Below are 139,738 nucleotides of genomic sequence, written 5' to 3'. Positions count from 1 at the left end.
AAATATCTCCCCTTCACACAGAGCTACATTCACCTACTTGCCAGAAAAGTAATCTGAAACTTAGAGATATCAAGTGAGTTACCCAATGTCAAACAACTTAATGTCATAAAGAGGACTTGAAATCAAATCCTGCAACTACAAGTACAACCAGCGGGCAATGCTTTTTCTACTATACTACAGTAAGTCTCTCAACTTAGTAAAGGTGGTCCTGAGATAACATGCCCATTATGGAAGACTTTCCATTAGGATAGTATCTAACAGACTCTGAACTCTGGCATAGCCTTTGAAAATCTAGGGTTACCTCCACCATACATTGAGATCATTAGAGTAGAAGAACTTATTCTTACAGTGCATTAACAAAAGGAGAATCAACAGCAAGGTAAGAAGTCATTTAACTTCTGCTTCAGTTTCTTCATCTGTAAAATAGGGATAATAATAGCATCTACATCCCAGGGTTGTTGTGAGGATTAAATAAAGTAATTCTTGTAAAGTGCCTGGCACATAGTACTCACTTACATAAATGTTGGATGTTATTACAAGACCATTGCTCTTTGCTCTAATCAGGCCATGTCTAGAGTATTGTGTCCATTTCTCAATGATGAATCTCAGAAGGGACTATGATGGGATGGAATGCAACTAGAAGAAAGTATCTGGTATGTTAAGAGGGGTAGAAATCATGTCATGTGAGTATCATTTGGAGAAACTGGGATGTTTAGCCTAGAGAAGAGAAGACAATGTAAAGAAAATTAGATTTGGTTTACTTGTTCCCAGATGACAGAAATGAACCAATGGGTAGAACTCATAGGGAGGCATACTTCAGCTTAACCTAAGGCAAAACTCTCAGAATAATTAGAACTGTCCAAAATGGAATGGGCTACTTGGAATTCTCCATCACTGGAGGTCTTCAAGTGGGGGCTGGATGACCACTCTTCAGGGGTGTCATAGAGAGGATTCATGATTTGGGTAGAGGTTGTACCATATGGTCTCTGAAAAGCTTCTTTGAAACCCTATGAAGGTTGTGAACAAGTCCAACCATTCTGGAGAGAAATTTGGGACTATACCCAAAGGACTATAAAACTGTGCCTACTCTTTAATGCAGAAATACTACTATGAGGTCTGTATCCCAAAGAGATCCAAGAAAAAGTAAAAGAATGTATCTATACAAAAAAGTATTTATAGCAGCTCTTTTTGTAGTGGCAAAAAATTGGAAATTGAGGGGATACCCATCAATTGGGGAATGGCTGAAGACATTGTGCAAAATGATTGTGATAGAATACTATTTTGTTATAAGAAATAATGAGCAAGATTGTTTCAGAAAAACCAGGAAGATCTATATTAATTGATGCAGAATGAAGTGAGCAGAACCAGGAGAACATTATACACAGTAAGAGCAATATTGTAATGTTGGTCAACTGTGAAAGACTTAGCTACTCTTATCAGACAATGATCCAAGACAATTCCAAAGGCCTCGTGATGAAAAAAAAGCTCTCCACATCCAGAGATGCACTCTGAGTACAGAGTTTTTTCAATTTCTTTATTTTTCTTGCTTTAATTTTTTTTCCTTTTGTGGGTTTTTTTTAGACAAATTGGCTAATATGGAAATGTTTTGCATGATTTCACATATCATATAGCTTGTCTTCTTAGTGGGTAGAGTAGGGGCAATAGTAAGGAGAGAATTTGGAATTCAAAATTTTTTTTAATGAATGTTGAAAATAATTTTTTAATTAATTTATTTTGATTTATCAACAATCATTTCCATATGCTTTTGAGTTTAAAATTTTCTGCCCCTCCCTCCCCACCACCCTCTCCAAGATGGCGCACAGTCTGATATAGGCTATACATATACATTCCTATTAAACATAGAAAATGAATTTTTAAAAAGAAAAAAAGAAATTCTATGAAGCTTACATCTACCATATAAAGAAAGAGTAGTATCACTTCATTACAGATGGTTTATACTGAATAATGAAGTCTAGATGGCCTGAGTTTTATTTCTGTTCAGTGGATTTTGGGGAAATTTCAAAAGTCCATAAATGCCACTATTTTTCTGAGGGCTCTTAAGGTTTGACCAAACCTTTCAGAGGCCTCCATCTGAGGATGCATTTATCTAGAACCCTCACCTAACAGTTTGGTACACAATTAATCTCCAGAGATAGAGGAGGGGGGTCACAACTGTTAATGACCTCACTATAGCCACTTCAATTCAATAAACAGCATCTGTAAAAATATTTGTAAAAATATGTAAAATATTTTAAGGGAAATATCAGTCAATCAACAAACATTTGTTAAATGCCTACTCTGTGTCAGGTACTATGTTAGGTGCTAAGAATGCAAAAATAAAAATGAAGTAGTTCCTGATGATTTCAAGGTACTTACATTTATTGAGAGGGGACAACATGTATATATACAAGTATGTTTAAAAAAAAACAAATACAAAATAAGTGCAACGTAATTTGGGGGAAGGAAGGCACTGCCAAATTGGGGAAGGGGAGGGAAAGAAAGGGATCAGGAAAGGCTTCTTGTAGAATAGAGATTCTTCTCCTTTTTGTATGTCATGGATCCTCTGGCAGTCTGGTGAAACCTAGGGACCCCTTCTCAGAATAAGGTTTTTAATTCATAAAATAAAATACACAGGATTATAAAGGAAAGTAATTACATTGAAATAAAGTTAACAAAATGTACCACAAAAATTAATGCACCCCCTGAAATCTATGCATGGATCCCAGGTTAAGAACCCCTGATACAGAAGGTGGCATTATAAGATATAACACAAATAACTATCATAGAAAGTTGAATGGGATAAGGCTAAAAGAGACAAACAAGGTGTTCTGGAATTTCCAAGGAGGTAAAGATCTCTTTAGTCTGAGGAAGTCTTCATGGCTAGTGAAGCCTTGGATGATAGGATTTGGACCTTAAAGGAGGGAGTGCAAGGGATGAGGCTAATGGGGAGAGATTTCAACAGGTAGTGGCAAGGAAGAATAAGAAGCAATGTGAGCAAATTCATGGAGAGAGGAAAATGTCATGTATGTTTGGGGAAGCATCCAACTTGGCTAGAGCATATGGAGTTACATACTTTAGGACCAAGCCTTAGGGCTGAAAGAGATCTGAAGGACAACTAGTCAAATCTCCTCATTTTATAGGGAAGGAAAAAGTCACAGAGAGGTTATATGACTTGCCCATGGTCATATAGCACATAAATGTTGAACTCAAGTCTTTCAGAATCCAAGATCAGCACTCTACACATGATACCATACCTCTCTATCACTGTGTTCATGAAGGTGTGTGACATAAGGTGGAAACTTTGCAGACAGGTTATGGAGGACCTTGAAGGTCATGTTAATGACTTAGGAGCTTCTTGTGCCCCAGCCATCTTCTTAATCTTCCTGCTGACCTTAGACCAGAGACCATGCTCTAAAGGACTTAACCCTTTCACCTTCAGAACTACTTGCCCTAGGATCCCCCCTCTAGTGATTGGTGAGTGCTTCAAGTGGCTCACTCAGGTGGCTAGATAGCCCCACCTAAACTTCATCTTAAACTTGTCATCTTCATGCCAACCCGTAAGTACCCTCTTCCATGCCCAACTCTCACCCCAGCTTTCTGGGTCTGGAAACATAATGTATGAAAACTTCCACTGCTACTACTCTGCTCTGCTCCCTATCTTTGTAATTTTCCAAACTAGAATATTCCTCTGTGGCTACCACTACCTTGTATGTGCTTCAACTCCAATAGAATTAATCCCCTTGAAGAAAGAAACTGTCTCCATTTTTTAGTTATACTCCAGTGATTAGCACACACAATACTCAATACATAATGAACATTTAATAAGTACTCTTTTCATTCATTTATTTGTTAGGCAATGGAGACAGAAGAAAAGTGGTCAGGGAGTTAAGGAAGAACAAAGAGAGAATGGCATCAGAAGGCCAAGGGAGGTGAGAGGATTACAGAAGAGGACATGATTAGTAATATCAAATGCTATAGAAAAGTCAAGGATGGTAAAGACTGAGTTATTTGATTTTGTGATTAAGAAGTCATTGCTGACCTTTGAACAGTTTTCATAGAGAAATGAGGACAGCAGTCAAGTAGAAAGGTATTGAGAAGAATAGAGAGGTGGGCTCAGGAAGCAGAGTGAAGGATTTTGAGAAGGAGGAGAAATCTGAGAGAGCAGCAGCATGAAATTCCTTCCAAGATCAAGGGTTGTTTACATCAAGAGCAACCTAAACATATTTGATGTGGAAACAGGAGAAATAGATTGATGATGCAAGAGAGAGAAGGCGTGATCTCTTTAATGAAGGACTCTTCTGAGCACAGCTACAGCTCCATAACAATATGACACATACCAGATTGTGTCAGCAATTTGGTCCGTGGAGCCCAGATTCTAGCACCGATTTTAGGGTTTTTTTTTCCTTTAGTATATCAACAGATCTGTGATCTCGGTGATGTAAATATTCCCTTCAGTGCTACGGTTTGTAATCCATTCCTGTCTTCTCATCCTGTGCATTCTTGTCCATGTCTTTCTATGAATCCTTGGCAGATGGGCTAAACCAGATTGAGGGTGACCAACAGGCCTCAAACCCATTGGTGAGTTAGGGGGACCCCAAGCATGTGAAGACTCCCCCTAGCAGAAGTTGAGAACAATTCCTTCTAATGCATGAAGCAGACACTGTGGAGCACTTTGAGCTTGGTCGGATATTGAAGATGCCAAGGTCATCTACTTCATCCTGGGCCATAGTCAGTCATTTTGACTTTTGTCTTTCCGCTGGACTTCAACAATTCTGGAAGACAGACTGATGACTTTGTGCAACTCTGCCTCACTTAAGTCCAATTCATGCTTGAGTCAAGACATCACCCCAACAGGTCACTGGTCCTCTTCAAAAAGTGAAGGGCAAACAACAATAACAACAGAGGATCTACCCCATCTGCTTGAGACATTTCTCTAGGGCTTTTGACATATTAAAGGTAGCATCGAAGAACTTGGACTTCCTGTCTGTTATCCTCCACTCTTGCTACACGACTGATATATGGAAGGAAATACTCATTCATGTTATTATCTTGTGCCACTTTCCAGTGCATTAAAGTCCACAAATTTTCTCCTCTTTTGAATTTATCTTAAAAACAAGCTACTCTCTTTGAGCATCAAAGGTGCCTGCTTTTAGGAGTGGGTAAATAAGTTTATAGGCTTCATTGGATCATCAATTTAAAACCCAGAGGGACCTTCAACATCATCTCATCCTGAGTTTCTTAACCTTTCTTTGTGTTATGGATTCCTTTGGCAGTCAGTCGAAGCTTATAGAGCTCTTCTGAGAATAATGCTTTTGTTAAGCATAAATTGAAATATCTAGTCTAACAAAGGAAAGCAATTGTGTAGAAATAGCATTATCAGTTTTTAAAAATGAAATAAGTTCATGGACCTCATGTTAAGAACCCTTGACTAGCCTACTCCCCTCATTTGACAGATGAGGAAAGTGAAGCCCACAAAGCTGGAGGGACTTGTTTAAGGCCATACAGGCATCTAGTGCCAGAACAAAGGTTCAAATGTGTGATCTGACTCTAAATTGAGCCTTCTCTCCATTGCACCCTGAAGCCTTTTAATCACATCAGTTTTTATATCACTAGAAGATGAATCCCAATCTTTTCAGGTACAAGCTGCTCAGGAGCAAATCCCCTATCTAGGCTCATCACAGAGAGTTTGTAGCAATCAGTGACTGAAATGCAATAGAGTATAATGCAGCAGCGCATTGTTCTGTAAGTTCATCCTTCTAAGAGCAGAGAAGATCAAACACAGAGCCCCCCAACACAGGACTAACACATACTATGTGCCTGATAAAAGAAATGTTAGAGCTGGAAAAGATCTAATATTTCTCTTATCAAGTACATAGCATGTGTTAGCCTTGTGTTGGGGGTCTTTGTGTTTGGTTTTCTCTACTTTTAAATAGATCTTAGAAATGCTAGAGTTTCAGGTACATCTACACATACAGACGAAGCTACCGAAACCCAGAAAAGTGATATGATTTTCCTGAGGTCACTTAAGTGGCTAGTGGCAGAGCCAAGACTCAAACTCAGGTCTTCTGCTCCTGGATCAATGTTCTATAGAGACTATTCTAGAGAGATTACCAGAAATCTCTTAACTTCTGGATCTTATGGCTTTTTCTCAGACCTCCTAATTACTTGTCCTCTTTGTAAGTTCTGATACTCTTTTCTTCCTAATGTTGTGTGGAGACTTGTGCCTCCCACAATTTATAATTCCTACTTCCAGGCTGCTGCTTTAAAATCCTTGAGTGGCCATATTCTTTGAGGGTTTCTCAGATTACTACAATAGATTTCTTATTGGAACTCACCAGCAAGACCTAACAAATCCAGGCTAATCCCTAAGATGGCATGTTTCTGAGTTCCATGTGAATTCTAAATTTCTCTGAGAGTATCCCAGGATATCTCAGCCATACCTTCTTTCTTCAACTTAGATGCCCTGACCTATGAAGATTTTAGTCCTAAGCCACTCTCTTTCCCTCTGTGGAGTCTCTAGGATCCCTGAAGCTACCTCAGAGGTTAAGGACATGAACAATTAGCAGTTAAAGTAGAACTTCTAAGTGATTTACTGAACAAAATGCACCAAGCTTCACCTGGCCAACTGCCAACAATGGCACAAAAATGACTTTCTAGTGGTATTTCCTGCTGCCAGCCACCTCCATATGGTGAAGATAGAAGTAGGGGTGGGAGAAGGGCGGGGACTGGGAGATACAGACAGAGGAGGCTGAGAAGATGCAGTGAGTAATAGAAACTGCTTATCTGAATAAGTCATGGTCACTGGTGCCATGATGTCTACTAATCTCATTTATTTCATGATTTGCTGTTTTTCCCAAAGAGAATAGTCTGTTTCCATGGTTTCTTTAGGGAAAAATGCATCACAATTACCAATATTGTCATATTGTATGTGGATTAACGTGGTAGCAGCATTAGAGGGGAAAAAATTCACATGATGTCTACAAGGCAATGGTTATTGTAAGGAATGAGAAAATAACAGCTTTATTTCACTCTCAAATTTGGTAAACTCACTCTTCTGCCTGCTCTAGATTTCCTGCTTTAACATCTTCACCCACCATCCCATTGTATTTTCCTGTGTCAGCAAGGTGATGACTTTCACAATTCAGCTCAAGTCAATAAGTATTTATTGAGTGCCTGTTGTGTACAAGGTACTGAACATATATGATAGTTGAAGTTTTCCTTTAAAATAGTAACTGATGTCTCTATAGCACATTAAGGTTTACAAATCACTTTATGTATATTATTTCATTGGATGTTCACTCATTTTTTAGCTGTGTCCTTTGTGACCCTATTTGGGCTTTTCTTGGCAAAGATACTGGAGTGATTTGCCATTTCCTTCTCCAGCTCATTTTACAGATGAGAAAACTGAGGAAAACAGGGTTGAGTGACTTGCCCAGGGTCATCCAGCTAGTAAGTATTTGATGCCATATTTGAACTCAGGAATATGAGTCTTCCTGACTCCAGGCCTGACACTCTAATCACTGCAGTCCTATGACATTATTGCTATAAGTCTGATTATTCCCATTTTACAGAAGAAGAAACTGAGACTCAGATAAATTACTTGCCCAAGTTACACAGTTTGTGTCAATGCCTGAATTTATACCCTAGTATCTCCTAATGCCAGGTCACTCCATCATTTTTCCTCTCCTCCCATAGTACATTAAAGATCTCATTTGGCCCAAATGGAAAGAAAGGGCCAATTAGAACTATTTCTTCCACTTCAGGTATAGTACCAATCCCTTTTTTGATTTGACTGAAAAATAATAACTGATCCCTTTAAAGAGCTTTAGGACTTGGAGAACATTTTATATGTATTATCACATTTGATCCTACAAACAATTTGTTATTGTTTTTCCTGAGTGGCTTCTTCCCTTCCTGTAAGAAAGTATTGTTAATAAGGGGGAGTCCATCAATTGGGGGAATGGATAAATACATTATGGTATGTGAATATAATGTATTATCATTATGCTATGAGAAATGGCAAAAATGAATAGTTTCAGAGAAAAACTGGGAAGACTTAAATGAACTGATTCAGAATGAAGTGAGAAGAACCAGTTGGGCAAGTCTTTTTAAGTTCCTGCTATGTGCCAAACACTACGCTAAGGGCAAAATTTATAATAACATTACAAAGACAAATATCTTTGAAAAACTTGAAAACTCCCATCAATGAAGTGACTAAAAACCAAAAAGGACCAAAAATGAAACATGTTACTTACCTCCTGATGGAGAGGTGAGGGACCCATTATGCAAAATAGGATATACATTTCTTAATATAGACAATATGGGAATTTGCCTTGCTTGACTTTGCATATTTGCTATGAGAATTTTCTTTTTGTTGTTCAATTGGGAGAGGAGAGATGGATAGGAGAGAAAATAAATGCATTCTCATATTAAAATGATGAAATTACGTTTTAAAAAGAAGCCATGGTTAACTTCAACAACTGTTTTGTTGTGTTCGATGGGTTTTTTATCTTAAAAAAAAAAAGATTAACCCGTTACAAAATTTTGGAAGATGCTACAGAACAATAGCAGGGGGCAGGTTGCAAAATAGAGATGAAAGTCCTAATTGAAAAAAAAAAGACTCTTAGAGGGAAGTTATCTTGCAGATGGAAAAACAAAATAACACAGGGGACATAAGAGGCAGGGAATGATAGCTCAAAAGAACATATCAATTATATTTGGTTTTTGTTTTGTTTTGTTTAAGTGTTTTATCTCAGACAGGGAGAAACAGCACAGCAAACATAGAATTAAGAAAACATTATCTGTACTCTGATAAGGAAGTGCAGATGAGAAAGATGGTAGGCAGCTAGATCTGATAATAAATTTTAGTACATCCAATCCTGAGTCCTATCCCTCCAAGTCTCAGTGATATTGTGTGAAATATATGTGTGTGGTTGTTGCTATCTAAATACAAAGAGGACTGGCCTGAGTCCTAGACATTTCATCTAGGATCTAGCCCACTCCTCTCTTTTTTAAAAATAGCATTTTTTTTCAATTACATGGAAAGATAAATTTTAACATTCATTGTTTTAAATTTTGAGTTCCAAATTTTCTCCCTCCCTAAAAGAGTAAGCAATTTGATATAGGTTATATATATGTAATCATATAAAACATATTTCCATGTTATTCATACTGTAAACAAAAGAAAGAAAGAAACAGACCAACAGAAAGAAAAAACAAAAAAAAATTAAAGTGAAAATGGTATGCTTCAATAGGCATTCAGACTCCAACAGTTTTTTTTTTCTGGAAGTGGATAGCATTTTTTATCATAAGTTTTTTGGAATTGTTTTAGATCATTGTATTGCTGAAAATAGCTAAATCATTGTACAATATTGCTGTTAGTTTGCAATGTTCTCCTGGTTCTGCTCACTTCATTTTGCATCAATTTATGTAAGTCTTTCCAGGTTTTTCTGAAATTTGCTTGCACATCATTTCTTACAGCACAATAGTATTCCATTAGATTCATATATGACTCGTTCAACCATTTCTCACTTGACAGGCATCCCCTGAATTTCCAATTATTTGACACCACAAAAAGAGCTGCTATAAATACTCTTGTATAAATAGGTCCTTTTCCTTTTAAAAAAATCTGGGATACAGACCTAGTACTGGTTTTGCTGGATCAAAAGATATGCACAGTTTGATTGCCCTTTGGGGATAATTTCAAACTGCTCTCTAGAATGGTTGGATCAGTTCACAACTCCACCAACACTGCATTAATGTCCCAATTTTCCCACATACCCTCCAACATTTATCATTTTCTTTTTATGTCATATTCATCAATCTGACAGGTGTGAGGTGGTACCTCAGAGTTGTTTTAATTTGCATTTCTCTAATCAATAGTGATTTAGACCATTTTTTCATATGGTTATATGGCTTTGATTTCTTCACCTGAAAACAGCCTTTGACCATTTTTCAATTGAGAAATGGCTTGTATTCTTATAAATTTGACTCAGTTCTCTATATATTTGAGAATTGAGGCCTTTATCAGAGACACTTGCTGTAAAAATAGTTTGCAGCTCTCTGCTTTCCTTCTAATCTTGGTTTCATTAATTTTATTTTTGCAAAACCTTTTGAATTTAATATAATCAAAATTATCCATTTTCATCTTGTAATGCTCTCTATCTCTTGTTTGGTCAAAAATTCTTCCCTTCCCTGGAGCAAGACCTATTATGCTTTAGCTGAAGTAATAAAAGCAGGAATAGTAATCCTGATCTTAGATAAAGTAAAAGCAAAAATAGACCTAATTAAAAGAGATAAGGAAGGAAACTACATCTTGCTAAAAGGTACCATAGACAATGAAGCAATCAAATTAGAAGAGCAAGGAATAGTCTACCTGTCAGATCTATCTGAGGGGAGGGGAAGAATTCATGACAAGACAAGAATAAGTAAGTTTGACCATATTAAATTAAAAAGTGTTTGTACAAACAAAACCAATGCAACCAAGATTAGAAGGAAAGCAGAAAGCTGGGAAGCAATCTTTACAGCAAGTGTCTCTGATAAAGACCTCATTTCTTTTTTTTTCTCATTTCTCAAATACATAGAAAAATGAATCAAATTTGTGAGCGTACAAGCCATTGCCTAATTGATAAATGGTCAAAGGATATGAATGGACAGTTTTCAAATGAAGAAATCAAAGATATCTATAGGCATATGAGAAAGTGCTCTAAATCACTTTTGATTAGAGAAATGCAAATTCAAACAATTCTGAAATACTACCTCACACCAATCAGATTGGCTAATATGACAAGAAAGTAAAATGATAAATGTTGGAGAGGCTGTGGGAAAATTGGGACACTAATACACTATAGGTGAAGGTGTGAACTGATACAACCACTCTAGATAGCAATTTGGAACTGTACCCAAAGGGCAGCCAAACTGTTCCTGTCCTTTGATCCAGCAATACTACTACTATGTCTATATCCAAAATGGATCATAAAAAAGGGGAAAGGAATGCATGTGCAAAAATATTTATAGCAGACCTTTTCCTGGTGGCAAAATATTGGAAATGAGGGGATGTCCATCAATTGGTAGCAAAATATTGGAAATTGAGGAAATACCCATCCATTGGGGGATGGCTAAACAAGCTATGGTATATGAATGTAATGGAATATTATTGTGCAATAAGAAATGATGGAAAACCTGGAAAGACTTGTACAAATTGGTGCAAAGTGAAATGAGCAGAACCAGGAAAACACTGTTCACAGTATCAGCAACACTGTGTGATGATCAAGTATAAATAACTCAGCTTTTCTCAGCAACACAATGATCCAAACAAGTATAAAGGACTCGTGAAGGAAAATGTTACCCATATCCAGATAAAGAACTGATGGACTCAAAATGCTGATCAAAGCATATTTTTCTTATTTATGTTACTCTTTCTCATGGTTTTATTTCTTTTTCATCTGTTTCTTTTTCCAGAACTGTGACAAATATGGAAATCTATTTTACATGATAGAACATGTAGAAACTACATCAAATTGCCTGCCATTTTCAGAAGAGGGGAAGGGAGGGAGGGAGAAAAATTTGGAACTCAAAATCTTGTAAAATGAATGCTAAAATTTTTTTAAAAGAACAAAAAAATAAAAACAAAAATACTTCTTCCCTTCTCCATATATCTGACAGGAAAACTATTCCTTGCTCTCCAATTTGATTATGATATCACCCTTTTTGTCTAAACCATGTACCCATTTTGACTTTATCTTGGTATACAGTATAAGACATTGATCTACAGCTAGTTTCTGGCATGCTGTTTTCCAGTTTTCCCAGTAGTTTTTCTCAATAGTGAATTCTTGTCCCAGAAGCTGGGCTCTTTGGGTTTATCAAACATTAGATTACTATGGTTATTTACTACTGTGTTTTGTGTACCAAACCTATTCCACTGATCCACCACTCTGTTTCTTAGCCAGTACCAGATAGTTTTGATAATTTTCACTTTATAATCTAGTTTGGGATCTGGTACAGCTAGACCACTTTCCTTTGCATTTTTTTTTCATGAATTCCCTTGAAATTCTTGACCTTTTGTTCTTCCAGATGAATTTTGTTATTTTTTTTTCTGGCTCTATAAAATACGGTTTTGGTAGTTTGATTGGCATGGCACTGAATAAGTAAATTAATTTAAGTAGAATTGTCTAGCCCACTCCTTTCTAAGGAGTATTGTGATTTCCAGCAGTAGGAGGGCCATGGCTGTTTGCTTGTTCCTTCCCTCACCAATCTCTAAGAGGGATAGTGGGATAAAATTATATTGATGCAGCACATTTCAAATATTGGTTATGTAGGGATAAAATATATTCAAAATAAAAAGCATTTTTTCTGACCACTTGCAAGGATGATCCTTTTCTGTTACCCTCCTCTTCAGAGGAGAACAATAGTTACCTTAATATCATTTTAGCTCCCTCCCACCAAGCACTAGTTACATAAAAACTGTCATGAATAGCCCATTTATCCAAGCAAAACAGTTAACATCAGGGAAATTATATAGATTAGAAAAGGTTAAAGAATATACAATAATAAAGGAGCTCTTTGGCTGGAAGTGAGTTAAAATTCTCAGCTCAACCAAAGAAAAAAGAGACCATCTCACCAAGGGAAGTCTGCCCTCAGCAGTCTCTAGAGTTGCAACCACTAGGAGTCAAGGGACATGTTGGGGGCCAGCTTCCCTTACATGTCAGTGGTTCCAAGGGTCCTAGTAGCTATTAAAAATTGCCTTTCACTACAACTTCTTTCAAAGCCTTACAAATAGGTGCCTAAAAATATACCGAGAATTGAGAATTATTTCATTATTTGATGGACATGAGATTCCATTTTGAACACAAAAAAAAGTGGGATTCCAGAATTGTTGAATGGAATACATGTTATATAAATTTTAAAAATCTACTTTGTAAGAGCAATGTAGGGGAGAATTGATATGACTGGCAGGTCATGTGAAAAAGTGCTGGGGGTTTTGATTGATCACAAAGTCAGTAAGAGCCAACGATGTGATATGAATAATAAAACAACACAGCAGTCTAAGGCTGCATTGGTAGAAGTGCAGTTGATTCTCTCAAGTCATAGTAATTATGTCCTATAAAGTTGCCACAAATTCTGAATTAGTGGCTACTGCACCATTGCACCTAGAAGAAATACAGGATCAGATTCCTACAAGCCACTGGTCACAATATTGATGTTAGCACTTTCCAGGAAGGCTTTATGCACAGATCGTCAAAACTTCCTCTTCCTTTTTCTAGATGGACCATAGTGCTGATTCATTAATGATGAACTCATGGCCAATAGCACTATAATTCATGCCTGAACAAAGCCTTGGAGTCAAGAGGACTTGAGTTCAAATCTAGCCTTAGACACTCGACACTTCTTAGCTATGTGACCCTGGACAAGTCACTTAACCCCATAGCCTAGCAAAAAAGCAAGAAACAAAAAAAAATGTGGGAAATGTGGTATTAAATAGACCACAAAAAAAGGATACTTCTTTACAGCATGAGGGCTGAAACAAGAAGGCAAAACATCACCTTGTTCAACCTCAACTGGGAACCTGCAAGTCAGCCAACTCAAATTTTTTGCCCATCTGTGCATGTCCATGAATGACCATAAAAAAGGTCCATGAGTATTGGTTTTGGGGTTACAAATAAATTTTAACTAGTAGGTGAATTTGCAAATATCCACAAATAGTGAAAATCAACTGTATAAAGTCCAGAATGGTACAAGCTCAGTTCTGGGTACTACATTTTAGTAGGAATACTGACAAATACTGAAAAAATGTCATATTAAAAAAATTTTTTTTGAAGGAATGAAGAAGGAACAAGGTGTTTACCTTAAAGAAAAAGGGACTAAGTGAGGACAGGATTGCTCTTCTCAACTATTTGAAGCGCTGTTGGGTTAGAAGAGGAAGAAGATTTATTTTCTGTTTCCCTAGAGGTCAAAACTAAGCCCAAAGAATAGAACTTACAAGGACAAAGATTTTTACCTCAATACAAAAGGGAGACCTTGTGGGACTAGAATCAAGAAAACTTGAGTTCAAATATGGCCTCAGACACTTTCTAGCTATATGACCCTAGTTAAGTCACTTGCCCTGTTTGCCTCACTTTCCTCATCTGTAAAATAGGGATAATAATAGTACCACCTCCTAGGGTTGTTGTGAGGATCAAATGAGTAATAACTTCAAAGCACCTATCACAGTGCCTGGTGCCTAGTAAGTACCATATAAATAATATAAATTATTATTATTGTTATTAATGTCAGAGAGAGTTGGGGCAGCCAGGTGGCACAGTGAATAGAGCACCAGGCCTGGCATCTGGAAGACTCAAGTTCCAATCTTGTCTCAGACATTTACTAGCTGTGTGACCCTGAGCAAGTCACTTCATCCTGTTTGCCTCAGTTTCCTGATCTGTGAAATGAGCTAGAGAAGGAAATGATAAACCACTCCAGTGTCTTTACCAAGAAAACCCCAAAAGGGGTCACAAAGAATTGGACATGACTGAAAATGACTAAACAATATCAAGAGAGAGTTAAGTACAGTTATCTAAAAATAGAGGGCTACCTGGGGAAGTAGAAGTACATAAGCAAAGGCTAGGTAACCATTTGCCAAGGGTTCTAGAGAAGGGATTTTTGCACTGAGTGGGAGGTTGGACCAGATGACCTCTAACTTCCCTTCCAACTATTTAGTTAGGGTTCTACAATATAAGTCCATCTTAGCCCAGAAGGCTACATATTTGCTCACCTTCTTTTCTGGGTGGTCAAGTCTTCAGGGGTGGCTACAGATACCTACTAAATGTGTACTAAATAAATAAATGCCTAGAAATATCATTTCAAGGCCCATTATCAGTTCTTTTCAGGGACAAGAGGAAAAACACCTGGCTTCTTTTGCACAGGAAATATCAGCCCCACTGATGTCTACAGAGTATTTTGAAATCCCTCCCAGTAAATATTGACTTATCTCATCTCCTTTCTCAAAAGGCAAACATCTGAACAGGTGCTTAGGCCCATATGTACTCTGCATTTTGTTTAACTTGGGGCCTTGGGGGAGAGGGGAATCCGAGGAAGGGACAAAAGCTCTGTTTGCTTTATTTACTGGAGGATGTCTTAGGTAAGGCCTCCTTATGAACTCTTGGACAGGCTCCTATTAGAAGATTAAGCTTTTTCTTGGAAGAACCTTGTCAACCAGGACTAATCCTTTGAAAATCTATCCTTAAAGAAAATGAGCCTTACCCTGATCTTTGAAAGAATAGAAAGTTGGAACTTCTCCCTCAGGAACTTCCACATTCTACCCTGCCTTCCCACAAGGCCCTCTTCAATTTAAAGAATATTTTTAAATACAAAATTTAAAGGATAAGTAAGCAAACATAAATTTTAACAAGTGTTAATTGAGCACCTGCTATGTGAACAATCCTGTGGTATGTGTAACAGAAGACTGCATATAATGTATTTAAGGACCCACATAGATGCCAAAAAGAAGCATAAACACATTGTTGGTGTTTAAACAAGTAAGAATTAGCCAACTTTTGAACCTACTTATTCTAAACAGAGCGACAGCAAGACGTTCATGAGAACAGCAAAGTTGGAGCAGCTCAGCTCCCTGAAATAGATTAGACATTGTGGGACTGACCTTCTTGGGAACAAGACATAAAGGATCCTCTTTTGAAAAAATCCATAATGAACTTAAACACTCCTCTGGAGTTCCTTAAATTATGTCACCCATATTGACAGCAGTAAGACAGTCTAATGCATAGCTGTGACATCTCTGAAAGAATGTAATTTTCAGGTGTGATGAACAAACCTAATAAAGTACCCTCTTCTCGCCTCATCCTGGTGGTGGTCACAAGTTTCCAATCAGATACTGATTATCTCAAAAGGAATGCCATTGAGTTTTACCTAGTTTAAGAGAAAAAGGCATAAACTCTTGCTCTGCAAGAAGTGACTTAATAATGTGAAATTTTGTATTATTCCAATTTGTTATTGGAAGAGTCCATGAGTAGGATGGAAACAATTGTAAGATTTAACTACATTTTAAATGACTAAAAAATCACAGGATTTAGAGCCAAAAGGGACTTTATGGATCATTTAGCTTGACCGTCTTGATTTACACAGGAGGCAACTGAGGGACAGAGAAATGACATGACTTATCCAAGGACACACAGTGGGTAGTACAGAGACAAGAAGGGCATCAGTTTTTCTCTAATTTTAAATTAGAAAAGATCCTGACTGTAGCTTAGAAAGTAAAATGAAATGAAAGGTAACACTGGGGTGGCATTTAATTAATAAGCTAACTTTTTTGTGCATCTGCAATGTACAAGGCACCATAGACAATACAGAGATGTGAAAACATGACCCTTGTCCTCAAGAAGCTCACAACCTAACTGAGAAAGGGTGGAACAAGACCTATACATATAAAAGATAACTGGCAATACACTTTGATTTGACAACTATTTCTAAAGCTACTGTTATACTCAAAGCACTTTTCTAGGAACTGGGAAAGATAAAAAGAAAAATAGGATACATTTATATAACTTACAATTTAATATGAGAAAAATAATGAGATGTGATACGGAAGAAGGAATATACAATTTGGAGTTAAGAAATGGGTAGTTCTGACACTAATTAATTATATGGTAATGGGAAAACTCATATAACCTGTCTACATATTTATAAAGTAGACATCATAGCATTAGCAGTACCTACCCCCATAGTGTTGTTGCAAGTGTTTTGTAAAACTGTAAACCACTAATATTATGAAAGAGGTACAAAGTGCTATGGGAATTTTACTTTGTTGTTGTTATTCAGTCCTGTCTGACTCTTTGTCATCCCATTTGGGGTTTTCTTGGCAAAGATAATGGAGTGGTTTACCATTTCCAGCTCATTTTACAGATGAGGAAACTGAGGCAAACAAAATACAGTGCCTTGCCCAAGGTCACAAAGCTAGTAAGTGTCTGAGGCTGGATTTGAACTCAAATCTTCCTGACTCCAGGCCTGGTGCTCTAATCACTGCACCACCTAAATGCTCCACGGCATTTTATAATAAGTACCAGATAGTTGGTAAGGAAGAGGGGTTAGCTCTGCTATTAGAAACCCCGACAGAGTAATTAGCTTACTTTAGAATTCAACCATTCTATTCCTAATTTACTCTGCTTGCTTTTTGGTGGCAGTTTTTTTGCCCAACTTTTGCCCATTTAAGATGGTTTATCTTTGAGGTAGTGCCTCCTCAACTGATATAAGAAAATCCACAAGGATCTCACTTTTTCTATATTATGTGTGGTGCCTGACTTGTTTAAATGCTCAATAAATGCTAATGGATACTGACAGAGCACTCATTGCATCTTCAGATGTGCATCCTAGACCTCAAGTTGCAGAGACTCATTCTAGCTCAGAGTTTAAAGCTTGCATCATAGTTGATTAGCAGTGCTTCCAATTATAGGTTTCTGCTGTTTCTTGTACAGCCAACCCTCAATTATCTATGCTGGGGAGAAGATGGCAGAAAAGGATAGAAGGAATAAATGAAATCTGGCAGGCTATATAAGGGAGCTTCATTTGATTCATTTATTCTTTTACCTCTTTCAATCATCACATTTTTTTTGCAGCGTATCTGGTAAATAACAATAATAACTAAATTTCTCATCTTTTCTGGGTCACCTTCAGATGTTGCTGCAAAGAAACGGTGAAATGACCAGAAGATGAACAACTTAACAGAAAAGGAATTTCAAAGGCAAAGGGATATGTTCAATATTCAACTGATAACTGAATAATCCAAAACCAACTCATTTTACAGAACCAATGCACTGCAATTTCCAGACAATGAATAGCCCCACCTCTACCCCTCCCCCACCAAAATCATCTTAAGTTGATGTTATTTTGGAAGTTATGATAAATATTATAGACTAACCTTGCTGGGGATGTATTTTTGTATTTTCTATTCTCTCCCCAAATAAAGAACACATGTTCCTCTATTCCTTACTAGAATTTGAATTGCCTTCCCTAACAGCAGATTTTCCTTTAGTTGCATAAAAGTGTCAAGCAGCATATTTACAATTATTAATGTCTCATATAGAATAGATGCTCAATAAATGCTCTATCCCTTATCAAAATTAAAGACATACAAACATTGCCAGTTCAAAACCATCATGTCTAAGGAGAACTCACACTGACAGACCTTACCAATAGTTTAAGCAGGGCAATACTCACTAGAAAATCCCTAAATCCCAGAGGAGAAATGTATTTCATAGGCTGAGTCAAATGTTGTTGTTTTCTTTGAGTTTAAGGAAAAGTTAAAAGGCAGAAGGCAGTGAGCCATGAAAGTCAGTGACACCTGCTTTCTCCAGCTATGCATCAAAGGTTGGAGTTTGACTCTCCTTGACCAGCATAGATAGCTGAAGAGAGGGAGGTGTCCCTGGAGCCAACATGCTGGAGAGCTGGGCGGGTCTTCCAAGCTGATCCCTCAGAAAACATTGTGGTCCCTTGAGCTCTGGCATCAGAACAGCAGTACTGGCACCAACTATATCTTTGCTGCTCTGATCTCTTTTTCTCACTGCCCTAGAGGCTCTGTGTCATCCTTGCTCCTCGCTTTAGGGAGGAGGAAAGGAAAAAAGCATTTTTCCTAAAGGAAAAAGATCAAAAGAGGAAGCAGAGTGGGTGAACAAGGAAGAAAAGTGGGAAAAGAGAAAGTTTCTAGGAGTTCTGTAAGTTATAGTTACCTTATCTCCTGGCTAAAGCCAGAGCCTCCTGTTCGGGACCATGGACAGCGACATTGGCGAAGTTCTGGGGCAGATCGATGCTGCCGCTTTTCTGCACATCTGGCAACGCTTTGATGTTGATGGTAAGTGATAAGTAGGGCCATGGTGGCTGTAGAGTAGGGCACTGAGTACAGTTTTTCTGCCTGTATTTGGGCATAGAGTGGTGGGTTTTTTTTCATTTCTGTATTTCTCTGTATCTTTATGATTTGAAAGTTGTCTACCCCAAGTGTCTGAAAGTAAGCCAGAATAAATAAAGGGTAGGGCAAAGGAGTCATTCTAGGTGCCAACCAAAACAAATGGAAGATATTGGGACAAGTTCCTATCATTGTGGAATGGAAAGAACATTAGACTCAGAGTAAGATGACCATTTCTGCTACTTATTAACCGTATGGTTTTTGAGCAAGTCATTTCCCCCTTTTTGAACTCTAGTTTGCAAAATGGTGGGTAAGGCTAGACTGTTTCTAAAGTCCCTTCCTACTCTAAATCCTAGAGTACTGGGTTATGAACCAAATTGTAGAGGGCTCTACATGCCAGGCTAAGGAGGTTTCTCTTTTCAGTATGAACTATGTTATCTGGGCTTGAGAGCTGATAATCTAAATAAAATTAATTTCCCCTTCACAGTTCTATCATCCCTTCCCTAGCACTATTACTTCCTGAATGACACCTTTATTTTTAAATGAGGAAAAATTTACCAGATTATAACAGATGCTTATTATTAATGAAAATGAGTATCACAAAGAAAATGGCATGAAAACTGTGTACTGAATTTTAACTTGCAGTTTCTACTATAATTATTGATCAAATTGGGGTTTATTACAGTGAAATATTTCCTCAGTGACTGAGATGCCTTGCTCTAGGTTTAATCATGCCTTACTAAAATTTCCTTATTAAATAGTTTTTATTTCCAATTGTTTATAAACTTTGAGGGGGAAGGGCTTGTTTTCACACTCCTCCTTTCCTCCCTTAAAATCCATATCTTAAATATGAATGGTAGAGTTGAGTTCAATTTCAGTTGTTGACATAAGAAAACAACAATCTGTCTAAGGGAAATTTACAGATTAAAAAAAAACTGGTAACATTATGTTATTTACTGTTAGACAATTTATGATATCTATGCTTGCTTTTAGATAATGGGTACATAGAAGGGAAGGAACTTGATGATTTCTTTCGTCACTTGCTGGAAAAGATGGGTACTGAGGTAAGTACTTGTTCTATCATTACATTTCAAGATAAAATTTAATAAATCCCGAGGCTAATGTTCTTTTATTCTCATTAATCTTGCTGACTTGTTTCTTTCCTAGATAAAGTGTTTTCCCCCTCTCCTAGCAACAAGGTGGGATTTAGGCAGGTTTTATAACAGAGGTAACTGTTGCATTAAATATTGTGGTTCCCAGCTCTCAGTAACAATTGTCACCTACCCGAAGGTCATAACTTAGATAATAAAAAACCCTATGTTTGGAAATCTACTTGGCTATCTCAGTGAATGGGTGTAAAGCCAGAGACAAGGCTTCAGAGCCTTACTCTGAAGGTGGGAGAGGTGTTGATAGGTTTGGGGTCTTTTTGGACCCCTTCCTAGCATGTATAAGAAAAGTTATTAATTTTCTTTGTAAAATCAGAGGAGTTCAACATTTTATAGTGTTAGAACTTTGGTACCATGTGAACAAACACTGACATAATTTATAGAAGGGAAATGGACAGAACAGGGATGAAACCTTTCCATGCCACAATAATAAGGAAGTACACAATGTGTATATTCCTATGTCACTTTCAGTTTCTGCCTTCATTATTTTTGATAAAAAGCACATAAATATTTCTGTTTGGTACACTCTCTCCTTCACACAGTGTATGGAGATCTAGCAATGTGTAAACTTTAGCCAATTTATTCCAAGGGTCTAAGTCCTTCCCTGGTAGTAAGGATGGAACTTAGGGGAACAAATTAACTCTTTTAGGCCATTAGGGAACTGCTTAGCATAGACACTGAAGCTTTGGGAATACATAATACACACAAACACACACACACCATGATTGATGAGGGTGTGGTCAATACAGCCTTTGCTACCTGTTTTATGAAGTGAAATTAGGAAAAAATAAAGTTAGAGGTTGTTTTTAGACTTCAAGTTGTTGAACCAAAAACATTTTTAAATACTTCCAGTCTCAGGGCATCAATGGGAAGTACCTAGGATGGAAGACTGCTCATATCTGGAAATGAAAGGTATGATGCCAGAGTGGAACATTGCAGGAGTAGAATGATGCTGCAGGCTAAGGATCACGTGGACATAGTCTGCGCACTTCTGTTCACCTTTCACATTCACACATTCCTCAGGATTTCCTGCACTGCAGATAGTACTGGTGCATGTGCTCAGTGTTGTTTTCTGGGTAACCACCACTTTATTTCCCGTTACCTTCACTCTCAAGTCTGTAGGCTGTGCATAAAGCACATTGAACAATAATTGAGCATGTGTGGATCTCTCTTCTACCTTGAGCAGAATCTACAATGACTGTAAGATGCCAGCAGCTACTCTGGCAAACTGCCCTAGCATCAGGAGTGAGTAGGAGCCAGCTAGGGAGAGGTGATTGTTAAATTTTCAGTGTGAGCATTTCTACTCTGGATATTGGCAAATGCTATAAATCAGAGCTTAGTTTATTGTTTTGTTGATTGTTTAGATGTTAGAAAGTGTTAATAATGCAGTTTAAATGTAAAAGTGTGTCAAGGGTACATTTCTTCCCCCAGAGAGATAGTTGTTAAACATTTATAAGCACACCTCATTCTAGCACGTATATGAAAAGTGTCTACTTTTCTTTGTAAAATCAGATGAGTACAGCATTTTATAGTATTAGGACTGTGAACAAACATTGTGGACAAAACTAACATAGGAAGAAATGAACTTATGGAAGGGAAATAGACCAAAGAGGGATGAAACCTCTCTGTGCCACAGTGATAAGGAGGTTAACAGCTACCACTAAGAAAATCCAGTTGTTCCCTTGTGATTTGTTAACAGCTTCTAACTTTAAAATGCTAATGCAAAATTTGGAACTTGGAACCTATTTAGAATACACCCTGGGACATTTTATAGCAAAGCCAGGGGAACCTAAGTTTAAGCAGATGAATCACTTGAGATGTGTGATGTACTTATAATATGGAATTCAGAGGGAACATAGCCATGGAAAAGAAGTCTATTGCAAGCCAAAGTTCAAAACTGAAATTGCTTGATCATAATAGTCTGGATGAACTTTGGCCCTATAGTCCAAGTAAAATAGTGCAGAGCAGTCCTCAATGTCTCTTCATTAAGCTCTGAATACCAGGCATTTGTGCCTGTTTTCCTTGGTCAAAATTTAAGGATTCAAGAGCCCTCCCAGGAAACCACATAAAATATGGTATCTGGTAATTCATTTTCCTAAAGCCTTTTTCTCAAAGCACTTTTTTTTTTAAAAACAATAACCTCTTGAGGTGGCAAAAGCAATTATCTTCCCTTTCTTCATATGAAAACTAAAGCTCATAAATTCTATATAGCCAGAAATCACAGTGTATTGAACCAAGATTTAAACTTGTGTCTTCTGACTCCAAGATCAAAGCTTCTTCTACTATGTCACACTGCCTCTCACCTATTGGTGACTTTGTGACTTGTTTCTAAAATTGTTAACCTAAAGGGGATCATGGGGCAGCTGGTGGTACAGTGGGTAGAGTAACAGGACTGGAGTCAGGAAGGCTTGAGTTCAAATCCAAACTGAGATACTTGCTAGCTGTGTGATCTTGAGTATCATGTGACATGTTTGCCTTAGTTTCCTCATCTGTAACATAGAAATAATAACAGCATCTGGCACCAGGGTGGTTGTGAGGATAACATTTGTAGAGAACTTAGCACAATGCCTGGCATATAGTAGGCACTACATAAATGTTAGTTGTTATTATCATTATTAGTGGCACAGTTCCAGGTTGACCCAGTGGGAGCATCATTGATTTGGCCCATTTCTTAATGGCTACTTAGCTAGTAATCCATATGTTTCAATGACAGAAGAGTCTGTTTTGCTCAACTTTCTTCCCTTGCCAGCTCTCATGCTTGTTGCATCATCACAATGAATAGTTATCTGGGCGGCTGGCACCAAATAAACACTTATCAATAGGGCAGGAAGGTGAAAGTGAAAGAGCCCTTTAAACTACTGCCACCTCTCTGGAGGATAATTAATATCTTTTTTGTTACGTCTGCCTTCTGATCAATTTGTATTTCTGCCTAACGAGTGATAAAGTGGTGCCTCCAGTGACACTGTTGCTTTTTAGCACTGAGATTGTGGCAGTGAGAAGTAGCTGAGGAAAAGTGGAGGTGATCAAGCCCTTGAAAAATGATTGTTCGATCAGTTGTTAGTGAGGAATGTTCTAGGGTATCTGAAAGCAAAATGTTGGACCAGACAATCCCAGAGGAAAAACTGCTTATAATTACATGCTGCTAAAGAACCCTCTGGAATGCGTCCCCTATTAGAACCATAAGTCTCTCCTACTTTGTGTTTTTGCTTTCTTTTCTCAAATATTGTAGTTCACTTGTTGACCTGACCTAGGTCTTGCAATACAAATTTGAAAATATATCTTTTTATAACCATGGAAGATTCTTATAACCACGAATGGAAACCATATTTTCTCAGCATTCATAATCATCCCTAATGTACTATTACAGAAACCAAGCAGGGTTGCTAATGTCCAGGTTCCAAGTCACAATGTGTAGGAAAAAAAAGAATGAACTTGAAGGTCAGTGCTAATGGAGGTAAATGGGGGTGGAGTATGGAGGGTATCAGTAAGGTGAGCAGTAGTCCAATAAACATTCTTTTTGCACACATGTGTGATAGAACCTACAACCACATCATCAGAGACTAGACATTGAATCTCTAAGGGAGCAAAACACAATAATGCTCTCCTTCAAACAGGTGAAATGAAGAATTAGGAACATGTTCTCAACATATTTTTATCAGTGATTTGGGATGAAGGCACAGATGGCATGCTTATGAAATTTGTAGATGACATGACACTGGAGGGAATAGTTAGCATGTTGGATACCAGAAGTGGGATCCAAAATGATCTCATGCTAGAAGAATTAACCATACCTAATATGACAATTCAACAGGAATAAAGATAAAGTTCAGTGTTATAGTTGTGTCCGACTCTTTGTGACCCTATTTAGGGTTTTCTTGGCAAAGATACTGGAGTGGTTTGCTATTTACTTCTCCAGCTCATTTTACAAATAAGGAAACTGAGGTAAACAGGGTTAAGTAACTTGCCCAGGGTCACATAGCTAGTAAATGTTTGAGCCGTATTTGAACTCAAGTCTTCCTAACGCCAGGCTTGGCACTTTATCCACTGTGCCACCTATACTTGGATTCAAAGAATAGGTGATGGGTGGAAGCCTTATAACTAGTCATTAAATTTTTTTGAAAGAAAGACCTGAGAGCCTTAACAGAATGAAAACTCCTATGATCAAGTGTACAACATTGTAATAAAAAGAAGGTTTATTCAATCTTAATCTGGATCCTATGCTCCAATTCACAAATTTAAGGGAGGTGATAGTTAGAGAGCAGGTTGTAGGAAGAATATAAATAAGCTAGAATATAACAAGAATGGTAAGGGGACTAAAATCATTTGAGGGAACAAATGATAGCTACATTCACATTTGTGAAAGGCTATAATGTGGAATGGTATTACATTTGTTTGCTTGGCCCCAAAGCAATAAGCAAGAATTGCAAAGAGGCAGATCTTGGGTCAATATAAGGAAAAAGGTTCCTTACAATTAGACTTGTCCAAAAAGAGAATGGACTGCTTTCAGAGGTAGAGTTCCTCATCACTGAAGGTCTTTAGGAAGAGATTGGTTGACTTGTTAGAAATGATATAGAAAAAAGTCATTCTTGGGTACAGTTTGGACTATAAGATCTTTGAGGTCTATTTCAACCTTGATTTTATGACTATAACTTGAACCTGCAGATTTTGTTAGTTTGTTTTTTGTTATGCCTTCAGAATGTATTTCTGCTGAAATACACCCTTTCCATGAGGAGATAAAATTTCATCTGATTCTCTTGAAAAATTCACAGTCAATTCTTAGCAACCTAAAATTTCCATATGAAAGTTTGAACCTGCTGGATTCTTTTCTTTCATCTTTCTCTGTGCTCTTCCTTCCTCCCCTTTTCCCAAATCTACTTTTATAGGCACATTCTCAGATACCCATCCAGGATTGAAATACAAGACAAGCTATTATGGCATCACACATGAGAGTCAGAGGAATCCTCTCTGACATGGGATGTCAGGATCTGATTCTATGTTCCCAGTAGTTATTCACCTTCCACAGGGTTAGCCCTCAGCCATATGATGAAGTGAGTAAAGTTTACCACTCCTACCTTCCTACTTCTCCTTTTAGCCAAGTTCTTAAGTGTATTTCTTGGCATCAAAGCCTATGGGAGGTGAGCTTATTATGCATAAGGTGTTGCCCCCCCCCATCCTGGAAGTATTTGCATTTTATCTGAAGCATTTTTAATACCCAAAGAGATGAGTCTCCAAAAATATAATGTCAGACTAATGGGGAAATATTTGGGGGGGACAACAGACATCTCCAATGCCCTTTAAGTAACATCACCTCCTCATAACACCTATTGGTGAGGGACATCCTGCCATTCTGGCTGGATAAATGACATACAGGAAAAGGAAATATGATGCTATGAAGGATTTTAAGACTTATAATTGGTTTTCTCAGGATGAATGGTCCCCAAAACATTAGTCATTGGGATTAGTCATCGGTTTCTGTTTCTTGAATATTATTAAGTTTGTGCTATATTGAAAACAAAATGACTGTTCAGTTCAGGAAATATTTTTTGAGTACCCACTATACACAAGAAATATTTTAAAACTTTTAATTAATGAAATGCTCAGTAGTAGAGAGGCATTTCAAATAGGTTCTATGTATGTCATGTTCTTATCATTGAATGGATTTCATAGGTGTATTTAAAGAATTAATCTTTTCAAGCACCCTTAGCTTAATCAGTCCATGTTTCTATACAACTATAACAGATGGTATTGTGTTTGGCTAGAATGCATTTGATTAATGAATTATGTCAATCATAAGGGAAAGTGGTTTGGGTTTTGTTCTTTTTTGAGTAGACAGATGCATATATCTTATGTTGAAATGACATTTTCAAAGGTCTGAGTGATTTGTAGCTAGGCAGATAAATTCCAGTCCTCTGAGGTTCATTCCAAATATATTCATGATTGTTGACTGCCTTGGCCTTGATTACTGAGTCTCTAGACTGTACAAAATCTTCTTTCTTTTCTCTTTCTTCTGATCTGCAGTTCAGTCTTTGCAAGGAACTTCATGAACTGCTAGGGAATAGGATAGGAGGCAGAACTGAATATTTTGTACTTGTTATCAGGATTGGATAAGTCTTGATCAGAAGGAAGGGCAACACTACTAGCTTGATGGTTGACAGGATATTATGTACACATGACAACCTTGGGCCCTGGCACGATGGACAACTATATTTCAGTTATAGAGATTTTGAATTGTTTGCTCTAAGGACAGAATTTCCCCCATTATCATAATTAAAGATGTATTGTGCATTCCTGGAGGGCATGTAACTCCCTAAACTAAGCACTGGAATCCCAGGAGTAACTCAAGGTAACTTTCCTAGAGCAAGATTATTTGTTCTTGATAGTGTTCCCTAATACTTCAAGAATAATATTCTTCACAGAATTTTACAATTGGAAGAGACTTCAGTGACCGCCAGGTTCAACGCCCCCCCAAAAGAATCCTCACAATATCATATCCAACAAGTAATCACCGAGCCTTTTATCGAAGACCTCCGATGAAGGAGGGGATCCACTACCTGAGGTGGCCCCTTCTACTTTGGACAGTCCTAATTAACTGGAAGATTCTCTTCACATCAAGCCAATATTTGCCTTTTTATAATTTCCATCAATTATTCCTGACTTGACCTTCTGAAACCAAACTGGATGAAATTAATTCCTTTTCCTCATTTCATTACTTGAGAACAAGTATGCCTCCATGAGTATTCTCTTCTTCAGTCTAATCATCCCCAGTTACTTTTATTGAAAACAATAACATTTATACAATATTTTAAGGTTTGTAAAACCCTTTACATATCTAGCACAGTGGTTAGCTATATACCATTCCAGTAAGGCTACAGGTTGTGATGGCTTTACCTGCCCTGGGTTCATTTCCCCGGGGGTGCTTGACTTCTCAATAGTGGAATTAAGAAAGCCCAGTGCTTCATTCTCAATAACAAAAAAATCACATTTGGTCCTAGTCTACAGTTTCTTCCCACCAAAGGGGGAAGTAAATGAAGTATCCAATAGATAGCATGAATTTAGCATAGAGCAGATCCTTTCATTCCTAAACAGAAACAAAGATCACTGTAAAGGTCATAGGGTACATTGGAAATGATTACAATCTAATTCAATAACCAGTCATCTGGGAGGCCAATACTTAAGCGTTGTTGGAACATAGCATTTGAAGTCTGATGATTAACAATTTTACATTTTATCTCTGCACTGGCATTGTCTGGTCAAACAGCCAAGTGTAATCCTCTGTTTCCTTCTCTCTCTCTCTCTCTTCTCTCTCTCTCTCTCTCTCTCTCTCTCTCTCTCTCTCTGTCTATCTCTCTCTCTGTCTCTCTCTCTGCCTCTCTCTCTCTGTCTCTCTCCCTGTCTCTCTGTCTCTGTCTCTCATTCTCTCTCTCTCTCTGTGTCTCTCACTGTGTGTGTCTCTCTCTCCTTCTCTCTATCTCTCTGTCTCTGTCTCTGTCTCTCTGTCTCTCTCTGTCTCTCTGTGTCTCTGTCTCTGTCTCTCTCTGTCTCTCTTCCCTGGGGCCCATCTGTTTCTGCTGCTGTTGATGCCACATTTGTTCCAAGAGCAGCCTAGTCTTGGTAATGCCCTCTACTTGGGTGCAGGATGGGGGAAGGGAGAGTGCCAGTGCCCTTTTTAGATCTCACAAGGCCTTCTGCAAAAGAAGGAAGACATAAGAGCTGGGAGAGGGACCCACCCCAGGTAGAACACATGCTCAGACTTGGGGCCAAATACAGAGTGAACAAGCTATCCTCTCCCACCTACCTCTCCAGAAAACCCAGTCTTAGTCTCATGCTTCAAAGCTAGCAGGAAGAGGAGACCTGAGGAGTAGGTTGCCCATTTAGTGTATCCAAAGAGCTCTGGCTCAGCAACCCATTAAAAGACTTTTCATCATTACATGGTACAATGCCCCAATTCATCATGGTTGACAGGAAACAGTGTACATATGTTCTCTGAAGTGGGGCAGGGTGGAGAGGAAAGAAGAAATGAATGTACTTGACTAGAATGCTGATTGAGCATGCCCTAAATGGGGTGGGGTGCCACTAGGGGACATTACACATTTATCATCTCATTTGATCCTCATGACAACTCTGTTGATTCTACAGATGTGCAAAGGCAGCTGACAGATTGACATAGAAAAATTATAAAAGGAGAGAGAAGCATTTAAAAAGCTCACCATCTAGGACTATCGAGTGCAGAAGCAAATAGTATAGGAAATAGCAAATAGTAACACTTCAGTAGCCATGAGAGCATTACTTTTTTTTTTAACAGCACAGTAAAATTGATAATGATGATCTTACCTTTTAAAAGAGGTTAAAATATATTCATCTACTCTAATAAGAAATTCAGTATTATGAAAAATTCTATTTTAAGTGGTTTTTTTGGTACTTCAAGGGGTAAACTTTGGTTTTCTGGAAAATCCATGTACATGGAAAATTATTCCCAAATTTGGTCAATGAAATGAGAAATTGTATTTTGTCATTTAAAAATAAAAAACTTTTTAGAGACCACTTCTATACTTGTACTTTGGCACATAAAAGGTAGTTAACATTCCTTTCTTACTCAGTTTTGGGAATGTTTTATCCTGAGATAAAGTTTCTGATTTTTTTTTTTAAAGGAAATCAGATTCTGAGTATTGAGCAACAAAAGAGGTATCTTCAGGATATATATTTATAATTTCTATTAGTTATTCCTGACTTGACTTTCTGAAACCAAACTGAATGAAATTAATTCATTTATTGGTTTTCTCTCTGCAAATCCTCCATGGCTGATTTTTTTCTTTTCTGCCCCACCCCCTCACCCATCCTTTCTTCAGCCCCAGATCTACCTTTCCCATTCATGTTCTTTAGATTGTTTTTCCACTCCTCAATCAGACTCTTTTCCAGGAATGAAGAGAGCAAGTAAGAGATGAAGGAGCAAGTGGGTAGATGACTGCCTAAAATAGGTCTGCCATAGACAGTGAAGGAAAGATAGATTGAGGGTGAGAGTCAAATAGGTAAGTACTTATTAAGCACAAGGGACTTTGCAAACAGTTAAGGAGAAGGGAAAAAGTGGCAAGGAAAAAGTCCTATACCTCCAAGATAACAACTTGTGATATACTTAGAAATCTAGAAAAGGATATACATGGCAATGTCTAATCAAGAAATAAGCATTAAGTACCTTCTAGGGGCCCAGCACTACATTAGGTGCTAAGGAGAATATGAAAGCAGTATAAGGCCTGGTTCCTGACCTTGTACTTACAGTCTGGCTTTGGAGACAGTGCTAAAAACATACAACACAATTAAGGACCATGTAAATGCTTAGGGGACGCCAGGTGGCACAATAAATAGAGTGCCAGGCCTGGAGCCAGGAAAACCATCTTCCTGAATTCAAATCTGACCTCAGGCACTTACTAGCTGTGTGACCCTGGGCAAGTCACTTCACCCTTTTTGTCTAAGTTCATCATCTGTAAAATGAGCTAGAGAAGGAAATGGCAAACCACACCAGTATCTTTGCCAAGAAAACCCCAAAGGTGTCATTAAGAATTTGACATGATTGAAAACGACTGAACAAGTTCTGGTCTTATCCCTCCTTCCATTTTAGCAATTAAGGGTATGAGGGACAGGTGAGAAAGGGCATCTCCTCTCAGGAAAATTACCTAGAGGCTGGTAGATGATTATACTAAGAATCTGAACCAGGTGAAACAGATGAATATAGTGACCCTCAAAGGAGAAGTTGCTTACTGATAGTGGCAAAGGGGCAGTCTGGAAGTAGCAAAGAGGAACAAAAAGTATGCTTCCTTCTGGTCCAATGTGTCCTGGGGCATAAGACATGTGGCCACTACTGGAGATAGTGACAAAGAATGCAGTGCCTTCTGGAGAAAGGCAAGTGTGAGTTGAGTAAATCAATCAAATCACCCCCAATGCATTTAAAGTAAGGGTCAAGATGCTAACCCCTGATCCTGTTTTCAGGTGAGAATACCTCTTAATTTTTCACTAAATTGAACAAAGCTGGTACACCACATTGAATCAAAGACACCTCAATTAGGTGAGACAGGAAGTATGTTCCAATAGCCCTTAGGAGTGTACATAAAAGGAGGACCTAGTTCAGAGCAGAAGGGCAACTTGAAGGGTCCAACAGCTGAGAGGAAGGAGTAGGGATATCCAGAGCTGAGTTACAAAGAATTGGCAGCCCAAGGGCAACAGAAAAAGAAAACTGCATTGTGGATTAGAAGGGAGAGATGGGAAGGGGATTGACCCAACAGGCAAAAAAGTCATATTGAAAGCTTCCATTGTACCCACTTCTTCAAGGACTGAGGGAGGTTCCACGAAATGTCTGCTTTGTTGCCCAACTTCCCTTCTTGATGTTTTTATTGAATCTTTTTTTTTTCAGTCATGTCTTACTCTTCGTGACCCCATTTGGGGTTTTCTTGGTAAAGATACTGGAGTGCCATTTTCTTCTCCAGCTCATTTTACGGATTAGGAAACTAAGGCAAACGAGTTTAAATGACTTGCCCCCAGTCACACAGCTAGTATCTGAGGCTGGATTTAAACTCGTGAAGATGAGTCTTCCTGTCTATTAACAGACATTATAATGTACTCTGATACTTCTTTACACAAAAGTTTCCAGTAACTTGAATTTTGCCTCAACCACAAAGAAGTCAGGGGTTAGTTACCTGGAGATAGATAAAAATGTAAATTAAAGTAGAGAGCCAAACCACTGCCTAGGAATTTTCCTAACTGGGGGCTTGGACTGCTTGCAATTGTATTCCTAACTTCTAGTTAATAGAAATTCCCTAAAGCAACAAACAATGGAACCACTGAGACCTGAGGGGCAATTATACTGTCCCTAGGTTTGCAGTGAGTTAATTATTACAACAAGGTATTACACAGGTTTCTGTTAGTGCAAAAGAATGGAAAGAGTCTTGCTGATTCTATTCCCCCCATATCTATCACATCTGTCTCCTTCTCTCTATATGTATATACAGCCATTACCTTGGCTCATGCCATGTTCACTTCTTGTTTGAACTATTACAACAGATTCCCAATTTGTTTCCCTCTTTCTAATCTCTACGGTCTCCAAGCCTTCCTTTATATAGCTTCTAAAGTAATATTCCTAAGACACAGTTTTAATCATGTTACTCTCCTGTCCCAAATATCTTCTGTGGCTTTTTATTCACTCTAGAAAAAAAGTACAAACTCCTCAGCCTATAAATTAATGGCTTCTACAATATGGCTCTCACCTACACTTTCAGATGCATTTTTACATTACTGTATTTTATACTCAAACGAAACTAGCAGCTGTTCCCTGAATTGGACATTCCATTTCCCATCTCCATGCTTTTTTACAGAGGCTGTCCTAGATGCTTGGGATGAACCTAATTCTCTGTCTCTGTTGTTAAGAATCCATAGCTTTTACCCAGGCTCAGTTCAGGTACCATCCTCTGTGAGAAACCTTTTCTTTTCTTTTTTTTGAAAAATTGTTGGTTTTATTGAAATAAAACTGGGCAAAATAGTTTCTGATAATATTTATTTACTTTTACTTTGTTGTGAATTTTCTTTTCATTTTTGATATTGGTGATTTGATTTTTTTTCCTTCTTTTTACTCCAATCACTAATAGTTTATTTTATTATTTTTAAAACAACTCTTATTTTTGTTTATTAATTAAATGGGTTTTTTCTTTCAATTTTGTTAATCTCTTCTTTGATTTTTAGGATTCCTATTTTGATTCTTTTTTGGGGGTTTATTTATTGTTTTTCTAGGGGGTTTTTTAGTTGTATGCTGAAATTGTTGAGGTTAAGGAGTACTGGGACCCCAAAATCAGAATACTTGGGTCTTGCCTGAAAGAATTTGACCCAAGCCTTCTTTCAGCCAAAGACAAGGTTTATTAGAACATCTGCCATATTTGCCAGACTCTTAAGGAGTCTGAACATTAGTGAGCTATTAGCTAGATTATAAGAATCTGAACCAAGAAATCTTTTCTTATATCCTCTTCTCTGTTTCTGCCTCTCTCTCCACCAGTTTAATGCTCAATGTCTCCTAAAATTTATATATAGAAATATATGTATACACACATACATATATAGATACACATATACACACATACTATATATATATATAGATATATAGATACACACACACATACATACACACACACATACTGCATCCAAGGGTGTATGGGTAAATGTTTAACAGCCAGCTTTCTAGGGAAAAAAAATTGAAACCAAATACACACTTTTAAAGTTAATTTGCATTATTATGAACGTTTTCTCTATCATTTTCTTAAGTCTAAACAATTTTTCTAACATTTGCTGATTTCTGAGGTATGAGCTATCAGACTATAAGGAGCTGGCTCAAGCACACCACTGACTGTTTCCTTACCTTCCCCAACAGAATGAAAGCTCCTTGGGGACTGGAGTGGTTCTATTTTTGTCTTTGTGTCCCTAGGCCTAAGAAACTGACTTGCACATGGTATGTAGTATAACAGCAACTAACATTTATATGGCTCTTTAAGGTTCACAAAATACTTTACAAATATTATCTCATTTGATCCTCACAACAACCTTGGTAGAGAGGTGCTGTTATTAGTCTCATTTTAGGTTTTTTGGGGGGGTTTTTTGCAAGGCAATTGGGGGTTAAGTGACTTGCCTAGGGTCACACAGTTAGTAAGTGTCAAGTGTTTGGTGTGAGGCCAGATTGGAACTCAGGTCCTTCTGACTTCAGGGCCAGTGCTCTATCCACTGCGCCACCTAGCTGTTCATTATTAGTCTCATTTTACAGATGATGAAAGTGAAGCATAGAGTTTAAGTGACTTGCACAGGGTCAGAGAGCTAATAAGCCTCACACAGCTGAGGCTAGATTTGAACCCAAATATTCCTAGCAACAGAGCCAATGGTCTATCCACTGCATCACCTAACTGCCATTGAATAAGTCAATGAACCCATTTCTTCTTAATAAAAAGGATGAGTGCTTTCAAAACATTTAATTGGAATGGAGCAACTAAACAATGGTAATTATATGTTGGTGGGTAACATGTGCAAAGAGAACATTTATTAAGCTTTCACTGTATGCCATTTACTATACTTACAACTGGAAAGAAACAAGGATGAAAAATGATATAGTCCCTGTCTTCAAAGAACTTACAACCTACTATATATTTAGAATCTCAAAAATACAAACATACAAAGTGTGTATTTTTAAATCCCCCTCAAACAATTCAAAGCTGTTTTTGTTCTGGACAAATACAGGTAAGAACTCATCTTGAAACTACAACAAGGGGTAGGGCCAAGATGGCAAAGTACAGGTAACAACCCAGCTGGTATCTCCCAATGTTCTTTTTTAAAACTCCTCAAATCAAATTTTGGAGCAGCAGAGCCAACAAAAGACCAGAGTGATATTTTTCCAGCCAAGACAATTTAGGATGTCAGCAGGAAAGGTCTGTGACACCGGGGTGGGCACTGGCCTGGAGTGCACACAGCAGCAATAGCTGTGGGCCTTGGAGTTGGTTGTAATAGCAGTAGCAGCAGTGCTTTAGGAGCTCTCAGCCCAAAAACAATAAAGGGCAGGGGGCAGATAAGCCAGAAAAAAATTATAGGGGACTCATTTCTGGCACTGGGTGCAGCTGGCACTGATTGGCAATTCTTTTACCCGTATGCAGTTCTGGGATGAAGAGGAGTGCTTGTAGTCAGCCACAAGGCAGCAGGGGCCCTGGTTGCAGTTCCAAGGCCAAAAGGAACACTAGCCCTTGTGGCTGCAGAAGACCAGGGGACCTGGTCACAGCTCCAGGGCCCAAAAGAGCACTAGCACTTGTAGCTTCAGGGGAGCAGGGGCCCTTCCTGGGTAAGGACCAGGGTACAGATCACAAGAGCAGTGACCGCACCTTTCCCTGGATCATACCACCTTGGAAGCACCAAACACTTGCAGACCCCCAGAAGTAGCTCTGAAAATAGCAACACAAAAGAGCCTGAAGCTTGGGACAGTGCCACCCCATCCACGGGTGAACAGAAACCAACTTTAACATAAAGTTCAAAATCAAGAAATAAGCTGAAAAACTGATTAAAAACAACAACAACAAAAAGAACTTGACCATAAAAGGCTACTATGGTGGCAGGAAAGACCAAGATATAAACTCAGACGAAGACAAAAATGTGAAAAGAGCTACAAACAAAGCCTCAAAGGAAAATGCTAATTGGACCCAAGCCCAACAAGGATTCCTGGAAAAGTTAAAACAAGGGATAATAGTGGTAGAGGAAATATTGGGAAAAGAAATGATCAAATTTATAAAAATAAGAGGCATTCCCCAAATGATAAATAGTCAAAGGATATGAAAAAGCAGTTTTCAGAAAAAGAAACCAAAGCTATCTATAGTCATATAAAAATGCTCTAAATCACTATTGATTAGAGAAAAGCAAATTAAAACAATGCTGAAGTACCACCTCACACCTACCAGAAATGACAAATGCTGGAGGGGATAAGGGAAAACAGGATTAGGTTTAATAATCTCTTATAAGAATAAGAATAAACTGTTGGTGGAGTTGTGAACGGGTCCAAACATTCTGGAGAACAATTTAGAACTATGTCCAAAGATCCATAAAGCTGTGCATACCCTTTGGTCCAGAATGCCACTGCTAAGTCTTACCCCAAAGAAGTAAAAAGAAAAGGAAAAAAGACCTATGTGTACAAAAATATTTATAGCAGCTCTTTTTGTGGTAGCAAAGAATTGGAAATTGAGGGGATGCTCATCAATTGGGGAATGCCTGAACAAGTTGAGGCATGTGATTGTGAAGGAATACTATTGTGCTATAATGAATGATGAGGTGGGTGGTTTCAGAAAAAAACAAACCATGGCAAGACTTGTATGAACATCTGATGCAAAGTGAAGTGAGAAGAACCAGGAGATCATTGTCTATAGTAACAGCAATGTTGTAATGATGATCAACTTTGGAAGACTCGGCTACTCTAATTAATACAATGATCCGAGATAATTCCAAAGGACTCATGATGAAAAAATGTTATCCAACTCTAGAAATAAAACTGATGAACTGAGTGCAAATTGAAGTGTAATTTTCTCATATTGTTTTTCCCCCTTTTTTGGCAATATAGTTGATACAGAAATATGTTTGTATGATTTCACATGTATAATTGATATCATTTGTTTGCCTTCTCAGTGGGTAAGGGAGTGGAGGAAGTGTCAGAGAGAATTTGGAAATAAAAATTTAAAAAGTAAAAAATGGTAAAAATATAAAATATTGTTTTTTAAAATATAGAAAATCACAATAGTAAGCTACCTTTCATGGTAAGGCATCACCCCACCAGTAGGGCCAGCTGAGAGACTGTTTTAAGGCAGCCCATGAAAAAGTCTCCCACCTAGCTTATCCCTATAGGTACCTGATTGCCACCTTAGTCTTGATGGTGTCTGATCATCTCCAAGAGGGATATTCCTGAAAGCTGTGTATCCAGAAATGATCTTGTAACACTAGAAGTCTCTGTTTACCTGATATTGCCATCTGTAAAGCTGTTGCCTCTTTGCAACAGTTAAATGCTACAGAAGAAAGATGAAAATATCTATTCTTGACTCTTCATCACCTTCTTCCCCTTCTTCTCTAAGCCATTCCTCTGACTCCTAATAGCTTTTCTTTTTTCATAAGCACCAGGGTATAGCATTGTCTCCCAATAAAGGCGAGTGTTTCTCTTTTCTCTTTAAACATGTTTGATGCTGCCCCTCCTACACTGACTCTTCTGTGCAATTTCTTTCCATCTCTCCTCATCATTCTCATATCCCTTGTTAACCTGACAGACAAAAAGGAAAACAATAAAGAAAAAAAGAACCGAACCCCTCACCTGCTGACCTCCTATCACTTGTTTAAGATTAACTCAACGAACATGATTACACATGTATAACCTAGATCAGATTGCTTACCATCTCAGGGAGGGGGAAGGGAGGGAGAGAGAGAGGAGGGATAGAATTAGGAATTTGAACTTTTTAAATACTGTTAATTGTTTTAACATGTAATAGGGGGTAGGGCAGCCAGGTGGCACATTGGATAGAGCTCTGGCCTTGGAGTCAGAAGGACATTTACTAGCTGTGTGACCCTGGGCAAGTCGCTTAACCCTGATTATCTCACCAAAAAGGGGGGAAGATAAAATATTATTTTAAAAATTGAAATTAAAAATATTAACTCAATTGCCATTTTCTCTATGAAGTCTTCCCTCACTCCCTAAGTCATCAGTGACCTTTCCTCTTGGACTTCACATACCACTTTGTAACTTTTTGGAAATCTATCATGTATTTATTTTATGTTATAGTTATTTGTATATGTGTAATATTCCATCCCTCTCTCCCAAACTGTAAGGTCCAGGAGGATAGGGACTGTATTTTCTCTAAATTTTGGATTCTCCTCAGCACTTATTATAGTGTTCTACACCTTCTAGGTGGTTAATAAATGTTTATTGAATGCTCTCATTATTAGCCAGAGTCCATAGTTAAAGGGACATTGTGTCTCTGGAGCCCGATGCCTTTCTCACATGGATGCCATGAACTTTGAATATCTTATTTCCTAGATGCAATCTTTCAAAATGTGCCCAGGTTGGGGGCATTTCTGATTTTTTCTGAGTAATGTGCATCTTAAAGGGGATATCTGTGCCTAAATTATTAGAATAGTCTGCCTAAATGGCTTCACCTAAACAAATAATTAACAAGTACCCACTTACTGTGCAGGGAGGTAAGAGGCCAGAGTAGGGACATGAAATTTGAGCCCAAGCCCAAACATAGCTAATTTAACCTTTAGGTACTGATAAGTAAAAGTGAGCCAGAGAAATAAGAATGACCAAGAATTTAAAGTAGTAGTAGAGTCAGGGACGCTAATGTATTCCATAAATATGAATTCTTTTGCTTTTTCATTTATCATGTCTCAATGGTAAACTCCATGCAATGGTGAATACACCAAGGAAAACAAGGTCAAACAAGATTTTTTTTTGGGGGGGGGCTAGGCAATGTGACTTGCCCAGGGTCACACAGCTAGTAAGTGTCATGTATCTGAGGCCAGATTTGAACTCAGGTCCTCCTGACTTCAGGGCCAGTGCTTTATCCACTGTGCCAACTAGCTGCCCCTTCAAACAAGATTTTCATTGATAAAAGTGAAATCCATTGCAGGAGACTAATGTTCCCCAGCAGCCATCTGAGAGGTAGCCTTTGAATACAAATGGTCTCAAAGTCAGTCAATGCTTCATTTGCCTTCTTCTAAAGAGGATTGCAGAGCCATGCTGTGTGGCACGAGTAGGGACAGGGATGGGACTAGCCCTATGATTTCATTCATTTGGGGAGCTCCCGGTGAACAACTTCCTCTGCCAATACCAGCCATCACCTCAGCAGCTTACAGTATTAGAGTGTAAGGGTTCTTCACGACTTTTGCTTCATGCACCCCTTTGGCAGTCTGGCAAAGCATATGGATCCCTTTTCTGAATAATAATTTTGAATTGAACAGTTTTCTCAACTGTAAAATGGGGAATAATAACAGCATCTGCCTCGCAGGGTTGTTGTGAAGATCAGATGAGGCAACATTTGTAAAGCATTTATTGGTGTCTGCTTATTCTCTTTTCCTTCTCTTCACCTTTTAAATGCATAAGATAAAATACAGAGGATTACAAAGGAAATCGATATTGTAGTATGGTCATTTAAATATTTTCTTTTCTAATTCACCCAGGTTAAGAACACCTAAGAGAGTTGCTTGGAGCACTGAAAGGTCATGACTTTCCTAGGGTCATACAGTTAATATGTTTTGGAGGTGGGGCTTGAATTCAGGCCTCCCTGGCTTTGAGGATAGTTCTCCATCCACTCTACCATGTTGGCTCAACATGACATGTATATGTCACCAGAAAACAGACAATAACCTATGTGGGATGGAAAAGAAGGAAGGCAGAGGCAGCATAGTTTTATCCACCTGTGTCTAGTCTAGGCAGATAATTCCAAATATGTCTATATTGTAATATTAGAATTAATAAGCATTATGAATAAAGATTCTAAAGTCCTTGCCAGCTAGATGATCCATGACATCCATCCAGGGCAAATACAGTCTTATAAGAATACTGTACCTGCTCAGCAAACAGGATTGCTAGTTGATGTACAAGACAGATAGAGCCTCATACTGGCAAACTTCTCTGTGCTGCCCTGCTGGGTGCTCCCGTGAACAGCCCTGCTTCTCCACGGGGAGCCACATCTGCTTGGCTGGTCTTATCTTGCTTCACCTGTCATGATGACATTCGGGGATGGCAGGTGGAAATGTGTCTATCGATATGAGTAAGTGGAAAGCTAACTATTAAAACGCACCAGAGAGCATGATGCGTCAAGAGGCTCATGAGATGATACATTCTTGGGAAAGGAAACTGCAAGTACTTTTTGAAAGTACATTTAATGCTAACTTCTTTCCTCCTTTGTGGTTTTTTTAAATAATTTTTTTATTTGTAATTTTAATTTTAAACCTTAAGGATAGGCAAAAGGGAAGGCAAAATTATCATCACTTGTAGATGATATGATGTTTGTTTGGGGAGTCCTAGAGACTCAATGCAAAAATTAATTGGAAAAAATGAATACTTCCAGTAAAAATGGTGGGATGTAACAAATCCACAAAAATAATAAAACCTAGCAAGAAGAGATAAATAAATTCTACTCCATGTAACTACAAAATGTGCAAAAAAACCTGAGAGCTGACCTACCAAGACATACTTAGGACTTATGTGAATACAACATATATATATATATATATATATATATATATATACATATTATATATATATATATATATTTATTTATATATTTATATATACACACACATATATATAATATATATATGTATGTATATATGTGTGTATATACACACACACACACATATATATTCAATATATATGTATGTATATGTATATATGTATATATTTGGCTAGGCAATGGGGTTAAGTGACTTGCCCAGGGTCACACAGCTAGTAAGTATCAAGTGTCTGAGGCCAGATTTGAACTCAGGTCCTTTGACTCCAGGGCCAGTGCTCTATCCACTGTGCCACCTAGCTACCCCCAATATATTCTTTACAGAAATAAGAAAGACTTAAATAATTAGAAAAATATTCATTGTTCATGGTTGGGCTACACCAATATAATAAAAATTATGATACATATGTTGCATATTTAGTGACCTGCTAATCAAACTACCAAGGGGCAATTTTATAAATTGTATAAAATAATAAGAAAATTCAATTGAAGGAACCAAAATTCAAAGGTCTCAAAGGAAAATCATGAAAAAATTAAGAATGAAGAGGGATTCGCTTAGCAGATGTGAAATTATATCACAAATCAGCAATTATCAGAACCATCTGGTCCTGGTTAAAAAAGAGAAAGTTTTATTAATATACCATAATAATAGTAGTGCTTCAAGGTTTGCAAAGTGCTTTACATGTAATATCTCATTTGATCCTCACAAAACCTTGCGAGGTAACTTATTATTATCCCCATTTTACAGATGAAGAACCTGAGACTAAAGAAAGTTCAACGACTTTTCTAGGGTCTCGTAGCAAGTAAATTTCTGGGGCAGAATTTGAACTCAGGTCTTTCTGAGTCTGAGTCTGATACTCCATCAACTCTACCATCTAACTGCCTAGACTGGCTAACCAAGACATAGGAATAATTTAACATTACTTAGTATTCAATATGGTAGGATCATATGTTACATGGCTATTAAGTTCTAAAATCTGCACAGTAACATGTGTATATAAAATGAATACAAAGTAATTTTTTCAGGGAGGGACTATTATCAGGCGGGAAATCAGGAAAAGTCTCTATTAGGATGGGGCACCTGTAGTTTAAACTTGAAGGGCTCCAAAAGTTGGAGACAAAGAGGGGGAAATTCCAGGCATGGGGGACAACACAGAGGTAAGACATGGAATATCAAATAGGTAAGGTTGGCTGGGATGGAAAGGAAGTGAGCAGGAATAATATGTGATCAGCTGGGGAGAACAGACTCGAATCTGATTGATATGGGTTCAAAATACCAGAACAAAACCAAAGTAGACTTCTTTTTCTTAAATATCTCTTCAGTTGTGTCTGACCCTTCATGACCCTGTTGACCATAACAGGCCAATAAGTCCGTGGGATTTTCTTGGCAAAAATATTGGAATGGTTTGCCCTTTCCTTCTCTAGTGGTTTAAGGCTAACAGAGTTAAGTTACTTGCCTAGGGTCACACAGGTAGTAAGTATCAGAGGCAAGATTTAAACTCAGGTCTTCCCAACTCGAGCCTCAGTGCTCTATCCAACTGAGCCATCTAGCTACTTGCTTAAATATATCATTTTGTTTAAAAAAAAAAAAGAGTGTTCTAATGGGAAGGGAGAGAATTGGGAAGTGATAGTGATTTTTATAAAGCATCAATAAAACATTTTAAGAGAACAAAATCTTGAACCCTGCCTTCTAATGGGGTCAAAGCTCATAAAACCCTTCTACTATCAATTACTGATTACCTAAGAATGAATTGTCCATGATGTACCTTCTCTAAGCTATATGTAAGCACTTCCTTTTCACGCTAACAATCACTGACAGTGTCTTCTCAGCTTGTTGGGGCTACCCTTCCTTCACCCACCTCATTCACAAGTGGGAGGGCATGGGGATATAGGGGTGGCAGGGGTGAGAACATGTGACTAGATGATGGATTTTCCTTATTCAGTAAACACTTATGAAGCACCTACTGTGTACAAAATTCTATCTCAGATGATAAGGAAATTAAAAGTTACGACAGATTCTGCTTTCATCTAAAAACAGCAACAATAATTGTTATTCCAAAGGATTATCATGAGAATCAAGTGAAATGACATATGTGGGAATGCTTTGTAATTCACAAAACATTACACAAATGTCATTTGTATGAATATTCTAATAATTCATATAATTATTCTAATACCTATTATTATTATTATTATTATTATACCGTTAGTATTAGCATTTTAGAATTAACCACTGGTTTGAATTATCTGAGCAAATACATTGAAACCAACAATGAATAGTTAACTGTACATGCTTCTCACTTCTAGGTACCACTAGTCAATATTAACTTATACACACCCAAAATGAGGACTAACGTAAAGAGCAGTAGGTTTTGGAGTTGAGATACTGGATCCAAACTCTGGATCTGCTACTTACTGACCATGTGACTTTGAGCAAGACACTGGCTTGCATGTTCTGAGATCCAAATGATTGTTTAACACATGGCTTTGTTTGACTTGATGTAGAAAGCTGTAGCAGAAGAGAAACTTCAACTGATGAAAAAACATTTCCTGGCTGCCTGTGGCATCTCTGAATATGGCCACCTGCAAATACAAGAGGTACCTTCCAGACATTGAATGTGTGTGAGTGTGGGTGTTTGTATGTGTGTATGCATAAGCGTATACATGTACATATCTGTGTGTGTTTAGGTGGCACAGTGGGACCAGAGTCAGGAAGACTCTGCTCCTTGAGTTCAAATCTGGCCTCAGACGCTTACTAGCTGTGTGACCCTGGGCAAGTCTCTTAATCCTGTTTGCTTCAGTTTCCTCATCTGTAAAATGAGCTGGAGAACAAAATGGCAAACCATTGCAGTATCTTTGCCAAGAAAGTCCCAAATGGGGTCATGAAAAGTCAGACACAACTGAAATAATAGAACAACAACAAACACATCCTTGTACGTGTGCACACGTGTGTGAGTATGCTGTGTGTGTATGTTTGTAGGTGTCTATGTATGTGAGTATTTCTGGGTATGTGTGTGTAGGTAATAATTTTCTCCTAAAAGAAGAAAGAGGTTAGCATGGAGTGTGGCACAGTGATAAAAGCACTGAACGTGGAGACCTGATTTTTCATCTTGGCTCTGGTACTTGCTGGTGCGAGCAAGGCCAAATCACTGAAATTCTTTAAACCACAGCTTTATCTGTACAGCCAAGCTAGGAATATTTTCAATAACAAGCTCATAGAATTTGTCATGAGGAAAGTGCTCTATAGACCTGGACATGAGCTATTAGTAGTAATGATACTAGAAAAAGCACTGCATCTAAAGTCAAGAGACCTGGTTCTATGTCTGTCTCCATCATTAGTCAAACATAGCAACTTGGGCTATTTAATTCCACAAGCATTTAAATACTTATTGGACACTATGCTTAGCACCAGGGATATAATGACAAACAGAAATAGACCCTGCTCTCAAGGAACTTACATACTAAAGGGAGCAATACTACACAGATAAGTAAAGGAGGGAGAGGGAATAAGCATTTATTGAGCATCTATTCTATGTTAGACACTGTGTTAAGTGCTTTACAAATATGATCTCATTTGATCCTCACAACAATCCTAAGAGGTGGGTGCTCTTATTATCCTCATTTTACAGTTGAGAAAACTGAGGCAGACAAAAGGTAAGTGACTTGCCCAGGGTCACATAGTCTGAGGCTGAATTTGAACTCAGATTTTCCTGACTCTGGACCCAACACTCTATCCACTGTGCCACCTAGCAGCAACACAAAGAATAGGATATCTACAAAGGTGAATGGTTTGACTTTTCCAGAGTCCACTTTCCTCATCTGTAAAACAAAGCAGTTGGACAAGATTCTCTCTGAAGTCCCTTGTAGCTCAATTTAAAAAAAATTTAAAGTGAAAAGAGAGCTCAAGAAAGAGTTCATAGTTTACATTGAGGAAATTTGTCCCCCTCCATCTATTTAGAGGTTCCCTTTTTCCTTCACATACCACCTTCTAAAGGAGAAATATGTTTTGTTCATGATTTCATGCCAGTAAATACTTAGACGTACCCAGCGGTAAGTAGGAATTTGGAAACAGGGAGATGAGGAAACAAAATGGTGTTACAATGAAATCAGTGGAAGAAATTATTAGACCACCAGCTTTCACTGCTACTACTGAGTGAGAAGCCAGCCATGTGTCCCATTACCCACCTTATTTGTCTATACTATACCACACAGTGTTTACAATGCTCTGGTCAGCTTTAAGTTAAACATAATAAAAAACTCTTTACAATTAAATCCCCAACCAGTGAAGGCTGGAAAAGCTCTATCCCTGAAGATTTTTAAGAACAAGGCAGACATCTGTTTTGAAGAGTTAGGTCAACCCGCCTAGAGGCATAAGGCTTGATAAGATGACTTCATTTGTCATTTTAGTACTCATTTAGTGGACAAAATAATCCTACTGGTCTCCTATGACACTTAAAAATTGTTCCCTTTCCTGAGATAACAGCAGCAAAGTGGCAAGATCATAGCCCTCCTTTGAAAGAAAAAGTAGAAATATTGCTAGGAAGACTTTTTTTGAAGACCAATATTCCAAAATGCTGAATTAAGTCTCTCCCTCTATTTCTGTACATGTTCTGTAAAATGTTACTGTAACATAGATTTCCCTACCTTGCTACCTGGGTGAGTATCTTAACCCTCTAATAGACTGAGATCTCCCTGGAATAAGCTCCAAGGACTGTGTGTTGTCTCATACAGTAGGTATTTAGAAGGTGCTATTGGTGTTAATTGGTAATAATAATAACTATAACAGTTACTTCTCAACATCTTACCTAACTCTTTAATGTACTCCAAGGTACCTATCTACCATTGAAAAGCCTTTCCCTCTACAGTTACAAGAATTCCTAAAAGGAGAGACCTGTAGCCAACAAGGGATGGGGCTAGGGGTATAAAGTTCCACTTAACCTAATTGCCCCCCACCTCAGAGCTCTGAGGAAAAAAAGTAGTTTTTCTTCACAGTTTGGTGAACCCTGAATAACATCTGCCAGAATTTGAATTTTTGTTTTTAGAAAGATTGCCATTATCATCATGTAGCAAGGAAAGCCAGGTTCTGGGGAAGTCAATAGAGGCATCAAGGTTTTGCAGCCCCATACAATTAATTCATTCCAGATTTGACTTTTTAATTTTTCAACTTAATTAATTGCAAAATAAACATTTTCATAAACTAGGTAGAATATAAAAAGAGGATAACATATGAAAACATGTTATTCTATTACATAGCTTGCTTTTTTAAAGTATATAATAAATTCTACATTACTTTCAAAACCATCCTGCTTGTCTGTGTTTCCATCCAAATGTATTGCTACTCTCTTCTATGCATTTTAAAAATACTTCCATGACCCCTCTTCTTTCTTTACTTCTTTTTGTAGGTGACTCAACCCTAGCTCCATTCCCCTCTTCAGATATCCTCCCCAAACAAAATAAAACATAATTCCTGTAACAAATAAGCCTAGTTAAACAAACAAACAAAAAGACTCACACATTTGCCATTTCCAAAAGTGTCTTATTCTGCACCCTGAGTCCATCACCTCTCTATCAGAAGATGAATAGCATGCTTCCTTATCAGTGTCTGGAGTCATGTTTGGTAATTTATTGATCAGAGTTAAGTCTTTCAAAGCAGTTTAAGAAAGGCTAATTAAGAAGAAAACTAATTTAAAAGGCCTTTTAGATTTGGAAAGCACTTTACATAAACTATTTTGCTTCCGATACTTGTGTCACTTTGGGAAAGTCACTTAACTTCTTTGGGCCTCAGTTTCCTCATCTGTAAAATGAAAGAGTTGGACTGTGTGGCCTCTGACATTCCATCTGACTCACGTTCTATGATCCAACGATCTCATCTGATCCTCGTAACAATCCTGTGATGTTTATGCTATTATCATTTCCACTTTACTGATAAAAAACCAAAGTTTTACATTAAAATTTTATTAGCATCTTTCCTATTTCCATGATGACAAGCCATTACAACAAAGAATGAAAAAAGAGAGAGAAAACAGTGCAGCAAAACAAATTAGCACATCAACCAAGTCTGACACTTACGTAATGTTTTATACCCATAGTCCCTCACCTCTGAAAAGAAGACAGAGAGATATGTTCTCATATTTCTTTGGAGCCAAGTTGGTTCATCATAATTTTATAGCATCAAAAGCTACTTAAGTCAGCACCTAGATAACCCTGTGGCTAGAGCACTGGCTCTAGAATCAGGAAGACCTGAGTTCAAATCCAATCTCATATGTGTGACCCTGGGCAAGTCTTTTAACTTCATTTAGCCTGCCTCAATTGCCTAATCTCTAAAATGGGGATTATAATAGCACTGGGAGGTTCCCAGGGTTGTTGTGAGGATAAAATGAGATAAATATTTGTAAAGCACTTTGCAAATCTGAGAGTGCTATATAAAATACCAGCTATTATTATTGTTGTTATTGGGCAGCTAGGTGGTGCGGTGGAGAGAGTGCTGGGTCTGGAGTCAGGAAGACCTGAGTTCAAATCTGGCCTCAGATACTTGCTAGCTATGAGAACCTGGGCAAGTCACTTAACCTTGTTTGCCTCAATTTCCTCATCTGTAAAATGAGGAGGAGAAGGAAATGGCAAACCACTCTAATACCTCTGCCAAGAAAACCCTAAACAGGGTCACAGAGAGTTGGACATGACTGAAATGACTCAACAATAACAAAATTATTATTATGACAATCATTGGGTATTGTTTTCCTGCTTCTAGTTGTTTCACTTCTTACATTTTCCACAAATCTTCCAATGTATATCTGTAGTCTTCCCACTCATCATTTCTTACAATGTGATAATATTATATTATATTCATGTACCCATCATTTATTTAGTCATTTCCCAATTAATGGACATCTGTTTTCTTTCTAATTCTTCCCATGAGTCTTCAACCAGAGCAATTGGACAGTAACATAACTAGTTTCCTTCAAATAGAGACAAAAATTGATCATCCTTGTTCAGAAATGATTCTGAAAAAGTGCTAATCCTGTCAGTAGGATCTGAAGGCTCGCTGCCACCTGAAAGACCTTTGAGCTCTGAAAAGAGCCTTCCGAGTAGATTCCATGACCATTCCAGGATCTGGAGCCAGAGGGTCAGTGTAGCTCCTAGAACTTCATCTGCTTTGGTTCTGTCAATTCACAAATAGTCTAAATGGCATGTAAGCTCCTTATGATCAGGGAATGTTTCCTTCATTCTACTCATATCCCCAGTGCCTTCCAAAGTGCTCAGAACATTTTGTTGTTGTTGTCGTTCAGTCGTGTCTGACTCTTCATGACCCCATGGACCATAGCACACCAGGCCCTTCTATCCTCCACTGTCTCTCAAAGTCTGTCCAAGTTCATGTTTGTTGCTTCCATGACACTATCTATCCATTTCATCCTCTGCCATCTCTTTTTCCTTTTGGCTTCAATCTTTCGTAACATGAGGGTCTTTTCCAGTGAGTCCTGTCTTGTCATTATGTGGCCAAAGTATTTAAGCTTCAGCTTCAGCGCTTGACCTTCTAGTGAATAGCCTGAATTAATTTCTTTAAGTATTGACTGATTGGATCTCCTGGATGAACAAGGGACTCTCAAAAGTCTTCTACAGCACCACAATTAGAAAGCATTGATTCTGCAGTGCTCAGCTTTCCTTATAATCCTACAGCCATACATTGCTGCTGGAAAAACCATAGCTTTGACTATATATAGTAAGCACTTAATCAATTCTGGGAGGTGAGGGGTGTTTTTTACTGATTAACTTATATGATTTTTCTATCAAGGTTATTTGTGAAACAGAAGCAAGTTATCCCTCCCCTCCCCATCCCCATCCAAATGGCAATTCTGGTAATATATGATTTTAGTAACCTATTTTGTAGGAAGAACAGAAGTGTTTTCCATTAGGTCCCCTGCTGGTTAGGCAGAAGCCCTTGCTTTGCTCTGCAGATGCATTAGCCTTCTCATTTAGCCCTAGGATCCTCTTAGTCTGTTTGATTGTCATGGCAGCTGGCTCTAGGGGCCCAGGGCTCCTTTGGTGAGTCACTAAACTCCAATGCTTCCCAGCTGCAGTGGACAGAGGGTATTAAAGGACTGTTGTTAGTGAACAAGTTAAACCCTGAGTTATTCACAAATAATTTCTACTACCCTTCCCACCCACTCCCCTGTTGTTTCCTGTTGCATCTGGAAATGATTTTATCCTAAGTGATTGGGGGGAAGGATGGAGAGCCGGAGGAAGTAGAGGGAAAGATCAGGGAAGGAACCTAGGTACCTTCATTAAGATGAGAAGATGATAGATCACCAGAGTAAAGGATGTGCCCAGAAGAATCCTGCTAAGTACCTTCTGAGAGAGATTGATTTTTAACCACTTCGTGTGAACTTCAAGTCCATGCTATACCCTTGAACTTGGCCTTTAAAAGGGAGAGCAGAGACAGAAGGAAGGAACTTGAGAGTTGAAAAATGGCTACTCACAGGGACTCAGATTGGGTTACTTGGAAATGAAGACTTGGAGCCTGTGAGGCTACCCTCCACTCCTCCCAGGACATCATGTGGCCCCATGGCTGAGCAGTGAATTCATACGCTTCCAGAGAAATATCAATGTCAGTACAAAGGCCTCATTCCTGAAGAATAAACCTCAACAAGAAATTAACCTTGTCAAGGGAATCCTGCACCCCTTTGGAAAATAGGAGAGGAATTCAGAAGGTCTTCCCAGGTCAAACCCTCTAAAGTTGGTGCAGACAACTTCTGAGTCAAAGCAGAAAGAGTAACAAAACAAAACAAACTGAAGAAAGAAGGAAGAACAAAAAAAATCAGGAAGGAAATCATTAGAATGAAAACCAGAAAGAAAACAAGGAAAATTGGAGGAGGGGCTAACTACGGAAAACACAAAGCCATATATCTATAAAGTGCTTCAGATTCCACAATTCGTGGGTTTGTTTTTTTTTTCCCTAGCCCTTTCTACAGCTTTCCATCCCTAGGTTGGTCGCTTCTCTTTTCCTTTTATTTTAGTTTTTATTTATGGAATGAAACAAGCATTTCCATAACATAGTACAATAAAAAAAGATGATTGTACGTGAAACTGTAAATCTACTGTGCATGCCAGAGTGAAAAGGGAAAGAAAAAGTCAAGAATGATAAGCAGATGTATCTGTTTTGTCATTTGTTAAAGGTATGATAGGAAAAGAGACAACTGATGACAGGAATTAAGCTTAGGAATTTCACATCTCCAGGTTTCCTCTGCTTCTTCCCCCCCCCCGCCCCATTACCTTAGATTGATAGTGGGTTGTGCTCTAAAGACCTGGTTCATTGAATTCCACAGTAATTGGCTGTCTCAGCCTGCTCCCCCAAAGAGCTTACTTATAAAACCCATCCCTATTAGAAGAAACAGTGTTTTATAAAGGAGAAGGATTTCTAATCCATTATGATGGTGCTGTGTGAACTTGAGCAGACCAATATACCCTGCCCAGTCCTGTAATTCTTCAGCTATAAAATGTGAATGGTGAAGTGTGATATTAGTATTCTATACTAGTAGAAAATATAACCTCACAGATCAAATTTATCAATAGATTTGTTCAATAAACAAAATAAATAGCAAATACTTATTAAGCTTGAGGCACTGCGGTAGACACTAGGGATACAAAAATGAAATACAGCATAAACCCTGCCCTTGAATAACGTACAAGGGAATGAAACAAGTACACAATTAACTGTAATACAAGTTGGAAAATTACAAGGGGATATTAGCAATCTAAAGAGTATTCTGAGAAATCCAAGCTGGAATCCCTGTTAGCTTTAGAGGTTAGAAATTTAAGTCAGTAAGCATTTAAATGCCCACTATATGCCAGGCACTTTGCTAGGTCATATGGTTACAAATACAAAGAAAAATGGCACCAACTCTCAAGAAACTTACATTGTTTTGGGGAGGGTAGAAGCAAACTTGTCAGTATACAAAATACATATAGATGAGTTAATTTCTTAGGGGATGGTCCAGGTCTACTAGGAAGAGCATTTTGTTAACAATAGGACAGGGATTCCAGAGAGCACAGTAGAAGGTAGGAAAGAGTGAGATAGGAGCAGAGGAGAGATCAGGCATGGATAGCTCTGAAGGAGCAGGGAATGGTGGCCAGAGAAGGGAAGTTAACTGATCTAGACAGCCTCCAAGTCAGAAGTTCAAAATTACTAACTGGAACAATAGAGTAGTAGATTGCCATGTCTTTCACAGGTAACAAATGTAATGCTGATTTAATTAGGTTTCTCTGAGAAAGAAATGGAAAGTATGTATGGACCTGCTTGATGGTCAAGACAGGAATCGGTGGAGTCCTAGGGCCAGGCTAATTATACAAGGATAGGAGGCCTGTTTGAGGTACACACCCTCAGGTAGCATTTACTTCAATGTTAAAGTGATTATCTTCCCGCAGGGAGAAGGCAGTAAGGAGCTGTTATCAGGTAGGTCTTTTGGAAAAGGTGTAGTGTGGAGTGAGGGGCATGACAAATAAATATATAGTCCCTACTCATATAAATAAGATCTTAATGAAGTCCTGACAACAGGTTAGTTAAAGAGGTGTCCTTATCATTCAGTTGTTTCAGTTGTGTTCAATTCTCCATGATCCTATTTTGGGTTTTCTTGGTAAAGATACTGGAGTAGTTTGCCATTTCCTTCTCTGGAAACTGAGGCAAACAGGGTCATACAACTAGTAAGTGTCTGAGGCCAGATTGGAACTCAGGAAGATGAGTCCAGAACTCTATCCACTCTGTTGCCTACCTGCCTATAGTTATAAAAGTACTACATGGAAATATTGGTACCTGATTTGGATCTTAACAGATGAGAAGGCTTCTAATAAGGGAGAGGAAGGACTTGTTCAAGATGTGAGACATAACAGAAACAAAGAAGGTAGGCAGCTTGGTTGGGCTGAGGAATAGAGTATGTGAAGGCGAATAATATAAAATAAGGTTGGTGAAGTAGGTTAGAGTCATAACAGAGGAAGCTTTCAATTCTAGCTGTGGTGTGAGGGAAGGATTAGAAAGGGGACAAACTAGACCTACAAAGAACTATTAAGAGACTTACAGTGGTCCAGGCAAGAGGTAATGAGGTTGTGAACCTTAAATGAAGTGTTACTGGTTGAGGAAAGATTTCATAAACAGAATCAACAGTACTTAACAATTGATTGACTATGCAGAGAGTGAGGGAAGAAGAGGAAGAAGTCAAGAAAGTCTCCAAAGGTTCAAGTCTTGGAGAATGATGGCACCACCAAGAGAAACAGGGAAGTTAAAGAATCTCAACGATGGCAAAAACCTCCGAGGCCATCTAGTCTAACACCTACATAAAGAATCAAAATGGATTATATTTCTCTGGCTTTTTCTCTTTCCTCTCTCTCCTACATATATTTACATATATCTGTATCTAATGCATGGCAATGGATTCATCATCTCATTAATATGGCTACTTCCTTCAATGAGATACAGATTATAATTCTTCATGCCTTCTCTTCCTATGAAATTTCTGTCCATCAGAACACCAGAGCCTTCTCTCTTCCTGCTAGAACCAGCTCAATGTGCATCTATACCACTTATCCAAGATATATATAGTAATAGACTAACATAGTGGGCCGCTCATGAAATCCTATGTCATAATATGGACAATGTATTTTTCATCCATTTAGTTGTTATTGTGTGGATTGTCAAGTCCATCTCTTGAGGAGTTCTGGACCTCAGAAGGCTTTTAAGTGTTCTATGGCTTGCCATAATTAGCACAATGTCAGCTACAAATAGGAACATCTTAATATGCAAATACTAAGGTCATACATGATATTTAGTAAACAATCACAAAGAACTTTTGGTTCAGTTATCCCCTGATTATCATTATCAAACAAAACATAAAACAGGGAAATGAAATGAATGTACATTAAAGGTAATCCTATGATGGAGAGTATCTAACACAGTCTACATGGAAGAGTGATTCCTTATAGGTGGTATTCAGATAAATAAGATCTTATTTTGTTGTTTTTCTTCTTTTCCTTTGGTTAGGATCTATAATTTCAGGAACTAACTCCTAGAGGGGAAACTTCTCCTATCAATACAAATCTATAGCTGTTCTGCCATTTATGGTCATAGGGAGTTGCCAGGGGGCACTGAGAAGTTAAATGACTTATCTAGGGTCACCCAGCCAGTATGTGTCAGAAGCATATACTTCTTGACTTGAATCTAGGTCCCCTTGGCCTTAGGCCAGATCTCTATCCCTTATGTGAGGCTGACTATCATTGTTAAAGTTACATATCTATACTATTAGTATGTAATGGAATAATATATATAATAATATTAGTATATAACATCTTTCATTAAGTCTTATTTTGATTCCTCATCAAGTTATGGAGGAAACCTTAGGTTCTGACAGGCTGTGCTAGGCTAGTATTGGTTCTGGCAGGAAATGATGTATTAGTAATCGGTGTTGTTCAAGAAATATCATAGTCAAATGCAGAAAGGCTTGAAGACCAAACAGTGATTCATCTTCAGCCACATTCACACTAAAAGATTATCTACCAAGTTAAAAAGACATAATACTTTGCATCCCTAGACAATATGCATGCTGACAAAACTAGAGATCCTTATGGTATATATATGTGTGTGTGTAGACAAATCATTTGGAATTTATTGTTTTATTCTTTATTTTTGTTTATGGTTATCACATTTCCAATTTTTAAAATGTAAACAAGAAAGTTAGGTGGGTACATTTTAAAGAAAAAAATGATGAGCTCAATCCTGGTTGAGTTAAAATTTCAGTAAGCCAACTATATGAAGATAAGTATAATAATAATAGCTAACTTATTGTTTTAAAATTCACGATGTGCTTTACATATATTATTATCATCTCATTTGGTCATGACAACCCCATAAATAGGTACCACTATTATTCTCATTTTGTAGATGAGGAACCTGAGGTTGAAAAGGTTAAGTGGCTTGCCAAGGTCACATACATAGTATGTGTCTGACGCAGGATTTGAATTCAAGTTTTCTTGACTCCAAGCCTAATATTCTATATACTATGCCATCTAGCTGTCCAATGTTCCACAACCCATTGAAAATGCATACCTGGAGCTTTGGGACTAGATTAGAGCTGCTTTGGATGAATGGAAGTTCTCTGCATTAAGAAGATGATGTCATAAAAATAGATAAAATCTCTAAAGGAGAAAATGTAGAGAAAGAAGAGAAGGGAACCTAGAATAGAGCCTTGGAAGGCATTATACTTAGCATTTCTCTTTGTAATGGCTATCTAAAAGGGTCGCTTAGCTAGCTAGGAGAGAACCAGGAGAAAGCAGTTTCATAGAAAACAAAGGAAGGAGGTTGAGGGGAAGTAGTCAAAGAGGAAAATTTCTGAGCCAAAGATCTTGGAAGTGAAAGTTATGAGAGATGGTAACATTCAGGTTTGAAATTCAGTGGTGGAAAAATAAGGATCTGGTGAACTGTCAACAGAGAACAATGAGTTTGCAGAAACTTTCTCCTCGTGCAATGAGGCAGCATGAGAGGTCATAGACAGCACAGAAGAGGATGATGAGATATCAACGATCATAAATGTGATGTCCTTAGAAAGAAGCCAGGTTCCAGTTAGTCTGAGGAGGTAGAAATGTATAGGGAAGAGAAAATCAAGAGTGTGAACAGGTTGTAGTATATGATTGTGATGGAATATTATTGTGCTATAAGAAATGACAAGCAGGATGATTTCAGAAAAACCTGGAAAGACTTACATGAACTGATGCAATGTGAAGTGAACAAAACCAGGAGAATGTTGTATACAATAACAGTAATATTCTATAATGAAGAGCTGTGAATGAATTAGCTATTCTCAGCAATGATCCAAGACAATCTCAAAGGACTCCTGATGAAAGTGGATGGTATCTACTTCCAGAAAAAGAACTGATATTGTCAGAATGAAGATTGAAGCATACTATTTTTCACTTTATTTTTTTCATTAATTTTTTTGTTTGAGTCTTCTTGTACAAAATTACTAATATGGAAATGTTTTACATGATTGCACGTGAATAACCTATATTAGATTGCTAACCATCTCAGGGAGGAGGAATACAGTAGGGAGGGAGGAAGAGATTTGGAACTCAAAACTTTTTTAAAAATGTTTAAAATTATCTTAACATATAATTGAAGGAAAATGAAATATTACTTTAAAAAAATATAATGGAGCAGGGTTCCACAACAATCAGAGAAAAATGGCATTTGATGAGGAATAGGAATGACATGATATAGATTGGGTAGGGACAGCAAGAAAAAAAAATTGTGTCTAGAGAAACATCACAGAGATTAGAGGAACAAGAAATTAGATTAGTCAGGGGATATAACCAACCACAGGGCTGGGAAAATCCAGAATAGCTAGAGTCCTAGATGGTTTCTAGTGGTTTTGTTATCTATTCAGATCTATTGGCTTTCTCCCCAGAGATATGACCGAACTGATTCTTGTCCCTCATGTAAACTTCACTATACAGTCCCAGAAAGCTAAAAAATATACAGAATTCTAGAAGAATCTCCTCCTATTCATTAGGAACTCATAAATGAAAGGGATGGGCAATATATATTAGGCTACCATGTTGGTACTGAAACTACCCATCCCCTCAGTTTTTCTTTAATTGGTAAATTGATTTAAAAAAACACAAGAAGACATTTAATGGCAGATGAAACATGGTGGATGAAACAGGTCACTGATTGACAGGGCACCCTAAAAGATATTGACTGCTATGACTAACTCCAAATGTTTTTGTCTTAATATTTCAGCTTGCCAAGATGATCTTGCCAGAAGATGAAAACTTTCTCCTGCTCTTTCGCCGAGAAACCCCCTTGGATAACAGTGTGGAGTTTATGCAAGTAGGTAGCTTTTTTTTCCCATGCCAAACCCTGCCAAAATACGCTCACACAAAGCTTCAGATTGTATGGGGGTAGGGGCTGGGGTGAGAGAGGGAAGCAAATACCCCAATTGCGACTATCTATGTGACTGTTTTAATTTTGAGAGACAGCAAGACATCATGTAAAGAGTATTGGACTTAGAGCCAAATCTTTCTGACTTAGTAAGCCTGTGGCTCTGAAAGTCATTTATTTAACCTCCCTGAAACTCACTTGCATCACTGGTTAAATGGGGATATTAATACCTCAGTACCTTCTTCACAGAATTAATGTAGGATTAATGGATTTAAGCACCACACAATTTTTAAAGCTCTGTATAAGGTGTCCCAAAAGTCTTAGTGCAGCTTAAAGCTGCACTAAGACTTTTGGGACATGCTGTTTAATCCTTAACTATCATTTTTTAATATCTTCAAACTGATGACATTCGAAGAGAAAACAGAATCATATTGGCTGGTCACATTTAAGCATCATTCCTCTTTAAATCAGTCAGTCAATAAATATTTATTAAATGCCTACTATGCGCCAGGCACTAAATCATTTCTGAATTCCATTTTCTAGAGATGGTAGTGAAAAGTCTATTCTTCCTTCTTTGTCTCTTTCCTAATCAGGTGCAGGCCATGGGTAAAATGGCCTGCAGGGAGGTAGAAAAGAGGTGTGTGTGCATGGTGGGGGAGTCATTGCTGTTGTTGGTGGTGGTGGTCCTTTATTTTTGAAGAGAAATGGTGACGTTACATGATGATATCTTGACTTGTGCATGAATTGGATTTAAGTGAGGCAGAGCTACATAAAGTTGTCAGTCTCACTTTCTCCCCCAGGGTCATCAAAGTCCAGTGACAAGGCATAAGTCAAGACAACTGGCAATGACCGATGACCAATGGCTGGGGATGCAGTGGGCGACCTTAGCGTTTCTAAATTAAAATCTTTCTTAGGCCTCAGTTTGTCTGAGGCAACACCCATTCAATGACTAAGGGCTAGGTAAGAATTGAGACAAATATAGCCTAATTTACCATCACAAAAATATTCATCTGGGCCACACAAACCATCAAAGATCATTCTGACCTGAGCGGCCTCTGACCTATCCAAAGGAGCTCTTTCAGCTAAGTGTCTTTTTACAATTGAAGAAATGACTCCATGGGAACTGAGAGGTTTTATTTTATTTTGTTTAATTTTATTTTATTTTTAATTGGGTCTATCTGCTCGTTCACTGCTACCCACAGAAAGCTAAAATGTTGCTTTTGTCTTTTTTTAAAAAAAATTTGTCTGTAGCGGATAGAGAGCCAGACTTAAATTCAGGAAGAGCTGAGTACAAGTCTCACCTCTGACATATACTGACTATGTGACCTGGCAAGTCCTTTAATTTCTTAACAAGCTGGACAGCTCTCTAAGACTATCATTTGTAGAGAAGATGCTGGCTTGCATTGGTAGAGGGAGTTTCATATACCAGTGAAATCGCAGATCCAGTCCCTATCCCATCTGTAACTAAATGCCAACTGCATATTTGTGTCTGTAAGATTGTTATTGTTTAGTCACTTCAATTGTGTCCAACTCTTTGTGACTGTATTTGGGGTTTTCTTGGCAAAGATACTGGAGTGGTTCACCATTTCCTTCTCCAGCTCATTTTACAGATGAGGAAACTGAGGCAAACAGGGCTAAATGACTTGTCCAGGGTCATACATCAAGTAAGTGTCTTAAGCCAGATTTGAACTCAGAAAGATGAATTTTTCAGACTCCAGGCCTGGCACTCTAGCCACTGCACCGCTTAGCTGCCCGTAAGATTAGCAGGAGTCTCCATTAGTTCCGTGATCTGAGGGCTGACTCATTGAATGGGACTTGTGTTTCAGATTTGGCGCAAATATGATGCTGATAGCAGTGGGTTTATCTCAGCTGGGGAGCTCCAGGTAAGTTTCATCGAATGCCTTCTGAGCCTCTGCTGAAGGTTTGGATAATGTATGGATTTGTCTGTTGCTGGAAATTTGAGTCTAAATGTGTTGTGGATTTAACTTTCTGGAGTGGGGCCAAGAACTTCAGGCTTAATTTTATCACCAGTTCTCCAAGCTGTCTTCAAAAATTCAGGTAGTGTTAACTCTCACAACCATACAGACAATGAGGGAGGAATATCCTCATTTGAATTATTCATTCATTCACTCATTCATTAAACAAGGGCTATTAAACACCTGCTATGTGCCAGGCACTGTGGCAGGTGTTGGTAATTCAAAGACAAAATGAGGAACATGAGGAAAATGAGTCCCTGCTCTCTATTTCTCTCTATACTTCTCTTGGACAGAGACTGCTGTGTAAAGAGTATTGGATTAGGAGGAGGAAAAGTTGGATTCAAATCCTGGCTATACTATTTTCTAACATTGGGCAAAGTCACTTAACCTCTCTGTAGTTCAGATTCTTCACTTACAAAATGGAGATAATATCACTTATACTCCCTGCATCCTGGGGTAGTTGTGGAGAAAAGCCCTTTTTAGATCTCAAAATGTTATATAAATGTGAGATCATATGAAACTGTAATCATGAATGAATGAATGAATGAAATGAATGAATGATGAATGAATGAATAGCAAGTATTAGTCACTTACTATGTGCCAAGCATTGTCCAAGTACTGGTATACAAATACAAAAGCTCTCAAGAAACTTAATTTTTAAGGGGGAAAGAGTATTCATAGGGGAATCATAGCCAGAGAAGGGCCCTTTTTTTTCTGGGACATTAGTGGGAGGATGAGTGGGGCCCAAGGGAAGCCCATCCAAGAACAATGGCAGGCTAGATTTGATCTTGGTTCCTAATTCCAGAACTGGAGGAGGAGCAGAGGAAAGGGTAAGCGGACTTTGGCAAGGAGGTTGGCCAGGAAACTTAGAAGGAGTGAGCCAAAGAGGAGGGAGTGAAAAGCAAAGTATTCTTAGGGAGGCCATCACCAATCAGAAGGCAGGACCCCAGGGTAGAAGCTCCTATAATAAAGGGACATATGAAGAAAAACATCCAGAGAAAAAACTGATAAATAGAAGTATGCATAGAATAATTTTACATACACACACACACATATACACTTATTTGTGTCTAATGGTAGCCATCTCTAGGGTGGGTGGGGAAATAAATGTACATGATAATTCTATCGTATATTTAAAAGGAATAGCAAGCTGTATATAATAGATTTGCAGTTTCATGTGCAATCATCTTTTTTATTATACTAGGTCATGGAAAAGCTTGTTTTATTCCACAAATTAAAAATAAGATAATTTTTTTAAAAAGTGGCATTTGCCTTGTCTTTATGTCTTTTGTAAAGTAGTGATTCTTTTCTTGGTACCTACAGAATTTTCTTCGAGATCTCTTCCTACATCACAAAAAAACCATTCCTGAGACCAAACTGGGTGAATATACTGATGCCATGGTAAGTGAGCTCTCAGATATGCTTCACAATAGCAGGAAGAATAACTATTCTTGACTTCCTTAGATGACCACTCAAAACCTATGCAACCATATGTGAAAGCTGATAACTTTTTGGGGGGAAGCCTAGAAGGTCCCATTCATATTAGGTTAAATAACCACAATATTAACCTAAATCTCTTGGAAGTCTGATTCCTCCTTGATACTCTCTCTTCCATGCCTATGACATGATAACATAATAGTCCTCCTCCAATCCATCTGATCTCTCCTTTGTATCCTTTGCCTTTTTCTTCCTTTTGATACCATAATATAGTTATTCCTCAGAGTTCTGTTCTTGGCCCTCTTCTCTTCTCATTTAGAAATTTCATTCATTCTTGTGATTTCAGCTATCATTCCCATGAAGGTAACTCTTAAATCTCTATACCCATTCTCCTCCCAGAGTTCTAGCCATGCATTTCCCTTTGCCTATTGGATGTCCCCTCTGGAGTTTCTGCTGATACCTCAAACTCACTGTGGTACAGTAGCAAAAACAGAGTTTGGAAACAGACGTATGTCCAAATCCCAGCTCTGCTCTTTGCTATCTGTGTGATTTGGGGCAAGTCATTGGCCTCCTGGAGCCACACTTTCCTCATCTATAAAATGAAGGTTTAGGAGTAGATTATCTTTGAGGTCCTTTCCAACATTAAATATGGAATCCAATGTCCAGAACTAGACTAACTTTTCCCTCCAAAACCTGTTCTTTCCCCTGATTTTTTTCTTCCCTTTCTGTGAATGACTTCGCCATCATCTTGGAAACCACAGAGTAATTTTGACCACTCTCTCTTTGTTGACCACCACACCTAGTTAGTTGCCATATTCTGTCCATTCAAGCTTTGCAATTCTCTTGTTTGGGTGGGGTTTTTTTTTGAGGCAATCGAGGTTAAGTGACTTGCCCAGGGTCTCACAGCTAGTAAGTGTCAAGTGTCTGAAGCTGGATTTGAACTCAGGTCCTCCTGACTCCGAGGTCGGTGCTCTATCCACTACATCACCTAGCTGCCCCTTTGCAATGTCTCTTGCCACTACCTTAATGCAGATCCTCAGGATCTCTCAGTTGGACTAATATATTGCTAACTACATTTTTTCAATCTTTATATCCCCAGCTCCTAGAACAATGATGTACTTATAGGAGGTACCCAGGAAATATTTGTTAATTAAATTGATTTTGTACATCTGATGCTATAGACAAAATATGGGCTGCTTGTGTTTTTTCTAACCTACTCAATATTTTCCTGATTCCTGATTCCATATATTTGCTCAAACTGGGATGCCCTACCCACCATCACTACCCATTCTTTAAGGCCTACACCAATGCTAGTTACTCCATGAAATCTTTCCTGATCCTCCTCCTCCTCCCAATCAGCCAGAAGTCACTTCTCATAATGTGTTTTTCAACATTCTTAATATATTCTATGTTACATTATGATTATGTTTTATCCCCCTTCCCCTCTAGACAGCAAGCTGTTGGTTTATTTCTGTCTGAATGAGCACTGCTTTGAAGTCAGAGGACTGAGATTTCCTGAATGATCTTAGACAAGTCACTTACTCACCCCAGGCCTCAGTTTCCTCATTTGCAAAATGAGGGGTTGAATTAGATGGCTGATCTGATTCTCTCTCAGTGTCTGTCTAATATACTACCTAGCTGAATTTTCATCATGAATTGGTATATAATAACCTAATTTTAAATGAAGGTTTTTTTTAATGTCTTCCTGGTTGGCAGCAGTGGTGGTAGTTGTAAAAATCATGATGTAGTTATTAGGCAGTCCTCCATCCATTGACCTGAAAGTGATTTTGGCACCTTCTAAATTTGGGGACTTGGGACAAAGCCCTAGTTGTACCATTATGGTAATGGCTCTGTATCCCTAGCACCTAGTACAGTGCCATTTTACATATTAGAATCTTCATAAGTGTTCATTTAATTGAATTCAATTATATAGAATACCAAATTATTCATCTCATTTTATAGATGACAGTAACTAAGGAGCTTAGAGGTTAAGTGGTTTATGGTTGCCTAAAAAGTTGAAACTAAGATTTCTTGACTCTCATACTTATTTACTATGGCTTTGGGAAAGTCACTTTTGTCTTGTGTCTGTTTCTGTATCAACAAAAATGCTGGGGTTTGCTCTAGATCACACTAAAGTATATTCCAACTCTGGAATTCTAATTCCAAGCCATCCAACCAAGCACTTTTATCCTTTCCTAGCTCAACTGCTGGTCAAAAGGAGCATGTGTATGAGCTCAGGCAGGAAATTATCTTAGATGGTATTCATTTGTTAATAGCATAAAGGATAAAATCAGATCCTAGGATAGAGCTCAGTTATGGTAATCATTGCTCTGTTGATCTCTTTTAATTGCTAGTAAAGCAATGATAGAAACCCTGAGCAAATATATGTTCAGCAATAAAGGGCAGAATAGGAAATCCCCCAGGAGCAGGAAACAGCTTGTTAGCTACAGAGAAATCTCTAGGTCCCTTGTTGATTCAAGTTTCTCTGAAACCCTTCAACAGAAAAATAATTTGAAAAATGAATTAAAATTTAAACTGACTGAGGGGCACCATCTAACATTCTAGGAAGTTTTTTTAATTGAGTAATTGTTGACATTGCTTTATGATGATGTCGGCACTGAATTGTATGATCTCAATTTCATTAATTGATTAAATAGGCTGAGCCAAATGTAATACTGGCTTTCAGAATCTCTAGATTGCAGAGAGCACTTCCCTTGAAAACAGTTGACTTTAAGGTTTTTATTCACATCAATGTCAAGCTTCCTTGAAAGATAATTCAACATCTTTAACAAGATGGCTGGTCAAGGTTGGCCCTTGGCCAAATTATGATAGAGATCAAGCTTATCTCTTTCACCTTCTTACCTCCTACTGTGTGCCAGGCCTCATACCTGTCTCTTTTTGCCGTCCTCTGACCCTACCCTGCCTGAAGATATCTGGTGAATTTCCATTGCCTAACAACGTACTTCACATAGATCTAACTTCTCCAGAGTTGTGCTCCACAAACAAGCATTTTCCTTCCTTCATTCTAGCATTGAAGCATTATTCCCTCATTGCCCTGAGGTTTGTTAGCTCTAAAAAGAGGAGAGTAATCAGATTTTTAAAAACTTACGCAAAGTATTAATAATATGATTTGTCATACGTATCTCCAATGCATGAAAATTTTAGAAGAGAATAAAATGAGCTATTTTCTAATAAGGGAATTTGAACATTATCTTAAGCAGGTGGAGGACATGTATAATATATATGTTACATGATACAATATATCATATGTAATACTTGTATATAATATTTACACATACTTATGTGTATATATAAATTTGTATGTGTGTGCTGGGGTGGTAGAAGGCTTCTCAGGGAGCCATGAATCATATTTGATTTTTATTTTGTTTATACCTAAAATCAGTGGTAGAAATTGGGACGGAGGAAAGGAGGAAAAATACAGCCCTAGTACCTCCTGGGTCTACCAATATGGAGATAATTTCTATAGTAAATAAACTGGGATGGTAGCACTCTGGTTTTCCAGAATAGTTTTCCCTTCTGTCCCTGAATATAGCGATCACTTATTGGTACTAAATTCTTTGAAATAATCTTCATGCTAGAAGTTTTCACTTGGTAGTTAGTGACAAAACAAAAAAGCTGACATCCTCTGGATTATGTCAGTTTATTCTGCACATGAGTAACAGAGGTTACTGAGGGTCCCATTTCTGGCAAGTATGGAGAGCAGGGAGAAATTGCTTGGACCTGAATGGAGTGTATAATGTTTGTTTTTATGCTACAGCCAAGCGACTTGCTAAGCTCGGGGCAGAATAGTCTCCTTCCAATAAGAAAAGGAAGATTAGGTCAAGGAATACCTCTCTACTCTCCAAGTTACTGGGAAGAATATCTTTTTTTTTTTCTGGGGGAGAAGGGAAGAGGCTTGAATGGGACAATAAGGAAGAAAAAGGACCTGAAGAGGAAGAAGAAAATCTTGATCTATGTCAAGAATTTGGAAGATGGGGGCAGTTAGGTGGCACAGTGGATAAAGCCCCTGCCTTGCAGTCAGGAGGATCTGAGTTCAAATTTGACCTCGGACACTTGACACTTACTAGCTGTGTGACCCTGAGCAAGCCACTTAACCCTGATTGCCTCACCAAAAAAAAAAATTGAAAGATGAAAGAATGCAACACCCAGGAGAAGAAGAAGTAGGACTACTGAATACTTAGGAGTAAGTAAGAGCTAAGAAGTTCTTCTCATAACAAAAATAACTATTTGTCCTCTCTGTGGAAGGGGCAACTGCTTGAAATGCAATAATCCCCAAAAGGAGTGACATGCATCTTGCAGTCCTCTCAAATTATCATACCATGTCTGTCTTCCTATTCACAGCCAAACTCTTAGAAAAAGCTATCTACCCTTGTTGCTTCCATTTCCTCAGATCTCTCACATTTGAACCTCTTGAAATCTGGCTTGTGATCCCACCCCTTGAATGATTGTTGCTCCAAGGTCCCTAATGATCTCTTAGTTGCTGAATCCCATGACATTTCTCAGTCCTCGTCCATCTTGAACCCTCTGCAGCATTGGCCACTGTTGACCAAACTCTCTTTTTGTGTCATCTCTCCTCCCAACTTTTTCAGGCTAATTTCATACTACTCCTTATCACGAACTGAAGGATCCAATCCAATTGCTCTACTCTTCCCTGTGCATGACATTTTACATCCTATCTCTGTCTTTTGCACAGGCTGACCCTCATGCCTAGAATGTTTATCCTCTTCACCTTTGCTTCTTATGATCACTAGCATGCTTCAAGACCACCTCCTATAGAAAACTCTTTTGAATTCCTCCCATTTATTAGTATCCTCTCCCATACATTTAACAACATTCATCCCACAAATTTTATCACTTTTATTAACTAACTAGTGTATGCAGGGCATTATGTCAAGGGCTTAAGGAGAACCAACATCTAGATAAGAGACAGTCCCTGCCTCAGAGAGGTTGCAGTTTAGAAGGGAGATTGAATACATACTATAATACAGTTGTTACAGTGGTAAGTGAGTTACAGAGCTAGAAACAAGTGCTGTGGGGGGGGGGGTGGAGAATCCTGGTGGACCTCTTTCTCTTCACCTTGAGGGAAATCATGGCATTTAAATTGGATGGACAAAAGGAATGGATAGGAATTCAACAAATGAAGGGAGGTGAGGAAGCAGCATGAAGTATTGTGGAAGGAAAGGTCAAGACATGTTCTAGCAGCAGATATTACAGCAATCCTTAAATTAAAGTCTGGATGCCTAATATTCTACAACTTTTGAACTCCTTTGAAAAGGAAGAATAGCAAAACAACCAAGAATGCCATCTACATGGTTCCCTAATGCTCTGTCTGAAGACTGATCAAAAAATCCAGTAGAGAATAAAACACACAAGTTGAGGGAAAGGCCACAAGGAAAAAGTGTGGCTTTTTAAAAGAAAATAACACAGCAGCACTTTGATTATCAGGCTTGTCTCCAACCCCCAACAACCAGGCTGATTAGCCAGAAAAGGTAATTTTCTAACTCATTAAGTCCACAAATAGTCCCAATAATTGACATCCTATTATATAATCAATAGGAGCTGTGGTGAAGAAAGTCATTGGGAAAGTAGAAAAGTCAGAAAAGCACTGTTGTGGGAGAGGGAAGTGTTCTCAAGAATATAGAGAGAGCTAAGGGTTGAGACAGTGCTTTACAATGGATAGACTAACACTGCTAGTAACTAACACAGCAGCTAGGTGGCAGTGGATAGAGTGCTGGGCCTGAAGTCGGGAAGACTCATCTTCTTGAGTTCAAATCTGGCCTCAGACACTTACTTACTAGCTGTGTGGTCCTGGGCAAGTCACTTTACCCCAGTTTCCTCATCTGTAAAATGAGCTGGAGAAGGAAATAGCAAACCATTTCAGTATCTGCCAAGAAAACCCCAAATGAGGTCATGAAGAGTTGGACATGACTGAAATGATTGAACAACAAAAGTAACTAACAAGTGCCACTAAACTCCTACCACTCTGCTTAGACAGAGATTTTGTCTTAATGGTCTCTGCATTTGAATTGGGAGGAATTCAAGGTGGAAAAAGCATGGTGTCATGAAAAGCACACTGGACTTGATCAGAAGGCTTGAATTCAAACCCTGACTGCCACTTACTGACATCATGTTGGGCAAGTCACTATACCTCAGTTTCCTCATCTGTAAACTGGGCATAAGAATACTTGCTTTAGGCAAGGATTCTTCACAGGGTAGTGATGAAGATCAACTAAGATAAGATCAGTAAAATCTTATCTCATAAATGAAGGCTGTTTTTTTTTTAAATAGGAAAGATCTATGATCTTTCCACTGACTAAGCAGAAATAGCTAATAAGGACCAGGGGTGAGATTTGAACCCAGATCTTCTTCACTCAAAGCTCTGCATTATGTAATACCACTTTGGTCTATTATATTCATTCTCTCCCTGCCCTTCTATCTCCCCCTCCCTCTTCTTCTCTCTCCATCTTGTTCCCTCTCTCCTTTTTCTTTTCCCTCCTATTTCTCCTCTTGCCCTCCTTCCCCCTTATCTCTTTTATCTCTTTCTCCATCTTCCTCCTTCTCTACATATTTCTATTTCTCCATTCATTAATCGTTCTTCCTTCACTTCTCTCCTCCTCTTTCTCCCTCCTGCTCTCCATTTTTCTCTCCCTTCATTATTAATCTCTTTCCTTCTCCTCCTCCTGACTCTCTCATCTATCGCCTCCATTTCTCTCTCTCTGTCTTTCTCCTTCCCTCCTCTCTTCACTCATTAATCTCTCTCCTTCATTTATCTCATTTTCTCTTTCCATTTCTCTATCCCTCTCTTCTTTCCTTCTAAAGTTCATGGAGGCTGAAGCTTGCTCAAACACAAAGGGACATTGAATTAATGTCTGTTGAAAAGAGTACTTGGTCAATTAAAATGTTTCCATATGGAGACTTTTGGAACCTATCTATAAGACTGGATGCATTTGATGAGTATCTTAAACATTCATTCATTTTCTGACGTGAAAGAGTAACAGTAACTGACTCTGTCCAGAGAGCTTATTTTGGAAACAGTCTGGATGATGGAAACGGTGCGTGTCCTAAGGCACCCCACCAGGCCTGCTGCTGTTCAGAACTGTGTGCAAGAAGACAACTGCAAGGGGAACAGTAGCAGGGTGCCACAGGATGTGGGACTTAGCACACTCTGCTGCTGCTCAGGCAACTTTCTTTCTTTCTTTCTTTCTTTCTTTCTTTCTTTCTTTCTTTCTTTCTTTCTTTCTTTCTTTCTTTCTTTCTTTCTCTCTTTCTCTCTTTCTCTCTTTCTCTCTTTCTCTCTTTCTCTCTCTCTCTTTCTCTCTTTCTCTCTCTCTTCCTCTCTCTCTTCCTCCCTTCCTTCCTCCCTTCCTAATCAAATGCTTCACTTCAGAGGTTTTACTTAGTAAATGATTTCAAGATGGCTTGGATGAGTGTGGTAACATTTAAAAATTGATAAAAATGCTAGATGAATCTTGGTAATGTACTCAATGAACAGTGGAAAGGAAGATTCTGTTGATCTGGTCTTATTTAACTTCCTAATTAGTGGTCTGGGCAAGGAAGTAAACAAACAGCATGTTAATGAAGTCCATGTATGACATGTAATAAGGATGTGCCATCAGCATGAGGCGGGGAGAAAAAGAAAAAATTAGTGATCTGGATAGAGAATTTTTTTTAATTTTATTTTTTGAAAAGTAGGCTTTAGTAAAACCCTGTGGAGAAATTAAGATCATATAACCAGTCAGTAAAATTAAAAGGTGAGGCTGAAGTAGACAAATGTAAAGGAGCTAGGTCAGTTCCAGTCTCTGACATAGTCTGGGTATGTGTCAACTTTCAGTACTATAAGCAACTCTCTAAGATTGAAAAGTTGGAGAGAAGGTGCCAACCTTCGTTGGCAGAATGTGTTTACTCATCTGGGAATTCCTAATACCAATGAGATCACAGGTGCAGTCCCTATTCCCATGATATTCCCATTAACAATAACCTGGTTTAGTCCCTTAAAATCTTTTATTCAGACCACTGCAAAGACCTCCTAACTACATTTTCTGCCTCTAGAAGGTCTTCCTTCCAATCTCTTTTCTATATGAATGTCAGATTGTCATTAAAAACCACTTTAAACATACTAACATAGTAGTATAATAAAAATATAAGTCTTCATTGTCTTAAATGAATTGCTTTATCTGTCTCTAATTTAGCTTTCCAGACTTATCTCACATGACTCCCCTTCAGAGAGTATATGACCTAACCAGACTGAACCAGTTTCTGCCTCTAATTCTCTCTTTTTTTCCCTCTTGTCTCTATGCCTTCTGTTCTTGCCATGTCCCATGCCAAGAATGAACATCATACTCTACTATCCACCCTTAATCTCTGTCTATTGAAGTTGCTGCCTTCCTTCAAGACTCAAATCAGAGGCCACCTCCTTCATGAAGCTGCCTATAATCCTATCCTCTGCCTCCCCCCCAACACATACTCATTTCCATTGTAACACCATCTGGATGTTATTTTCTACTTCCTTCTATAATCCCTTCCCATATCCAGATAGTTTGAGCACTAGACTTGCAGTCAGGATGACCTAGTTTTGAATTTGTCCTCAGACATTTCACTTAACCTCTCTGGTCCTCAGTTCCCTCATCTGTAAAATGAAGAGGCTCAATGTAATGGCCTCAAAGATCCCTTTCAGCTCCAAACTGATGATCCTATGATCCTGTGATCTTTAGTCATCACTCTCCTCAGATTCCTCCTAGCACCTTGCCTGGATTTCTCCATTGTACTTATCTCATTTTCCCTTTTGTCATAGTTACCTGTGTACATGGCTTCTCCCCCCATCATTAGATTATCAGCTTCTTAAGAGAAGGTTTTAAGTCATATTTCAATGCTTAAATAGTAGGCACAAAAAAATGTAGAACTGGCCATGGGAACCCGTGAAACATAAAATGGCCCCTATTCCTGTGTAGTCTCCTTTAATTTCTGCCAAGTTGATAACAGAGTAGTAGAAAGGGGGGCAAAGGATGCTAAGAATGTGCCGGTTTTTAGGCCATCTATAAACATAAACCATTCTCTTGATACTCTAAATATGAGATCTTTGTCCAGTAACTAATGATTAGATATATTACTAGAAGAATAAAAACAACAGTCTTAATATTCTTGCCAGAGATAAAACCAAAAGAATTGAATTAAATGCCTTTTCCCTATTTGGTAGTTCCCAGAAATTCCCCATTTCCAAAGCTTCTTCCTCATTTACAAGGCCCAGACACAACTATAAAGGACCATGAAGCTTTAGGGTCAAGTCAAAAAGCTATATTGATAAATTTAGTCAGTAAGCATGAACTATTCACCTGAGTCTCTTCCAAAGACACATTTATAGACTCTTCCTGGTCACTCAAATCCTGAACTATGGCATTAAGAATAGTTATCAAGGGTCCTTAAATTGCATTTTCAATGTAATCGGCTTTCTTTGAAATCCAGTGTATTATTTTTATGCATTTAAAAATATAATGCTAAGAAGGGATATGTGGGTTTCACCAGATTGCCAGAAAAGACTGACACACAAATATTTAACCCCTGGGTTAGACTCTAATCTTCTTTCTATCTTAAGTATGGTCAGTTTTGTTTGGAATGAGGAAAAAAACTGCCTTCAGTTCAGTTAAGCAACTACCCAATAGCCATCTACTAACAGCTATTGGGGGGGGGGGGCGGAGAAGAGCCTAAGTGTTCTAGTTCTTATGCTAGTATTTTTGCAGTGATAGATTGAACATTTTGAGGTAGAGAGGAATAGCTAACACAGCAAATGAAAAAATCAGAATGCAAAAATTCTTGACAGGTTAGAATATCAGGCAAAATAGAGTGGAATGAGATTGAATAGGAATATATGGGAACTCTTACCTCTGAATTTAAAAAATCAACTTACAAAATATAAGGTGGGTTACAGATAACAAACAAGAGAGTATTCAGAAGAAGATAACTAGGATGATGAAGGGCCTCAAATTCATGAGTAAAATAGCCTGTTGAAAAAAATTGCAGACACATGAGCTGGAGAAGAGAATACTATCTTAAAGTATCTAAAGGGCTGTCAAGTGAACAGGAGTTAGAATTGACCTGTTTGGTCCCAGAGGGAAGAACTAAGTACATTATGTAGAAAATGAAAAGAAACAAATTTTGGCTTGATGTAAGGAAAAAGTTCCTAACAATTGGCTTCTTGAATGTATCAATAGGCTTTCTTAAGAGGGCATGTACTCTTCTATCGTTGGAGGTCTTCAAGCAAAGGTTGAATAACCACTTTTTATGTATGTTTTAAAAGGAATTTGTTTTCAGGCATGGGTTGGACTAAGATGGGTGCTAAAGTCTCTGCCAATTCTGAAATTCTGTGATTCTATTTCTGTGACTCATTTAGCCAAATTTGGAGAAGTTCATCACCAGAGGGCTGGCACCCAGATGATTACTTTTTTTTGGCCACAACTCATGAAACCATCTATCGTGATATAGAGAGGGGATATACAAATGAAACTATGCTGAAGTTTTCTCTTATACACAGAAGACTGGCAAAGATAGCAAAAGACAGAAATAGTCTTGAGTTCAGGGGTGGGGAACCTGTGGCCTCAAGGCCACATGTGGCCTTCTAGGTCCTTGGGTGTGGTCTTTTGACTGAGTCCAAGTTTTACAGAACGAATCCTTTTATTAAGGGGATTTGTTCTGGGAAGTTTGGATTCAGTCAAAGGGCTGCACTTAAGGATCTAGAGGGTCACATGTGGCCTTGAGGCCACCGGTTCCCCACCCCTGAGTTGGAAGCCCTTTGAGAAGATAGACCACACATACTAGGGTACTTTTGGTGTAGCTGTGAACTCTGTCCAACAATTCGGGGGGGGGGATTTTTTTTCAATATACAGAAAAATCATAGAATTGTTCCTTATTCTTTTAACCTGAGGTCCTCGTACTGGGTATAAACCTGAAAGAGATCAAAGATGGAAAGGTCTCATATGTTCCCAAATATGCATAGCTAACATTTTTATAATTGCCAGCAACTTGAAACAAAATGATTGCCCATCTATTTGGAGATCCCTGAACAAGTTGTGGTATATAAATGTCATGGAATTTTATTGTGCCATAAGAAATGAGGAATAGGAAGAAACAAGTGAAGACTTATATGAACTGATGCTGAGTAAATTAATTAACAAGTATTTATTAAATGCCCAAAGAAAATTATACAATAACAAAAAATATTTACAACAATGAATATTATTACATGAAAGAACATTTTACGGTAATGAAAAAGAGGGCACAAACTGCCAATTGATCGCATTGACCAATCTTAGTCCTGGAGAATAGATAATAAAATATACTTCCTTTCTTGCAGTACAGAGGTGAAGGACTGCATGTGTGGAATGGTGCATATAAAGGTCACTGGGTATCACATCTGTGATATAAAAATATAGTGTATTAATAAAATTTTAAAAGAAATTAGCTAAGGGAGCTGTGCTAGGACAAAACCCAGAGAACATCATTCATAAACTATTTAGCAGTAACTGAAATCTGATCTGGTTCAGAAATCTGTGTACAGTGGCGGCTCATGATGGAGACAAGTTCTGAGCCCATAATGCTTCTATGCATATAGTTTTAAGCCCCATGTAGGTTTGGTCCATTAACTCTCAGGAGAAATGTCCTGTCTCTAAGAATCTGTTGGAAAGAGTGAGGCTCAGTGAAATCCCATGACTCTTCTGCAAATATGTTCTGAGGCTAGACTGATGGAGAAATGAACATCAAATTACCATTACTTGAGAACCACTAGGCTGGGGCTATAGAACATATACCTAATTCGTTTTGGCTGAGGTGCTTTCCTTCCCAATTGCAATATGAACAGGATAGTAATAGCATGATGGATGTAAGCTGTCAGCTCCTTAATATGGAAGTCAAAGCCTTCTGAAATACACCCTTGCCTCATCCTACCTGCCCATTCTTATCTCATGCTACGCCCCTCTACACACTCCTTACTGCAACCAAGCTGGACTGCTTCTCATCTCCTCTACCTGTCCTGTGCTTTCTCATGCACCAATACTCCATGAAACCTTCCCTAATCAACCCCAATTTTAGAGGGACTTTTCTCCCCTCAGACCTCACCTGGCCCTTTGATTATACCACTCTAATGTACTTAGCATGTATGATTTTAAAAAATAATAATAATAGTTACTTGAATATGTGGCATGTTCCCCTATTCATTTGAGTTCAACAAACATTTACAAAGTATCTACCAAGCACATGGCACTAGGTGCAAGGGATGCTCCAATACAGAATTGGGTTTGTGGACTCATCCTTGTGGGTATTCTGTCTAATTATGCAGACAGTGACCCATCAGCTCTGCACCTATTCATCCATAGCCCATATCACAGGGGCTGCATGCAATATGTGGGGAGCCTCCCTCTTTTTCACAATGCTATAAGGATACCAGGGAAGCTATTTCTCCCTCTTACCATGTGACCGTCTCATCTTCTTTTAGGCTCCTATATTTCTGAAATGACATCCTTTACTCCACTTCCCCTTCTCGACTAATGGCGTACAATATGCGGCAGCTGACTCATACCTGACATCCACCTTTCCATTGTGCTCTAAATGATACTCATTTTCAGCTCTTCACACACTGGAGTTGTTACCTTTCTTGTAGCCATGAATCACCTGAATACTATTATTCTACAGAAGAGCCTTTTTCAGAGGGAAGCTTGGGGTCATTAAGAGTCTCTGCAATTTTCCAAAGTTAATGCACCTCCCCCTTCACCTCCTCCTGTTCATTTATGGGTTCAACTAATTGCCCAAATGCAGTATCAAGCAAAGATACACATGTGAATAAACAAGCCCTACATGTTGCCGCTGCTCTAGTCATTGGTCAGTCATTTTTCAGTCATGTCCAACTCTCCTTGACTCCATTTGGGGGCAGAGATACTGAAGTGGTTTACCATTTCCTTCTCCAGCTCATTTGACAGATGAGGTAACTGAGGCAAACAGGCTTAAGTGACTTGTCCAGGGTCACACAACTAGTAAGTGTCTGAGGCTAGATTTGAACTCAGGAAGATGAGTCTTCCCGACTTCAGGCCCAGTGCTCCATCTATGGACCACCATATTACACTTCAGATAGTAGGCTTTAGGAATATAAGATCAAATATGTGGCAGGTAAGTGGTGCATTAGATACAGCACTGGGCCTGGAGTCAGAAAGACCTGAGTTCTAATCCAGCCTGAGACACTTACTAGTTATGTGCCTCTGGGCAAGTTACTTAACATCGGTTTGTTTCAGTTTCTTTATCTGTAAAATTGGGGATACTAATATCACTTACCTCCCAGGATTGCTGTAAGGATGAAATAAAATAATATTTGTAAAGTGCTTTGTAACACCTTAAAGTGCTATATAAATGCTAACTATTATTAGCTATAAATGAAACAGTCCCTGCCTTCAAGAGACATACATCCTGTGGGGGGAGGAGTTGGTAAGGAGTGAGTGCTGCGGCATGTACACAGGCAAGTAAATATCAAGTGAAGGAAGATAAAAATTCTGAGAGGCAGGGGTGAGCAGGCCAGGAATTCCCAGCATGGGGAGTTTGAGGTGTGACTTGTGCACGAAAGTGGAAAATGGAGGTACTGGATTGTAAACTCCATGAACTCTAATACTTGGTCTAACCTGAAATGTGCATGTCTCTAGGGCCCTAGTACAGTGCTCTGGAAGAGGTGGGCATTTATAAATGTTTGTTGAATGGAACAGAGCAGACTCATATAGTCTAACTAATGGATGCTTGTGGAGTCATTGATTGGTTGATTGATGGAACTTCCATCGCTGTCTGGGTTTGAGCTGTGACTGGAATGAGAGGAAAAGTAACTAAGCCAGAGTTTTTGAGAACCTAAATCTATCTCACCAATGTTTCACACCCCAACAACTGCCCGTGAGGGTGCTTTTATCATCATTGAAACAGTTAGCCCCTTGACAAGCCTGGCTGTAGCTGTGGGAGCCCTAGAATTCCTGGCTTGTTCAGTCAGCAGAGCTTACTCTGAAGGATCACACTTGCTGACGGGAAAGGGGATTTGCTTACATAGGATTTTTCCTTCAGCAAGTCTTCAAATTATCATGGAAACTTGAATCTGAAAAGGACTGGCAGAGCTCAGCTAGTTTTATAGAATATTTGATCTCACAGGACCCACTAACGTTGGGCAGAGAAGCAGACAAAGTGACTTACCCACATCACACAGCTACTTAAAGCCAGAAATCTTGTCTCCCAACTCCTGGTCTAAGGTGCCTTTCCCAGAAAACTTGTGTTTCAGTTTAAACTGCAGACAGTAAAACTATCTGCAGCTAGAGAGAGAATTACTTCACCACATAATTCTACACAGAAATGTCCGTGCACAAATACACAAGTAGGAGCCATACAGGTAAATAGGGGTGGGGTAAAATGCCCCTCTGCTTTTGAAGGACATCACAGCTCTGACTCATTCAATGATAAACAGCTAACTCCTCCACTCTGAAGCCTTCTAGGATTCCCTCTGGGAGCTACAACCTTCTTGCAGATACTCATGGAGCACTTGCTGAATTTCTCTAATGCCTTTATACAATATTATGTATTATAGCTCTCTGTGTATATGACACATCTCCCTACTAGTTGTTGTTGTTGAGTCATTTTTCAGTCACGTCCAACTCTTTGTAACCCCGTTTGGAGTTTCCTTGGCAAAGATACTGGAGTGGTCTGCCATTTCCTTCTCTAGTTCATTTTACAGATGAGGAAACTGAGACAAATAGTGTTAAGTGACTTGCTCAGAGTCACACTGCTAGGAAGTGTCTGAGGCCAGATGTGAAGTCAAAAAGACGAGTCTTCCTGACTTCAGGCCCAATGCTCTATCCACTGTGCTACCTAGCTGCCCTTCTACATTGTGAGGCACATGAAGGCAAGGATCATTCTAGTTAAATTTCAGAACTTACCAGGACTTCACTTAATTAATGCTTGCTGAATTGAATTGAATGATAAGCACTACTGTTCTCCCAGTATTTACCCCACTCTTCTCATCCTGGCTATAGTTATCTATTGACTTGTGCAAATACTTCTCCCAATGTTCTCAATGATTTTAGTAGCTGACTCCCTTTAGTAGTGGTCTCCCTTTCTGGTCCATTCCCTGAAATCATCCTCCAGGACCTCAACATTTGTGTCGGCAACAGCTCTAGCAAAATGCCCATCTCAATTCTTCAAACTCCTCAGTTTTCTGCAATTCTTCGAATTCCTAAATTACCTTTACCTCTATTACCACACCTTAGACGTTACCACTGTGGAAAATCTCACCATCTCCAAGACTTTAAAATTCTCCTTTCAACCAAAACTTCCTACCCTTCCATTCTCATCACATTATTCAACACATCACTATTCCCAGTCTACCACTTAACTGTGGTGTCACAGTTTCTTGGAGAGAATGTTCTCTTTCATGCAGTTGAGATATTATATATTTGATGAGAGGGTGGGTAGAGGGCAAGGAGTGGGAAGGATAACAATGTTAGTAAATTTTTTGACGTGAGCTTTCTTGAGACTACTTTGGAATTCCTTTCCTGCTTCTTTCTATAGGATCCATACCCATAGACTTGCTTAGCCAGGCTTATCAAAATCAACCTTTTCATGATTATTTTCTCTTCTTTCCAGATGAAGATCTTTGACAAAAACAAAGATGGCCAGTTGGATCTGAATGACTTGGCAAGGTCAGCAATATTAAAAAAATTCAGTGGGTTTTGAAGCAAACTCCATAAGGTTGTGAAAATACATTAAATTCATCTTATTTGGACAACAGAGATTGAGTCTGGGCACAAAGGAGCATTTAGGGTTTTTCCTTTAAAGCAAGAGTTGGATAGTGTCAAAGCATAAATTCGAAATCTGATCTCTTGACTCCAACATTCATATCTAGGGCCCTCATTTGTGGAAATGATAGAGTATATAAGGCATAAAACAGGACAAATGGCTTCAGACACAGGAAAGTGTGTTTTTCTTGTCTCCTATTAAATTTTTATTCTTTAGATAAATTTAAGCCCAGTTGTGAGATCTCAATTCCTAACAGATAAATAAAAATTAATTAAGCACTTATTATGTCCTAGTCACATAGTAAGGTGCCTGCCCTCAAAGAGATTCTATTCTAGTAGAGAAAGACAACACATAGAGAAAAGCTGGAAAGGGGGGAGTGGAGAGGGCAGTCTGTCTTGGAGCTAGTGACCAGCATGTTCCAAATGTAGCACTTTCAGTGAGACAACAGATTGCTTCATACAGAGCCCCAGATTTCAGTATTTTTTTTAAAGGGCCACACTTTAGAATAAGCACCCAATGGACCTTGAGTAAGAGGTCCTGGTTTTGAGTCAGTCTGCCATTTACTATCTGTGTGACCTTGGCCAACTCACTATTCCTCTTGGGGCTTGCCTAATTTGTAAAACCAGAGAGTGGGCCTAAGTGACCCCTAAGGTCCCTTCCAACAGTCAGTCTAGGAGCCTGTAATTCACGGAAATAAATGGAACAGATTATTACATAGGAGTGGTCAATGTGCAGAGGTGTCACTAGCTAAAGTAGGAGTCTTTTCTCAGATAAGGCAGCTGTCTTGAGTAGGGAGGCAAGTATAATCTGAAGGGTGATCATAAGAAATAAGTGGAGGAAAGGGAATTTCAAGGCAGAAATGTTTTATATACAACAAAGCACCCTTAATCATGAAAATTCAATTTTTTGAAACTAACTTATCACTAATGTGAAAATACGTTTAATAGGAATGTATATGAATAGCATATATCAGCTTGTGCGCCATCTTGGGGAGAGAGGCAGGGAGGGAGGGAGAGAAAAATTTAAAACTCAAAAGCTTATGGAAGTGATTGTTGATAAATCAAAATAAATTAATAAAAAAAGAACTATGGAATGAAAAAAAGAAACTAACTTGTTTTATATATGTCTGGAGGTTTCACAAAGACCATTTATTATTCTTCTGCATCATAAATTCTGGTTGTATCCCTTATTCACTGTGGCTTGGGCAAATCCCTTTTTCTCTTTGAAACTCAGTTTCTTCCTCTGGAAAATAGGTGTAATATTACCTACCTGGCAGACTTGTTGTGGTAATCACATTAGATAATGAAAACACTTTATAACGTATGACATTATAGAAATGTAAATTATTCATAGTACAGAACTTCAAAGGTTCATGATCTCATCTGTGTAGATGTTCTTGTTGCCAAGACAGATAGCAATACTGCAGTACCTTAGCAGACAGTTTTATGAATTGTGACAGCCAGAAAAATTCATTACCTGGTGATAAGGATCTCTGAACTCAGGGGTCCTCAGCCTGGAATCAAAGCTAGAGCTAAGTAGAACCAGTCGGTGCTTGTACTTTGTATACATAATGAGCAAGAAGCCAAAATCACCTCCCTTCCAGCATGAGGCAACAGTTACTTAATTATTACAATCACCTGAACAGTAAGGAATTCAGCAAGCATTTAAGCACTAGAGTAATAATAATAATAATAATAATTTGTAATAGTAATAATAATAGCTTGCATTTATATAGTGCTTTAAGGTTTGCAGAACACTTTACAAATATCATCTCATTTTATCCTCACAACAACCCTAGGACATAGGTGCTATTATTATCCCCATTTTACGATGAGTAAACTGAGGTAGGTGACTGGGTTAAATAACTTGCCCAGGGTTACACAGCTATTAAACATTTGAGGTAATACAGTTATCCCTTCCACATCTCGACTTTCCCCATCATGATTTCAATATGTCTCCAGTCAGCTTAAGAAATTAAATGAGAATTTTGGGGTAATTTTGTGGAAGTTGCAGATGACACATGAAGCCCAGCAGCTGACACCGAGCCTATGACCAAATTCTTAAGCCAAATTTTACAAAACAGATACTGTAAATACCCCATAAAAGGAAAAGAAAAAAAAATTGGACTTCTTCTCTGGCACAAAGGGATGGCCAAAAAATTTTACACAAATTTTTCCAAATCAAAGGGGCGCCACGTCCCTGGCGCCTGCTATATGGAAGAGGTAACCTTTGAATTCAGGTCTTTCTGACTCCAGGCAGAGTGTTCTATCCACTGTACCACCTAGCTCCCCTCAGGTCAAAAAGACCTGAGCTGAAGTTCTGCCTTTGACAGAACTGTTTGACTGAGCAAATTCTCAGGAAGAAGTATCCATCCTGTTCAGAAAAGACTTACTTTGTCACATAACCTGAAGCTCTGGCAACAGTCACTCACAGGTGACTCTGGGTTTTTTTCTCCATATAGGATTCTGGCTCTCCAGGAAAACTTCCTGCTTCAGTTTAAAATGGATGTAAGTAGCAGTATTTCTCTAGAGTAATGTATGCCATTGTCAATAGATTTAAAGGGAAGAGTGAAGGAGGGGAAAAAATCATTGGAGATTTGGGTTTTCACTTGTTGGCTGCTGAAGTGACTCAGAGAGGATTCAATGGAACTACAGACTGAAGTATACAAAGGGGACCCTGACCCCTAATGGCCTTGTGTGGCAGTCACTCAACAAGCAGTTATTAAATGCTTGCTCTATGCCAGGGACTGTGCTAAGAACTTAATAAAGGAAAAACAAAAAACAACTGCACAGTTTGTACTCTCAAGGAGTGCAGATTCTAATAAAGGAAACAAGTACATACCAAGTCGGATATGAGATATATACAGACTATGTGAATGTAGCCCTCCCCTTACCCTTCAATGAGAAGCTAAGTGTCCAATAAAGGCTATCTGCAGAGGGTGGGATTTGAGCTGAGTATTCAAAGAAGCCACACCTCAGACTCAGGACTCAAGAAATTGAGACTACTTTTTTTTTTTTAGTCATGACCAATCTGGGGATTTGTTTTGCTTGACTACACATGGTTGTAACAGGGGATTTTATTTTTCTTGCTTTCTCAATGAGGGGTAGGGGGAATTGAGGGGGGAGAAAGTGGATCTTTATTTGAGAAAATAATTAAATACAAAATAGAAAGAGTGAGAGAAAATGAAAGGAAGGAAGGAAGAAAGAGAGAGAGAAAGAAAGAAAGAAAGAAAGGAAGGAAGGAAGGAAGGAAGGAAGGAAGGAAGGAAGGAAGGAAGGAAGGAAGGAAGGAAGGAAGAAAGAAAGAGAAAGAAAGAAAGAAAGAAAGAAAGAAAGAAAGAAAGAAAGAAAGAAAGAAAGAAAGAAAGAAAGAAAGAAAGGAGGAAGGGAAGGGGAGAGGGAGGAAGGGGAAAAAAGGAAAGAGAGAAAAAAGAAAGGAAAGAAAGAGAGAGAGAAAGGAGGGATGGAGGGAGAGAAGGAAGGAAGGAAGGAAGGAAGGAAGGAGGGAAAGAAGGAAGGAAGAAAGGAAGAAAGGAAGGAAAGAAGGGGAGCAGAGCATTCCAAGCATGAGAAACAGCCAGTGCAAAAGTTCACAGATAGGAGGTGGTTTGAGGAGCAGCAAACAGGCCATTGTAGCTAGCATTGTAGGTAGAAAGGAATAAGGTGTAAGGCTAGAAAGGTAAAAAGAGGCCACGTTATGGAGACCTTTAAATGCCAGACAAAAGAGTTGCTATTTGTTCCTGAAGGTTTTAGAGCACCATGGAGCTTCCTTGTAGAGCAGGAGTGCAGGATGATATAACTAGAACATTTTAGAAAAATACCTCTGGCAACTGAGTGGAAGATGGATTGGAGCGGCAGGAGATTAAAGGCAGGGTGACGAGTTAAGAGTAGTCCAGATGAGAGGTGATGAGGGTCCAACCTAAGGTCACCTGAGTGGAGAAAAGGGAACACACATGAAAGATATTGTAAAGGTAGAAACAAAATTTGCCAATGGATTCAATATGGGGGGTGACAGTGAGGATTGCTAGCCTAGGAGCTGAGGAAAGTTCAGAAGAGGGGATTATTGGGGTAAGGGGAAGATAATGAGTTCTATTTTGGACATCTTGAATTGTCCCTGATGCAATTTCCCTCCCTCCTAGGCCTGTAGTACTGAAGAAAGAAAGAGGGATTTTGAGAAAATCTTTGCCCATTATGATGTTGTAAGTACCTTATTCTTTGTGTTATACTTTTAAGACTCTTGAGTTAAACTTTTGGAGCTCTTGAGGTTAGAAAATTGTATAGCCACTCAAATGAACACCATTCGAACTCCTATGATAGGGCCTCCATACCCTTTGAATACACCGAAAATTCTGGCTGCAAGATTTTTCATTTCCACTAAGGTTTACCCACTATTCCATGCCAACTGCCATTGGGTAGAACAAACTAAAAATGGCAGTGTATAAACATATTATTTTCTAAAAGTGGGTTTGTCCATCCTCTAAAGCAAAAAGAAAAAAATTATCAAACTATCTTGAAATTTTTGAAATAGCTTAATTTAAATTGCCTCAGGAGCTGAGGAAAATGACAAAATGTATTATTTTGTAGTTATAATGGCTATCTAGAGAGGCAGCTTGGTGTAATGGATTGAGAGCTGGCCTTGGTCAGGAAGACCTGAGTTCAAGTCCCATCTCTGATACATACTGGCTGTGTGACCCTGGACAAGTCACTCAACCTTCAGTGTCCCAGAAAACTCTAAGACTGTAAGTTGTGACACTGAATAAAATACATGCAACTGAACCCTTATATCAATGTACAACAAAACACATTGCTGAACTCAAAACTGACTACTCAGGCAAGGGTGGGGAACCTGTGACCTGGAGGCCACATATGGCCCTCTAGGTCCTCAAGCACAGCCCTTTGACCTAATAGGGCCACACTTGAGGACCTAGAGGACCACACTTGATCTCACGGCCAAAGGTTCCCCACCCCTGGACTACTGGCTTGTGTCTGCTTTCTGCTAAAAGGAATTGGGTGATTAAGATAGGAGAGACATTTTGAAACAAGGTCACGGGAAAAAGAATGCATGTAGGAACTTGTTAAGATACATTTCCCCTCATTTCCTGCCGAATGTTAATTCTATGGTTGAAATATACAATGAATCTGCAAGTGTGAGGCTTGCACCATATTTGCCAGTAATTACCCATTGTTGGCTGATGTGCATACCTCCACCTACTGGTTAAAAAAAAAAGTTCAGACATTTAATGTCCATGTGTTTTTGCTCTATCAATTCCAAATATAAAGTGGACATTTTCTCTTTTGACCCCCATTTTTAGCACATCAAAAAATTTCTATGTTAACTCTAGGCCTAATGAAGGCAAGGTTTCCTTGAAATGAGAATTTATTGCCTCCTTGGGACTGATGTTCTGGAAAAAAGAGCTGAATTTGTTATCTTGGGCCTTGGGTTTGAATCCTATCTCTGCAATTTAACATCTGTGTGAATTCTATCAAGTAAATTAACTTCTCTGAACCTTGGTTTCCTCATTGGTGGAATGAGGAGGATGGGCTAGATGGCCTCCAAATGGCCTCCGATGTACCACCTCTCACCCAGAACTCGAGCTCTTCAATGCTATGATCCTTTTGGCCCTGAATTGGAAGGAGGAAATAACAATTACTAAACTGGCTACTAAGTCCAAGAGATTGGACTTCTTGAGATTGAAGAAGGACAGTGTAAAGAAGAAGGCACAGAGGACAATGAGAACTTGGAAGAAACAACCTTGACACTTCAAGACAGTGAGCTATCATGAAAGGAGTCCTGCATTTGGAACAATAGTACCTGAGTTTGCAATCCACCTGAGCTAGGCGAAAGAGAAATTATAGGGGATTCAAAAAGGTTAAACTGTTTACATTCCTGCATGGGAAGATGATACTTGTAACTCCTAGGAACTTTATCATTATTAGGTCAGTTAGAAGAAGTATACATAGACAAAAGGTACAGGTGTGAATGTACTATATAATAGGATGATATCTAAAAAATCTTAAGGGGTGAGAAAGAGGGATATATGGGGAGGAGGAAGGGACAGGTAGAATGGGGTAAACTCACATTAAAGAGGCACAAAAAAAGTTTTATGGTGGAGGGGAAGATGGGGCAGAGGGGTTGGCAGACGATGCTTGAGCCTTACTCTCGTTGGAACTGGCTAAAGAGGAAATAATTTACACATTCAATTGGGTAAAGAAATCTATCTTACCCTACAGCAAATCAGGAGGGAAAGGGGATAAGAGAAGGAGTGGGGTGGAGAGCTGATAGAAGGGAGGGCAGATTTGGGGAGGCAGTGGTCAGAGAAACTTCGAAGAAGAGTATTGACAATTCTCATGATAACTTTATGGGAGGAGCTTAGGGTATATTTGCATTTGTAGTACATTTGGTATACATACATGCATATTTTAGTGAATACGTGACTCACTGATGTGGGCATTCCTGCCAACAAAGCAGATGACAATTCATCTATGTACTCTAATCCTGTGTGACTCTTGTACATGTCCTTCCATAAATTCCCTACCCTTAAAATAAAGAAAATGTGTTTATGTGCTATGTACATTGGGCAAAAGGAAAGACGATTGTTTATGTTCAGAACATGCGGGAATACTCTAATGTGTCCCCTCTGGTACCATCTCTCTTGATCTTCTGTTTCTAATTATATGCTTTACCATTCTTTGAGCAAAAACATGATATTGTGGCTCTTGATTGACTTTAAGGCAACCATCACAAATGTGTGACAAATACTTCCTGCTCTGAGTTTCCGCTATTTTGAAAGGAGAGAAAAAAATAAATCAATGTACTTCATTCATTCATATTTCATGCAAACTCTGCCTGCAGAGAGCCCAAGCACTCAGGATGAACAATTTCCATTTAGTTGGGGGAGATTTATTTGGGATTAATTCTTTAAACATTTTCACGTGGTGTATCAGTGTTCTACACAAAAAAACTAAAGTAGACAACTGCAGAGCCCTGGAATCTATCGGCATACTGAAAAGATTATTGCCCTGGCCTGTCTGCCACATTTATTCTTGTGTTTTCTGACTCCATTCAATTGTTTGGACTTTTTTCTTTCTTTCAGAGTAAAACTGGAGCCTTGGAAGGCCCAGAAGTGGATGGATTTGTCAAAGATATGATGGAACTTGTCAAGGTGATCACAGTGAGGCTAAGTAGATTTTTCTTATCCTGGGCCTTTGCCAGAATTACACAGTTCTAAGTGTTCATGCAAGAGAAAACATCCAGAAACATTTGTCTGTTCACCATTTGACTCTTAGTAAAAATCCAAAGACATCCCCCCAAATTCTAACTTCACTTCTTTTTAAAACCATCTGTTATTTAAATGACAAGGAATCTGTGAGCTTCTAGAGTCTGCATAAAGAATGCCAAATTTATCATTCAATATTGAAATATTGAACATATTTCCATATTTGAGGCTGTTATGCTTTCCTTGCACTCAAGAGAATTTAAGTCACATTTCTGAGTTTAATTCTCTCTGAGAGATATACTCATTTGTATTCCATTAGTGATCTAAGGGCTTCTCTTACCTCTTGTAAGGGATAGCTGTTTATCTTTTAGGAGACTGGAGTGGCCTTGGTTATCTTAATTTAGGTAATGTTTCCCCAGGACAAAGGAAAGCAGAGAGCTGGCAATTATCCAGTGAATCTAGCCTGGTAGACTAATTCAGAAGTCTAGGTTGGGACAAAATTAAACTGAATTGACTTATCTACCCTGATGAAGTTAAAACATTCATTTGTAGCTTCTCCCTTTATTTGGTGAAATATAGACACAAAATGTGGGAAGCTGCTGGGGATGGATTTGCTTAGCAATCCACAGAGACTGGCAGCCAAGGAGGCACAGTGACCATTGTCAGGCTGATTTTACTCCAAAGAATCCCAGGCTCCACCTGGGTTACCTCTACCTTTGCTACCAAAATGGGATGTGGGGGTGGGAGTGGGAATGGAAGAAGTAGCAGAGCTGGCAAGGGCAAGGTCTTTTGTTTGGCTTCTGTGGAATGAGACTAGGTTTATTGACTGTTAATTTTCTTTTTAAAAATTCTTTTTTATTACAAACAACAATTTTCAATAAATTCTGATAACTTTCCTCGATTTCATCAGTTTCATCACATACACTAAACCTAGTCACTTAGATTTATTTCCCACCTCCATGTCTTCACATGGTGCTCTAAATAAGAATTCTGCAGGTATCTTTTCACACAGGAAGCTTGCTAGCTGGTTGGATAATGGTACCTGCTTGTTACACAGACTTCTTTATTTACTTGGAATGCCATGGAACATCCAGTAGTAGAAAATGGACTTTCTACTATAGAAAGCCCTGCCAGACCGGAGCATTAACCCCCTTCCAATAGGACAAACTAGACAGGCAAATCTGTCTTCTTCATGAGCTGTTTGCCTCCATAGATTGGGGAGAGCTAGATGGTTGTGGAGTTATCTCACCTTCAAGGCCTGGTGCTTACAAACCTCCATTCAAGGAACTAATGTTTCCTAAGCATTCTCCATGTGTCCGAGTGATGCATCACCAGCTAATGCAAACCCAAGAAATAACCACGAACCACAGAAGCAGTCATAAGCCCAAGTAATTCAATTGACAGCGTCTCCCTTTTTCCCTCTGGTCTCAACCCAGACTTGAGGAATAGAAATTATTCCCAGACTTTAGGTCTCAATTGAGCAGAAAAACTTCTCTGACAACTGTTCCCTTTTTTGCCCAGCAGACTTCAGTAACCATGGTGATGCCTAATCCTGAAGCAACTAGGAGGCTCCTGGCTCTGGCCAGTCTTTTTCTAAGAAGTTGCTGCTACTTGAGTCCTTTCCTTCTTCTCTGTGTTCCTCTTGAAATCAGAGAATGCTAGAGGTGACCAGAAACTTAGGGATTATCTAGAATGCACCCTTCATTATTCGGAGGAAGAGACTGAGATTCACTTTTTTTTTTCCTTCCTCTTTTTCCTCCTTCTCTTTTCTCTTTTTCCTTTCTTTTTCAATCGGCCTGTAACGCTCTTCATAACCTGGCCCCTTCCTACCTTACACTTCACTCTGTGCACTCTGGGATCCAGCAATACTGACCTTCTCGCTGCTCCCGCAACGGCCCTCGCACTCACTTGCAAAGGCCTGGATGTAGGAGATGGAGGGCTCCCCAGGCCGGCAGTGTTCTTCCTCCTGTCACGCCTCCTAGTTAGCTTCCCTGGCTTCCTCCACCTTCTGTTGTTTTTGTTTTGTTTTCACTTGTTTTTCAGGTTGCTTTATTTAAGAGCTGGGAGATGAAAGAGATGCGGAACTAACAAACAACAAACTATCCACTTCCTTCCCACCCATTCCCCTCAAAACAGTCTGTTTCTGAATCTCTGAAATACTGATCCCATCCTTCCCTGTGCCTAAATCCTGCCAGGATATAGAAAGCTCAATCGTCCAACTCCCAGACCTTAAAACAATTTGTTGGGTTCCTCATCTCTAGTCTCTCACCTCCTCCGCCAAGGACCGGCTCAGTCCTTCAGCTTGAATGCTCGGTACAGCCCAGAGGGATCGGTAACAGGGAGGGAGGAAAATGCATCCCCCCTCTGTGAAAGGAGCTGGGGAATGGAGAATGGTGAAATGAGGGCGCCCATAAGCGGGATGACTGAAAGGAGGGCCTGGAGCTAGGGGGAAAGGCATAGGTGCCCCAGGGAAGGGGCCAGCTGCCTCAAAATCTTCTTGGGGTGAGTTACTATTGCTGCACTTGCCCTTCTGATGCTGGTTACAGAGCCAGACTTGGGCAATACCTTTCTCAAGTCCCAGTTCCTCAGCAATGTTGGGGATCTGCTGAAGTGTGGGCTTGGGGCACTGGAGAGCAGGGTTTCCAAGTTTCCCTGAACTCCATTCTCAATGCTTGTGCACGTCCTCTTTCTGGCTTGTCGAATCTCAGCCTTGCCCAGCTCCTGAAGGTGGTCATTGTCATCCGCACCTTCTAGCCACTTCTGTAGAAAGGTCGGAGCTTACACATGTTCTTGTAGCTGAGCCACAGTGCCTCAAAGCGACAGACGGTGGTCTGGCTAAAAACCTTGCCAAAGAGAGCCCCAAAGGGGATGCCCACATCAGCCAGAGTGATCTTCTTCCACTTTAGCTCCTTGGCACAGTGCTCTGGTTCCTCTGGGGAAGGGGTCTCCTGTGGCTGCTTGTCTCCACTCTTCACCGACTCAATCTTGGTGACTCCTTCCTCCACCTTCTGTATGAGACCTTTCCTGGTCCCTCCAGGGCCTTCTCCTCTGAGATTGCTTCCATCTACTCTGCATATTTGCTATACATACCTAGTTATTTGCATGTTGTTTTTCCCATTAGAATTTCCTCCATGAGGACAGGTAGGTACTGCCTTTGCCTCTTTTTGCACCCAGCACTTAGCGCACAGTAAGCCAGCCCTATAGTAAGCATTTTAAAATTTGCTTGTTAAAACCATGTCCATTTTCGCCACCCTCATACTGCTGAGCAGAGACCTGATCTCATAGCTGACTAGGAGCTGTGCACATGGAGAAGCTTCTGGCCACAAAGAGAATCATATGGGCTATAAAGGAGGAAGGTCATAGGAAGGAATGAGAATGGGAACTGGGGCCAGATTCCCCTAGACTAACCTTCTAGAGTCCAGACACATATCTATATGTATGTCTATCTCTCTGTTTATACCAGAGCCTAGTGACTATCCCCCTCCCCTGTTCTGTGGTCACTTGGCACTACCCTCTGCACACTAAAACCCAATGGGTAAAGTGGGTCTCTGGGAAAGTGAGTGTTAGTTTTCTCTCACTCTCATGAGTCCTTTTCTCTCATGGGACAAGGGAAAGGGAGAGAAGCCTACAAAGATAAACCATATTCCAACTCTGGAGAAAACCTGAAGTGAAAAACCCTGTGTTCGCAGAGCAGGGCTGCTTGGGACCCTAACCCATAGGAAAAGTGGAGTATCTTAACCCCTTCAAAGCTCTCTCCCATCTTTGGGTCTCTTCAGATCTGATCCCTCCACTTTCTTACCTAGAAAGGGCCCCTAGGATGAGCTCTAGGAAAAACTTCACTGGTGGGGGGACAACTACATGGTGGTAGGGACAGTTCATTTGCTTACTGAGGATTTTTTTTTCTCCAGGCAAAGTGAAGTAATACACAGTAGTTGGTAGGTGCCCACTCAGGGAGCTTGGGACAAGGAGAGCCCACCTCTGTGTTGGTTCACCAAGATCCAGGGTCCACTAGAGCAGTGACTGCATGTGTCAGTATTATGACCCTGGGCATCACCAGGCCTCAGACTGAGCAAGGAGTGCAGCTTTGGGTCACAGGCTGAGTTGTCAGTATGTCCTGTCAGATATAACATATGAAATCTTATATAGTTTGTATATATATATATATATAGTTTCTAGTGGAGGCTCTGATGATTTTATTTCTAGTATAAAATGTGGTTTCCTCTCTGTAATTCATCATAGAGACATTTTTGGTAGGAGGAAAGGGGGGTAGTCCAATGGCTAAACGGCAAAACACCAAAGATCAATGTCATTAAAATGATGGCTACCCTTCCCTCCCACCCCTCAAAAAAATTACTTGTTGACTTAACTTTTGGTCAAAGTCAGTTGCAAAGCCTATAAAAGAAATGAGCAAAAGACTGCCAAGGTGTGCTCTTCATAGTATTTATGGAATTAGAGCTGAAAGGAACTACAAAGAGCATGTAGGCTTCCCCTCATCATAAAAATGAGAGGATAGGCTGACAAAGTGACTTAAGCGTCCGAAGTCACGCAAGGGTAACATCACAATAAAGGAGACCCCTGACTTGAAATCCAGGTCTTCATTTTTCCAGCTTAACAACTCTAATACCTTCAATTAGCCCTTGTGTGGCATAGAGTTGAAGCCAGATTACCAGTGCCTTTCCTACGCTGTGGCTTCCAAAATGGGGCAGTCAGAGGTGGTGTGACCAAGGCAAAATACAGTAGATTTGTTAACCTTATTCTAAATGCCACTTCTGTTAACTCATCCTCACTTTACATTAAACCTTTTTGCATTTCTCATCATCCTGTTAATTTGCCCTTCTGGGACCTTTGTGAATTCTAGTTATCCTACCCTATTTATTTGCAATGCCTCTCAACTTCATGTCATCTGCAGACTTGATATATGCTGTATTTGTCTTTTAGGCAGCTAGGTGGTTCAGTGGATATAGAACACTGGGCTTGGAATCAGGAAGACTGCTCTTTGTGAGTTCAAATCCAGCCTCAAACACTTGCTAGCTGTGTGACTCTGGACAAATCACTTTATCCTGTTTGTTTCAATTTCCTCATCTGTAAAGTGAGCTAGAGAAGGAAATGGCAAACTACCCTAGTTTCTTTGCTAAGGGGTCATGAAGAGTCAGACATGACTGGACAAATATCTATCTTTATCCAAGGCATTTGATAAAAATGCTCAGAGGAGCAGGACAGAAGACAAAACTTCCACTTCCACCATCTTTCCAGGTTGACATGGATCCATTAACCATCACTCCTTGGATCTGGTCATTTCAGTTTTGAATCTACCAGACTATACTATTACCCAGGCAACATCTCTTTAGCTTATCAACAAGGATACAATTAGAGAATTTTTTGAATGCCTTTCTGAAATCCGCATATACTATGTGTATAGTATTTCATTAGGTCAGGAGCTGGCAAACTATGACCAGAGGGCCAAATCTGGCCTACCCCCTATTTTAGTACAGCCTATGAGCTAAGAATCATTTTTGCATTTTAAAATAATTGTTATATTCTATTTTTTAAAATAATTGTTTAATAATTATAATATGTTTTAAAGTATCACATTTAAAAGTAATTATTATTTATAAATGTAAAAAAATTCTTAGATCCTGGACCATACAAAAACAGGCAGCATGCCAGATCTGGTCCACAGGCCATATTTTGCCCTCAGTAACGAGGTTACTAATATTGTAAAAAATAAAATAAAATAAAATAAAAAAGAGGTTTAGTTGGGCATGATTTTGTTCTTATAGTGATCTACCATTTCCCTTTCTAAGTATCCAACTACTGATCCTTATAATAATACACTTTAGAATTTTGGCAGGAATTGACATCAAACTTGCTAGCCTAAAATTTGAAATATCTACCTTTTTTCCATTTTTGAAAATCAACACACTGTTTTGCAGTTTCCAGTCAGATGATATCTCTTCCCCTCTACCTATTTTCTCAAAGATCACTGACTCTGCAGTCACCCTACAAGTTCTTTCAATGCCCAGTTTTCCATCCTATGTCACATAAGTCATAGAGGCAAATCTGGCTCTCAAAAATAATTAAATAGGCAGACTCCCCTTTCAGAACTTCCCAGTCCCATTCTAGTGCGCTCTTCCTCTCTTTTTTTGGGTACCTAATATATGTCCCATTCCCACAAAGCTTTCTTTATTTTCTCCTCTGTCTGTTATAAAGTGAACCTGACCCTTTCTCTTGAATATCCAAACCCTAAACAATGCTTCTCAGAGTTTAAAACATTTCCCTAGCTACTAAAACATCATAATGGCATTTTGGTCCCTAAAATATCCCCTGGGATCATTTCTGCTTCTTTCACTGGAACAACTTAATGTTTGAGCTAGACTTTCATTCATTCGGCGAATCATAATGACCTTTTTTGTTTTTGCTGCCAGAGGCACAAAACCCCCCACAGGGAAGTAATCAACCAGGTCTTTTTCCAGCAATGCCACAAGGCAGAATTCATAATTCATAATCACCACCAGCCTGGCTGGGTCCCCACCCCCTCCACCTCCTCCACTCTACCCCACTCCTGTTTGAAGGTGTGTGGCTGTGGCTAGCAAAGCAGAGCTTCTGGGAAAGTTTGGAACATGATGTGGGAGTACAAGCCCATCACCTTGAGGGATGCACATGGGAATGAACCTGTTTGTATTAGAAGCAGTTAGAGCAGCCCCTCCAAATGTATAGCTTCCTGCCATATCCTATCTCTTTTCAGGATGCTGCAGGCTCAGTTCCCAGCTTGCATCCCTGCAGCTACTATGGATCCTATCAGTTTTTCTAATAATCATTTTGTTTTCTTGTTCTCTAGCCCAGCATCAGTGGGGTGGACCTGGATAAGTTTCGAGAGATTTTGCTCCGTCACTGCGATATGAACAAGGATGGGAAAATTCAGAAGTCTGAGCTGGCCTTGTGTCTTGGTTTAAAAGTCAGTCCTTAATTGTCAGTGACCTTGGTCCTGTGTTCTGGGTGTATTTGTGTGTCAGCCCCTGCTGGTAGAATTGTATCTAGTCTCTGCCTACAGTATTTGGGTGGATCTCATGTAACTCTTCCCATAAAAGTTCAAGGGCAATAAAGAGCTGGAGTAAGGGGAGGTATCAAAAGGGCCTTCCTCGCAAGGATGAGACAGTTGTCCGAGCCTTGGAGGGAAGTCATCTGAAGAATTGCTCTCACTTTTGTAAATCAGTTTCAGAGACAAAACTTTCCTGCCTGTCATGAGATTCATCTGGCTGCCTTCCTGGCCATCTTGCTATCACTCATTCAGTCCTGGAGGAGGTATTTCCTGAGCTTTGGCTGTTCGACCCTTTATGCTAAGCCTGTCACGCATCCCCAGTTTCCTGTGAAGATTAAATTGGTGTGCTGTGTGAATGTCTGTTCTATCATTTGTGCAAATAAAATTTGAAATGAAAATAAACTCTGGAACTAGATTAGAAAGAAAAATCACCATCCTTGGTGCCTGTGTCTTACGGTGTATTTTATATCTGGACCCAGAGTCCTTTTGACCCTGTCGACAGTGGGGGAAAATCTGAATAGAGAAGCCTGAGTCCTGGCAAGACTCTAGCCACAAAGTTCTCACTGAAGCCTGGGCCTGAAGCTGTGATAAACTGAAGAAAATTAATGCTGTATTATTTAATAGCCGATTTACTTTTTGCTGAGGTGCCAGTGCAACCCATTTTACTAACAGTACACATGTCACTGTTGATAAAATGATATCTTGTCCTGGAGAAAACTGTGCCTCAGTATCATTTTTACTCACTAACAAAACTATCATAAAAATCCTAATTTCCATTGTCAGGTAGTTATTGTATGAACAAATGTTCTCATACCTTTCCTAATTCTGCGCCAGAAGAATAAATGTACTCTCACCACAAGTTTGCCAACAAGACTAATCTTCTAAACTTGGGGATCTTTTAGTTATGATCTCACTCTATCTCTTGTCTCTGTCTCTCTCCCCTCCCTTTCTCCCTACTTTTTTTTCCCTCTTCTCTCTTCTGCTTTTCCTTCTCCTTCTCTTTCTCTCTCTCTCTGTCTCACACACACACACATACACACATACATGTGTGTACCCATGTGCATACAATTTCTCCTTAAAATGTTACTTCTTAAATTTTTCTCCATATTGGTCAAGAGACCAATGGAGGGGAAGGATACTGGGTGACTTTTTGGATCAATGCAGTGAAGTTATTAAACACACAAGATTAAAATAAATATTTATCACTTCAAGGAAATTTCAGCCAACCAACCAAATAATTATTTGGATCATGAATTTAATTCCAGTACAGATTAAAGGAGCTCTTCCTTGTAATAGAACTCAGGTGGGAAAATAATGGTGGTCTTAGGTATAATAACAATGCATAGCCTCAATTTTTTTTTTACTAAGAAATGATTACGCACTTTCTTTTCAGTAAGGATTCAGGGTCTCCTTGCCTCACGTTAACTTCCACTGTGTTCCCACTGACCATCTCTTTAAAGGCAAAACCTGCCCCCAGTCCCCTCCTCTGGGTCACTTTAAACCATACCAGAAAACAAAAACATTAGCCAGTCAGAATTAGTGGCTACCAATTTTTTTTATATCAGTAGAGATAACTTTATACACAAGGAAAAGGTCAGTAACCAATTAAGGAATAATAGATTGGGAATGTCAGCATCCTACCCTGCTGGCAATAGGGAATAGAGTGGACTCACCCCAGCCCTGCCCTAGCCCCCTCCCTCCCCTGCCTTGCCCCCCATAACATATGCCCCCTTTGGGAGGGAGGAGGAAATACAAAGTGAATACTTTGAATACTTAACAGAAAGTAGCTTGCCTACCAGGGACAGAAAAAGAAAATATGAAGGTATCAAGGACTGGGTGTGTCTGTGGCTCACCAGCCCACTTCACAGATGCTGCTTTCAGCTCCTCAGCCCTAATCACCATCATCTGTAACAGCAACCAATAAGATTGGGGGGTGGGGCAGGGCACCCAGGGACAGGGAACATCACTCTGACCCTGTCTCAATTCTCCACATGACTAGCCAAGATGCATTCTCTCTGTGCTTTACGATCCTCTGATGTTAAGTTTAAACATCACAGGTCTTTATGAACTTGAGACAAAAATCTGCCTAGCTGCCCATAGTTACTCCCTGAATCTTATATTTCCTTAAGAAGATCTTAAACTAACAGGCCAGGAAGGGTTACACAAAATTCTAAAAATCCACTCACACAAATATTCAAACAGAAGATGAAACTGGCTTTATGTTATATTACTTAGATGCCAGACTCAGAAGTCAAAAAGCCATAATGTCAAGGAGAATAAGTGAATGAAGAGAAAGGGCTACGGTTTAAAACAAAACAATTTTTTTTTGTTATTCTGAACTTGATAAACACCAACAAACATGAAAATTCCCACCTACAAGGAACAGAAAAAGAAGATTGCATAGGAAACTGTGAATCTATAATATGCAACTTGTAGGGGCTGGGAGATGATTTTGGGGTCCCAACGCCCCTAAACCTCTAAACCTACTACAGAAATTTTTCTCCTGGTTCTACTTACTTCAACCTCCATCAATTCCTGCAAGTTTTCCCAACAGAAGGGCTGTCTTAGCCAAAGAATGAAGAAGCACACTTTGCCAGGGCCCCAGAAGGTCCAACACCTCAAATTAACCAGAAGACTTCTATCTCCTAAAGAACATAAAAGTAGCAAGTAAGACCACATGCCTCACCTGTGACCCCCAGGACCTGGTTTGAGGCTAAACAGGAGACAAGTGTTTATCTGCTCTATGGTTAGTTTTCCTTCTAATTTCTGATCTGGCCAATATGTTGCCACTCCTATTGCATATCAAAACCATTATTTCCTCTTGACAACTTTCTGGCTCAATACTTCAGATGCAAAGGTTACAACTTCTGCCATTTAATGTGTCACTACAGGGCAAGAAGAAGCAGAGAGACTGAGTAAAACAGTTGATGGGAGGTGGAGGGTTAGGATTAGGGTTAGGGTTAGTGTTAAGGTTAGGATTAGGGTTAGGGATAAGGTTAGGGTTAGGGTTACAGTTGGGCTTAGAAATTAGGGTTAGTGTTTGGGCTAGGATTTGAAATTAGAGTTAGGGTTTGGGTTAGGGTTAGGGTTAGAGTTAGAGTTACTGATTTCTATAGGATTCTAAACTCTCCCCACTGTCTTATGTGAATAGGGATTGATCAAGGATTTTTTTCAATCAACTTGAAGTCATAGGGTTTTTAAAAGCACCTCTTCCTATACTGGGTCTGAATATGACCACTGGCACCTTGTTAGGAGGACAAAACAATTCATTATTGGGTCTCAAAGACTGAGGCTGCTCCAAAAATAAATTTGCTGATTTGGAGTCATCTCTTAGCTTCCCCTAGGGAACAAGTTCCAATGACAAAGAATATGATTTGGTTAGCTAGGATTAGTTTGGGGTATATGGAGCGTTCAGGAGTGAGGACAAGTGTGAGAGCTTGCCAAGCCCTTTCTAGGGCTGTTCATCTACCTTTTGTTTGCCTAGCTCTCACTTGCGGTTCCAAGAAGCTGTAGCATACGTAGTGGCCACACCCTCATAAAACCATCCCAGCAGATGAGCTAAACCAGGTTGAGGGTAACTGATGGGTCTCAAACCTTTTGGCAAGATAGGAAGGTATCTACTCCAAGCATGTGAAGACTTCCCCTAGAAGAATGGGTGAATGAGAACAATTTGTTTCCATGCCATTAAGGTGGCTGAAGCAGGCCTGTGGCGGCTTAGAGCTTGGTCAGGCATCAAAGACACCAAGGTCATCCACTGCATCCTGAGCCATTACCAATCATCTTTTTTTTTAATGGAAAATGTTTATTTTTCCCACTTAATAGCATTTAATTTTTTCCCAATTACATGTAAAACTAGTTTCCAACTTTCATTTTTATAAGATTTTGAGTTCCAAATGTTTTTCTCCTCCCTCCCCTTCCCCAGATGGCATGAAGTCTGATATAGGCTATACATGTAGAATCATATTAAACATATTTCTACATTAGTCACATTGTGAAAGAAGAATCAAAACAAAAGGAAAAAAACCATGAGAAATAAAAAAAAAGAAAATAATATGCTTTGATCTGTATTCAGACTCCATAGTTCTTTCTCTGGATATGGACAATATTTTCCATCATGAGTCCTTCTGAATTAATTTAGATCATTATATTGCTGAGAAGAGCCAAATCTATAAAAGCTGATCATCACATAATGTTGCTGTTACTATGTACAATGTTCTCCTGGTTCTGCTCACTTCATTCAGCATCAGTTCTTGTAAGTCTTTCCACGTTTTTCTGAAATCTGCCTGTTTATAATTTCTTATGGAACAGTAATATCCCCTACATTCATGTACTATAACTTTTTGAGCCATTCCCCAATTGATGGGCATCCCCTCAATTTCCAGTTCTTTGCCATCACAAAAAGAGCTGCTATAAATATTTTTGTACATATGGGTCCTTTTCCCTGTTTTATAATCTCTTTGGGATACAGACCTAGTAGTGATACTGCTGGATCAAAGGAAATGCACAGTTTTATAGCCCTTTGGGCAAGGTTCCAAATTGCCCTCCAGAATGGTTGGATCAGTTCACAACTCCACCAACAATGCATTAATGTTTCAATTTTCCATATCTTCTCCAATATTTATCATTTTCCTATTTTGTCATATTAGCCAATCTGATAGGTGTGATGTGGTACATCAGCGTTGTTTTAATTTGCATTTCTTTAATCAATAATGATTTGGAACATTTTTTCATATGACTGTAGATAGCTTTAATTTCTTCATCTGAAAACTTCCTGTTCATATCTTCTGACCATTTATCTATTGGGGAATGACTTGTATTCTTACAAATTTGTTTCAGTTCCCTATATATTTTAGAAATGAGGTGTTTATCAGAGATATTGGCTGTAAAGATTGTTTCCCAACTTTGTGCTTCCCTTCTAATCTTGGTTGCATTGGTTACACCAGTCATCTTGACTTTTGTCCTGCCTCTGGACTTCAGTGACTCAGGAAGAAACAGTGAGGCTGATGACTTTGTACAACTCTGCCTCACTTAAATCCAATTCACGAACAAGTCAAGCCATCACTCATGAGGTCACTGATCCTTTTCAAAAACAAACAATAGGAGCGGGTTATCTGGGACTCTTGGGAGGACCATCTCATCAGAAAAGTTACCATTTGGGGCAGCTAGGTGGCACAGTGGCTAGAGTACAGGCCCTGGAGTCAGAAAGACCTGAGTTCAAATCCAGCCTCAGACACTTGACACTTACTAGCTGTGTGACCCTGGGCAAGTCACTTAACCCCATTGCCCAGCCAAAAAAAAAGAATTTTAAATTTTTAAAAAAGAAAAGTTACTACTAAGTGTTGGGCTATAAAAGAAATGACAGACCACTTTATTCCCTCTGAGTCCTTTTTTTTTTTAACCTTTCCTCTTGTACTTCTAGAGTGCATAGAACAACTGTCTTCCTCCAACCTCTCAGATTTGTCAATATTTATTTTTTGGCAGAAGCCCATGGCCAGCCGTTCATGCTTGCCCAAGTAGCCTGAGAGAGTTAGGATTATGGGCGATGTTCTTCAAACTCAGCATGTGTCTAAAGAAGCAGAGATCCAAATTTCCTAGATAGAAGAATCCCAGAATGTAATCTTGGCAAAGTAGAGAAATATATTTGCCAGCACCGACCTTGGATGTTGCCTGAAGAATGCCTCTAAGTTAAAGGATTTGGAAATCTTACTTTTTACAGAGATAAAGGAAATTCCTGAGCAGTTGGCCTCTTGGAAAAAGAAGATTGCTGTGTGGCCCATAAAGCTGGAGAAGTAGTAAAATGAACAAAAACAAAACAAAACAAAAAGCAACTAAACTCAGTAGGTCAAGGAACAGATCTGGTTTTTGCTGTCTGTAATTACCATGATAATACAGGTCTGATTGGAAGGGGGTTCCATGCTCACCAGACCCAAAATGTGTTTTACTTTTGGACCTCAAAATCATGTACAGAATGCTACTAATGAATTATGTACCTTGAAGAGGCTGGCAAGACTGCTTTTTTTTTGTAAATGGTTCTGGTCTGCTAAGTGATATCAATTGTGTCAATTAGTTAAATTGACCTGGGGCACTAGTCACTGGTTGTTGACAGTGAGGGAAAAGCATACTGGAATGGGGGTTCAAGTCAATATCAGTAGAGAAAGATACACTGAACCCCTTAGGAGCACCCCTAGAATCCTACTCACAGGTTGCTGAACAAAGCTGAAGAAAATCACAAAACTAAGTGGACCGGGTCCTCTACAATTTATGCTACATAATTTCACTGGGCCCTTCCTGCTGCACCACCCTAGTCATTTCACTATTTTACTCACCATAGCAACTTTTCCAAACCTTTTCATCCATCCTCAAACCTCCCAGGCTTTACCCTTTCAGCTGAGAACATTGGCTCATATTTTACTGGAAAAAAAATAAGGCTATTCACTGAGAGCTCCGTCTTTTCCCCTTCCTCCTTATCTCGTATCATTTTAGAGTGCATAGAGCAACTGTCCTCCTCCAACCCACTTTTAATGTTTGTCTCTGGCAGAAGCCCATGGCAAGATGTTCATACCTACCCAGGTGGCCTGAGAAAGGATTATGGGCAATGTTCTTCAAACTCCGCATGTGTATAAAGAAGCAGAGATCCAAATTCCCCAGACAGAAGAATCCTAGAATCTAGCCTGAGCAAAGTAGGGAGATTTCTTTGCCAGCACCAACTTTGGGAATTGCCTTCAGCAGCTATCTTCTCCTTCACCCCTGTTTCACATGTAGTGGTGGCCCTTCTTCTTGCTGAAGCAAACCTCGTTCTTCTTGCACAAGTGAGGACAATATGGAATTATGACCAAAGAGTTATTAAATTACCTATACCCTTAGAGCTAGCAATACTTGGTCTATTTCTGAAGATAATTAGGGGAAAAGGAAAAGAATCTATATTTTCTAAAATGTTTATAACAGCTCTCTTCGCAGTGGCAAAGAACTGAAAATTGTAGGGATGCCCATTGATTGGGGAATGGCTGAACAAGTTGTGGTATATGATTGTAATAGAATACTATTATGCTATAAGAAATGATAAGCTCAGTGATTTTGGAAAAATATGGAAAGACTTGCATGAAATAATGAAGAGCCAAATGAGCAGAACCAAGAGAACATTATATACAGTAACAGCAATATTGTTTTAAAAACAAATAAGTTATTTTGACTATTGTAAGTACCCAAATTAACTATGAAGGGCATATGAAGAAATATGTTACCTGTATCCAAAGAAAGAATTGATAAATAGAAGTAGATATAGAATAATTTTACATACATATATACCCATTTGTGTCTAATGGTAGCCATCTCTAGTGTGAGAGGGGGGAGGAAAGAAAAAATAGAAATAACATGATAAATTTGTCATGTATGTGAGAGGAAAAGCAAGTTGTGCATAGTAGATTTGCAGTTTTATGTACAATAAACTTTCTTATTGTAATATGTTATTTTATTGTACTATATTATGGAAATGCTTGTTTTATTCCATAAATTAAAAATAAAATTTAATAATGGAAAAAACAAGTGATACTATTCCATCCTGTCTCTAGCAGATAATCCCTTCTACCAACCTTATCTCTTACCAATCTTCATTCTTTCACTGTCTACTGACTCTTCCTTACTGTTTATACACATGCCCATGCTTTCTCCATCCTCAAAAGAACTTTGCTTCATCCATGCATTCCTTTTAGCTATCATGATATAAAGTTCTTCCTTTTCATGGCAAAATTCCTTGAGAAGTAGGTATCTACCTTTGGTAGGTACCTCCCCTTCCTTTTCTTTCATTGTCTTCTTAACTTTTGCAATTTGGCTTCCGACCTCATTATTCAATCTAAAATATTTTTTCCCAAATTTACATTTCATAACGATCCCTTAACAGCCACTTCTAAAGAGTCTTTTTTCAATTTTCATCCTCCTTGATCCTATCATCAGCCTTGACCCTTGCCTTGATACTCTTTCCTCCCTTGGTTTCTGGGACATGCTCTTTCCTGATTGTCCTCCCACCTCTCTGACTGCTCCTTCATCTTCTTTGCTGGATCTTCATCCAAGCCATGTTCATTAACTGTGAAGGTTCCCCCAAGGCTCTGTCCTGAGCCTTTTTATCTTCTCCCTCTGTAATATATCACTTGATAAACTTATCAGCTCTTATGAATTTAATTCATTATCTCAATGCAAATAACCTTCAAATCTACTTGTCCAACTCTAACTTCTCTTCTGTCCTCCTGTCTCATATCTCCAACTGTCTATCAGATGTTTGACTCCAGATGACCCATAAGCCTCTTAAATTCAACATGTCCAAAACTGAAATTATTATCTCTCCCCCCCAAACCCCTCTCTCTTCCTAGCTTTTCCATTACTGTTGAGGGTACCTCAGTCCTCTCAAACACCCAGACTCACAACTTACTCTCTCCACCCATTTCCAATCTGTTGCCAACACCTGTCATTTTTTTTTCTTTTCAATAGCATTTTTTTCCAATTATGTGTAAAGACAATTTTTAACATTCATTTTTTTTATTTAAAATTTTGAGTTCCAAATTTTCTCCTCCCCCCCCAAGAGGATAAGCAATTTTTTATGGGCTATATATGTGCAATCATGTGAAACTTATTTCCACATTAGTCATGTTGTGAAAGAAGAAACAGTACAAAATGAAAAACATGCACATACACAAAAAATGGAAATAGTATGCTTTGATCTGCATTCAGATCCCATCAGTTCTTTCTCTGGATATGAATAGCATTTTCCACCACGAGTCTTTTGGACTTCTCTTGGATCATTGTATTGTATTACTAAGTCAGTCGTAGTGGATCATTGCACAATGTTGCTCATACTGTGTACAGTGTTCTCCTGGTTCTGCTCACTTCACTTTGCATCACTGCATGTAAGCCTTTCCAGAAGACCTGTCATTTCTACTTAATAACATCTCTCATATATACTCCCTGCTCTTCTCTGACACTGCCACCACCCTGATGCAGGCCTTCATCACCTCATGCCTGGACTACTGCCTTTTATCAGTCTTCCTGCTTCAAGTTTCTCATCTCTGCAATCCATCCTTCACCCAGCTGTCAAACTGATCTTAAAACACAGTCCTATGGGCCTGTGTGTTGCAGTGTAGATTGATTGAGTGCACTGAACTAGGAGGTATAGTGAATAGAGTGCCCGACCTGGAGTCAGGAAGACTCATCTTCCTGAGCTCAAATCCAGTCTCAGACACTTACTAGCTGCATGACCCTGGACAAGTCACTTAACCCTGTTTGCCTCAGTTATGTCATCTGTAAAATAAGCTAGAGAAGGAAATGGCAAACCACTCCAGGATGTTTGCCAGGAAAACCCTAAATGGGGTCATGAAAAGTTGGACATAACTAAAACTCCCAAAAAACAAAAGCACAGGTCTAACCATTTCATCCTTCTTCCCCATTATATAAACTCCAATGGTTTCCTATTACCTCCAGGATCAACTAAAAATGCTCTGTTTGGCATTTGAAGCCCTTTGTAACTTGGCCCCTTTCTACCTTTCCAGTCTTTTAAAATGTTACTATCCTCCACATACTCTTCAATCCAGTGACACTGGCCTCCCTGCTGTTCCTCACATGCAATGTTCCATCACTCAGATCTCTACATTTTCTCTGGCTATCTCTCATACCCAGAACCTTCTCTCCCTTCCTCTCTGCCTCCTGGCTTCCTTTGGTTCTCAGCTAAAGTCCCTTTTTCTGCAAGAAGCCTTTCTGAAATCTTATTGCCTTTCCTCTGAGACTATCTCCAATTTATCCTGTTTGTACATAGGGACTTTCTTGTTTGTTTCTTTATTTTTTACCTTTCTTTGTATTCTCAGAGCTTAGCCTGCTGCCTAATACCTAGCATGTGTTTAATAAATACTTTTTGAGCTGTGTGACCCTGGGCAAGTCACTTAACCCCATTGCCTAACAAAATAAACAAACAAACAAATAAATAAATAAATAAGTGCTTTTTGATTGGTTGAGGCAGGTTGCCAGATACATTCTGGGATAGTGAGTCCAGAGCATACTCTCCACTTGAGGGCCTAATTGCATTTTGTGGCTGATTGTTAATGGGAAGCACATCAGCTATGGATGCAGAAGGATGACCCATGGAGGTTCACAACCTTAAATCTGAGAGCAGAAGCCACCTTCTGGAGGCTGAAACCTTTGCTGTTGTTTGTCCTTCGTTCTCGAAGATGGCCAATGACATCAGGAGCGAGATGTCTTGACTTGCAAGTTAATTGCTTTTAAGTGAGGCAGAACTGTGCAAAGTCATCAGCCTCACTCTCTCCTCCAGTCATTGGAGTCTAGTGGCAAGACATGGGTCAGGAGTGAGAGACCTTGACCTTTTTAAAGTAAGGTCTTTGCCAGGTCTCTGTTTGTCTGAGGCAACACTCATTCAGTGACTTAAAGATAGGTAAGAATTGAGGCAAAAGATGGCCTCATTTGCCTTCATTAAAAAAATCAGTCTGAGAGGGGAAGACCTACTTACACAGGGTATTCCAAAAAGTTTTAATTATTTAAGCTTAAAACTGCACTAAGACTTTGGGGTGTTTTGCATGTGTATGGTATTTCTTGATAGAATATAAATTCCTTGGAATTTGGGATTGTTCCAATTTTTTTTTGGTCTTTTTCCCTAGCACTTTAGTACAGTGCATGGCATACAGTAAGTCTTAATAAATGCTTAATGATTAATTCCCACCCACCCTGACCTTCTCTCCTTTCTCTAACCTCCTCTCCTTTAGAATAAGTGCCACATAGTTTACCGCTTAGTAACTCTGTTTTTTTTTTTCTTCAAATCTCTTTATCTAGATGATAATGTCCTTGAGGGCAGAATCCATTTTTCATGCTTCATTGTATACCACTCTCCTGCTATTCTTAGCACAGGGCTACACAGGTAGTAGATATTTTTAAAAATACTTTCTGATTATTCATTGGTTGGAGAAAAAAATGACCCTTTGGTAATAAAAAAAATTAATAACTTTTGCTGCTCATCATTCTAAGTTTTATAATAATTCATCCTGGAAGGTCAACTACTGATGCTGAAATACTTTAGCCACATAATGAGAAGACAGGAGTCACTGGAAAAGACCTTGATGTTGGGAAGTATTGAAGGCAAAAGGAAAAGGGGATAGCAGAGGATGAGATGAATAGATAGTGTCATGGAAGCAACAAACATGAGCTTGGACAGACTTTGAGGGATAGTGGAGGAGAGAAGGGCCCGGCATGCTGTGGTCCATGAGGTCACAAAGAATTGGACACAACTGAACAAGAGCTTTAAAAATTTGTGTCTGTCAAAATGCTATTTTATCTTGGCATGTATTCCATAATGATTAAGGGGGAGAGGGAAGTATCACATCCTATTTGTGGTTGCAGAATAAATTTGAATGTTTATTGTTCTGAGGGTCCCCCAGGCAGGGAGAAGGAAAATAATTGTTTCTTAGAAGAGATCATGTACCAATTAGTATTGTACAACTTGAAAAATTATACACGACCATTTAAAGTTCAAATAGGCAATTGATAGAGCTGAACTAGAATTAATTAGGACAACCACCCACATCAGAGATCAGATCATTCAGCTTCTTAGAAGGGGAATTTCAGCAAATGGGACTCTTCTGTTAGAAAAATGAGTGAGAGGTCTTAATTGACTCTGTTCCATTATGTCAAATTATACCGAAAACCTCCCCACAGTGAGTGAAGACTGACAATGAGAACATCTGAGGGATGTGGGAGAGAAAATTGTCTTTTAGAAAGCGGAGGAATTGTTTTTGTCACTGCTCTTTTTGAACACTGTTGTTCTCTTAAAATAAAATTAGTGCTTGGCTAATTGGCTTTTCTGGAAGTGAATAACTTTTCAACAGCTTCAAAATATATTTTGGGCATCTGAAAATGGAGATTAAGTCGAAACCAGGAGTGTGTTAGAACCGGCTCTCACAGGCTCTCAAGAGCTGATTACTAAATTTTCAGTGGAAGCATTTACTCCTTAGAAATCAGCAAATATTAAAAACCAGGGATTAATATGTTGTTTTATTGATGGCCTAGATTTAAGAAATTGGTGGAGAAAATGTTTGTAACACAAATTAAATTTAAAAGTGTGTCATTAATTTTTTTTTGAAAGCTGGTTGTTAAAGATTTAATAGCACATCACTGGTTGAAACCAATATGTTCAGGCAACTACTTGTTATCGACCCTTCAAAAATATGCATTTATAGAATTTTAGAGCTCCATGGAATCTTTGTGATTGCATAGTACTATTCTCTCTTTTTATAGAAAAGGAAACTGAAGCCCAAAATGTTCAAGGAACCCTGGGAGGAAATGTTCAGGCCACCATTTATTTATTTGTTTGTTTGTTTGCTTGTAATATTTACTTTTTACCAATTTTTTTGTTTTTACATCACCTTCATTAACAAATATACCCCTCCCCACACTCTAATCTGGCAAACCATTCTTCATAACAAAAAATTAAAAAGGGGGTGGGGTGGAGAAGTAGGGGAGCAGTTCAGCAAAACTAATCAATACATTCCTAAGTCTGAAATGTATGCTTGCAATGTTCAATACCTATAGTCCACTACCTCTGCAAAGATGGGAGGGAGACACATTTTGTCATACAGCCTTTAGGCTAAGCATGGTCATTATAATCACAGCATTCAGCTTTGTTGTTGTTGTTTCACTTCTATAGTTCTAATCATTCTTTATGTCCTGATTCAGCTAACTTTAATCCATACCAGTTCACCTAAATCTTCACATGATCCAAAAAAAAAACATTTAAAAATTTTTTTAAAAATTAAAAAATAAATCTTCACATGCTTCTTCAAATATTTCATTGTTATTCTATCATTTCAGTCATGTCTGACTCTCCATGACCCCATTTGGGGTTCTCTTGGCAAAGACACTGGGGTGGCTTGCCACTTCCTTCTCCAGATGAGGAAACTGAGGCAAAAAGGGTTAAGTCACTTGCCCTGGGTCACACAGTTAGTAAGTGTCTGAGGCCACATTTGAACTTAGGAAGATGAGTCTTCCTTGACTTCAGGCCTAGTACTCTATGTATGCTACCTAGCTGCCCCAAATTTTCCATATTCATCAAGCAAAGGCAAGTGGGTGGTACAGAGAATAGAGATCTGGACCTAGAATCAAAAAGACCTGAGTTCATATGTGGCCTCAGATACTTACTAGCTGCGTGACTCTGTACAAGGTATTTAACCTCTGTCTGCCTCAATTTCCTCAACTGTAAAATGGGAATAATAATAGTACTTATATCCCAAGGTTGTTGTAAAAATCAAATGAAATATTTGTGAAGCACTTAGCACAGTGCCTGATGCCCAATAGGTGTTTAATAAATATTTGTTTTCTTCATTCCTTCCTTTTCCAATGGTACAGTAATAGTCCTTCTGTTTGCGTGCCACAATTTTCAAACCATTCTTACCATTTCCAAATCAATGGGCATGCAGGTCAATGTTTAAAAAATAGCTCTCCTGCTTTTCCGTCTTCCTCGGCCCCTTGGCAGTGGCGCGACCTCTCGGGCCACACGCTGCCCCTGGTCCCACTGCCACCGCCGCCATGCCCCGAAAACTTGAGGAAATAAAAGACTACCTGCTGACAGCCAGGCGAAAAGATGCCAAATCTGTCAAGATCAAGAAAAACAAGGACAACGTGAAGTTTGAGATTTGCTGCAGCAGGAACCTGTAAACACTGGTCATCACAGACAAAGAGAATGCAGAGCAACTTAAACAATCCCTGCCTCCTGGTTTGGCTGTGAAGGAGCTGAAGTGAAGGAATCATTCAATGTTCCACCTGCATTAAAATGTAGGGGGAAAAAAACCCAGCTCTCCCAAAACAACAGCAACAACACATTTGTGAAAAGTCCATTGGATTTGGCAATTAAGAGATCGTTGGTAACTTTGGAGAGAGTGGTGTCAGTGGAATGATGAGGTCAGAAGTCGGACTGTAAAAGATTAAGAAGAGAGTGAGAGGAAAGTAGGGACACTGATTTTAGCCAGCCTCCACAAGAAGGTTAACCACAAAGGGAAGATACAGGACAAGAGTCAGCAGGAAAAGAAGGATCGAGTGAGGGTTTTTGGACGATGAGGAAGATGAGTATGTTCGTAGGCAGTAGTTTAGTTTGCATGATTGACATTTTCTCATCACTTTATTAAGTACAGAGAATTAACAAAACAATAAGTCAAGCCCTTAATTGTGGCATTTTCTGTTTTCTGAGGTATAAATGCTCCCAGTTGGCTCACAGGGCCAGTTTGAACACATGTCGTTGAATCTATTTTTGGTTCTTTTGCTATCACAAAATTTCTACATGTTGGCCTCTTTGGGTATGTATGCCTAGGTAGAGTTCACAATAGATAAAGAGCATTCAGATGAGACTTATCTGATACTCACTCAGTATAAAAGAGTTAAGGGACCAGATAGGTAGGAGCTCATGACCTAAGATTAAAAGTGAAATCATCTCAAGAGTGATGGGAAGGTCTTAAAAACAAAATTTAGATGATAAAACTACATATTTTAGTCAGAGACAAAGGTGAGGTGTCTAAAGAAATCTATGTGATTTTACAAGGAACTCATCAACCATCTTAAATTTTTAAAAGTATGTGTGGAATAATTTTACATACGTGTGTGTGTGTGTGTGTGTGTGTTTATACCTATTTGTGACTAATGGTAACAATCTCTAGGACAGGGGAAGGAGAAGAAAAAAAATTTACATGATAATTTTGTTGTACATTTGAAAGGAATGGCAAGTTGTACATAGCAGATTTGCCATTTCATGCACAATCATATTTTTATTGTACTCTGTTATGGGAATGCTTGTTTTATTCCATAAATTAAAATTTTTTTAATTTAAAAAATTTTTAAAGTCAGTAGAAGCAAGGAACTGAAGTTGAATACTAAAGAATAACACTATCCTATTAGGATAATATAATTAATTTTAAATTTCAGAACAAGCTAGAACTTACAATGAATAGAAATGGCAATGAAAATGTTTTTTCAGCTTTAATACAGGCAAAGAAAATATAGAACAGCTGCTTTGGGTGGATGGGGCAATGACAACAGATGACAGAGAGAAGACAGAATTACTCAACTCTCAATTTGTTTTCTCTCCCCAAGAGAGTTATATTCAAATAGAAATATAGAACAAAAATGGCTAAATGTGGAATTGAAACCCAAGCTAAGTAGGAAAATGGTTAAAGACCACCTAGCTACCCTCAATGAGGTCAAGTTATCAAGCTTAGAGAAATTCCATCCCAGGATACTGACAGGATTTGTGAATATGATTATTAAGCCATTCTCAGTTATCTTTGAAAAATTGTGTAGAACAAGAGTGGAGCTATGGAATTGAAGATATATAAATGTATTGTCCCATTTTCAGAAGTAAGAAGACATTGATATTGCTACATGAGTGAAATCTGAGATAAGTGAGGACATAAAGGTTTGAGCTTCTGAGCATGTCAATTTATTAAGCAATGTATGCAAATTGAATAACAAATTGGGGCATGGCCTCCCCAGCTTAGCACTAGAACCCAAATACTGAGGGAGACACATTTTTATGCATTAAAAGAAAGCAATTAATAGCACATAAACCAGAATACAAGATTAGGTCATCTGATTTCCAATTGGAAGAAAAATTAGGGGCTTTTCGAGTAGAGAGGGGGATGAGTGAGTTTTGAAAGCTGGGAAGGGGAAGAGTGAGCTGGTGGACTTTTCTGGATGTGAAACAGGATGTCATTCAATTCCCATAATTAGCAAGCAAGTAGTATTAACAGGAAAAATGAAAGCTAGGTCTCAAAATGGAGTTAGTTTTACAAGATGGAGTCAATTTGGTTTGTACAATTCTCTCAATGGATTCATCATAAAATTTTAAAATACGTAATTAAGTGAGCAGTTTACAAAGTCTTCAGAAGGGAAGTGGTCATTATTATAAGACAGTATGGGTTCATTTAGAATAAATCATGTCAAACTAATTTTATATATTTTTTTCAAGATCATTCAACTAGTAAGTTGGGAGGTCTGTAAGCACTATTTCTGGATTTACATAAGGCACTTGTCAAAGTTCCTCACAGTATGCTGGTGGACAAGAAGGAAATGAGTAAAGCAAATCAATGATAGGTTCAAAACTACTTAAATGACTGAGCCCAATGAATGACCCTATGCAATTTAATATTTTTATCAATAAGTTGGATGAAGACATAAATGGTATGGGGAATCACATAAAGCCAGAAGTGACAGATAGTGTTAAATGATAAAATTATCTGCCAAAAAAAGATCTCAGTAGCTTAAAACAATGCACAAAATCTAATATGGTGAAATAGACTTTTTTTTAAAGTGCTGGTACTTAATCCATTGACGAAGATCACAATACTTTTATAAGTTAATGGATGGTCTTCAAGAGTTCCTATGGCCAAAAATATGCATCACTCTGTGAATAACCTGGTGATGAGTCTCTGAATTTAGGCTGGTCCTCAGACAACACATATTACCCATCACTAGTTCCATACTTCCCTCCCTACCCCAGAAACAAAATGACTAAATCACAGAATGTCTGTTGAATTGAAAGATGTAGAAAAGAAAATTTTATTTGGGACATAAAGAGCTGATAAAAAAAAAAAGATGGTGTCTGAGAATGGGATTTGGACTTCTGCACTGTAGCTTTTAAAAAGGGTTAGCAGACTTCTGGCCAAGGACAGAGTTTGCAAATCTAATCAAAAGGACATTGAATTAAAAATAATGGAAAAGAAAAGTGGCTATGTATGTTCATCAAGTTAGATACTATAGAAAGTAACTTCAATGAATGAATAAGAACAATAATTGACACATGGAAAAAGTTCACAGTTAATGAAATCCAAGAAAGAATCATAAATCTAGAGCTTGAAGAGGTCCTTAGGACATCTCCTAACTTTAAAGATGAGGAGACTGTGGCCCTATCAGATTAAGAGACTTGTCCAAGGAGGCTGATCCAATTAGGCTAAGCAATTTATGAGATTTAAATCCAAATCATCTGACTCCAGAGTAAGTTCTCGCACCACAAGCCAATAGTAAAACCCATGACCTCAAATATCTTTAAAGAAGGACCCAAAGTTTAGGTAACAAGCAAGATGAGCTAGAGGTCCTAACATAAGTAGACAAAATTTGTCCTAAAAGTACTGTTGTGACTTCATTGGCTACAACACAAGCTTCAGGTGTGGATTTTAATTTTGTTGTTCAGTTGTTTTTACTTGTGTCTGATTCTTTGTGACCCCATTTTGGGGTTTTCTTGGCAAAAATATTGAACTGGTTTGCCATTTTGTTCTCTAGATCATTTTGCAGATGTCACTTTAAACAGGGTTAAGTGGTTTGCCCACGGTCACACAGGTAGTAGGTGTCTAAGGCCAGATTTGAATGCAGGAATTCATATTCCAGAGTCTTCCTGATTCTGGGCCCAACATTCTATCCTGTGCCACCTAGCTGCCCCTGTGGATTTGAATAAGAATGCCTTATTCAAAGAAATAAAATAGATAAAAGAGAGGAGATAGCAGTTTATATTAACAAAATGTACTCATGAAAAGAAATATAGAAAAGAAATAGAGTAAGGACAGGAAGAACACGGTTGAGAGCATTTGAGCAAAGATCAATGGGTGGCAAAAAGAAGTGATTTTGTTACCAGGGTATGCTATAGTCCACCTGGACAGAAAGAAGAAATAATTGAAAACTCCACAGGAAAGATCACAAACCTAGGACAGACGTGGTTTATTAATAATGAGAGTCTTCAATTAACAAAACATCTGCTGGAGCTTTCTTTCTACCAAAGGGCAAGCAGCTAATACTCCTTGACTTGCCTTAGTGATAATTTTATCCTTCAAAAGTTGTAAGGACCAAAACAGGAAATTTCATTTTGAAACTGATTCTCACTAACAGGGAGGGACTGTTTGCTGGGATGGAAATGATGGGAACAAAGCTGGGAGAAGTGTCCACTGCTGCTTAGAATCTGTGATAGAAAAGAAGAAAGCTGAGCATTGCCTAACGTGTACCCTAACTTTTAGAAAGTAGTTAGCTAGCTAATAATAATAGCTAGCATTTCTATAGTACTTTAAGGTTTACAAAATGCTTTATGAATATTATCTCATTTTATCTTCACAATAACCCTAGAAATAGATGCAATTATTATCCCCATTTTTCAGCTAAGGAAGCTGAGGCAGATAAAGGTTAACTGACTTGTCCAGAGTCGCACAGCTAATAAGTATCTGAGGCCAGTTTTAAACTCAGGTCTTCTTGACCCTAGGTTTTTCAGTCTATCCACTGCCACCTAGCATCGGTCAAATGAATCAAAAGAAATATAGGGTAGGCTTCAATGGGCCAATTTTTTTAGTGGAAGTAAGCCCAGGAGGGACTGTTACTCTCAAAAATAAAATTCTGACAACACAAAGGGAAATAAATGTAATGAGAAACAAAAATGAGAGTTGTATGAAGACATTGATATATATGCACAAGGAACTCACTCACCAACTTAGATTTTTGAAAGATGTAGAGATGATAGAAACAAGGGCTGGTAACAAGATGAAGATAAGAGTGCTGCATTGTCCTGGAGAAATACTATTAGGAGCTCTCACACTCAGAATGAGCTGAAGTTAGTAGGACAATCCAAGGAGAAGGTGGGGAGTGGGACATTGATACTGGCAACAGAGAAGGCAAAACTGCCCAAGTCTTATGTTTAATGCTATTTTATCTGACAAGAAAACCTTACTCTAGAAGTGACAAAACAAAAATGGCTAACAGGGAGTTGATGAATGAGCTGGGTAAAGAGATAACAAAACCAATAATAATTGCTAATAATGATAATAGCTAGCATTTATGTAACTCTTTAAAGCTTACCAAATATTCCACATCTTACATATGTGATCTTCTTTGATCCTTACAATAGTCTTGTTTGGTAGAATATTAGGCTTATCATTATTATTATTATTATTACTACCAATATTATTGTTATCATGCCCACTTCACAGATGAAGAAACTGAGGCTTTAAAAGGGCAATGTCTTGCCCAAGGTCACATAGCTAGTAAGAATTTGAAGCAGGATTTGACTTGAGGTCTTCCTGACTCCAAGTCAAGCCCTCTAGACTCTATGCTACATTAAAAACACAAATAATCTATATTCTCAGGTACTGAAAGATATGACTGTTAGGCTACTGTCAGTGATAGCAGAAATAATAGGGATAAATGGGAGAGGTATCACAAAACTGAAGAAGAGCAAAATGTCCCAATTTTTAAAAAAAGACAAAAAAAACAATATCTGAGAGTTAGAAGCCAGTGAGCTTGGCTTTTTGACCCTTAGGAAAATTCTAGAACAAGCCATTATGAACAGATGCTTATCCCAAATTCCAAAAGGATTTGTTCTGTAAAGTCTGGATTCAATCAAAGGGCCATAGTTGTGGACCCTAGAGGGCCACATGTGGCTTCAAGACTACAGGTTCCCTGGTCCTATGGCTAGACCTAGCACTTTGTTCAGTGTGCCACCTTGCTGCCAAACTTATCAAATTTCCAGATGACACTAAGCAGAAAGAAATGGATAACAGACATATTGGATGACAGTCAGGACCTGAAAGAATCTTAACAGGTTAGCAGATTGGACTGAATCTATCAAGATGGAATTCAGTAGGGACAAATGTAAAGTTGTACGCTTGTTTTCAAAAAATCAGCTTCACAGGTATAGGATGGGTGTGGCATGCTTAAATAGCATGTATGTCTGAAAAAGGTCTGAGGGTATCAGTGGGACACAAGCTCAGTCTGAGTCAGCAGGGTTGATGAGGCAAGCAAAAAAAAAAAAAGTTAATGCAATGTTGCTCTGCATTAAGAAAGCCATTGCTTCCAGGAATAAGGAGGAACCTCTGTACTCTGCCTGGTCAGAGCATATCTTGAATATTACATTGAGTTCCAGATACCACAATTTAAGAAGGATATTGATCAACTAGAAAGTAACTAGACATGCACAACCTAGATGGTGAAGGGTCTTGAGTCCCTGTCTTATGAGAAAAGATGAAAAGATTTTGGGGGGAAGATTCACTTAGAGAAAACTCAGAGTAGCATGGTAACTCTTCTGCCATTTGATGGGTTTGGGGGTGGAACAGGGATTCATTTCATTCAGTTTGACCCCAATGACAGAATCAGGAGCAATGGGTAGAAATTTCAAAGAGACAAATATAGGCTTGACGTCATGTCAAACTTCTAACAATTCAAGATACCCAAAAGTGCAATGGGCTGTGTTGACAGGTGATATTGGAGGTCTTCAAGCAGAGGCTGAATAAGCGTATATATCAGGTATATAATATTAGGAAAAACTTCCTCACCCTGCCAAATCAATGTACCCTGAGCACTAAGATTCTTAATTGTAATTCTATCCTCCAGATCCTTCTGTGGTAGGTCAGATAGATAATTTTATTCCCTTTTTATAGATGTAGTTACTGAGTCACAGAGAAGTTAAGCAACTTGCCCAAGTTCACACAGCATACCAACAGGAGTCTGGATTAGAACACATCTCTTTACTTTCAGTCTAATACTCTCTTCACTAGACCACCCAGTATCCCCTCTAGTCTCATGTTCAAGAAGGTTCAAATCACCACAGGAAATCAACCAGATAAATGCGTCATCAAGCATAGCTCATCTGAAGCATTTGATGTCCCAGTTTTAGCGGAAATGTGTTTTCTTTTATAAATATCTTAGCTTGATAAAATCGTCTTCAAGAACATGAAAGAAACGGGGAGTGTCTCTGGAGAAATCCTCCTTTACTCATGCCTCCTGCTCAGAACAGAATGAGTTCAGCCATTTGTCTGTTTTTCTGCTTGGTAGAGAAGAAAAGAAATTTGGGAATATGAAAACAAACAGATTGTTTTCATTAATCTCTCCTTTTTTTCCTTTGCTTATAGTTGTTTGCAGGACAAGAAAATACTGTCATCAACTAAAACAATCACTAGCAGTGAGCAGTGCCAAAGCCAATATCATAGTAACATCTGTTGCAATATGAGCCTAAGCCAACATTTCCCTTTAATGCCCTAATTATAGATATTATGTTTGAAAATGGTTCAGTAACAACTGTTGCACTAATCTAATCTGAAGTTGCCACTTGCTGCTGCTGCTGTTGCTGCTTACTGGGTCTGTCTGGGGTGATTATGGTAGCAAGGAGAAGGCAGACCATTGGGTTCAAAGAAATACAGAAAAGGATCATCAAATCTGAGCACTCTCTAGGCCTTCAGTTTAGGCTGGGGTGACTCCCATTGGCTGTAATTTTCAGAATCCAATTCATTCAGAATATTTCCCAGGGAAGATGGAAAAGGGGGGAGGAACATGGCTTTAAGTAAAAGTGGAGAATTTCTGGTTGAGAAAAATAATTTTTCACTCTAGTTTTACAAGGGAAAAGCAGCTTCTGATGTCCTGCCTCTCTGTACCTCCCCCACACCACTCCCAACCATACTGTTTGCTCCCTAATTCCTTCAACTGATTTTCACATAACAGAGTTTCCAGTCCCTCACCATTCCCCTCACTATACTGGAGGATGCACCATTTGTCAAATCCCTTCTTCCTACAATGTGATACTCACCTTAATTCTGGACACTGTGCTGAATTCAAAGCAGGCTGACACTATATTAGCTTGGGGGATTGGGGGTTGGGGAGATAATCACACTCTTGACTCATCTTAAGCTTACAGTTTACTAAAACTGCCAGATCATTTTTCATATGGGTTACTGTTTATTCATGATTCTCCCAGCCTATATGTATGAGGTTACTTTTTCTTTTATTGTAAGTGTAGAAAATTCCATTTATAGCCTGTAAATTTCATTTCAGAGAGGCAGCATAGTATGGCGGATAGAAAGTTGGCTTTAGAGTCAACAAAACTTGAGCTCACGTATACTCATTTTATTCCTCAGGAAAATCTCTAATATTCTAAATTGCATATGAGCTATCAAAATGAATTGATAATGGGGTTTCTTTACTAGAGGTGCCCTGTAAAATTGAAATCCCAAGTCCAGTACAAAACAACAAAGTTAATCTTGTCAGATTCAGCCGTTCTTTCTAGCCTGAGTTGGTGTTGTTTTGGAGCCTGACTCTGTCATCTGTTAGCTATCTGTCCCAGCTTTGTGTCCTCTGCAAATTTGGTGAGAATGCAATCAATGCAAGTCTTTAATAAGAATGTGAACAGTGCAGGGCCAAGGGATGATCCCAGGAGCACCTCCCCAGAGACTTCCCTCCAAACTGATAACATTATTCCTTATCATTCCACCAGTTCTGAACTTAATTGTACTATAATCTAGCTCATATCTCTTCATCTTGTCTAAAAGAAAAGTGGAAGGGATCTTTTCAAGTGCTTTGCTGAAATCAAAACGTAATTTAATTACAGCACTCCCCATCTATCAGTCCAGTAACCCTGCCAAAAAAGAAAATGAAGTTATTCAGTAAAGAACTTGTTTTTGACAAAGCCCATGCTGACTCTTAGTGATCACTGCTTCCCTTTCTAAATACTTAGAAAACATCCCTTTAGGAAAGTAAACTTTTTCAAGGAATATGGAGCAAGCTTCTTGGCTAAAGCTTTCTAACTCCTCTTTCCTTTTTCAGAAAATTGTAACAGTATTTGCCTTTCTTTAAGCCTGTGACACCTCTTCTTTCTTCCACCATTGATCCTTACCCTAATGCTTACAGCATACTTCCCCATCCGGTTGTTTCCAGATTTCTTCATATGGCTAACATATATAGTATGTCTTAAGATAAAATACAACTTCACTATCCTCTTTATCTGTCTTTCATGAGAGGCAGAGTAGCCTATTGGATAGTGAGCCAGGTAGCCCTAGGTTTGTGTCCTGTCTATGACACACACTGGTTATGTGATGATGGACAGATTACTTAGCTTTTCAGTTCCCTAGGCAAGTATCTAAGATTCTAAGTTCCAAATGAGCAACCGGTCTGTAGCTAGGGAAGAAGTTTCTAACCAAAGAATTCTTTATACCAGTGAAATTACAAGTCCAGCCTCCCCCCACCCAAAAAAAAAATCCATTGTAGCTATATTTCAACCATGAATGCCACCCTATCAAGTCTCCAGTATCAGAGTGTATGGGAGGGAGGCACTAGAACTCATACCACCATCGTGTCTTGATCGCACATGTATGTCACTCTGCATCAAAGCAACTTGCTAGCTGATCCTTCACACAATTGTAGCAATCTGCAAACAAGTGCTAATATGGCTAATGATATTGCTTCACAGGGTGGCTGTCTGCTTGCTTCGGTCACACCAGCATTTCAGCATTGTGAGACTCTCAATTCAGACAATTATGGAAAGCAAGCATTTGTTCAGACAAAAAGAGCTGTCAAGAAGAGGGCAGCCTGCAATTAGGTGGAGCATGTCACCACCAGGGGGTTGGCAGGCTTGGTTCATGTGCTCTAGGGCTGGAGATGACCTTTAACAGATGTAGATTTTCAGAATAAAACCCTCGAGACAGGAGCAGATAAATTAACCAGTGCGGTATTAGCTCTGCTATTTCACCCATTCTTCTCTGCCTGGATAACCATTTTCCATGCTTGGAAGGATCACTGTTAACATTTGTCAAGCACAAAATCTAACCTGCCCCAACAGTGATCTTGGATCTGAAGAGATCAGTGGTCAATTAATTCCAAATGGGTAAATAGAAAGGTACCATGTTGTGTGATGGATGGAACACTAGAGTTGGACTCAGAAAGAGCTGTGTTCAAATCCCATTTTTGAAATATAGTATCTGTGTGACCTTGGGAAAGTCACTTAACCTCTTTAGACCTCAGTTTCCTCATCTGTAAAGTGAAAGGGTTGGACCACAGGCATCAAAGGTCCCTTCCACCTCTAAATCTGTGATCCTATCATCTTTTAACATGCCTGAGGTTGTTTATTCAGACTCTACCATTCTGGAGAAAAATAAATCCTGGGAAACTCTTTCCCCCATAAATAGGATTTTATACAACCATCAGTGTCACCATGAAATCACCATATCTTCTCAGAAAATCCAAATAGGTTTTGCCCTACCTTGGGCTAAATGCCCATCCACATAGACTGAGAATTCTGACCTAAGCAGTCTTAGATATCTAATAATGCCAGGGTTCTAACGATTAGCTCAGTGAAAGCTCCTATCCAATGACTGTATCTGAGTTGCTTGCTGAGACAGTCTAACCTTCCTATAGGAAATGGCACTGGATATAAGAACCAGCAGGTTACCAGCTGGTAAATAGCAAACCCATAACCATACTAGCTGCTGATATTTGGGTAATACACATACTATCTCTCATTTGTTTGAAGTCATCATGACAATCCTGTGAGATAGGCAGTACAAGTATTATCCCCCTTTTACAGAGAAAACTAAGGCTCAGGGAGCCTAAATGATTTGGTCAAGGTTATACAAGTGATTGCGCCAGAAATGGAACCCAGGTCTTTGGACTCCAAATTCAGTGCTCTTTTCAGTGTTGTTATCAAGAGAGATAGAATAAAGCGGCAAAAAGAAGGTTGGATTTGGAGCTGAGGAGGCGCATCCGAATCTTGGCTCTGCCATTAACTCTCCGTGTGGCTTGAGTATGTTGCTTGATCTCTCCAGGACTTGATTTCCTCAGCTGTAAAATGAGGGGGCCTGACTCTATAACCTCTAAGGTCCCCCCCAGCTCTAAATTTAAAACCTTATCACACTGAAGTATGGCATTTAACATGGCTTTTATCATGTCATTCTTCATCTCAAAAACCTTCAGTGTTTTTCCATTATTGACAAAATAAAGTTCAAATTCTTTACTATGCTAGACAAGGCCCTCTACAATTAAGTCCAAATCTACTTTTTCTGCCTTATGTGTCTCACGATTCATTTCTAATTAACACCCCACCTTTAGCTAGATTGTTTTCCCCAATATTCTCTCTCCCCCAAACACCTTGAACTTTTCTGCCTCCAGGATTATGCTAACAACAGTCCCTTCTCCTTGAATTCTCTCCACCCATAGAAATTCTCCCCACCTTTCAAGCTTAAACCTCATCTTCTTCATGAAATCTTCCCTGATTGCCTTAATTAGAAATCCTATTTCCCTCCTCTGAACTTCTTTAGCTCATTTTGTCTATGGGACAATATATCACACAGCTTGTCATTGTGACATTGGGCATTATGTCTCCAAGCCTCAGTTTCCTCATTTGTAAAATAAGGAGATTGAAGCAGCAGCTATGAAGGGGTAGTATGGCAGGAGCCCTGGATTTGGAGTCAGAAGACCTGGGTTTGAATCTAGACTCTACTAACTCCTTGTGTGACCTTGTGTAATCTCCCTGGACTTCAGTTTTCCTATCTGTAAAATGATGAGATGTATTACATGCAACTAAGTTTTCTTGAAGGCCTAATATTCTTTGTTTTGGAGTCTATCATTCAGATGACGCCATTTATTGCCTGGAAGATTTTTTTGTGTATACAACTTATCTCCTCTACTAGAAGGTAAATTCCTATTTACAAGCATATGTATGCCTTTACGTGTAGTAGACGTTCAATGAATATTTGTTAATTGCCATGTTCAATAAATTCCATTTAACAAACATTCACTAAGTGCCTACTGAGTGCAAGATACAGCTATTGAAGGGATACTAAAAAATATGAGACAGTGCCTGACTTTCAGGAGATTACAATCTAGTGGAAGAAGACATATACATCAATCAATCAATGGAAAAGCATTTATTAAGCACTTACTGTGTGCTAAACCCTGTGTTAACTGCTAGGAATAAAGAAAAAGCAAAAATAGTAACTGACATTAGGAGCTAACATTCTAATGAGGGAGACAATACATGCATTAATAAGTATAAAGAAAATGCATACAGAGTGAATGGAAGGTAATGTGATGTATAAAAAGTTTGAGAGACATAGTTTTTGGGTAATTAATAGTTTTATTAATTATGCTAGCACATAATTAATAAACAGGTCTGTGGCACTCTTGAATCCCAAAGACTCCTCATGGAACCCACTCAATGCTTATATTCCCTTGAAAGAGTGGTGTTAAACTTAGCTCTTCTCAGCAATGCAAGGATCTAAGACATCTCCAAAAGCCTCATGATGGAAAATGCTGTCCACATCCAAAGAAAGAACTATAGAGTTTGAATGCAGATCAAAGTATACTATTTGCTCTTTTTTTTCTTCTGTTTTGTTTTGTTTCTTCTTTCTTGTGGTTCCCTCTATTGGTTCTAATTCTTCTTTACAACATAACTAATGTGAAAATATGTTTAATAGGAATGTACATGTAAAGCCTATATCAGATTGCATGCCATCTTGGGGAGGGAGGTGGGATGGGGGGGAGCAAATTTTAAATTCAAAAGCTTATGGAAGTGAATGTTGAAAACAAAAACTAAATTAATAAAGAAAAGAAAAAGAAAAAGAAAAAAAAAAGAGTGGTGTTCCTGAGGGTGGCAATCAACTCTGATTGGTTAACAAAGAGTGAGAGAAAGAATATTATTATGAGAAATGGGCCTATTCTAATGAAGGTCTGGGGGATGTGACTCTGATCACTCAGTCTTAGTCAAAGAGTCTTATCTATACCCATATCAACCTGTCTAGAGTAATCTAAACAGAAGAGGGAATCCACTTTTACCCAGACCTGTCTGAGTAAAACACAAAGGGCCAGAATCCATCAATTCCTTACCTTTTGATCAGATCTGAGTTTGTCAGTTGGGTCAGTTTCACCCAAGATTTCATCTCCTTCCAAGCCCTACCCTTCAAAGGCTCCCTGAATAACCTATGGGAGCTGATACATAAGTGAAGAAAGGAAGTGGGAAAAACTTTAGTCCTAATTCAATAATTGGCTATTAATATAGGAAAGAAATAATCATTTTCCTCAGTAACCTTAGAGGGGAAGGTACTGGCAGCTGGGAGTTGAAGGAAATCAGGGATTCTTAGAGGCTGAGATGAGTAAGGAGAACACTCCAGGAATGGGAGACAGCCAGTATAAAGGCACAGAGAGATAGAGCAGGTAAAGAGTTGCGTGTAAATAAGAAAGTAGGCCTGTGGAGTCCATATAAATTCTAAGGTATCTTCATCCCAACTCCCACCCTCAATAATGAGTCAATTTCCCAGAACAAGGCTTCATATATTTCCCTCTTGGGATTCTAGGGGTGTCTCTGAGGGTTTGGGATTGATTTCCTCTAATATTACTAGTATAAGACCTGCAAGTGTTCTTTTCCCCAAGATTATAATTTGATAGTCTTTTAGTCAGCCTAACTCAAGTAGCTCTTTAGAAAGAGAATTTCCTAAGGTGGCACATCAGAATAGTTGGTGCAAAATGTCCTGCCCCCCTCCAAAAGTCTATGACACACTCCTTTCAAGTACATGCAGAATCCAGGAGAAAGTGGGCTCAAGCTTAGAGAACACATATGAAAAGTAGTAACTTGTAGTTTCTGGTCTCTGGAAGTCCTTTTCTCTCATTCATAGGGTGCTCGAAAAGTTCTCCTTAAACTCAGGCTAGTCCCTTTATTGGACTGTGAATCCAATCCGTGCTTGACTCCTGATGATGTAGATACTAACTCCACACCATCTGGTGGGGATAAGAGAGAATTAAGTAAGCTAACCTGGATGGAAGAAAGTCTGTACAGAAGAGAAGTGGGAGAAAAGGCTGGAAAGGCACGTTGAGATCAGATTCTGGGAGGATCTAAATGCCAGGCTAAAAGATTAGAAATTAGCATGAAGCATGAAGTTAGCATTTCATGTTATGAAGTTACAGACATAAAAGATATTATCTACCTCTCTACAGTCACATTCCTGGAAACTACTCTTTCCTTTTCTTCACCTTTCTTCAAGGTCCTTTGCAACTCTGCAATCATCCTTGATTCTTCTCTCTCCCTCACCCCTGCCCTTTCTATCCAATCAGTTGCCAATCTTGCCAATTATACATTCACGGCATCTCTCACCTCCCCCTTTTCTCCATTCACAAGATCACCAGATGGTTCAGGTTCTGATCACGTCTCATCAGCCTCCTCACTGGAGGCTGCTTCTTTGCTCTCTAGCCTATTGTCCATATTATTCCCAAATTGATGAACTGACCATAACACCTTTACTCTCAAAAAATCTCCAAAGGCTGCTCATTGCTTTTAGGATAAAATAAAGAATCCTGGATCTAGAACTTAAAGCTCTCCACAGTGGTGGCTCCCAATAACCTTTCCAGGCATTTCTTTCATTAAATCTTTTTTTTTAAGGCAATTGGGGTTAAGTGACTTGCTCAGGGTCACACAACTAGTAAGCCCTTCATTAAATCTTCATCCTAGGGGGCAGCTAGATGGCACAATGAATAGACCGCAGGCCCTGGAGTCAGGAGGATCCAAGTTCAAATCTGACCTCAGACACTTGGTACTTATTAGCTGTGTGACCCTGGGCAAGTCACTTAACCCCATTGCCTAGCCTCCCCCCCCAAAAAAAAGTGTTCATCCTAGTCCAAACTTGCCTGCTAACTCTTCTGTATAGTTAATTTCCCACAGCCTACTTCCATCTCTTTGTACAAGTGGGTCCTTCATGTCTAGAATGGACTTCCTCCTCACCTCTTCAAAGCACAACTCAAATATCACCTGCATTCAGCCTGTCTTAATTCTCCCAGCTGTTAGTGCTATGCCCTTCTCAAAATGGCTTCGTATATATTTTGTGTTTACTTATATGCCTACGTATTAGATCCATCCAGTAGACTGCAATCTTTTTGAGGGGTGGACTATTTCTTTTTCTGTCTTTATGTCTCCAGTGCCTAGCACAAAATAGGTGTTTAGTAAGTATTCATAAAGCATCCCCTTTAGCTGAAACTGACCTTTTCCATCTAAATTCCCTAGAGAACTTCATGCCTATCTTTCCTTTGTTTCCATTACATTTTACTACATGCAGGAAGAAGATGAAATCCAGTATTTATAGTGTAGTGGGCTGGGAGGTTCAGAGACCCCCTCAAGGACAAGGTTGTCTAGAATCAATTCATGACTCAAGCATTATTTAAGTCAAGTTGGCAAAGATTTATTGTTAACGCTTTTCAGCGAGCAAAAGTTCTTAAGGAACCTGCAAACTTCGAGGGGTTCAGTTAAAGTTTATATAGGATAAACTATAATAAAACCAAATATGTGCTAAATATGCTAACTAGGTGATTCAGGGTGAGATTAGGGAGTGGTTAAGGAGTGGCCAGTTCTTAAAGGAATATGCACTTTTTGTATCTACTGCACAGGCATTTTACCCAGAGTTCAGCAGGAAAAGTCCAAGATGGGGCTACAGGGAGGTGTGGTTTTCAGGTCTGCTATGTCACCAAGTTAACTAGCAGTCCGGGCTGACTGAGGGCTGTACAGTCTGCCACTAATCAATGTCTTGTTTGACAAGATAGTTGTAGGGAGTATACATATGTCTTAAATCTAGTATACACATGAGGAGTCTAGGATACAGATAATGAGGTAGGGAGTTGGTGTAGATAGTCCAGTGAGTATGAATATCTTTATGAGCCAGTACAAAGCCAGTTCAAACTAATAATTCCTACACGTACAGTTTGTAAGTGCACCAGTAAGAGAGATAAGTGTGTTGCTGAAGCCCATTCATGAGTAACTGCTAGGCATAGTGTCCTTGGGCTGGGGAGAAACTGCCAGGGATGGTGTTTCTGAGCCTAGGGAGAAATATGGTCTTGGATTGGGGTCCAAGCACAAGCACCCAAACACCCCATCAATGGGACTATGTATACAGATGAAAAGACCAGAAAAGTGACTAGTCAAGTAGGAGAGATAATGAACTTTCTCCCCCAGCACTCCGTTCTGTCTCAGTGGCTTTCTCTCCATCCACTCACCTACGTGAGAGAGCCAGAGGAGTTACAGACTTGAGAAACTGGGGGACTTTGGATCCTCAGGGCCATTAGTAATATGTTGAGTATATATCCCCAACACAGACCAAGGTTAGGGAATAGCTCAATCTTCAGAGATTAGGACTGGGAGGCATACAGAATGTTCACCTTATTCTAGAGTCAGCCACAGAGATACAAGATCGAGGACGTGAAAGTTTTAGGAAGGAAGCCAAATTTGAGGGCAATTGCTATTTAGTTAGGAGTCTCTCTGCTCTTTGTTTTTGGTGCTCCAGGGGAAAACTCTCCCATTCAAGTTGAGCTTGGAGACAATACTCTTATCAGTGCTTCTTAAACTGTGGGTCTCGACCCCATATGGGGCCATGTAACTGAACATGGGGGTCGAGAAAAATTTGGCAACAGTAAAAGGTTTCTGAATGTCAAAGGCCTAACGAATCCAAAGTGTTTCTGGCAGCGCCTGCCCATGTTGCATCACGCAACTTTACTGCAGCCTTGGTTCTGAACACAGTATTGACAATTATAAAATTAAAACATCAGTCAACTCTGAAAAACATGAAAGATGCTCTACATCCTGCAGTATCAAATATTCTGCCAAGATTTAATTCTTTATGTAAAAATAAACAAGCATACCCATCTCATTAGTATGCAAATTTGCTTTGTCTTTCATAAATGATAAAATTATATGTACACCAAAGAATTGTCTTAAAATAAATTTCGTTTTGATTCATTATCAGTGTTTGGTTTGTATACCTGTTTTATATACCTATATACCCAGGGTTGGGTAAAAATTTCTTGGGTGAAAAGGGGTCGAGAGTAGGAAAAGTTTAAGAAGCCCTATTCTCTCTGAAAGGACCCAGGCAGTCCACCCATAAGAAAAAAGGTTGAAAATGATTTTTTTTTCCTTTGCAGAGGATTTTTGATAGTTTTGTAGCTGAGACAAGAGGAACTACTTTTCTAAAAGAGCTATTTTTTTTTAAGCCTCAGAGCTTCCAATTTAATTATGGCAAAGCCCATTCTTTTCCTGAGGAAGAAGTGACACTCACTAGCCAAGGACTTCCATGGAAGCTATGGAGTTATGATTGATGTGGAGCAGTATCCAGTGGAGCACAGTACAGTGATATCATCAGATACATTAGAAATGTGAGCTGCCCCTCTATGACTATTCTTAGTGATACACGTTCCTTGTGTGTGTCCTTCCACACATGAACCCAACCCACACATGTTCTCTGCATATGTACCCCTTCACACACATCTCCTTGCCATGTTCCCTGTTTGTGTGCCTTTCCATGTAAATGCCCATAGATATTCTCTACATGTCCTTCTCCACACATGTACCCCACATGCATATGTTTCCTTTATGTCTGTCTGTCTGATGATGTCTATTTATGGGGAGAAATAGTTTATTGTCTCTATTCATACTATATTCATTAAATCTTTCTTTGAATTAATTAATTATGTGGACTTTGGTAGACTGTTAAAGGTAAATACATCAATGGGGGCTTGGAAGTTATGACATGTATGTATGTGTATGTGTGTATGCATGTATGTACTCACACGCAGCTAGCTAGCACAGTGCCAGGCCTGGAATCAAGAAGACTTCCTGAGTTCAAATTTGACCTCAGACACTTATTAGCAGTGCGACCCTGGGCAAGTGATTTAACCTTGTTTGTCTCAGTTCTTCATCTGTTAAATGAGCTAAAGAAGGAAATGGCAAAGCACTTCAAAAAACCCCAAATGGGGTCATGAAAAGTTGGACCTGACTGAACAACAGCTGAATACACATACATACATACACACACACACACACACACACACACACACACACACACATTTCCCTTATTGAACCCATAAGCTTCTTGAGAACAAGAACTTTACCATTGGGTGACCCAGTCAGCAACATAACTGGCACACAGCAAATACTTCATTAACATCTCTTAAATTGTACCGAATCTTCAAAATGGCTTAATTCAAACACAGCAAGATCATGCTTTTGCATAAAAATTGATGGCAAAACTTTACTCATTTATGAAAAACATTTTCAGATGTGGCACAGGAGGCCTCATAAATCCCTGAATATGTGCACACACACACAAAGACAATGCCATTTAGTCATTTCATTCACCATATTGCTATAATTTGGATTGTATAAAGCAGCTGTGTTTTAAATGTTCTGCTTTTTGTAGAATAATAAAAAGTGAAAAACATTATAGCCATGATGGTTCAGATCATAGGATCTAAAGATTAAAGGGACCTCAGATATCATCTAGATATATTATCAGTACATGAGACATTTTGTAATTGGTAGCAAAATGCTTTCTCCACACCACTGGGAAGAGAATCAAACTTAAGGGGTGTGATTTGGGGTGATGAAAGATCCCACTTGCTCAAAAATATCTTTCCCACTGACTTGCCATGTATCCCCAAATCTCCAACATGAATGTTTCGGGGGACGGGGGTTATTTGAAAGGACTCTAACTCCTGGAAGCTCTTTAAAAATCTCCTGTATGGGGGCATCTAGGTGGCACAGTGGATAGAGCACCAGCCCTGAAGTCAGGAGGACCTGAGTTCAAATCCAGCCTCAGACCAAACACTTGACACTAGCTGGATGACCCTGGGCAAGTCACTTAACCCCAATTGCCTTAAAAAAAAAAATCTCGTCTATGGCAGAGAGGTGGGGAGCCTCTGGGGTTACAATAGTGCATACGTTATCAGATACTGTCACTTCATCTTATTGCTAGATTCAGTTTTCGAGGGAAGATATCCTTATTAAATGCCACAATATTTTCTCTCATCTATCCTGAGAATTCTGAAGTGACATCAATGTGAGATCTGCTCTAATCAAGATATCCCCAAATCCAACTTTTCTCTAGAAAAGAGAAATATGAATTTCCAATTAGCATATTTTCAGCATTTCAGTATTGAGGTAAGATAGGTTTTCTAAGTTTGGCATTTGATATTTTTGTGCTCCAAGGACTTCCTTAGATAGAAGAATAGACATCGTGTCAAGGTGGGAATTAAACAACCTTCTGAGATGTGTGCTTTCAGTGAGGACTACCATTGCATTCACTGGTGAAATTACTTGACTGGTTCTTCCAGTGGCCCATATATGAGTAATAAATTCTGCTTATATAGGTTTTTGTTTCTTCATAATAGCCCTTCAGGAAAGATCAAACAAATTTTACTACCCCTGGTCTGCCAATTGCTAGCGCCATCTCTTCCAAGGTTACCTTGTATCTGTTTTGCATATATCTATATATGTACATGTTGTCTCCCTTGTTAAATTGTAAGCTTCATTTTGGCTTTTGTATTTATATCTCCAGCACGTAGCACAATCCAGGAAACGTGGTCAGGGCTTAATTAAATCCTTGTTGATTAATTCACTAATTGTGAAATTAAGTGAATAGCTAGAAAAGACGATGGAGTACGTGTGCATCTTGTGTGTTTTAAGCATTCATGTGTGTGTGTGTGTGTGTGTGTGTGTGTGTGTGTGTGTGTGTGTAAGGGAAGTAAATAACTATCCCATATGTAATTTACATTGTACATTGTTTGGGGAAACCCTGGCCATGTGCCAAAAACCTAAGCTTTAAGTAATTTTCTCCAAGGCTCCAGGACAGGGGTATAAAAAGCCAAACAACAGTGATATAAAAAGGGACTGACTCTTCTCTTTAAAGACCAGGATCCCTCAGGTTTAAACTTTGTCCTTGTGCATGAGTCCGGAGCTAAGAGGGGCCCCTTAGCCAAGAGGGAGAGGGTGAGTACTCCAGCCCCTTCTGGGCCCAACAACTGATGCATTGTTTTTATCGTTGGAGTTGAATTGCTATTCAATAAAAGCTGAGGATATGGGATTCAAAACTCTGTGTCCACTATCAATTAGAGAGTGAGTTCAGACATATCTTTGAACATATAAGAGTAAGCATGTCACCATCTTTCTGGATGTGTTTCCTCGTCAGGAAAATAAGGGAGGTTCAACTAGATAATGTGTAAACTTCCTCATGGTTGAAAATTCTACGAGTAGGACTCTATTCAACAAAACATCCATTAAAACATACTATGGCTCCCACCATCCTTGCCCCTGAGCTAGTTTCTGCCAGTTAACTGAGAGTGGGGAAAGAAGGCATTAGTTAATTGATTTGTGTCCTTTCCCTTTCAACAAGTTTTCTGGTAGTTGTTAAGCAACTCCTCAGGACTAAATCAACACGAAGCTTCTCTAGGGCAATCAGTGCCTGGGGAGCTGTGCATTACATTTTAGTCACCTACCCACTGCTAATTGAAAAATAAACAGCCTCTGGGACTTGTTTGGATGGTATTTTGACTATGGGTAACAGAAACTGATTTGGAGAAAGGGAGAGTAGGGAAGCAAAGGGGAGATTAATGGAAATGAAAAGCAGAATGCCTTTAGGACGCAAGCAAGACCCCAAAGCAGAATAGAAGGGAACATTTTCTATTTAAAATTTTAACTTGAGCATTGTATTCTGGTTCCTAGAGCAAAGCTTTATGAAGTAGAGCTAGTTTGGGTGTTTTCGTTGTTTAGCCTAGGGCGAAAAATGGGGGAAACTAATTACATAAAATTGACTGGAATGCCTTAGTCTAATAAGACAATTTATTGCAAGCTAGACAAATGCCTCGTGTGCCTACCTTCTATCTCTCACAGGAAGATACACAGAGAAGTGTTAAAGACTTTGCAAGTCAGCATAAAAAAAGGGTTAATAAAATCCAGGAATCAACCTGCATTTGCTTAGTGCACCAAGGCTTATGTACCCCAACTTAAAGCTACGCACTTTCAAAATGACTCAGCTCCAGAGCTGAGTTCTGGTAAGAGAATAGGCATGTGGTGACACATGGCCAAATTAGACAATTTCCAGATAGAAACTGGGGGAACTGAGAATAGTCTGAACCAGAAAAGTGGCCTGAAATACTTGATGAAAACTATGCTAGAAGTATCACCATATCTGTCCTGTAATTGCTTTATTAAGATTGCCCAACCAGAGTGGACCCAAATGGCGAGCGAACTTTCAAGAAAATAATACTCGGCTAGAGATAAACACAAGATAAATTGCAGGCCTTTGACTTGATCATTCAAACAGAATCTTATCTCCATTGCCAATTAAGTCTTTTCCATTTGTCTAAAGGTTTGTTTTTGCACTGGGTTCCCAGCTAGAAGTCCACCCACTTTGAAGGAAGCCAGGCTTCTACAGAAGTAGAAAAGGAGATAATTCAGGAAGAAGACACAGCTGCCCGGTTTCAGACAGAGGCTCAATGCTTCCTAGTGAGTTGTGCTACCCTCTCCTCTTTACAACCTGGAGGAAGGGCAATGGCCTCAGTGTTCCCTCTCAGCATGTCCCACAGAGATGGTCCTTTCCAGAGCCCTCTACCCCATGCTCGGGGTTCCCTTTCCCATCTACATCTAAGGAACAAAAACTGCTCTCTCAGTCTTGGTTTTCAACTAGAAAGCTATATTTTGTTGAGTTTTTCCTCCAAAGTCTTCATAGCCCTGGACTTCTATAATGTTGCCATGTTGAGACCTGATTTCCAGCATTATGATAACCGCCCACCCCCCCAAACATGGAAGGAAGTAGCAGATCAAAGGGACCAAAGAACATGACTTTCATTCCAATTGTTTCTCTCAGGGTCCAAAGTCAAAGCAATATAGCTAGATCAACCTACTCCTGGCTCTCAACATATCATCCCTTTCCTTCTTCCCTTCCCCTTCCTTTTCCAACATGTCACGTTGCATCCAAGTTTCAGTGGCACACCATTCTTTGCTACCTACCATCCAAAAACATCCTCAACAATATCTTCAAGCCTTCAGTGTCCATGCCTCCTATTGCAGAGTTGATGCTAGCTGTAGGCATACCTGCCCTTCCATGAGAATGCTGTTCTGTGTCCTAACTCTTAATCTTTGTGTCTTTCCCCTGGTCCCCAAACTCTTACCATATTTACAACTTTCATGAACAACTGAGAGTGAGTGGATAAGTGACCAAGGACTAGGGAATGTATGCCAGTGACAACCTTCCAGGCCTCTGGTGTCCTTGGCATCCCTGACTGTGTCCCACTGTGCATAAAATGCCTCCCCCTTCACTTGTCCAGGCTGAAAAAATGTAAGTAAAGTCCTGAAAACCTTGAAACACCTTGAAATGTCAGCTTTTCTTATTTTAGTGTAGAAGAAGGCAGCCTTGGATTATCTCTTCTCAGCTATACCTTCCCACTGCATCTGTAGCAGGACCAGGTGTGGATAAGTTAGTCAGGTGTTTGTTAAATACCTATCATGTGTTCATTCTATGTCTATTTTTTCTTGCCTAGCTCCAGCATTTGATACTGTTGACTTCTCCTTCTAGATACTCTCTTTTCATTCGGTTTTCTTGACGCCTCTCTTTCTAGGTTCTTCTACTTGTCTAACCTCTTCTATTCAAGTCAAAGAAAAAGGAGGAGGAGGAGGAGGAAGAGCATTCATATCACATCTCATAACTAGGAGTGTCCTTCAATGCTCTGTCCTAGGCCCTCTTCTCTTTCTAAGTGACCTTATAATCCACAAATATAATCAGTTACCAAGTCTTGTCAATTCTATTTCACCTTCATCTCTCACATCTACCCTCTTCTCTCTGCTCACATGGCCACTACCCTAATCCAAGCCCTCATCACTTCTAACCTACACACTTGCAATAACTTTTAATTGACCTCCCTGCCTCCCTCGAATCCATTCTCCACTCAGCTATTAAAATGACATTCTTAAACCACAGGGCTTACTGTATCACTCACTTGTCCAATAAATTGTATTTAAACCTAATACCTCTGGAACTAAATACAGAATCTTCTCTTGGGCATTTAAAGCCCTTTGCAATCTGGTGACAACGTTAATCCCACTCATACATTCTTTGGTCCAGCCAAACTGATATTTTTCCTCATATGACTCAGCATCTCCTATAGACATGCCTTTGCATAAGCTGTCCCTCATGCCTCCCTCTTCATCTCTTTCTCTTAGAATCTCTCATTTTCATTAAAGCTTTATATTTTTATATACTTATCTCATGTTCAATAAACATTTATTAAATAGTTACTATATGCTAGGCACTGTGCTAAGTGCTGGGATACAGAAGGAGGTAAAGACAGTCACTACCTCAAGGAGCTTGTGATCTAAGGGGGGAGACAGCACACAAAGATAGATAGATAGATAGATAGATAGATAGATAGATAGATAGATAGATAGACAGACAGACATAAATGTATGTATATATATATATATACACACACATATATATACATACATATATATATATATTTATAAAGTAATATAGGAAATAGAAAATAATTAACAAAGGGAAGGCACTATGTGTACATACCATCTCCCTGGTATCTCTGAGGTCTGGCATTGTTTTGCTTTTTGGTTTTATATCCCTACCACCTAGCATTGTGCCTGGCATGTAGTTGGCACTTAATAAATGCTTGTTGATTGAAAATAGTCACTTCTCTCTCTCTCTCTCTCTCTCTCTCTCTCTCTCTCTCTCTCTCTCTCTCTCTGTCTCTATGTCTCTCTGTCTCTGTCTCTGTCTCTCTCTCTCTGTCTCACACACACACACACACACACACACACACACACACACACACACACACACACACACAAAGACATTAGGGATTTTGAGCTCCTACTCATCTACAATACCTCTTTTCCAACCCAACTTAATTGAAAAACCAAAAGAAACTGGTGGAGGGAATCTTTCGGACCTAGGCCAATTGGTGGGTAGAAGCAGCATAGAGAAGGGAGTGGGGAAGAGTCCCTGGGGCTTTGGGAACACAAGCTGGCTGTGGGATATGAAAAGCCTCCCTGATTACCCAGACTTATAATCCCTGCTGGATCCAAGGAGTGGATCCCAGGAACTACTAGATGGTTTTGCCAGACAGGAACCCTTCATATCCTTTATAATTTTAATAAGCACAGGTTTTCCCCCTGGACTGGGAGAGAACGGGCTATCCCTGGCTTTCATCACTGAAGGAACATTTATCCTGAGTCCTTTGATGGCAACTTCAATATCCAAAAACCTTCCCGGAGTTGAAGCATGAGTGCTTCAGGACAGCTGAGATGATAAGAGGATGGATTTACTTTTGCCTTTGATTTTTTAAGGCCTCTTTTTTCTTAAAGCTAAGCAGCTTACCCCACTGATGATGACGTATATCAGCTCCATATCACACTGCTTTCAAACTCTGGAAAGCCCAGTTTTAGGTGGTGGATTTTTTTGGGGGGGATAATTTTCATTTTTCCCTCCTAGAAAGGTCAAATAGTGTACAGTAACTACCTGATGATATATAGATAGATAGATATAAATAGATATACATGTAAATATAGATATATGCATATATATGTGTGTGTGTATATACAGTAACTACCCTGAGACATATAGATATATACACATGTGTGATATATATATATATATATACATACATACATACAGTAAATACCCTTATATATGCATATATATGTATACCTGCACACACACATATAAACTATCTTTTTTACAGTTTTTCACACTACATCTCCAGTGTCCATGCCTTTGTACAAACTGCCTGTCCTCCATTCGCTCCCTCTTTCCCTCTGACTCTTAGAATCCCTAGCTTCTTTCAAAGCTAGGCCCAAGCGCTAGCTTTTACATGAGGTGTTTTCCCCATTTGTTCCAGTCACTAATGTCTCACCAGAAATAACCTGCTTACTATTTAGTATGTCTATATTTTATGTCCACTTATATTTGTGTACACGTTGTCTCCCCAGATAAGCTCCTTAAGGACAGAAACTGCTTTATTTTTGTCTTTGTATTCCCATTACAGTGTGCCTGGCTCTGAGCCAGTTAAATGGTCTGCCCAAGATCAATAGCTGGTAACTGGCAGGAGTAGGATTTTAACCCACATCCTCCACTGCAAAGCCAAGATTTGGACCATGCTACCCTTGCTAGGAAGGATCAGACTTTCTTCTGCTTAGTCTCAAAGGACAGAATTAAGTGTGGGAGTTTCAAATACCAAATTAAGGCTTAACAGAAGGAAAATTTCTCTCTCTCTCTCTCTCTCTCTCTCTCTCTCTCTCTCTCTCTCTCTCACACACACACACACACACACACACACACACACACACACACACACATTAGGGATTTTGAACTCCTATTCATCTACAATACCATTTCCTGACCCAATTTAATTGAAAAACCAAAAGAAACTGGTGGAGGGAATCTTTTGGACCTAGGCTGGTAGATGGTCTTCAAATAAAGGCTAGATGGCCACTTGTTAGGTATCAATCAATAAACAAGACCAAGGCCATTCAGCTTCTCTGGGCTGCAGTTTACTCATCCACAAGATTGGGGGTGTTTCGCTAGATGGCTTCTAAGGCCCCTTTCATCTCTAAATGTATTATTTATGATCCTTCAAAACATGTAGATAATGATTATGTCTCCCTTAAGCCTCTTTTCCAGGCTAGAGATCCCCAGTACCTTTTATAAGTCCTCACTCAGGTTCCACATCAAAAACCTGCTGTCAGCCTGGGAATGGGCTAAGTAGATAAGCAGGCAGCAATCTCAGAGGGACATGTCCAGGTGGCAACTTTGTGAGTTCCGAAAGGCTTGAAGGTCCCCGAAGGACTAAGAGTACTAGCTATGGTGTCCACTTGAATGGCTGTGGCTGGGCAAGGGAAGCTTCTGCTTTGGAGAGTTTGGCCATCTCCAGGAGAGGCCCAAGCCTAGCAAATTTCAACAGCCGAGTTGGTCAGCTAGACAGTACCAACCAGAGGTGAAATGTAAAATGACATTTTAGCAATTTTGCAAAATTGTTGTATGTTACAATGTTTTCATCACTATGATCCTCCATGAAGAGTGCAGCAATAGTTATAAATTACCGAATTCTGTTCTTATTGTTCTATAATGCACACTTTTTTATGGTTATAATTGCTTGTTGTGTAGAAATAATTGACCTGTCCAGTACCCGACCCGATTCCTCTTTGCCTACTCCCCCTTTTTTGGAGGGAGGCCCTAGATTTGGCCCAAAAGGTGATATTTTCAGTCGATCTGTCAACAGGCATTTATTAAGCAACAACTGTGTGCAAAGCATGTGCTAAGCACTGAGGATAAAAAGTCTGTCCAAAAACAAAAACAAAAAACAGTCCCTGTTTTCTGGGAGCTAAAAAACATAGTTCCTGAAACACCTAGGGCTTGGGTGTCAGGGTGTTATTAAGGAACCAAGGACTGTGAGAATGGGGTGCCTATTTCCCCCAAGTAAAGATCAAACTGTCCCAGAACCATGCAGGCCCCTTTATTCCCATCAGCAACCACTCTATACCCAACTTTAAGAAAAAAAAATATAAAGGAATGGGGTCGAGAAGTGTGGTGCCCAAAACTTAATACAATGCTCCAGATAGGCTCTAACCAGGGCAGAGAACTGTGAGTTTTTTCCGCTCGCTTATTCTGTATGCTAACTAAGCCTCTCTAATTCAGCCAGGACCAAAGGTTCATTTGCATTTCTCTCTTTCCTTCCACCTCCGCTATGGATGGAGTAGCTAGCTTCTAAGGAAGAGTCTAAAGTCAAGAGTGGTTAGCAATGAACTGAGACTGTTTCCTAGGGCCGTTGTTTTATTCCCATTTCCTTTCCAGATAGAGGCTGAAGGATTGTGTTTTTGTTTGTGTGAAATGTCGATGTTACTCCACCTAGAAAAATAAACAGTGCTGCTCCGTCTGCTCACAGGAGAAATTGGTCAGACACACAAAAAATGCCTTTCCCCTCCTGTTCGCCCTTGGTCCAGTGTGAATTTAATTCTCCCCATGTGAGAAATAAGGCAGCGTGGCCAAAGTACACAGAAGCGGCTTCTCTCTAATATCTCATTGATCATGCAGTCCGAGGAAAGCGGCCAAGCTCTGTGTCTGTGTCTTACCATTGTTACTGCGACAACGCGCACGATTTTCATTTTCCACGTCTCATTCGGGAGCCGTACTGAGACGCCTTGAAAATTGCAGACACCCAGGCTCCTGCTGTCACACTTCACTTCTCCAATGGCCGTCTGAAGCTGCTGAAATGATGAAGCATGTACTTTATAGAGACATTTCAGATACACGCTATGTATTTTATCTTGCCCCGATTTGGATAAATGGTGAACCTAAACGGAGAGCTTGAGGGATGTTTTAAAATTGGTTATATAACCACACTGGGACTTTGGGGGATTTTTGGTCCCCTTCTGACCCTTCTCCCATTCCTAGCAAGATATTCACATTCTAATAGAACCTATGTCACCTATTCCTCTTGCTATTACTATGTGTTGGAAGGCACATTAGTACAAAATTCTTCCAAGTCCCCCGAAAAAGAAGTGTACCCCTGGCTCCCAAGTGGGGTAGTCCTACAGAAAAAAGAAGGAAGGAAGCAGAGGAATTACAAAGAGAGTCTTAAACTATGGCCTGGAGTCAGGAAAACCTGAGTTCAAATATGATCTCAGACACTTACTAGCTGTGTGACTCTGGACAAGTCACTTAACCTCTGCTTCAGTTTCCTTATCTGTAAAAGGGGGATAACTATAACTCTCATCTGTAATAATAGTCCTTATCTGTAAAATGTGAATTATAATAGTTCTGAAAGAGTTCACAGTAATAATTACCTACCTCCCAGGGTTATTGTGAGAATCAAATGAGATAATTGTAAAGCACCTAGCACACTGCCTTACATGATAAGCCCTGTATTAATGTTAGCTGTTATTATTACCAGCTACTGGAATATTTGCTACATAGGACTCACATTGTCCATCTGCAAAGGGACCGTTTGGCAAGTTGCCATCAAAAACCACCAAGCAAGTATAGTTCCAGGCAGTAGCCAGGCCACTCTTAGAAATTTATCTTTTCCCCAAAAACCACTTTTCTTCCAGATTTCCCTGTTTCTGCCAAGTACACCATCCTCACTAGCATTGAATGGAACCATTGGGTTCTAGTTTCCAAGTTGTAATCATCCTCAACTCTTCACTTTCCCATATCTCTCATATGCAGTGGACAAATTGTTTTGATTCTATCTTCACAGCATTACTCTCATCTGTCATCTGCTTTCCTTTCAGATGGCTACAACTCTAGTTTAGACCCTGACCACTTCTGTCCTGGACTGTTTACAATAGCTTCCTAGTTTCCAATGTGTGTCTGTTTCCAATATCTTTCTCCTGTACAGCTACCCAACTGATTTTCCTAAAGGACATGTTCCTGACCAGGTCATTCTCCTGCTTCCTAAATGGCTTCCTAAGAATAGAATTCCTAAGAATTCTAGAATAAAATACAACCCCTCTGTTTGGCACTTAAAGCCTGTCCCAATCTAGCTCCAACCTTGCTAGACTAAATTCACACTATTCTCCCTTGTACCCTCTTTAGTACACTCTTTATTCTGGCTAAAGAAGCCTACTCATACTTTCCCTGCCTGGAATACTTCATGTCCTGTCCCCATGGCTTAGAATGCTATCCCTCCTCATCTCTGCCTCTTGGAATTCCTAGCTCCTTTCAAGGCTCAGCTCAGGTGCCATCTCCTACACGAGACTTTTCTTTATTCCCCTACCCCACCACAAGTTGTTTTTTTTTAATGCTCTCTCTCTCTCTTTCTCCCACTTCCTCCCTCTCTCTCCCTCTCTTTTCTCTTTCTTCCTTTCCCTCCTCTTTCTCTCTCTTTCATCTCCCCCTCCCTCCCTCTTTTTTCTCTCTTCTCTCTTTCTTTTTCTCTTTCTCCCTCCCCCGTCCTCTCTCCCACTCTTCCTTTCTTCCTCTTCCTCTCTTTTCTCTCTCTTCCTCTCTCTTTTCTATCTTTTTTCTCTTTCTTACTCTCTTTTTCTCTCTTCTTTCTTCTCTCTTTTCCTCTCTCTTTCTTTCTCCCTTTTCTCTTTCCCTCCTCATTTTGTCAGATTTTGCATATGTTTTGGGAGTTCAGACTTTTTTTTTGCTTTTTTAAAAATATCTCTAGTACTTTGCACAGTGCCTGGTACATAGTAGTCACTTAATAAATGGTAGCCGATTGAGTGAAATTACCTACTTGCATATTATATATTGCATTGCAAAATTACATGTTGCATTTCCCCAGTAGAATATATGCTCCTTGAAGGCAGAGTCTTTTTCATTTTTGACTTTGTACTACCAGTGCCTAGTGTAATTTCTTGCACATAGTAAGGTGCTGAAAAAATATCAAATTGATTTGAACTGGGACAATCAAGAAGCCACAAGAGAGAATGAGAAGTGTAACAGTGGTGGAAGAAAGGGTGCAAGTATAACAGTAGGCGACAGAATGGGAGTGCAGTGGGAGCTGGATTGGCCATCTCAGGTCTACTTTTTTTTTTTTGCGAGGCAATTGGATTTGCCTAGGGTCACACAACTAGTAAGTGTCAAGTGTCTGGTCTGAGACTGGTTTTGAACTCAGGTCCTCCTTACTCCAAGGCCAGAGCTCTATCCACTGCATCACCTAGATGCCCCTTTAATTAAAAAAAAAAAATCAAACTGGGAAGGGAAGATCCTCAGGGTTGCTGGTCAAAAGAGAAACTGTTTCTACTTACATTCATTCTGAGCCAGGAGGGCCCAAGAAGATAATCATTAAGTGGTGCTTGGACAGGGACCTATTGTTGTCCAGTCCGAGAGATCCCAGGTGAATTGGGTTTAAGGCTTGGTCTTTGAAAAAGAAATCTAGCCAGTAAGCCCCAAGTTAACTAGGTACTTTTTGGCCATCAAAATTTACCTTCCTTTGGGCAGAACCCCCTCAGGTAAGGGGAAGGGAGGGGAGGGGAGAGGAGAGCATAACTTGACTTTAACATAGTGATGTCATTTTGGTCCTCTTGAAGAGCAAAGGGCAACAACAACCAACTACTACTACTACTACTACTACTACTACTACTACTACTACTACTACTACTACTACCTAACTAACCTTTGAATAGCACTTACTACGTGCCATGCCCTGTGCTAAGCACTTTACAATTATTATCTTGTTTGAGCCCCACAACAGCCCTGGGAGGTAGGTGCTATTATTATCCCCATTTTACAGGTGGGCAAACATGTTAAGTGACTTGCCCAGGTCACACAGCTTGCGGCTGAGGTCAGATTTTAACTCAGATTTTCCTGACTCCAGGCCCAGATTCTATCCACTGAGCCACCTAGCATGGGGACTGAGGGAGATACCACATTCAGATAAGATACCATCTTGCCCTCATGGAGCTTACAGACTACTAAGGAGATGAGACACCGACACAGAAAATTGTGATACACGGTATTACAAGATAAATGCAGTAAAGAGTTGCTAAACAAATAAGTTCCTTCAGAAAGAATTTTCCGAGAGCCTAGAAGACATTCTGGTCCTGAATGAGGTCAGTAACTCCCCATCTTTCTAAGTTGGGATAAATCAAGGCACCATGTCATTTAGCTCTCAGTCATTCTCTAATGATTTCACTTACACTCATTCAGCTCTATGGAAAACTCTTTGAAGTAGGGGCCAAGTATCACATCTCTTCTGTTCCCCTCAGGGCATCTGATCCAGTATTAGACCCACCAGAAATACATAGCAAATGTTTAAGGAATTAAGGTCAGATTTCTCAGCTCTCCCCTCTTGGAGCTTCCAAGACCTCACTACAATATGGGGCACAGAACTACCTTTTCAAGTACTAGCCTTACGCATTATTATTTTTTAGACCAGATCTATGACGTCATCCATTTAAGGAACTTTGAGTCAGGAGACTGTCTCCATGAATGAAGATCTGTAACTATTAGAGAGTTGCATAGAGGGTTTAAATGATTTGCCCAAAGTTTCATAATTAATGAGTATTAGTAGTAAGACTTGAACCCAATCTTTCTGACTCAGAGGCCAGCTCTTATCGATTTCACCATTCTGTATTTCACCTAGCCTTTCTCCCTCACTGCAATATAAGTCCTTCAAGGACAGGGGCTGCTGGAATACTTAATTTCCCAAAGCCCTGCTGATAGCAGGTGTACTACAGAAGTTTTTTAATGATAGTGATAAAGAGGAGGAGGAAAAAAAGAGGAGGTTGAAGATAATGTACTACCATTCTTCCGGTCACCCTGGAAAGATGAGGAGGAGGACAGATTATTCTAGCGAGACAAGAACAAGATAGGCAGCCTGAAGTTAAAACAAAACACCATAAGTTTTTATGTAACTCCCATATTGTCACTCTCTTTTAATCACCAGTCTCAGTTTATGTCCTCCTAAGTTCACAAAAAGGTTTAAAAGCCTGAATGTGTATTTTAAACACATATTTTACTCTTTTTTGGTTTGTTAATTTCATTGCTCCATCCATAATGTCTCTCTATATTGTCTCCAGTGTCCTTTTAGAAAAGCACTGAAAGGTGATTGTATTTTAATGTAGAATGCCTACTGAGCTCCCTCTTGTGTCAGGATTATATTTGACTTTTAATGTGTTCATGTGTATCCATATTTAAAGTTACTAAGGAATTTGTTCTTTTACAATTTAATTCAGTTCATCAAACATTTATTAGATGCCTGTAATGTGCAAGACGCAATGCTAGGCGCTATGGATACAAAGACAAAAAGAAACAATCCCTGTCCTCAAGAAGCTTGCATTCTCCTGAGATGCCCACATTTCATTGAGAGGAGATCTACAAATTCTGATGAACTATCATCATCTCAACATAAAATTAGCCGTAAGATATTTGGCATGTATCCTCATCCTTATTCGTAAGTCTTATAATGTTGCTGACATTTTTTGTGAACCATTTCTTGGTTCATTTATAATAACTAACCCATTGGGTGCATTGGGGACAGCTAGGGTGGCACAGTGGATGGAGCACCAGGCCTGGAGTCAGGAAGACTCATGTTCCTGAATCCAAATCCAGCCTCAGACATTTACTAGCTGTGTGATCCTGGGCAAGTCACTTAACCCTGTTGCCTCTGTTTCTTCATCTGTAAAATGAGCTAAAGAAGAAATGACAAACTACTCTAGGTTTTTTTGCCAAGAAAACCCCAAATGGAGTCACAAAGAGTTGGACATGACTGAAACAAATGAATAACAACAACCCATTGGGTACAGAACCAAAAATATAAATGTGTATATTTATATTCACAAAACTAATAAAAGATACTTTTAGTAAGTCCCTCTTATATGTGTCAATTAAGGTCATATCTGTATCAGATTTACAAGTGAAACTACATTCAATATGTCTTGCAGATATTTCAGGAAGGTGTCTGACTTAACAAAGTATTAAAAAAATCATCAGAGTCAAAGAGGTCAGTGACAGAAAGGTCATATATATCATATTCCCAAGTACTCTTTTTTTGAACTTGTTTTTAATCAACAAAATCTATTTTCTCTCACCCACCTCCTCCCTCCTTCATTACAAAAACAAAAATATATATAGTTAAGCAAAACAAATTCCTTTATTGGCCATGTTCGAAAATAAGTTTCTCGTTCTGTATCATACGGTCATCACCTCTCTGCCGGGAGGTGGATAACATGCTTTATCATTGATCTTCTAGAGTCCCGGCTAGTCATGGCATTGTTCTACGTTCCCAAGACTTTCAAAGTTATTACAACAGCACTCTGTGAAACACCCCCCCAAAAAAAAAAAGAAAAAGAAAAAGAAACAAAAAATCTAAAAGCAAAGTGAATGCCTATCAGTTGGAAAATGTGCCATAAGAAAAAAAAATGAGAAATTCAGAGAAATATGGAAAGGCTTTTATGAAATGACACTGAATAAAGAAAACAGAACTGAATACTATTAACACAATGATTACACTAATGTAAATGATAAGAATACTAAAAAAGTAGTTAAATTCTAATGAATTGCAATAAATTATTTAAATCCTGGAGAACTGATGAGGGAACACATCCTTCTCTCAGGTGAAAGGTAGAAACAATAGATGTGGAATGCAATAAACACAATAGATAGGTTGGCCTTGCCTGAAGTGTGTGTGTGTGTGTGTGTGTGTGTGTGTGTGTGTGTGTGTGTGGCATTATAGGGGAGGGTTCAATGCCAGGGCCAAGTGCGAATAAAAGGAAATGACTTCAGTTTAAAACCAAAAGGCAACAATAAAACTTCTAAAAATCAGTTAATCAACTAATCAATAAGCATTTGCTAAGTGTCTATATGTCCCTAACACTGTACTAGATACGAAGAGTGATTAGGTGATCGAGAATGATTTGCATAGAGAAGATATTTGAATCCATGTTCTTTCAATGAGACTGTAAATCATGGAACTCTACCAATAACTAAAGAATCCAATTTCACGACCAAAGGGCAATGTAAAAGTCCATGGTAGGCATGAGCATACTGTCACAAAGAACTGCAAAAGAGAATCAGCGCAAAGTGTGTCATCAAAGAAATAATACGAATTAAAGAGATAATAGATATGTGGCAAGAATAAGGGGTAACTTAGGGCTAATTTATGGAAGGACACGAGCAAGAGTTATGCAGGATGGGCAGGTTAAAATATGCATCATTAGAGAGAATAGCCATACTAAGAAAATTATAGATCTATCAGAGATTTGGAGAATAACCATAAAGCTGACTTTTTTATTCTTAATATTACATTTTGAATTTGAGGACAAAATATGTATCCTTTTCCTGAGAAATAACTATTAGGGAATTATAACATCCAATGAAGACAAATGATGAAAAGAAGAGCCCACTTATTGTGATGGATTGATAAGTTCCAAAATACTTTCACATCCAGTTCTGCCCTTAGTGCCTCTGTGACCCTGGGCAAGTCCCTTCAACTGTCTGGCTTTTCTCAGCTGCCAAAGAAGAGGGTGGGACTAGGTGACCTCTACTGTCTCTTCCACAAGCCTCTGAACCTTCCCAAAGAACAATGGTTATTAAGGAATTGCCTCAGTGAATTTAGAGTGAGTAATTAACTACAGCAGTTCTTAAGTACCGTATTCAGCCTCCTTCAATGGAGGATTAAAAGGTTTTTCTAAAAATCCAATTAAACAAGAACAATTAATGATGTCTAATATAGCACCGGTTTGCTGCACAGCTTCCTAAGAAATATGTGCTGTCCTTCGGATATGAAAATGTTTTTCCAGTAGTGGTGATGGATTGACACTGATCCAAGGAGGCACAAAGATATAACAGCATATACAACATAGCTCTGGATTTTGAGCAAAAACCAAACCAAACCAAACCTGAGTTTATATCCCAGCTTTGCCACCTATTACCTATGTGACCCTGGGCAAAGTGTTTCCCTTCTCTGGGCCTCAGTTTCCTCCTCTGCAAAATGGAGGAATTGGTCAAATGATTCCTTAGCTTTCTTCCAACTTTTACATATATGGTTGTATTTAGTCCACTCTTGAGATTGTCTGCAAACACTCGTGTCCATGAAGTGAGATGATTAATGCTATACCTTAGAAAGACTGAAACAATCATAGAATGTCAGAGGCTGAAGGAATTTTAGAGTACAATTTCTTCATTTGATAATGGAGGAAACTGGAGCCTTGAAAGATCTAGTGACTGGTCACATTTCATGTAAGTACTAGAACCAAGAATAGAACGCAGGTCTCCTGACTCTCCGTACCTTTCATAGCATTGGTATTTGTCTCTTTCCTCTTTTATGATAAAAGTCTCAATGAAAATATTCAATTTTAAGTCTTTTAATCCATGGCTTATTTGGAGTTGTTTTGGCCAGAGCGAAGGCTTCCTTTTTTAAATAATCACAAGCTGAATTTTTTTTAAGATGCAAATGCATAAGACTCTAAAAATGAATCCAGTCCCAAATTCAATGTGTAGTTTAATCTGAAGATATTTTAATTGTTATAGTATTTCATCAATCTTAGATGGCTTAAATGAGAACCTGCCTTAAGATGGAGGGAGGGTTGGACTCAATGACTAGACAGTCTTTCAAGGTCACTTCCAGCCTTCTTAGGTAGCTAGTCCATTAAACTAAGTAATGAAAAAAAGCTTTGACCTCAACTGCTTCAAAACACGGATAACTGATGATAGGATCACAGATTTGGAGCTGGGACGGAGCTTATAGGTCATTAAGTCCAACTCTCTCATGTTGCAGATGAGAAAACTAAGGCATAGAAATCACATAACTACTAAACCACTAAGGCATGATTTTAACCTAAGTCTTCCTGGTTCCAGTACCCTGTCCACTATTTCACACTAGTTCTTATAATAACCAATAAACAATGAAAATTATTTAAATTTCTTTTGAAAATTCTAGTTAATGAGAATAATCAATCAATAGTACAGTGTTTTAAGATTTGTAAATTGCTTTCTTCACAGTAGTCAATAATAGTTAATAAATATTTTTTAAGTATCTACTATGTTCTAGGCACCATGCTAAGCACCGAAGATTGCTGTTCAGTCACTTTCAGTCATATCCAACTCTTTGTGACCCCATTTGGGGTTTTCTTTGCAAAGATACTGGAGTAGTTTGCCATTTCCTTCTCCAGCTCATTGTACAGATGAGGAAACTGAGGCAAACAGGGATAAGTGACTTGCCAAGGTTACATAGCTGGTAAGTGTCTGAGGCCATATTTGAACTCAGATCTTCCTGACTCCAGGCCCGGTGTTCTATGAACTTTTTCAGCTAGCTGCCTCAAGCACTGAAGATACAAAATGAATAAAAGAAAAACAGTGCCTGCCCTCAAGGATCTTGCAATCTAAAGGGGGGAAACAACACAAAAGAAAGCTGGAAAAACTTTAAGAAAGCCTTGAGGTGTGTAATACAAATATTATTATGCCCATTTTACTCATGAGAAAACTGAGGCTCGCGGAGGTCAAAAAACTCCTTGACCAGAGCTGACTATCTCCTCTCCACACAGATATAACACTTATTTTATGTATCAGACACTTGTTGCATTCCTCACTAGCAGCCTCAATTTAGTCTCTCATAATGTCTTCCACCATTATTTAGCCCCTAGATTACTTAATGTGTATGTGTGGAGATTGTTTCTCTGACTAGTTGATAAGCTTCTCAAGGACAGGGGCCATGTTTTACATCTTTCTGCACCAAATGTGCATAGTAGGTGCACAATAACTGCTTGGTGAATGAATGATAAAAACAAGTTTTTGCTGGTGAGCTCTGTCATTTAAAACTCTAAACTTCTGCCCACTGAAATCCTACCATTATTCAAGTCCCAGATCAAGTGACACCTCCTCCATGAAGCTTTCCCCGATTCTCACCAAAGGGAAATATTCTCTCCCTTGGAGTTCTCATAGATCCTTAGACCTGCCTTGTGCACTTACCACAATTTACTTTGTATTATAGATATTTGTGTGTGTCCCATAGGAGCACTTGTTTCACATTGGCACTAAGGGTTTGGCCAGAAGAGCTCTTTGGGTTTCATGTCTGGGTAACCCGCCAAATTGTGCTTCTAGTGAGGTCTGAGCTGTCAACTCTAGCAACGTGCTAGATCTAGCAGGACCAGGCTGCTCTGAGTCTTGCTTCCCTTTGCACAAGTAAGGATGAGACCTACCTGATTCTCACATTTGCCTTTTTTTTTTTAAGTATCAAGACCAGATTTCTGTCTAGGGAATATGAATAATTATTATATATCATATATCTCCCATGGATGATTCCCCATCCCATTGAGTCCTAATCACTTTCCCTCTTTTTGGTGATCCAAAAAGATTACGAAATTATGAGTGAAATTAACAATGTTGGCTTTCAGACTCCCAAGCAGCAGGCAACCCTACCACTCATAGTGAGGTGAGGAATCCTAACTTCCCTACCCATTTTTCTTTGTCTGCTGTTTCCCAGGTGTGCTATTAGTAGAGAATCACCACCACATATTTTCATCTCAAAGATAAAGGATAACGGGCAGGCTCTATTTAACTCGCTCATTGCTTTTCACCTTACCCATAACCATTCCTTCTTGAACTTTATCATGGACTCCTAAAAGTTTGTCTAGCTAGCAATTAGACAAAACCTTGTTAAATACTTCACAGGCTAACTACCAGAGGGCTTGTTGTCAAGCACCATCTTGGCATCTCTGAAATGTCTCTGGAATGCTTCTCACGCATGGACTTCCCTTGCCTTCTCTAAAAAGCATGGTAGCTCTCTTTTCAAATGTCTCTCCTCCATAGTGCGATATTAGATGTGAATGAATGAAAGAATGAAAAAGCATTTTATAAGCACTTACTATGTACAAAGCACTAAGCATAGTGTCTGGCACATAGTAGGCACTTGATAAATGTTTATTGACTGATCAGTTGGTTAAAACACTATGTCAAAACACTGGGGTACCAATAGAAAAGAAAGACAGCCCATGTTCTCAAAGAGCTCACATTCTAATAGTGAAGACAACACACATGGGAAGTTTTAGTTGCAAGTCAGATGGAAAGGTCCAATGGTCCTTAGGATGCACAGCAAAGTAGATGGTAATGCATCTTCTTTAATGGTTTTTCCACTGATAAAATACTCTTTATGATGCTGAACCATTTGACAATGACAAGGATTTTGGTGGTGAGAACTTTCTTTTTTGAGTCTTCAATAGCTGTGGCTACTGAAGGAGGCTGAGGATGCAGCCCCCATAGAAACATTGCCAGGCCTGATTTTCACTGGAGTTGATTTCCTGCATGATGTCTGAAAGCATGGCAGCAATCTGGAGGTGATGTTATTCTCAGGGCTCTTGGGCCCAGGGTCTTTGGCTGTCTCCATCATGATCTGAAGGGAGGTGGTAGTCAAGGTGGTGGCAGTGATTTGATTTGCTTGGCATACACCGCCTCCTGCCTCTCCCTCAGGATGCCATGCTGCTTCAGCGTGACTGGTTTGTCTGTCATAGCAGAGTAGGCAGCTGGACTGTGCAGTGCATAGAACACCGGGCTTGGAATCAAGAAGACTCATCCAGCCTCAGACATTTACTAGCTATGTGACTCTGGACAGGTCACTTAACCCTGTTTGCCTCAGTTCCTCATCTGTAAAATGAGCTGAAGAAGGAAATGGCACACCAATCCAGTATTTTTGCCCCCCAAATAAAAAACCCCAAATGGGGTCATGAAGAATCAGACATGACTGAAATGACTCAATGACAACAGAGGTGGTAGTTTGGTTTGGAGTTTGTAGAGGTGATAGGTCACTTCTCCACAGTGGCTGGTTTCCTAAGGATGGCTATGGGGGCCAGGCTCAAAGTTTGACCTGTGAACTGGTGAGGGGTGGGGGGACTGATATTTCCCAGGGTTCTTGGGCCTACCCTGTCTAATGGCAGCAGTTGGTCAGTGGTTGGTATGAGTGGTGGGAATGACAATGGAGCCATTCTCAACAGTGGCTGCTCCCTTGAATGGTGGCAACAGGGGCCAGGATAGAAGTAGGTAAAGTGGTCTACAGTAGATGGGGTAGGGGATGAGGAGTACTGCTATTCTTCAGACTATAGACAAATCCTCTTACCTCAAATGCCACCTCCATTTGGACCAATCTTCTTCTTCTCCTCCTCCTCCCTCCTCCTCCTCTCTTCTTCTTCTTCTTCTTCCTCTTCTTCTTCTTCTTCATTGTGGAACTTAATCAACAAACACAAACATTTCAATATATTAAAAAAAAGAACAAGAAAGAGGATTGTATAAGAAACAATGAACTTCTGAAATGGACAGGGTTTTGTTGTTGTTGTTGTTGTTTTTTAAGAAATATCTACTTTTCTCTGAAGCTTAAAGATGGCAGGATAATACAGAAGGAAAACAAACCAGCCACAGGGAGGTTCAGAGTATGAATAGCCACCACCTCCTACTAGATTGTGAGCTCCAAGAAAGCGAGAACCATGAGTCAGTCAGCTTTATG

At 39.1% G+C, this 139,738-nt stretch overlaps 1 protein-coding gene and 2 pseudogenes across 1 annotated transcript; 2 read left to right on the top strand and 1 right to left on the bottom strand.

Annotated features, from left to right (window-relative positions):
- The first annotated feature begins 18,463 nt into the window (after positions 1-18,463).
- On the top strand, positions 18,464-87,645 carry SCGN (secretagogin, EF-hand calcium binding protein). Its single transcript, XM_020986947.2, has 11 exons — positions 18,464-18,835; positions 19,880-19,950; positions 41,325-41,417; positions 53,596-53,685; positions 55,563-55,619; positions 57,036-57,113; positions 72,816-72,871; positions 75,430-75,475; positions 77,107-77,166; positions 80,062-80,130; positions 87,023-87,645. Exons 1-11 carry the CDS (start codon positions 18,754-18,756, stop codon positions 87,149-87,151), a joined length of 831 nt encoding a protein of 276 aa, XP_020842606.1. The 5' UTR covers positions 18,464-18,753; the 3' UTR covers positions 87,152-87,645.
- LOC110208764 (POU domain, class 5, transcription factor 1 pseudogene) lies at positions 82,482-84,063 on the bottom strand (annotated as a pseudogene).
- A 13,147-nt stretch (positions 87,646-100,792) lies between the features above and the next one.
- On the top strand, positions 100,793-101,047 carry LOC110208672 (large ribosomal subunit protein eL38 pseudogene; annotated as a pseudogene).
- The last annotated feature ends 38,691 nt before the right edge of the window (positions 101,048-139,738 follow it).

The sequence above is a fragment of the Phascolarctos cinereus genome, unplaced genomic scaffold (genome assembly GCF_003287225.1).
Source record: "Phascolarctos cinereus isolate Bilbo 61053 unplaced genomic scaffold, phaCin_HiC Scaffold_4;HRSCAF=312, whole genome shotgun sequence".
Classification (NCBI taxonomy): domain Eukaryota; kingdom Metazoa; phylum Chordata; class Mammalia; order Diprotodontia; family Phascolarctidae; genus Phascolarctos; species Phascolarctos cinereus.
Note: the sequence above shows the minus strand (reverse complement) of the source record. Positions and strands in the feature narration are given on the sequence as shown.

What these genes read in the sequence shown, in the direction of transcription:
- SCGN (XM_020986947.2), top strand. Translation starts at nt 18,754, where the DNA reads ATGGACAGCGACATTGGCGAAGTTCTGGGGCAGATCGATGCTGCCGCT. An exon ending in ACAGTGTGGAGTTTATGCAA is followed by an intron (nt 53,686 to 55,562) that starts GTAGGTAGCTTT and finishes CTTGTGTTTCAG; the next exon opens with ATTTGGCGCAAATATGATGC. An exon ending in TCTTTGCCCATTATGATGTT is followed by an intron (nt 77,167 to 80,061) that starts GTAAGTACCTTA and finishes TCTTTCTTTCAG; the next exon opens with AGTAAAACTGGAGCCTTGGA.